At 42.7% G+C, this 127,529-nt stretch overlaps 1 protein-coding gene across 1 annotated transcript; it reads left to right on the top strand.

Annotated features, from left to right (window-relative positions):
* Positions 1 to 6,161: 6,161 nt before the first annotated feature.
* On the top strand, positions 6,162 to 122,406 carry LOC106561862 (transient receptor potential cation channel subfamily M member 1; the record flags this gene model as incomplete). The annotated part of the gene is made up of 27 exons (XM_045712055.1): positions 6,162 to 6,272; positions 32,026 to 32,102; positions 36,277 to 36,484; positions 40,897 to 41,110; positions 51,572 to 51,696; positions 51,903 to 52,074; positions 53,303 to 53,477; positions 53,593 to 53,716; positions 66,641 to 66,713; positions 70,263 to 70,363; positions 70,948 to 71,127; positions 71,288 to 71,422; positions 71,688 to 71,738; positions 71,897 to 72,037; positions 72,708 to 72,737; positions 72,963 to 73,246; positions 73,602 to 73,830; positions 74,207 to 74,326; positions 78,491 to 78,613; positions 78,738 to 78,866; positions 79,392 to 79,643; positions 80,507 to 80,681; positions 80,921 to 80,941; positions 81,043 to 81,187; positions 93,772 to 93,968; positions 114,167 to 114,299; positions 114,559 to 122,406. Coding segments are annotated over 27 exons (5,658 nt in total), but the record flags the coding sequence as incomplete, so codon positions are not given.
* Between the last annotated feature and the right edge of the window lie 5,123 nt (positions 122,407 to 127,529).

Genomic DNA, 127,529 nt, shown 5'->3' with positions numbered 1-127,529 from the left:
TGGGTAAATAGTGTCAGAAGATATTGTAGAATGGGTAAATAGTGTCAGAAGGTATTGTAGAATGGGTAAATAGTGTCAGAAGGTATTGTAGAATGGGTAAATAGTGTCAGAAGTAATGGGTAAATAGTGTCAGAAGGTATTGTAGTAGAAATGGCAAATAGTGTCTGAAGTTATTGTAGAATGGATAAGTTGTGTAAGAAAGTATAGTGTCAGAATGGTTAAATTGTGTCAGAAGGTATTGTAGAATGGGTAAATAGTGTCAGAAGGTATTGTAGAATGGGTAAATAGTGTCTGAAGGTATTGTAGAATGGGTAAATAGTGTCTGAAGGTATTGTAGAATGGGTAAATAGTGTCTGAAGGTATTGTAGAATGGGTAAATAGTGTCTGAAGGTATTGTAGAATGGGTAAATAGTGTCTGAAGGTATTGTAGAATGGGTAAATAGTGTCTGAAGGTATTGTAGAATGGGTAAATAGTGTCTGAAGGTATTGTAGAATGGGTAAATAGTGTCTGAAGGTATTGTAGAATGGGTAAATAGTGTCTGAAGGTATTGTAGAATGGGTAAATAGTGTCAGAAGGTATTGTAGAATGGGTAAATAGTGTCAGAAGGTATTGTAGAATGGGTAAATAGTGTCTGAAGGTATTGTAGAATGGGTAAATAGTGTCTGAAGGTATTGTAGAATGGGTAAATAGTGTCTGAAGGTATTGTAGAATGGGTAAATAGTGTCTGAAGGTATTGTAGAATGGGTAAATAGTGTCTGAAGGTATAGAATGGGTAAATAGTGTCAGAAGGTATTGTAGAATGGGTAAATAGTGTCCGAAGGTATTGTAGAATGGGTAAATAGTGTCTGAAGGTATTGTAGAATGGGTAAATAGTGTCTGAAGGTATTGTAGAATGGGTAAATAGTGTCTGAAGGTATTGTAGAATGGGTAAATAGTGTCTGAAGGTATTGTAGAATGGGTAAATAGTGTCAGAAGGTATTGTAGAATGGGTAAATAGTGTCCGAAGGTATTGTAGAATGGGTAAATAGTGTCAGAAGGTATTGTAGAATGGGTAAATAGTGTCAGAAGGTATTGTAGAATGGGTAAATAGTGTCGAAGGTATAGTGGGTAAATAGTGTCTGAAGGTATTGTAGAATGGGTAAATAGTGTCCGAAGGTATTGTAGAATGGGTAAATAGTGTCTGAAGGTATAGGGAATAGTGTCCGAAGGTATTGTAGAATGGGTAAATAGTGTCAGAAGGTATTGTAGAATGGGTAAATAGTGTCAGAAGGTATTGTAGAATGGGTAAATAGTGTCTGAAGGTATTGTAGAATGGGTAAATAGTGTCCGAAGGTATTGTAGAATGGGTAAATAGTGTCTGAAGGTATTGTAGAATGGGTAAATAGTGTCTGAAGGTATTGTAGAATGGGTAAATAGTGTCTGAAGGTATTGTAGAATGGGTAAATAGTGTCAGAAGGTATTGTAGAATGGGTAAATAGTGTCTGAAGGTATTGTAGAATGGTTAAATAGTGTCAGAAGGTATTGTAGAATGGGTAAATAGTGTCAGAAGGTATTGTAGAATGGGTAAATTGCGTCAGAAGGTATTGTAGAATGGGTAAATAGTGTCAGAAGGTATTGTAGAATGGGTAAATAGTGTCTGAAGGTATTGTAGAATGGGTAAATAGTGTCTGAAGGTATTGTAGAATGGGTAAATAGTGTCTGAAGGTATTGTAGAATGGGTAAATAGTGTCTGAAGGTATTGTAGAATGGGTAAATAGTGTCTGAAGGTATTGTAGAATGGGTAAATAGTGTCCGAAGGTATTGTAGAATGGGTAAATAGTGTCCGAAGGTATTGTAGAATGGGTAAACAGTGTCTGAAGGTATTGTAGAATGGGTAAATAGTGTCCGAAGGTATTGTAGAATGGGTAAATAGTGTCAGAAGGTATTGTAGAATGGGTAAATAGTGTCTGAAGGTATTGTAGAATGGGTAAATAGTGTCCGAAGGTATTGTAGAATGGGTAAATAGTGTCAGAAGGTATTGTAGAATGGGTAAATAGTGTCTGAAGGTATTGTAGAATGGGTAAATAGTGTCCGAAGGTATTGTAGAATGGGTAAATAGTGTCCGAAGGTATTGTAGAATGGGTAAATAGTGTCAGAAGGTATTGTAGAATGGGTAAATAGTGTCTGAAGGTATTGTAGAATGGGTAAATAGTGTCTGAAGGTATTGTAGAATGGGTAAATAGTGTCTGAAGGTATTGTAGAATGGGTAAATAGTGTCAGAAGGTATTGTAGAATGGGTAAATAGTGTCAGAAGGTATTGTAGAATGGGTAAATAGTGTCAGAAGGTATTGTAGAATGGGTAAATAGTGTCAGAAGGTATTGTAGAATGGGTAAATTAGCGTCAGAAGGTATTGTAGAATGGGTAAATAGTGTCAGAAGGTATTGTAGAATGGGTAAATAGTGTCTGAAGGTATTGTAGAATGGGTAAATAGTGTCTGAAGGTATTGTAGAATGGGTAAATAGTGTCTGAAGGTATTGTAGAATGGGTAAATAGTGTCTGAAGGTATTGTAGAATGGGTAAATAGTGTCTGAAGGTATTGTAGAATGGGTAAATAGTGTCCGAAGGTATTGTAGAATGGGTAAATAGTGTCCGAAGGTATTGTAGAATGGGTAAATAGTGTCTGAAGGTATTGTAGAATGGGTAAATAGTGTCCGAAGGTATTGTAGAATGGGTAAATAGTGTCAGAAGGTATTGTAGAATGGGTAAATAGTGTCTGAAGGTATTGTAGAATGGGTAAATAGTGTCCGAAGGTATTGTAGAATGGGTAAATAGTGTCAGAAGGTATTGTAGAATGGGTAAATAGTGTCTGAAGGTATTGTAGAATGGGTAAATAGTGTCCGAAGGTATTGTAGAATGGGTAAATAGTGTCTGAAGGTATTGTAGAATGGGTAAATAGTGTCTGAAGGTAAATGTGTCTGAATGGGTAAATAGTGTCCGAAGGTATTGTAGAATGGGTAAATAGTGTCCGAAGGTATTGTAGAATGGGTAAATAGTGTCTGAAGGTATTGTAGAATGGGTAAATAGTGTCCGAAGGTATTGTAGAATGGGTAAATAGTGTCCGAAGGTATTGTAGAATGGGAAAATAGTGTCAAAGGGTAGGCTTGGGCAAGTTGTTGTGGGGGTGCAGGGCTGTTGAGCAGGATAGGGGTAGCCAGGTGGAAAGCATGGCCAGCGTGAAAAATGTTATTGATTCCAATTATTGTGGAATCGGTGACAGTGTTTCAGTGCAGTGGTCAGTGGGGAGAGGTGCTTTCTCTCCATGGACTTACAGAGTTTGTGCTGCAGGATGCAAATTTCTGTTGAAAAGCTAGCCTTTGCTTTCATGCGATGGAGGTGGTGTCAGAATGGTGTCCGAAGATATTGTAGAAATGTAAATAGATCAGAGGTAAATTGTGTCTGGAGATATTGTAGAATGTGTAAACAATGTCAGAGGGTAAATTGCGTCAGAAGGTATTGTAGAATGGGTAAATAGTGTCAGAAGGTATTGTAGAATGGGTAAATAGTGTCTGAAGGTATTTAGAATGGGTAAATAGTGTCTGAAGGTATTGTAGAATGGGTAAATAGTGTCTGAAGGTATTGTAGAATGGGTAAATAGTGTCTGAAGGTATTGTAGAATGGGTAAATAGTGTCTGAAGGTATTGTAGAATGGGTAAATAGTGTCTGAAGGTATTGTAGAATGGGTAAATAGTGTCTGAAGGTATTGTAGAATGGGTAAATAGTGTCCGAAGGTATTGTAGAATGGGTAAATAGTGTCCGAAGGTATTGTAGAATGGGTAAATAGTGTCTGAAGGTATTGTAGAATGGGTAAATAGTGTCTGAAGGTGTTGTAGAATGGGTAAATAGTGTCTGAAGGTATTGTAGAATGGGTAAATAGTGTCTGAAGGTATTGTAGAATGGGTAAATAGTGTCTGAAGGTATTGTAGAATGGGTAAATAGTGTCAGAAGGTATTGTAGAATGGGTAAATAGTGTCTGAAGGTATTGTAGAATGGGTAAATAGTGTCAGAAGGTATTGTAGAATGGGTAAATAGTGTCTGAAGGTATTGTAGAATGGGTAAATAGTGTCTGAAGGTATTGTAGAATGGGTAAATAGTGTCAAAGCATTTACAATGAGTGAATAGTATCAGAAGATATAGTTTTTTATTTTTCTCGGCAAGCCGGTTAAGAAAAATTCATATTTACATTGACAGCCTAGGAACAGTGGGTTAACTGCCTTGTTCAGGGGCAGAACGACATATTTTTAACTTGTCAGCTCAGGCATTCGATTTAGCAACCTTTCAGTTACTATCCCAAAACTCTAACCACTAGGCTACCTGCCGCCCAGAGTGTCAGAAGGTAAATAGTGTCAGAATACATTGTATAATGGGTAAATAGTGTCTGAAGGTATTGTAGAATGGGTAAATAGTGTCAGAAGGTATTGTAGAATGGGTAAATAGTGTCTGAAGGTATTGTAGAATGGGTAAATAGTGTCAGAAGGTATTGTAGAATGGGTAAATAGTGTCTGAAGGTATTGTAGAATGGTTAAATAGTGTCTGAAGGTATTGTAGAATGGGTAAATAGTGTCAGAAGGTATTGTAGAATGGGTAAATAGTGTCTGAAGGTATTGTAGAATGGGTAAATAGTGTCTGAAGGTATTTAGAATGGGTAAATAGTGTCTGAAGGTATTGTAGAATGGGTAAATAGTGTCAGAAGGTATTGTAGAATGGGTAAATAGTGTCTGAAGGTATTTAGAATGGGTAAATAGTGTCTGAAGGTATTTAGAATGGGTAAATAGTGTCTGAAGGTATTGTAGAATGGGTAAATAGTGTCAGAAGGTATTGTAGAATGGGTAAATAGTGTCTGAAGGTATTGTAGAATGGGTAAATAGTGTCAGAAGGTATTGTAGAATGGGTAAATAGTGTCTGAAGGTATTGTAGAATGGGTAAATAGTGTCTGAAGGTATTGTAGAATGGGTAAATAGTGTCAAAGCATTGTACAATGGGTAAATAGTATCAGAAGGTATTGTTTTTTTTTTCAAGCGTTAAGAACCCAGTGGGTAAATAGCTTGTCTGAAGGTATTGTAGAGAACCGCTAGGTTCATTACTATCCCAAACTCTAACCACTAGGCTACCTGCCGCCCAGAGTGTCAGAAGGTAAATAGTGTCAGAATACATTGTATAATGGGTAAATAGTGTCAGAAGGTATTATAGTGTCAGAAGGTATTGTGTCAAGAGATACACAACATCCTGAAATATATTTAGATATCTTTGTTAGAAAGAATACTATATTTCCCTTGACGTAGTGATGCTGAATTTCAGCAGGCAGGACACTTAGGGCTGTCCCAGCTCTTTCTGACACTGCTAACCCTAGTCTCTTAGCTCCCTAGCTTCCATGCCCTCTCTCTTTATAAGCCTTTTTTGGGGCAGTGGTGTAAAGGGGGGGGGGTGTCTGGTGTGCAGCATTGTGCCAAAGTAGATTTACCTTCAATAACCATTTGCTAAATCTCCATCCATTAGACTGAAGCTCCAACAGCTGTGGCATTAAGCCCGATTAGAGCGCCATGCTGCAGAGGAGAGGAGAGGTCCAAAGCTGCATCCCAGCCACATGTCATCTAGTGATTTCTATCCTGTGTCTCTGTATCTTGTCAGTTGCTACTGGAGCGGCAGAGAGGGCTGAGGAAAGGAGGGATAGGATGCTCTGTTCTGGACACTTTAATTCTCTCTGCTCTGACTCCCCGGTGACTCTGCTCTGCCATAGATCTGCTGAATATTCGCTGTTGCTACTGCTACTGCTGACTTTTAAACAGCAGACAGAGGACGTCTCTATTGACAAGGCATGCTGTGCTGAGACACTACACGATACCGAGCTACGTTGCTGTGAATTAGAACCAGAGATTATGTTTCTGTAAGGTGCCACCAGAAAGGGCCCATCTGTGAGGTGCCACCAGAAAGGGTCCATCTGTGAGGTGCTACCAGAAAGGGCCCATCTGTGAGGTGCTACCAGAAAGGGTCCATCTGTGAGGTGCTACCAGAAAGGGCCCATCTGTGAGGTGCCACCAGAAAGGGTCCATCTGTGAGGTGCTACCAGAAAGGGCCCATCTGTGAGGTGCTACCAGAAAGGGCCCATCTGTGAGGTGCCACCAGACACATGGAGAACTGACACGACAATGGAGAAGGGAGCCGGAGGGAAGTGGGCCAGCGGCTCATTTCAACGAAGTTTCCATCAAACGCTCTGCATCCAGTGCCTCCAATAAGGTAAGAGGAGACTAACTATCTGACTGTCTAAATGACTGACTGTCTGACTGTCTGACTGTCTAACTGACTAACTGTCTGACTGTCTAACTGACTGACTAACTGTCTGACTGTCTAACTGACTGACTGACTGTCTGACTGTCTAACTGACTAACTGACTGACTGACTGTCTGACTGACTAACTGACTAACTGTCTGACTGTCTAACTGACTAACTGTCTGACTGACTAACTGACTAACTGTCTGACTGTCTAACTGACTGACTGACTAACTGTCTAACTGTATGACTGTCGAACTGACTAACTGACTAACTGTCTAACTGACTAACTGTCTGACTGACTAATTGTCCGACTGACTAACTGACTGACTGACTGTCAAGCTGGCTGACTAACTGACTGACTAACTGACTGACTAACTGTATGACTGTCGAAATGACTAACTGACTGACTGTCTGACTGTCTAACTGACTGACTGTCTGACTGTCTAACTGACTAACTGTCTGACTGACTAACTGACTAACTGTCTGACTGTCTAACTGACTAACTGTCTAACTGACTGACTGTCTGACTGTCTAACTGACTGACTGTCTGACTGACTGTATGACTGTCGAACTGACTAACTGACTAACTGTCTGACTGTCTAACTGACTAACTGTCCGACTGACTAACTGACTAACTGTCTGACTGTCTAACTGACTGACTGACTAACTGTCTAACTGTATGACTGTCGAACTGACTAACTGTCTGACTGTCTAACTGACTAACTGTATGACTGTCTAACTGACTAACTGACTGACTGTCTAACTGACTAACTGTATGACTGACTAACTGACTGACTGTCTAACTGACTAAATGTCCGACTGACTAATTGACTGACTAACTGTCTAACTGTATGACTGTCGAACTGACTAACTGACTGACTGACTAACTGTCTAACTGTATGACTGTCGAACGGACTAACTGACTAACTGTCTAACTGACTAACTGTCCGACTGACTAACTGACTGACTAACTGACTGACTGACTGTCAAGCTGGCTGACTAACTGACTGACTAACTGTCTAACTGTATGACTGTCGAACTGACTAACTGACTGACTGTCTAACTGACTAACTGTCCGACTGACTAACTGACTAACTGTCCGACTGACTAACTGACTAACTGTATGACTGTCGAACTGACTAACTGACTAACTGTCTAACTGACTTACTGTCCGACTAACTAACTGACTAACTGTCCGACTGACTAACTGACTAACTGTCCGACTGACTAACTGACTGACTGTCTGACTGACTAACTGTCCGACTGACTAACTGACTAACTGTCTGACTGTCTAACTGACTAACTGACTGTCTGTCTAACTGACTAACTGTCAAACTGACTAACTGACTAACTGTCCGACTGTCTAACTGACTAACTGCTGACTGTCTAACTGACTGACTGTCTAACTGTCTAACTGACTGACGCCGACTAACTAACTGACTAACTGTCCGACTGACTAACTGACTAACTGTCCGACTGACTAACTGACTGACTGTCTGACTGACTAACTGTCCGACTGACTAACTGACTAACTGTCTGACTGTCTAACTGACTAACTGACTGTCTGACTGACTGTCAAACTGACTAACTGACTAACTGTCTGACTGTCTGACTGTCTAACTGACTAACTGACTAACTGTCTGACTGTCTAACTGACTGACTGACTAACTGTCTGACTGTCGAACTGACTAACTGACTAACTGACTGACTAACTGACTGACTAACTGACTGACTGACTGTCAAGCTGGCTGACTAACTGACTGACTAACTGACTAACTGACTGTCTGACTGTCTAACTGACTGACTGACTGACTGTCTGACTGTCGAACTGACTAACTGTCTAACTGACTGACTGTCAAACTGGCTGACTAACTGACTAACTGTCTAACTGACTAACTGTCTAACTGACTAACTGTCTAACTGACTGACTAACTGCCTGACTAACTGTCTAACTGACTAACTGTCTGACTGTCTAACTGACTAACTGTCCGACTGACTAACTGACTGTCTAACTGACTAACTGTCCGACTGACTAACTGACTGTCTAACTGACTGACTGTCTGACTGTCTAACTGACTAACTGTCTGACTGACTAACTGTCTGACTGACTAACTGACTGTCTAACTGACTGACTGACTGTCAAGCTGGCTGACTGTCTAACTGACAGTCTAACTGACTAGCTGACTGACTGACTAACTGACTGGCTAACTGACTAGCTGGCTAACCAATGGTCTCTTGTCATGCAGGGAGCTATCACTGCTCCATGTACAACAGGTGATTCTGCCCGTAGTGTTAGTGATTGGCTGATGTTCATCAGGTGATTCTGCCTGTAGTGTTAGTGATTGGCTGATGTTCATCAGGTGATTCTGCCTGTAGTGTTAGTGACTGGCTGATGTTCAACAGGTGATTCCCTGTGGCTCAATTGGTAGAGCATGGTGTTTGCAACGCCAGCATGGTGTGTGCAACGCCAGGGTTGTGGGTTCAATTCCCACGGGAAGCCAGTACAAAACAAATAATAATAACAAAAAAAATCCATGAAATGAAATGTATGCATTCACTACTGTAAGTCGCTCTGGATAAGAGCGTCTGCTAAATGACAAAAAAATGTAAAAAAATAAATAAAAAAATGATTCTGCCTGTAGTGTTAGTGATTGGCTGTGCTCAGCATCTCCTTCATGAGTTCAAGTTAAAATGTATTTGTCACATGCTTTGTAAACTAAAGGTGTAGACTAACAGTGAAATGCTTACTTATGGGTCCCTTTCCAACAATGCAGAGTTCAAGATAAAAAAAATTAAAGTAAATAGAAAGTGACAAGAGGAATAAATACACAGTGAATAGCAATACCAAGTTAAAATAACATGGCTGTGTGCAGGAAGTACAATGTAATAAAATGACTATATGCAGGAAGTACAAGGTAATAACATGGCTATATAAAGGGAGTACCAGGTAATAACATGGCTATTTACAGGAAGTGCCAGATAATAACATTCCTCCAGGTAATAACATGGCTATGTACAGGGAGTACCAGGTAAAACTATAGCTATATACAGGAAGTACCATGTAATAACATGGGTATGTACAGGAAGTACCATGTAATAACATGGCTATTAACAGGAAGTGCCAGATAATAACATTCCTCCAGGTAATAACATGTCTATGTACAGGGAGTACCAGGTAAAACTTTAGGTAGATTTGTACATATAGGTAAGGATAACGTGACTAGGCAACAGGATATCTTATTTGTATTGTATTTATTATGGATGCCAAATAGCTGCTGCTGTTCTGGACTTGGGGACTGTGATGGGGCGTCTAGGGGGGCACGTCTATTGGGATATGCATGGGTGTCCGAGCTATGTGCCAGTAGTTCAAACAGACAGCTCGTTGCATTCAACATGTCAATACCTCTCACAAATACAAGCAGTGATGAAGTCAATCTCTCCTCCAGTTTGAGCCAGGAGAGATAGACATGCAAGTGATTAAATTAGCTCTCTGTGTACATCCAAGAGCCAGCCGTGCTGCCCTGTTCTGAGCCAATTGCTATTTTCCTAAGTCCCTCTGACCACATGACTGAACAGTAGTCCAGGTGCGACAAAACTAGGGCATGTAGGACCTGCCTTGTTGATAGCGCTGTTTAGAATGCAGAGCAGCGCTTTTATGAACAGACTTCTCCCCATCCTAGCTACTGTTGTATCAATATGTTTTGACCATGACAGGTACAATCCAGGGTAACTCCAAGTTGTTTAGACTTCTCAACTTGCTCAATTACCACATCATTCATTACAATATTTAGTTGAGGTTTAGGGTTTGGATTTGTCCCAAATACAATGCCTTTAGTTTTTGAAATATTTAGAACGAACATATTCCTTACCACCCACTCTGAAACTAACTGCAGCTCTTTGTTAAGTGTTGCAGTCATTTCAGTCACTGTGGTAGCTGATGTGTAAAGTGTCTAGTCATCTGCGTACATAGACACAATGGCTTTACTCAAAGCCAGTGGCATGTCATTTGTAAAGATTTTAAAAAGGGGCCAAGACAGCTGCCCTGGGGAATTCCTGATTCTACCTGGATTTTGTTGAAGAGGCTTCCTATAAAGAACACCCTCTGTGTTCTGTTAGACAGGTAACTCTTTATCCACAATATAGAAGGGGGTGTAAAGCCATAACACATTTTTCCAGTTACAGACTAATTGATAATGTCAAAAGTATCACTTAAGTCTAACAAAACAGCCCCCTCAATATTTGTATCATCAATTTATCTCAACCAATCATCAGTCATTTCTGTAAGTGCTGTGCTTGTTGAATGTCCTCCCCTATAAGCGTGCTGAAAGTCTGTTGTCAATTTGTTTACTGTAAAATAACATTGTATCTGGTCAAACACCATTTATTCCAAAAGTTTATAAAGGGTGTCACGAGTGCTGTCTTCGAATTCCCTGTCATAAATTAGCCACGGCGCAGCGTGCCGGTAGTTCCACATATTTATTTAGTGAACCCGAACCAAACAAGAAAACAGGTGAAACTGAAACAAACTGGGGCTGCATAAACACAGCTGCACAAATACAAGATCCCACGAAAACACAAGGAAAAACAGGCTGCCTAAGTATGGCTTCCAATCAGAGACAACGATAGACAGCTGCCTCTGATTGGAAACCATACCCGGCCAAAACATAGAAACAAAAACATAGAATGCCCACTCTCCTATCACACCCTGGCCTAGCTAAACAAAGAAAACACAGCTCTCCTTGGTCGGCTGTTTGAGCCAGTAATGAGGCATTTACTATCCTTAGGTAGGGGAATAACTTTTGGCTTAAATTGAAGAAATGTCAAATAGGAGGGGCAATATCGTCTGCTATCATCCTCCAGTAATTTTCCATCCAGATTGTCAGACCCTGGAGGCTTGTCATTGTTGAAAGACAACAATTATTTTTTCATCTCTTCCACACTCACTTCATGGAACTAAAAATTACAATGCTTGTCTTTCATAATTTGGTCAGGTATACTTGAATGTGGTGTCAGCATTTGTTGCTTGCATGTCATGCCTGAATTTGCTAATCTTGCCAATTAATAAATCATTAACCTCTCTAGGGTATGTGGGACGAAATCGTCCCACCTACTCAACAGCCAGTGGAATCCCGTAGCGCGATATTCAAATACCTTAGAAATGCTATTACTTCAATTTCTCAAACATTTGACTATTTCACACCATTTTAAAGACAGGACTCTCGTTAATCTAACCACACTGTCCGATTTCAAAAAGGCTTTACAACGAAAGTAAAACATTAGATTTTGTCAGCAGAGTACCCAGCCAGAAATAATCAGACACCCATTTTTCAAGCTAGCATATAATGTCACATAAACCCAAACCACAGCTAAATGCAGCACTAACCTTTGATGATCTTCATCAGATGACACTCCTAGGACATTATGTTATACAATACATGCATGTTTTGTTCAATCAAGTTCATATTTATATCATAAACCAGCTTTTTACATTAGCGTGTGACGTTCAGAACTAGCATACCCCCCCCGCAAACTTCCGGGAATTTACTAACAATTTACTAAATTACTCACGATAAACGTTCACAAAAAGCATGACAATTATTTTAAGAATTATAGATACAGAACTCCTCTATGCACTCGATATGTCCGATTTTAAAATAGCTTTTTGGTGAAAGCACATTTTGCAATATTCTAAGTACATAGCCCAGCCATCACGGGCTAGCTATTTAGACACCCAGCAAGTTTAGCCTTCACCAAAATCAGATTTACTATAACAAAAATGTTATTACCTTTGCTGTTCTTCGTCAGAATGCACTCCCAGGACTTCTACTTCAATAACAAATGTTGGTTTGGTCCCAAATAATCCATCGTTATATCCAAACAGCGGCGTTTTGTTCGTGCGTTCAGGTCACTATCCGAAATGGTAAATCAGGGTTACGAGCATGGCGCATTTCGTGACCAAAAAATTCTAAATATTCCATTACCGTACTTCGAAGCATGTCAACCGCTGTTTAACTTCTTGGGGCTATGTGGGACGCTAGCGTGCCACCCGTGGTGCACCCTATCAACAGCAGGTGCATTTCAAGAGCGGCAAATTTGAAACCAAATAAATGTCAAAATTCAAATTTTTCAAACATACAACTATCTTACACCCTTTGAAAGATAAACATCTCCTTAATCTAACCATGTTTTACGATTTCAAAAAGGTTTTACATTTTACATTTTAGTCATTTAGCAGACGCTCTTATCCAGAGCGACTTACAAATTGGTGCATTCACCTATAATATCCAGTGGAACAACCACTTTACAATAGTGCATCTAAATCTTTTATGGGGGGGGGGGGTTAGAAGGATTACTTTATCCTATCCTAGGTATTCCTTAAAGAGGTGGGGTTTCAGGTGTCTCCGGAAGGTGGTGATTGACTCCGCTGTCCTGGCGTCGTGAGGGAGCTTGTTCCACCATTGGGGTGCCAGAGCAGCGAACAGTTTTGACTGGGCTGAGCGGGAACTGTGCTTCCTCAGAGGTAGGGAGGCGAGCAGGCCAGAGGTGGATAAACGGAGTGCCCTTGTTTGGGTGTAGGGCCTGATCAGAGCCTGAAGGTACGGAGGTGCCGTTCCCCTCACAGCTCCGTAGGCAAGCACCATGGTCTTGTAGCGGATGCGAGCTTCGACTGGAAGCCAGTGGAGAGAGCGGAGGAGCGGGGTGACGTGAGAGAACTTGGGAAGGTTGAACACCAGACGGGCTGCGGCGTTCTGGATGAGTTGTAGGGGTTTAATGGCACAGGCAGGGAGCCCAGCCAACAGCGAGTTGCAGTAATCCAGACGGGAGATGACAAGTGCCTGGATTAGGACCTGCGCCGCTTCCTGTGTGAGGCAGGGTCGTACTCTGCGAATGTTGTAGAGCATGAACCTACAGGATCGGGTCACCGCCTTGATGTTGGTGGAGAACGACAGGGTGTTGTCCAGGGTCACGCCAAGGCTCTTAGCACTCTGGGAGGAGGACACAAGGGAGTTGTCAACCGTGATGGCGAGATCATGGAACGGGCAGTCCTTCCCCGGGAGGAAGAGCAGCTCCGTCTTGCCGAGGTTCAGCTTGAGGTGGTGATCCGTCATCCACACTGATATGTCTGCCAGACATGCAGAGATGCGATTCGCCACCTGGTTGTCAGAAGGGGGAAAGGAGAAGATTAATTGTGTGTCATCTGCATAGCAATGATATGAGAGACCATGTGAGGATATGACAGAGCCAAGTGACTTGGTGTATAGCGAGAATAGGAGTGGGCCAAGAACAGAGCCCTGGGGGACACCAGTGGTGAGAGCACGTGGTGCGGAGACAGATTCTCGCCACGCCACCTGGTAGGAGCGACCTGTCAGGTAGGACGCAATCCAAGCGTGCGCGGTGCCGGAGATGCCCAGCTCGGAGAGGGTGGAGAGGAGGATCTGATGGTTCACGGTATCAAAGGCAGCAGATAGGTCTAGAAGGATGAGAGCAGAGGAGAGAGAGTTAGCTTTAGCAGTGCGGAGAGCCTCCGTGACACAGAGAAGAGCAGTCTCAGTTGAATGCCCAGTCTTGAAACCTGACTGATTAGGATCAAGAAGGTCATTCTGAGAGAGATAGCAAGAGAGCTGGCCAAGCACGGCGCGTTCAAGAGTTTTGGAGAGAAAGGAAAGAAGGGATACTGGCCTGTAGTTGTTGACATCGGAGGGATCGAGTGTAGGTTTTTCAGAAGGGGTGCAACTCTCGCTCTCTTGAAGACGGAAGGGACGTAGCCAGCGGTCAAGGATGCGTTGATGAGCGAGGTGAGGTAGGGGAGAAGGTCTCCGGAAATGGTCTGGAGAAGAGAGGAGGGGATAGGGTCAAGTGGGCAGGTTGTTGGGCGGCCGGCCGTCACAAGACGCGAGAGTTCATCTGGAGAGAGAGGGGAGAAAGAGGTCAAAGCACAGGGTAGGGCAGTGTGAGCAGGACCAGCAGTGTCGTTTGACTTAGCAAACGAGGATCGGATGTCGTCAACCTTCTTTTCAAAATGGTTGACGAAGTCATCCGCAGAGAGGGAGGAGGGGGGGAGGGGGAGGAGGATTAAGGAGGGAGGAGAAGGTAGCAAAGAGCTTCCTAGGGTTAGAGGCAGATGCTTGGAGTTTAGAGTGGTAGAAAGTGGCTTTAGCAGCAGAGACAGAAGAGGAAAATGTAGAGAGGAGGGAGTGAAAGGATGCCAGGTCCGCAGGGAGGCGAGTTTTCCTCCATTTCCGCTCGGCTGCCCGGAGCCCTGTTCTGTGAGCTCGCAGTGAGTCGTCGAGCCACGGAGCAGGAGGGGAGGACCGAGCCGGCCTGGAGGATAGGGGACAGAGGAAATCAAAGGATGCAGAGAGGGAGGAGAGGAGGGTTGAGGAGGCAGAATCAGGAGATAGGTTGGAGAAGGTTTGAGCAGAGGGAAGAGATGATAGGATGGAGGAGGAGAGAGTAGCGGGAGAGAGAGAGCGAAGATTGGGACGGCGCAATACCATCCGAGTAGGGGGAGAGTGAGAAGTGTTGGATGAGAGCGAGAGGGAAAAGGATACAAGGTAGTGGTCGGAGACTTGGAGGGGAGTTGCAATGAGATTAGTGGAAGAACAGCATCTAGTAAAGATGAGGTCAAGCGTATTGCCTGCCTTGTGAGTAGGGGGGAAGGTGAGAGGGTGAGGTCGAAAGAGGAGAGGAGTGGAAAGAAGGAGGCAGAGAGGAATGAGTCGAAGGTAGACGTGGGGAGGTTAAAGTCACCCAGAACTGTGAGAGGTGAGCCATCCTCAGGAAAGGAACTTATCAAGGCGTCAAGCTCATTGATGAACTCTCCAAGGGAACCTGGAGGGCGATAAATGATAAGGATGTTAAGCTTGAAAGGGCTGGTAACTGTGACAGCATGGAATTCAAATGAGGAGATAGACAGATGGGTCAGGGGAGAAAGAGAGAATGTCCACTTGGGAGAGATGAGGATTCCAGTGCCACCACCCCGCTGGCTCGATGCTCTAGGGGTATGCGAGAACACGTAGTCAGACGAGGAGAGAGCAGTAGGAGTAGCAGTGTTATCTGTGGTGATCCATGTTTCCGTCAGCGCCAGGAAGTCTAGGGACTGGAGGGTAGCATAGGCTAAGATGAACTCAGCCTTGTTGGCCGCAGACCGGCAGTTCCAGAGGCTGCCGGAGACCTGGAACTCCACGTGGGTCGTGCGCGCTGGGACCACCAGGTTAGAGCGGCAGCGGCCACGCGGTGTGGCGCGTTTGTATGGCCTGTGCAGAGGAGAGAGAACAGGGATAGGCAGACACATAGTAGACAAGCTACAGAAGAGGCTACGCTAATGCAAATGAGATTGGAGTGACAAGTGGACTACACGTCTCGAATGTTCAGGAAGTTAAGCTTACGTTGCAAAAATGTTATTGACTAAAATGATACAGTACTGCTGGCTGGTGGAGTAGGCTAGCTAGCAGTGGCTGCGTTGTTGACTTTGAACGTGTAGCTGGCTAGGTAACCTCGGTAGTTTCAGTACTACACCTTGTCATGATACAAAGCAACTTTGTAGCTAGCTAGCTAACATAACACTAATCAAGACGTTCCTTGTAGTGTATTTAGTTTCAACAATGCTGCTCGTCGGTAATAGTTGGCTAGGTTAGGAAAAATGGCGTCGCGGGGGACGGAAATAGCTGGCTAGCTAACCTCGATGGCTGGCTAGCTAACAATTATCAATTAACAATTATCAAGCTATGACAAAGACAACTAGGTAGCTCGCTAGGTAACACTGCACTAGTCAAATCGTTCCGTTGTGAAGTATTAGTAACTACAGCGCTGCTAGTCGGTAACGGATGGCTATCTGGCAGTGGGTTAATGATGACTAGGTGTGTTGAGTAAGTCTGGCGCCGCGTCGCGGCTGGCTAGCACACCTCGATAATACTCAAACTCAAACTACACAATTATCTTAGATACAGAGACAGCACAGACAACTATGTAGCTGGCTAACTAACACTAACACCACACTAATCAAGTCGTTGCGTTGTAATGTAATAGTTTCTGCGGTGCTGTTAGTCGGTAGAAGTTGGCTAGCTAACAGTGATGACTAGCTAGCTAGCAGCTAGCAGTGTTGACTACGTTAGGAGGACGAAGATAGCTAGCCTCGATAATTACTCAGTTACTCTAAACTACACAATTATCTTTGATACAAAGACGGCTATGTAGCTAGCTAAGATGAATTGCTCAGATCAAACAAATCAAGCCGTTGTAATGTAGCGAAGTGGAGTATTACCTGTGGAGCGAAGCGTGGTAAGACTGCGACTGCGTGGTTTTACGGCGAAAGCATAAATTTAGAGTATGTTAGGACAGTACATTTACAAGAGTTGTGTGTAATGTTTTGTCAATTCAAAGACAGGGTCACCAAAACCATAAAACCAGCTAAAATGATGCACTAACCTTTTACAATCTCCATCAGATGACACTCCTAGGACATTATGTTAGACAATGCATGCATTTTTAGTTCTATCAAGTTCATATTTATATCCAAAAACAGCGTTTTACTATGGCATTGATGTTGAGGAAATCGTTTCCCTCCAATAACCGGCAGTCAAGTCAACACCACAAATTAAATAATTAAAATTAGAAAACATTGGTAAAATATTATATTGTCATTTAAAGAATTATAGATTTACATCTCTTGAACGCAATCAACTTGCCAGATTTAAAAATAACCTTACTGGGAAATCACACTTTGCAATAATCTGAGCACTGCGCCCAGAAAAATACGCGTTGCGATACAGACTAGACGTCATGTTGGGGAGATCTAAAATCGAAAATACTATGTAAATAATCCATTACCTTTGATTCTCTTCATCAGATGTCACTTCCAGGTATCACAGGTCCATAACGAATGTAGTTTTGTTAAAAAAGCTCATCATTTATGTCCAAAAATCTCCGTCTTGTTAGCACATGATCTAAGCCAGCCGGACTTCTCGTCATGAACGAGGGGAAAAAATATATTTACGTTCGTTCAAACATGTCAAACGTTGTATAGCATAAATCATTAGGGCCTTTTTTAACCAGAACATGAATAATATTCAAGGTGGACGAATGCATACTCTTTTATAACGTATTGGAACGAGGGTACCCAACATGAACTCGCGCGCCAGGTGTCTAATGGGCCATCATCGTTCCATGGCTCTTGTTCGGTCAGATCTCCCTCCAGAAGACTCAAAACACTTTGTAAAGGCTGGTGACATCTAGTGGAAGCAATAGGAAGTGCCAAAATATTCCTCAGCCCCTGTGTTTTTCAATGGGATAGGTTTAAAGGTAATACAACACATCAGGTATCCACTTCCTGTCAGAAAATGTCTCAGGGTTTTGCCTGCCAAATGAGTTCTGTTATACTCACAGACACCATTCAAACAGTTTTAGAAAATTTAGGGTGTTTTCTATCCATATGTAATAAGTATATGCATATTCTAGTTACTGGGTAGGAGTGGTAACCAGATTAAATCGGGTATGTTTTTTTATCCAGCCGTGTCAATACTGCCCCCTAGCCCTAACAGGTTAAAATCAATTTTTATGCAATTTATCTCGTAAAAAAGCGATAATATTCCGACCGGGAATCTGCGTTTTGGTAAATAGAGGAATAAAAAGAAAGACGGGGGCGACCAGTGCACACGCCTAAGCCCACTGTCCCCTGATCGGCCACTTGACAAAGGCGATAATGTGTTTCAGCCTGGGGCTGGAATGACGACATTCAGCTTTTTCCTGGGCTCTAAGAGCCTATGGGAGCCGTGGGAAGTGTCACGTTACCGCAGAGATCCTTTGTTTTGGAAAGAGATGTCAAAGAAAGCCAATAAATGGTCAGACAGGCCATTTCCTGTAAAGGAATCTCTCAGGTTTTTGCCTGCCATATGAGTTCTGTTATACTCACAGACACCATTCGAACAGTTTTAGAAACTTTAGGGTGTTTTCTATCCATATCTAATAAGTATATGCATATTCTAGTTACTGGGTAGGAGTGGTAACCAGATTAAATCGGGTATGTTTTTTTATCCAGCCGTGTCAATACTGCCCCCTAGCCCTAACAGGTTAACACCGAATTTAATCATGGCAAGGCAACTGGGAATATGGCCGAACACAGTGTAGTTATTCTCTCCATAAGTCAATCAAACAAGCAAAGTGCCAGTATAGAGACAAAGTGGAGTCTCCATTCAACGGCTCAAACACGAGACGTGTGTGGCAGGGTCTACAGACAATTACGGATTACAAAAAGAAATCCAGGCCCGTTGTAGACATCTACGTCTTGCTTGCAGACAAATAAAAAAACGTATTTGCGCGCTTTAAGGACAATACAGTGCCACAGACGCAGCCCGCTACCAAAGACTGTGGGCTCTCCTTCTCTGTATCCGACGTGAGTAAAATATTTAAATGTGTTGAACCTCGCAAGGCTGCCGGCCCAGATGACATCCCTAGCCGCGTCCTCAGAGCATGCGCAGACAAGTTAGCTGGTGTGTTTACGGACATATTCTATCAATCCCTATCCGAGTCTGCTGTCCCCACATGCTTCAAGATGGCCACCATTGTTCCTGTACCAAAAAAATTGAAGCTAACTGAACTAAATTACTTTCGCCCTGTAGCACTCACTTCTGTTATCATGAAGTGCTTTGAGAGACTAGTCAAGGATCACCTCCACCTTACCTGGCATCCTAGACCCACTTCAAATTTGCTTACCGGCCCAATAGGTCCACAGACAATGCAATCGCCATAACACTGCGCACTGCCCCATCCCATCTGGACAAGAGAAATGCCTGTGTAAGAATGCTGTTCATTGACTACATCTCAGCATTCAACACCATTGTGCCCTCCAAACTCATCATTAAGCTTGAGTCCCTGGGTCTTTACCCCGCCCTGTGCAACTAGGTCCTGGAATTCCTGTACTCCCTTTTCACCCACGTCTGCGTGGCCATGCACGCCTCCAACTCAATCATCAAGTTTGCAGACGACACAACAGTGGTAGGCTTGATTACCAACAACAACGAGACAGTCTACAGGGGGGAGGTGAGGGCCCTCGGAGTGTGGTGACAGGAAAATAACTTCTCACTCAATGTCAGCAAAACAAAGGAGATGATTGTTGACTTCAGGAAACAGCAGAGGGAGCAGCCCCCTATCTACATTGACGGGACAGTAGTGGAGAAGGTGGAAAGTTTTAAGTTACTCGGTGTGCATATCACGGACAAACTGAAATGGTCCACGCACACAGAGAGCGTGGTGAAGAAGGCGCAACAGGCGCCTCTTCAACCTCAGGATGCTGAACAAATTTGTCTTGTCCCCAAAAACCCTCACTAAGTTTTACAGGTGCACAATCGAGAGCATCCTGTCGGGCTGTATCACTGCCTGGTACGGCAACTGCACTGCCCACAACTGCAAGGCTCTCCAGATAGTAGTGAGGTCTGCATAACACATCACCGGGGGCAAACTACCTGCCCTCCAGGACACCTACACCACCCAATGTCAAAGGAAGGCCAAAAAGATCATCAAGGATAATAACCCCCAAGCCCTTGCCTGTTCACCCTGCTTCCATCCAGTATAGGTAGCTGGAGGGAGATCCACATCCATGGAGGGAACACCCAAGCCCACGCAGAAGGCAGCTGGTACATGGGCTCAAATTGTTTTGAAAGTCATAAGTCCGGACGCGGGGGAAGAAGGCAGGCACTCCATGAATGATTCTTCTCCTTCTTTCTGATTCCGATACACATCCATTTATATCAATTTTTGGGGTGGCAGGTAGCCTAGTGGTTAGACCGTTGGGCCAGTATGTGAAAGGTTGCTGGATCGAATCCCTGAGCTGATAAAGTAAAAATCGGTCATTCTGCCCTGTACAAGGAAGTTAACACACTTTTCCCCGGTAGGCTGTCATTGTAAATAAGAATTTGTTCATAACTGACTTCTCTAGTTAACCTCTCTTGGGTATGTGGGACGTGACCATCCCACCTGCGGGACACGACCATCCCACCTGTGGGACACACTATTCAACAGCCAGTGAAATAGCAGGGCGGCAAATTCAAAACCACCAAAATCTCATAATTCAAATTTCTCACACATACAAGTGTTATACACCATTTTATAGATAAGACTCTCATTAATCCAACCACATTGTCTGATTTCAAAAAGGCTTTACGGCAAAAGCAAAACATTAGATTATGTTAGGACATCACCTTGACAAGAAAAACCACACAGCCATTTTCCTAGCAAGAAGAGGTGTCACAAAAAATAGAAATACAGCTAAAATTAAGCACTACCTTTGATCTTCATCAGATGGCACTCATAGGACTTCATGTTACACAATACATGAATGTTTTGCTCGATAAAGTTAATATTTGTATCCAAAAAGCCCATTTTACATTGGCCTGTAATGTTCAGAAATGTTTTTCCTTCAAAAACTTCCGGTGAATGAGCACATCAATTTATAGAAATACTCATCATAAAATATTGATAAAATATTAAACTGTCATTCAAAGAATTATAGATAAACATCTCCTTAATGCAACCGCTGTGACAGATTTCAAAAAAGCTTCACGGGGAAAGCACACTTTGCAATAATCTGAGTACGGCGCTCAGAAAAATACACCAGGCAATACAGATACCCGCCATTTTGGAGTCATCTAAAATCATAAATAGCATTATAAATATTCACTTACCTTTGATGATCTTCATCAGAATGCACTCCCAGGAATCCTAGGTCCACAATAAATGTTGTTTTGTTCGACAAAGTCCATAATTTATGTCCAAATACCTCCTTGTTTGCGCGTTCAGTAAGCTACTCCAAATGTAGGAAGCACGCCGAATATTTCACGATGAAAAGTCAAAAAAGGTTCTATTTACATTCGTAGAAACATGTCAAACGATGTATAGCATCAATCTTTAGGGCCTTTTTAACATAAAACTTCAAATAATATTCCAACCGGATGATTCCAATGTCTTGAAAAATGTAATGGAACACAGCTTACTCTCACGTGAATGCGCACCAATGAAGTCATGTCCTTTCCTGAGTCAACAACTTCCAATTTCCTTTGTTTGCTCTCTGTTCACCATAGAAGCCTGGAACAACTTTCTAAAGACTGTTGGCATCTAGTGGAAGCCTTAGGAAGTGCAAAATGAACCCTAAGTCACTGTATACTGTAAAGGCAATCACTTGAAAAAACATATTTCCCACTTCCTGGTTGGATTTTTCTCATGGTTTTGCCTGCCATATGAGTTCTGTTATACTCAGACATCATTCAAACAGTTTTAGAAACTTCAGAGTGTTTTCCATCCAAATCTACTAATAATATGCATATCCTACCTTCTGAGTCTGAGTAGCAGGCAGTTTAATTTGGGCACGCCTTTCATCCGGACGTCAACATACTGCCCCATACCATAGAGAAGTTAAAGAAATAAAAAAATTAAGCTCATCTATAGCTGAAGAATGATCAGCCATTTTCTGGTTCAAGCTTGTAGAGGGGTGCAGTGGTGGAAATTGATCATAGTCCAGGAAGGTCCATTATGATCCTATTGGATGTTTTGATAGGAAGCATTGAAAGATGCCGATAGCCTCAAGGATTGTTTTTTTCCAAAACAAGATGTCCACATAGGCCAGGATATCTGGAGGGAATCCAAAAATAATTTGCACACGAAGAAAAAATATGAATTTCATATTTGTCAAATTTATTGAGCGTGTGGTGAAAACTCAAATCATTCTAATTTACAACATATCATAAAGCCTATCAGGATTTGGATGTGGACCTCAGCCAGGAGACGCATATCTGGAATAAGTACAGCTTCCTATCTTGAAGGTGCTGAGAAAACAGTACTCTAGTACCAACTAGTTCCCCTGACTCTGGTATCCACAGATTAAAAGTAGCGTGCAATCCCCAGGAAATGTACTCTATTTACAGATACAGTACATGCATCACTACTTTCTCTTCATATAGTACATCATGACTATACTACAGTGCAGGGACTGTTACAGCAATACTTCCGCTACAGCACATCATGACTATACATACAGTGCAGGGACTGTTACAGCAATACTTCCGCTACAGCACATCATGACTATACATACAGGTATCTTCTGGCACCAAAACTAGATGTCATGACCTAATGTAATAAAAACTCTACACAATGTCTGAAAACACACAATCCAGGATTAACGGTCACAATGTCAACAGCCATTTTCATTTGAGCAGCTGGGCTGTATTCCTTTCTCCTCTGTCTCTCTTTATTTGAGCAGCTGGGCTGTAAAACAAGTTTAGTGTGTGCATAGTTACTGTATTTTAAGGATAACCCTTCTATTTCATCTTACCTTTATTTAACCAGGCAAGTCAGTTAATAAGAACTTTTTTTTTTAATGACATCCTAGGAACAGTGGGTTTAACTGCCTTGTTCAGGGGCAGAACGAAAGATTTTTACCTTGTCAACTCGTGGATTCGATCTTGCAACCTTGCGCTTACTAGTCCAACGCTCTAACCACTAGGCTACCTGCCGCTATCTACCCTAACATCAATGTTGATATTTGTAACAAAGATGATAATATATGTATGCCATTTACTAGATGCGTTTTATCAAAAGTGATGTAAAGTCATACATGCTCATATGGATGGCCCCAGTGGGAATACCAACATCCTGGCATCATCACCAACTGAGCCACAAGATACTTACTTAGTGAGGTGACGATACAGTGATTAGTTACAGGGCATCTCTACACCCTCCCAGACCTTCAGTTATCTACTTAGTGAGGTGACGATACAGTGATACAAGATGTCTTTACACCCTCCCAGACCTTCAGTTATCTACTTAGTGAGGTGATGATGTCTTTACACTAGGGATGAGTGATTAGTTAGGGGGGGATGCAACGGTACACTGTATGTTGTCGAACTGTTTGGTATGCCCCCTACGGTTCAAGACGCACACGTCGAAACAAATCAAACTTTATTTGTCAAGTGCGCCGAATACAACAGTTGTAGACCTTAGAGTGAAATGCTTACTTACAGGCTCTAACCAATAATGCAAAAAAGGTATTAGGTGAACAATAGGTAAGTAACGAAATAAAACAACAGTAAAAAGACAGGCTATATACAGTAGCGAGGCTACATACAGACACCGGTTAGTCAGGCTGATTGAGGTAATATGTACATGTAGATATGGTTAAAGTGACTATGCATATATGATGAACAGAGAGTAGCAGTAGCGTAAAAGAGGGGTAGGCGGGTGGTGGGTGGGACACAATGCAGATAGCCCGGATAGCCAATGTGCGGGAGCACTGTTTGGTCGGCCCAATTGAGGTAGTATGTACATGAATGTATAGTTAAAGTGACTATGCATATATGAGAAACAGAGACTAGCAGCAGCATAATAGAGGGGTTGGGGGGCGGAATTACGACACGCCTGTTGTTTTCCTATAATTTCCAAATCTTGCTTATTGCACTGCAGACTACACACACATTGTACATTCAGATCCACAGAACCAGATATGCAGCTTGTGAACAGGCAAGGCAGGCAACTGCTTGGGGCCCCAGGCCGTTAGGGGGCTCCTGAGGGCTGACAAACTTTACTGCACAGCAATGTCTCAAAATGTGGTGACTGCAACCCCCTCCCCTAAAAAAAAAAACTATGGACAACTTGCAATGACGTCTCAGTAGGAAACCTCCCTAAATGGGCCCCATGAAGAGAGGGGAAACTAAACAAATATTCTCTCAGCTCCAACGTGACAATGGCGAGCGCCAGCGAGACAGCGAGAAGCAAATTTGAAGAGGCACCGCCGTCTTTCAAATCTGCTGTGTGGGAACATTTTGGATTCAGCGTTTAATACAATGACGAGGGTAAAAAGACCGTAAACAAAGTACAGTCTGCCAGCATTGCTTTGCCACTGTTGGCTACTCAAGTGGAAACACTTCTAACATGTGTCATTTACGTGGCCATCACCCGGCAGTATCCCTTGCAGGTGGAGCAAGGAGTCCACTCGTTAGCGAAAACGCATCAATCTCTCGCTGCTGCCTTCCAACAACAATTTGCGACAAATTCATAAAAACATAAATAAATAACGAAACATTGGGAGAATTCATAACCAAAGATTTGCAGCACTATTCGGTGGTTAATGACTCGGGATTTCATCACCTGATGAATTTCTTTTAACCACGTTACAATGTCCCCTCCAGCACACATTTCAGCAGCAAAGTAATTACCAAACTCTATGAAACATCACAGAGAGACATTGAAAAGGAATTGACACAGACACCCTATCTAGCTCTTTCCACTGATAGTTGGCTCTCCAGAGTAACTCAAAGCTACCTCACTGTGACGGTTCACTATGTAAAGGAATAGGTAGCTGACTTTATGTTGCACTTTGTTTATTTTAAATAAACAGGGTACATACTTGTATGGGCAATATTACATGTAAAAATGAGAAGGCAAAGCACCTACAGGTTGTCAAAGCTAAGAAACACTTTACATTTGTATGTTTTTCTCCCCTTGATTTCCTACAGTAGAGACAGAAACCAGGCCTAGTCAGTCATGCTGCCATTTTTCTGAATGGAAAGTTTTATTTGTCTTTAGGCAAAATAAAGAGTTCATTGTTTAAAGGGTGATGTGTTTTTATTATTTTCTTAAATATAAAGATAGCAAAACCGTTACCGTTACCGTGGCACACAAACCGTGATATATAGTGAACTGCTGTCAAGCACATTTCAGAGTGACTTAATCACATGAGCACTGCAGCCATTAGAAATAATCAAAGTCTATAACCTGATGCAGCCTCTGGTGGCCACACTGGACCATTAGCAGGGTTTTTACTGCTGTACTGGAGAGAGAGAAAAGGGGAAGCGGGTGTGTGAGGGAGAGTGCGTGCGACTCCACTCGCAGAACTGCTTTCCCCAGACATACTGTCCGGTAACTCTCAAATCCAGTTTTATTCATCACATGCATCGTAAACAGCAAGTCTGGACTAACAGTGAAATGCTTATTTACTTCCCAACAATGCAGAGAGAAAGAAAATTTAGAAATACTAGAAAAATTATCGGAATTACACACAATAATACATGCAATAATAGATACACAATGAGCAACGATAACTTAGCTATATACATGGGTACCAGGTAATAACTTGGCTATATACACTGGTACCAGGTAATAACTTGGCTATATACACTGGTACCAGGTAATAACTTGGCTATATACACTGGTACCAGGTAATAACTTGGCTATATACACTGGTACCAGGTAATAACTTGGCTATATACACTGGTACCAGGTAATAACTTGGCTATATACACGGGTACCAGGTAATAACTTGGCTATATACACGGGTACCAGGTAATAACTTGGCTATATACATGGGTACCAGGTAATAACTTGGCTATATACACAGGTACCAGGTAATAACTTGGCTATATACATGGGTACCAGGTAATAACTTGGCTATATACACGGGTACCAGGTAATAACTTGGCTATATACATGGGTACCAGGTAATAACTTGGCTATATACATGGGTACCAGGTAATAACTTGGCTATATATACAGGTACCAGGTAATAACTTGGCTATATACACGGGTACCAGGTAATAACGTGTCTATATAGACTGGATAGCCAAGTTATTACCAGGTAACCCTCCACTTCACCTCGGTACCAGGTAATAACGTGTCTATCTAGACTGGGTACCAGGTAATAACGTGTCTATATAGACTGGGTACCAGGTAATAACGTGTCTATATAGACTGGGTACCAGGTAATAACGTGTCTATCTAGACTGGGTACCAGGTAATAACTTGGCTATATACATGGGTACCAGGTAATAACTTGTCTATCTAGACTGGGTACCAGGTAATAACTTGGCTATATACATGGGTACCAGGTAATAACTTGGCTATATACATGGGTACCAGGTAATAACGTGTCTATATAGACTGGGTACCAGTACCGAGGCGAAGTGCAGGGGTACGAGGTAATGGAGGTAGATATGTACACATAACTAGGAATAAAGTAACAGATAATAAAGTAGTAGTAGCAGCAGTGTATGTGATGAGTAAAAATAGTTAGTGCAAAAAGGATCAATAAAGACTGTCCAAGCAACTATTGGGTTAACTATTTAATATTTAACTATTTGGTTAACTATTTAATATTTAACTATTTGGTTAACTATTTAGAGTCTGGTGACGCAACTAAGCATCAATCTAAGTAACATCACTTCAAAAAATCTCCATCAATCTGTAAGTTTAAGAGAAATATCAGGATTTTTGGAAACTCCAAGTGGGCTGTCATTACATTTTTGTATTTATTTTTTATTTAACCTTTATTTATCTAGGCAAGTCAGTTAAGGTCAAATTCTTATTTACAATGACGGCTTACCCCGGCCAAACCCGGACGATGCTGGGCCAATAGTGCGCTGACCCCATAGGACTCCCAATTACGGCCGGGTGTGATACAGCCTGGATGTGCCTTTTACTGAGGAGGGTTTCCGTCTGGCCACTCTACCATAAAGGCCTGATTGGTGGGTGATGCAGAGATGGTTGTCCTTCTGGAAGGTTCTCCTGTCTCCAAAGAGGAACTCTAGAGCTCTGACCAAGGCTCTTCTCCCCCAATTGCTCAGTTTAACCGGGAGGCCAGCTCTAGGAAGAGTCTTGGTGGTTCCAAACTTCTTCCATTTTAGAATGATGGAGGCCACTGTGTTCTTGTGGAACTTCAATGCTGCAGAAGATTTTTCGTACTCCTCCCCAGATCTGTGCCTTGACACAATCCTGTCTCGGAGCTCTAATGATAATTCCTTTGACCTCATGGCTTGGTTTTGGCTCTGACAAGCACTATCAACTGTGGGACCTTATTTAGACAGGTGTGTGCCTTTCCAAATCATGTCAAATCAATTGAATTTCCACAGGAAACAGGATGCACCTGATCTCAATTTCGGGACTCATAGCAAAGGGGTTGAATACTTATGTAAGTAAGATATTTCTGTTAATTAAAAAAAATAATTTTGCTAAAATTCTAGAAACCTGTTTTCAGCTTGTCATTATGGGGTGTTTTGAAGATTTATGAGGACATTTAAAAAAAACTCAATTTTAGAATAAGGCTGTAACAAAATGGAGAAAAAGTAAATTGGTCTAAATCCGAAGGCACTGTATTATCAAACAAGTTTCAAAAATTATATAATTTATACCTAAAGTGGTCCTACAATTCTAAATAAAATAGCCAAATGATCCATGGTATGGCCATCTTAAAACAATTCCATATCTTAGCTTAGGAAGCGGTGATGGAGCCAGTCAAGATGTTCTCAATGGTGCAGCTGTAAAACGTTTTGAGGACCCGTGTTGGTGTGTTTGGAACACGATACAACCTTAGTGATGTGGAAACCGAGGAACTTGAAGCTCTCGACTCTTTCTACTACAGCCTCGTCGATGTGAATCCGGGTGTGCTCAGCCCTCCGTTTCCTGAAGTCCACAATCAGCTCCTTTGTCTTGCTGATGTTGAGGGAGAGGTTGTTGTCCTGGCACCACACTGCCAGTTCTCTGACCACCTCTCTATAGGCTGTCTCATCACCGTAGGTGATAAGGTCTACCACTGTTGAGTTGTCGGCAAACTTAATGTTGGTGTTGGAGTCGTGGGTGAACAGGGAGTACATTTACATTTACATTTTAGTCATTTAGCAGACGCTCTTATCCAGAGCAACTTACAGTAGTGAATACATAATTTTTTTTTGTACTGGCCCCCCGTGGGAATCGAACCCACAACCCTGGCGTTGCACACACCATGCTGGCATTGCAAACACCATGCTCTACCAACTGAGCCACAGGGGACTAAGCACACACCCCTGAGTGGCTCCCTTGTTGACGGTCAGCTTGGCGGATGTGTTGTTGCCTACCCTCACCCCCTAGGGGCGGCCCTTCAAGAAGTCCAGGATCCAGTTATGAGCTTGGAGGACACTATGGAGTTGAACACTGAGCTGTAGTCCATGAACAGCACTTTCACATAGCTGTTGCTTTTGTCCAGGTGTTTTATTATTTTTTTATTCAACCAGGCAAGAACAAATTGTTATTTACAATGACAGCCTACCGGGGGAACAGTGGGTTAACAGCCTTGTTCAGGGGCAGAACGACTGACTTTTACCTTGTCAGCTCGGGGATTTTATCCAACAACCTTTCGGTTACTGGTCCAACGCTCTAGCCACTAGGCTACCTGACATTTACAACAGTTTGTGGTAAAGGGCAGTGTTGGGTGCAGTAGAGATTCAGACATCTGTGGATCTCTTGGGGCGATATGCAAATTGGAGAGGGTCCAGGGTGGCTGGGTGATGGTGTTGATGTGAAGCTGCACTACAGGACTCATACAGGCTTGATGGAACATTACTCTGAACTACAGGACTCATACAGGCTTGATGGAATGTTACTCTGCACTGCAGGACTCATACAGACTTGATGGAATGTCACTCTGCACTACAGGACTCATACAGGCTTGATGGAATGTTACTCTGCACTACAGGACTCATACAGGCTTGATGGAATGTTACTCTGCACTGCAGGACTCATACAGACTTGATGGAATGTCACTCTGCACTACAGGACTCATACAGGCTTGATGGAATGTTACTCTGCACTACAGGACTCATACAGACTTGATGGAATGTCACTCTGCACTACAGGACTCATACAGGCTTGATGGAATGTTACTCTGCACTACAGGACTCATACAGGCTTGATGGAATGTTACTCTGCACTGCAGGACTCATACAGACTTGATGGAATGTCACTCTGCACTACAGGACTCATACAGGCTTGATGGAATGTTACTCTGCACTACAGGACTCATACAGGCTTGATGGAATGTTACTCTGCACTACAGGACTCATACAGGCTTGATGGAATGTTACTCTGCACTACAGGACTCATACAGGCTTGATGGAATGTTACTCTGCACTACAGGACTCATACAGACTTGATGGAACAGATTATAATGATATGACTATTATTCATATCATCTGTATTTAAGCAGATGTAGTTGAGATGGTTTTAACTAGAATACTCAAATTCATTTATCATTGTAAATATGAAATCTATGTAGCAGAGGCTAAGTTTTGTTTTGAGCAGTTCAACATTTTTGAAGTCAGCACTGAAGCTCAAAGAAAGACTTATTACTATACAAATGTATTAATGTAATGGCCCAAGACACCACCAAACAGACTATTTTTAAGACTTTCTAACTAATATAATTATGTGGAAGGTAATTGTATGTCTTTGCTTGAAGTTGGAAACTCTGTCTCGTGGTGTTTTAGCAAAGGCTGTGATTCTTGGACCGTAAATAATCTGGCTGGAAAGGGCACTAAAATTGTGGGAGCATTAGTACTATACTTTGCCCAATTTTTTAAAATTAATTTTGTTAATGGCAAGTAATACAATTCTGGATGATTTATTTTTGTTTTGTTGGATTAAAAATAATCCAACAATTAGATTTTTAGCAATAGGGGCGACTTAGTACTGTGGATTCTTCTGAAACTACTGTAGCTGAAAATGTGTTTTGGGGCAAACATGGACAGTGCTGTATCATGTATCCAGCCCTCTATGGGAGATATAATACATGAACCTTTGGTCTTCAGCATCAACCCTGACCTAGACAGACAGATCACGTCTTCTATGTCCCAAATAGCATTCTATTCCATATATAGTGCACAACTTTGGAGGATGTTATTTTAGCCCAGTTCTCTGGAACCACATCAGACGGTCTCACAGAACGACGTGACCTATCGAGACAGAGCAATGCTTTTGTTTGAATGAATTTTATTGGCTCTCCTTCTCTCAATTGAAATGACAAGCAGAGTCAGACTGGGTACTGGTTTGATCTAATAACCACGGACATAACAAGTCATGCCATGTTATGATGTCATTAAGGCATCTTTCCTTTATCCTCTGACCCTTCTATCTACCCTTCAAACCAGCCTCATCAACTGACCCTTCTATCTGCCCTTCAAACTAGCCCTCATCTTCTGACCCTTCTATCTACCCTTCAAACTAGCCCTCATCTTCTGACCCTTCTATCTACCCTTCAAACCAGCCTCATTCTATAATACATAGCACTGCTGCTAGACTCAGGGTCAGTTTCTAGGACAGACAGTCAGATATAATACAAGACATACAGCTCCAAATTACACAGTGGGTGTGAGACCTGGAGAGGCCTACAAGCCACAGTGTCTCATACCCACTGTGTAATTTGGTGGAGGATCTGTGATGATCTGAGGGTGCTTCAGCAAGGCTGGAATCGGGCAGATTTGTCTTTGTGAAGGACGCATGAATCAAGCCACGAACAAGGTTGTCCTGGAAGAAAACTTGCTTTCTTCTGCTCTGACAACGTTCCCCAGGATTTGTTTTTCCAGCAGAATAATGCTCCATGCCACACAGCCAGGTCAATCAAGGTGTGGATGGAGGACCACCAGATCAAGACCCTGTCATGGCCAGCCCAATCTCCAGACCTGAACCCCATTGAAAACCTCTGGAATGTAATCAAGAGGAAGATGGATGGTCACAAGCCATCAAACAAAGCCGAGCTGCTTGAATTTCTGCGCCAGGAGTTGCATAAAGTCACCCAGCATTAGTGTGAAAGACTGGTGGAGAGCATGCCAAGACGCGTGAAAGCTGTGATTTAAAATCAGGGTTATTCCACCAAATTTAGATTTCTGAACTATTCCTAAGTTAAAACATTATTATTGTGTTATTTTCTTTGAATTATTTGAGGTCTGACAAATCAAATCAAATGTATTTATATAGCCCTTTTTACATCAGCTGATATCTCAAAGTGCTGTACAGACAACACTGCATCTTTTTTGTAACTTTGACCAGTTGTCATTTTCTGCAAATAAACACTCTAAATTACAATATTTTCATTTGGAATTTGGGAGAAATGTCGTCAGTAGTTTATAGAATAAAACAAAAAAAATCATTTTACCCGAACACATACCTATAAACAGTAAAACCAGAGAAACTGATATTTTTGTAGCAGCGGTCTTTTAATTTTTTCCAGAGCTGTATATAATCAGTTCATAATCTAGGTTGAAAATATATTTTCCTCAACAGAATGAGACATGGTTCTACAGCTAGAACCTGTAAATAACTAGCGATGTGTTTGGTGGGTTTTCTCCGCCCTGCACCACTTACTTCCCCTAGTCCCTCAGCCGTCCATAGCATTTAGTCTGGATTATGGTGATCAGCCTTTATCAGCCTCAGAGCTAAGAGGATTTAGAAGGTACTGGATAGTGAAACTTTGCTAAAAGCTGGTATCTTGTGTTAATGGGTATTAGGTATTAGTAAAGGGTTATGAGTTGTCAGATCTCAGCTGCTTCAGTCTGCCTGGCCTAGTAGCCATCACACTACTGTACACTAAACCCTTCATGTGAATCAATGAAACTCTTAAGGTTCGGACCCTTTTCTTCAATTTTTGCCTAAAATTACATACCCAAATCGAACTGCCTGTTGCTCAGGACCTGAAGCAAGGATATGTATATTCTTGACACCATTTGAAAGGAAACACTTTGACGTTTGTGGAAATGTGAAATTAATGTAGGAGAATATAACACATTAGATCTGGTTCTAGTATTGTTGAGACTTCCTTCTGTACGTTATGATGATCACTGACATGTTTCTACTTCCTTCAGCCCTTCTAGTTCTGTTGAGACTTCCTTCTGTACGTTATGATGATCACTGACATGTTTCTACCTTCTTTCAGGCCCAGAAAGCATGGATCGAGAGGATCTTTCAGAAGAGAGAATGTATTCACATATTCCCCAGCAAGGACCCTACAAGGTAAGATGAATTGACATACACCACAAATTATGGTGGGGAGGTCAAAGGTGTTGTTGAGTGGGCGGGGAGGGGAGAGGAGGGGGTGGATTGGAGATGGAGGGTAGGTGGAGGGGAGAGGAGGGGGTGGATTGGAGATGGAGGGTAGATGGCGGGTGGAGGGGAGATGGAGGGGAGATGGAGGGGTGGAGGGGAGATGGAGGGGAGATGGAGGGGGTGGATTGGAGATGGAGATGGAAAGGGATGAAGGGGAGATGGAGGGGGTGGATTGGAGATGGAGGGGATAGAGGAGTGGTGGAGGGGGTTTAGGGGAAATGGAGGGGTTGTAAAGGGATGGAGGGGGTGATAGGGAGATTTAGGGAAGATGGAGGGGAGATGGAGGGATGGAGGGAGTGCACACTGTTATATAATGTCTATACTGTCTATACAAGCCATTATATATTGTCTAAAGAGACCAATATATACTGTCTATACTGAATATACAGACCAATATATACTCTCCATGTCTATACACACCATCTGTATATACTGTCTATATACACTGTTATATACTGTCCATAAGGGTCTATAAACACAATTACATATTGTCTATACACACTATCATATAATGTCCATACACACCATTATATACAGTCGGAAGTTTACATACACTTAGGTTGGAGTCATTAAAACTCATTTTTCAACAACTCCACAAATGTCTTGTTAACAAACTATAGTTTTGGCAAGTCAGTTAGGACATCTACTTTGTGCATGACACAAGCAATTTTTCCAACAATTGCTTACAGACAGATTATTTTACTTATAATTCACTGTATCACAATTCCAGTGGGTCAGAAGTTTACATACACTAAGTTGACTGTGCCTTTAAACAGCTTGGAAAATTCCAGAAAGTTATGTAATGGCTTTAGAAGCTTCTGATAGGCTAATTGACATCATTTGAATCAATTGGAGGTGTACCTGTGGATGTATTTCAAGGCCTACCATCAAACTCAGTGCCTCTTTGCTTGACATCATGGGAAAATCCAAAGAAATCAGCCAAGACCTCAGAAAAAAATTGTAGACCTCCACAAGTCTCGTTCACCCTTGTGAGCAATTTCCAAACGCCTGAAGGTACCACATTAATCTGTACAAACAATAGTACGCAAGTATAAACACCATGGGACCACGCAGCCGTCACACCGCTCAGGAAGAAGACGCGTTCTGTCTCCTAGAAATGAATGTACTTTGGTGCGAAAAGTGCAAATCAATCCCAGAACAACAGCAAAGGACCTTGTGATGATGCTGGAGGAAACAGGTACAAATTATCTATATCCATAGTAAAACTTGTCCTATATCGACATAACCTGAAAGGCTGCTCAGCAAGGAAGAAGCCACTGCTTCAAAACCGCCATAAAAAAGCCAGACTACGGTTTGCAACTGCACATAGGGACAAAGATCGTACTTTTTGGAGAAATGTCCTTTGGTCTGATGAAACAAAAATATAACTTTTTGACCAAAATGACCATCGTTATGTTTGGTGGAAAAAGGGGGAGGCTTGCAAGCCGAAGAACAGCATCCCAACAGTGAAGCACGGGAGTGGCAGGATCATGTTGTGGGGGTGCGTTGCTGCAGGCGGGACTGGTGCACTTCACAAAATAGATGGCATCATGAGGCAGGAAATTTATGCGGATATGTTGAAGCAATATCTCAAGACATCAGTCAGGAAGTTAAAGCTTGGTCGCAAATGGGTCTTCCAAATGGACAATGACCCCAAGCATACTTCCAAAGTGGCGGCAAAATGGCTTAAGGACAAGAAAGTCAAGTTATTGGAGTGGCCATCACAAAGCCCTGACCTCAATCCTATAAATACATTTGTGAGAAGAACTGAAAAAGCGTGTGCGAGCAAGGAGGCCTACAAACCTGACTCAGTTACACCAGCTTTATCAGGAGGAATTGGCCAAAATTCACCCAAGATATTGTGGGAAACTTGTGGAAGGCTACCCGAAATGTTTTATCCAAGTTAAACAATTTTAAAGGCAATGCTACAAAATACTAATTGAGTGAATTTAAACTTCTGACCCACTGGGAATGTGATGAAAGAAATAAAAGCTGGAATAAATCATGCTCTCTACGATTATTCTGACATTTCACATTCTTAAAATAAAGTGGTGATCCTAACTGACCTAAAACAGGGAATTTTTACTAGGATTAAATGTCAGGAATTGTAAAAAACTTTAAACTTTAAACTAAGGTGTATGTAAACTTCTGACTTCAACTGGTTGTCTATACACACCATTTATATACCTTCTATACATTCCATTAAATACTGTCCATACTGTCTGTACACACAATTATATACTGTCTATACACATCAATATATACTGTCCATACTGTCTATACACACCATTATATACTGTCTATACACATCAGTATATACTGTCCATACTGTCTATACACACAATGATATACTGTCTATACACATCAATATATACTGTCCATACTGTCTATACACACCATTATATACTGTCTATACACATCAATATATACTGTCCATACTGTCTATACACACCATTATATACTGTCTATACACACCATTATATACTGTCTATACACACCATTATATACTGTCTATACACACCATTAAAAACGGTCTATATACACCATTAAACTGTCCATAATGTCTATACACATCAATATACTGTCTATACACACCATTAAAAACTGTCTATATACACCATTAAACTGTCCATAATGTCTATACACAATGTTATTCTGTCCATACTGTCTATAGATATGATTATTTACTCTCCATACTGACAATACACACCATTATACACTCTATACTGACAATACACAGCATTATATTTCTACACTGTCTATACAGCTGTGGCCAAAAGTTTTGAGAGCGACACAAATATTAATTTCCACAAAGTTTGCTTCTTCAGTGTCTTTAGATATTTTTCAGATGTTACTACGGAATACTGAAGTATAATTACAAGCATTTCATAAGTGTCAAAGGCTTTTATTGACAATTACATGAAGTTGATGCAAAGAGTCAATATTTGCAGTGTTGACCCTTCTTTTTCAAGACCTCTGCAATCCGCCCTGGCATGCTGTCAATTAACTTCTGGGCCACATCCTGACTGATGGCAGCCCACTCTTGCATAATCAATGGTTAGAGTTTGTCAGAATTTGTGGGGTTTTGTTTGTCCACCCGCCTCTTGAGGATTGACCACAAGTTCTCAATGGGTATAAGGTCTGGGGAGTTTCCAGGCCTTGGACCCAAAATATCGATATTTTGTTCTCAAGGCAATCAGACTGTTAAACAGCCATCACTAACATTGAGTGGCTGCTGCCAACATACTGACTCATCTCTAGCCACTTTAATAATGGAAAAATGTATGTAATAAATGTATCACTAGCCACTTAAACAATGGCACTTTATATAATGTTTACATACTCTACATTACTCATCTCATATGTATATACTGTACTCTATACCATCTACTGCATCTTGCCTATGCCGTTCGGCCATCGCTCATCCATATATTTATATGTACTTATTCTTATTCATTCCATTACACTTCTGTGTATTAGGTAGTTGTTGTGGAATTGTTCGGTTAGATATTACTGCACGGTCGGAACTAGAAGCACCAGCATTTCACTACATTCTCATCTGCTAACCATGTGTATTATATACTGTATTATATACTGTCAACACTTTCTATACACACCATTATGTCTATACCGTCTATACACACTTATATACTGTCTATACAGACTAATATATACTGTCCATACTGTCTATACACACCATTATGTATACTGTCTACACACCACTATATACTGTCTACGCACATCTTTATATACTTTACATACACACTAGTATATACTGTCCACACTGTCTATACACACCATTATATACTGTCTATACACACTGTTATATACTGTCTATACACACTGTTGTATACGGTCTATACACACTGTTATATACTGTCTATACACACCATTATATACTGTCTATACCTACAAGTATATATGTTGCCATCCTGTGACCTGTACCCTGCTGTCTAAACAATTCTAGTGACCTGTACCCTGCTGTCTTAACTAGTCTAGTGACCTGTACTCTGCTGTCTTAACTAGTCTAGTGACCTGTACCCTGCTGTCTAAACTAGTCTAGTGACCTGTCCCCTGGTAGATGTTCGTGTGGTCAGCTGATAACTCAGCACGTGATGATCCCGCTGGGCGCTCTGACCAACAAGCTGTCGGAGGAGAACCATCAGCTGGTCCAGATCGACCCGCCCCATCAGGAGAGGTGGTCCGTGGCCAAAAACACACAGACCTCCCCCACCGACGCCTTCGGGACCATCGAGTTCCAGGGTGGAGGCCTCATCAACAAGGCAATGGTAGGACCTATGACCTGTCTAACAATAAACAACAACACCTTCACCACACCTCAACCATTCCAGAACTACACGTTAACTACACAACAACCACACCATACTATAACCACACAATAACTACACCATAACCACACCACAACTACACCACACCATAACCACACAATAACTACACCATAACCACACCATAACCACACCATAACCACACCATAACTACACCATAACCACACCATAACCACACCATAACCACACCATAACCACTCAATACCACAACCATACCATAACCACACCATAACCACACCATAACCACACCATAACCACACCATAACTACACCATAACCACACCATAACCACACCATAACCACACCATAACCACTCAATACCACAACCATACCATAACCACACCATAACCACACCATAACCACACCATAACCACACCATAACCACTCAATACCACAACCATACCATAACCACACCATAACCACACCATAACCACACCATAACCACACAATAACTACACCATAACCACACCATAACCACACCATAACCACACCATAACCACTCAATACCACAACCATACCATAACCACACCATAACCACTCAATACCACAACCACACCATAACCACACCATAACCACACCATAACTACACCATAACCACACAATAACTACACCATAACCACACCATAACCACACCATAACCACTCAATACCACAACCACACCATAACCACACCATAACTACACCATAACCACAACCACAACTACACCATACCATAACCACACCATAACTACACCATAACCACAACTACACCATACCATAACCATACCATAACCACACCATAACCACACTCTAACTACACCATACCATAACCACACCATAACCACACCATAACTACACCATAACTACTCAATACAACAACCACACCCTAACTACACCATAACTACACCATAACCACAACCACACCATACCATAACCACACCATAACTACTCAATACCACAACCACACCATAACTACACCACAACCACACCACAACTACACCATACCACAACTAAACCATAACCACACCATAACACATCCACACAATAACTACACCACACCATAACAACACCATAACTACACCACAACCACACCACAACCACACCATAACTACACCACACCACAACCACACCATAACTACACCACAACTACACCACAACCACACCATAACTACACCACACCATAACACATCCACACAATAACTACACCATAACCACACCATAACTACACCACAACTACACCATAACCACACCATAACTACACCACAACTACACCACAACCACACCATAACTACACCACAACTACACCACAACCACACCATAACTACACCACACCATAACACATCCACACAATAACTACACCATAACCACACCATGACTACACCACAACTACACCATAACCACACCATAACACATCCACACAATAACTACACCATAACCACACCATAACTACACCACAACTACACCATAACCACACCATAACTACACCACAACCACACCATAACACATCCACACCGTAACCACACCATAACCACACCATAACCACACCATAACCACATCATAACTACACCACAACCACACCATAACCACACCATAACTACACCACAACTACACCATAACCACACCATAACACATCCACACCATAACCACACCATAACTACACCATAACCACAACCACAACTACACCATACCATAACCATACCATAACCACACCATAACTACACCATAACCACACCATAACTACACCACACACACACCATAACACATCCACACCATAACCACACCATAACCACACCATAACCACACCATAACCACATCATAACTACTCAATACCACAACCACACCATAACCACACCATAACTACACCATAACTACACCATAACTACTCAATACCACAACCACACCATAACTACACCATAACTACACCATAACCACATCATAACTACACCACAACCACACCATAACACATCCACACAATAACTACACCATAACCACACCATAACTACACCACAACTACACCATAACCACACCATAACACATCCACACCATAACCACACCATAACTACACCATAACCACAACCACAACTACACCATACCATAACCATACCATAACCACACCATAACTACACCATAACCACACCATAACTACACCACACACACACCATAACACATCCACACCATAACCACACCATAACCACACCATAACCACACCATAACCACATCATAACTACTCAATACCACAACCACACCATAACCACACCATAACTACACCATAACTACACCATAACTACTCAATACCACAACCACACCATAACTACACCATAACCACACTCTAACTAAACCATACCACATCCACACTATAACTACACCACACCATAACTACACCATAACTACACCACACCATAACTACACCACACCACAACCATACCACATCCACACCATAACTACACCATAACTACACCATAACCACACCATAACTACTCAATACCACAACCACACCATAACCACACCCTAACTACACCATAACCACACCATAACTACACCCCAACTACACCATAACTACACCACAACCACACCCTAACTACACCATAACCACACCATAACCACACCCTAACTACACCATAAGCACACCATAACTACACCCTAACTACACCCTAACTACACCATAACCCCACCACAACTACACAATAACCACACCATAACTACTCAATACCACAACCACACCATAACCACACCATAACTACACCATAACCACAACCACAACTACACCATACCATAACCACACCATAACTACACCATAACCACAACCACAACTACACCATACCATAACCATACCATAACCACACCACAACTACACCATAACCACAACCACAACTACACCATACCATAACCATACCATAACCACACCACAACCACACCCTAACTACACCATAACCACACCATAACCACACCACAACCACACCCTAACTACACCATAACCACACCATAACCACACCATAACTACTCAATACCACAACCACACCATAACCACACCATAACTACACCATAACCACACCCTAATTACACCATAACTACACCACAACCACACCATAACACAACCATACCACAACCACACCATAACACAACCATACCACAACTACACCATAACACAACCATACCACAACCACACAATAACTACACCATAATTACAACACAACTACACCATAACCAAACATGCTTTAACTACACTGTAACCACACTGTAACCACACAGTTACCACACAATAACTACACCATAACCACACAATAACTACACCACAACTACAACACAACTACACCATAACTACACAATAACTACACCATAACTACAACACAACTACACCACAACCACACAATAACTACACCACAACCACACAATAACTACACCATAACTACAACATAACTACAACACAACTACACCATAACTACACAATAACTACACCATAACTACAACACAACTACACCACAACCACACAATAACTACACCACAACCACACAATAACTACACCATAACTACAACATAACTACAACACAACTACACCATAACTACAACACAACACAACTACACCATAACCAAACCAATTACACCATAACTACACCACAACCACACAATACCCTACACCATAATTACAACACAACTACACCATAACCAAACACGCTTTAACTACACTGTAACCACACTTAAACTACACCATAACCACACAATAACTACACCACAACCACACAATAACTACACCACAACTACAACACAACTACACCATAACTACACCACAACTACACCACAACTACAACATAACTACAACACAACTACAACACAACTACACCATAACCAAACACGCTTTAACTACACTGTAACCACACTTAAACTACACCACAACCACACAATAACTACACCATAACTACAACACAACTACACCATAACTACAACACAACTACAACACAACTACAACACAACTACACCATAACCAAACACGCTTTAACCACACTGTAACCACACTGTAACTACACCATAACCACATGCTAACTACACCATAACTACACACCATACCACCTCTGCAACTACTACTGTTCTTGAGTTAAAGTAAATTCTGTCCAAAATCTATCAAAACCCCCAAAATAAGCACAATCGAATGAATCCAACACACCGCAACCACAATTATAACTGCACCAGACTAGTTATAACCCATTCACAACACAACCACAAGAGCTTGCATACAGAAATCAAAAAACGTCCCCCAAAACAACAAAAACATTTTCTTCTGCGTGCTTGTCTCTGCAGGAGAGCCCTTTATTGTTCTAGGTAGAATCATTTCTGCAATGTGTAGAGCAGAGTTGAACTATTTTCCTCTCCCCTTCCCTTCCAGTATATCAGAGTGTCCCATGACTCTAAGCCAGACAATCTGCTCCAACTGATGGTGAAAGACTGGCAGCTGGAACTCCCCAACCTGCTCATCTCCATCCATGGAGGGCTGCAGAACTTTGACCTGCAGCCCAAACTCAAACAGGTGTTAGGGAAGGGACTCATCAAGGCTGCAGTCACCACCGGAGCATGGATCTTCACTGGTGGAGTCAGCACTGGTGGGTACCTGCAATAGCATGATGAACTACATTACCCACAATGCTCTGTACAAGCTACCCTGACCCTTAACAATGGAGACTCACATTATAGTTTAGAACAGGAAAAAAATCAAGAGAATGAGGCCCAGAATCAATTCAACACAGATTAACGATAAACAAACTGAGCAAAGTGATAGATTTAGGCAACATCCCATATATTTACAGAAACCAAGTTCGCTGTGAACTCTGAAGTCGGCTAAAGCAGAAATCACCTTTAAAGTCATTATATACATCTACTGTAGTTTAGTGTAGGTCAGGGTATATACATCTACTGTAGTATAGTGTAGGTCAGGGTATATACATCTACTGTAGTATAGTGTAGGTCAGTGTATATACATCTACTGTAGTATAGTGTAGGTCAGGGTATATACATCTACTGTAGTATAGTGTAGGTCAGGGTACATACATCTACTGTAGTATAGTGTAGGTCAGGGTATATACATCTACTGTAGTGTGAGTGAGGGTACATACATCTACTGTAGTGTAGGTCAGGGTACATACATCTACTGTAGTATAGTGTAGGTCAGGGTATATACATCTACTGTAGTGTAGGTCAGGGTACATACATCTACTGTAGTGTAGGTCAGGGTATATACATCTACTGTAGTATAGTGTAGGTCAGGGTATATACATCTACTGTAGTTTAGTGTAGGTCAGGGTATATACATCTACTGTAGTATAGTGTAGGTCAGGGTACATACATCTACTGTAGTATAGTGTAGGTCAGGGTACATACATCTACTGTAGTATAGTGTAGGTCAGTGTATATACATCTACTGTAGTGTAGGTCAGGGTATATACATCTACTGTAGTGTAGGTCAGGGTACATACATCTACTGTAGTATAGTGTAGGTCAGGGTACATACATCTACTGTAGTATAGTGTAGGTCAGGGTATATACATCTACTGTAGTGTAGGTCAGGGTATATACATCTACTGTAGTGTAGTGTAGGTCAGTGTACATACATCTACTGTAGTGTAGTGTAGGTCAGGGTACATACATCTACTGTAGTATAGTGTAGGTCAGTGTATATACATCTACTGTAGTGTAGTGTAGGTCAGGGTACATACATCTACTGTAGTATAGTGCAGGTCAGGGTATATACATCTACTGTAGTATAGTGCTGGTCAGGGTACATACATCTACTGTAGTGTAGGTCAGGGTATATACATCTACTGTAGTATAGGTCAGGGTATATACATCTACTGTAGTATAGGTCAGGGTATATACATCTACTGTAGTGTATGTCAGGGTATATACATCTACTGTAGTATAGTGTAGGTCAGGGTACATACATCTACTGTAGTGTAGGTCAGTGTATATACATCTACTGTAGTATAGTGTAGGTCAGGGTATATACATCTACTGTAGTTTAGTGTAGGTCAGGGTATATACATCTACTGTAGTATAGTGTAGGTCAGGGTACATACATCTACTGTAGTATAGTGTAGGTCAGGGTATATACATCTACTGTAGTGTAGGTCAGGGTACATACATCTACTGTAGTATAGTGTAGGTCAGGGTATATACATCTACTGTAGTGTAGGTCAGGGTATATACATCTACTGTAGTGTAGTGTAGGTCAGTGTATATACATCTACTGTAGTATAGTGTAGGTCAGTGTACATACATCTACTGTAGTATAGTGTAGGTCAGGGTATATACATCTACTGTAGTGTAGGTGAGGGTACATACATCTACTGTAGTGTAGGTCAGGGTACATACATCTACTGTAGTATAGTGTAGGTCAGGGTATATACATCTACTGTAGTGTAGGTCAGGGTACATACATCTACTGTAGTATAGTGTAGGTCAGGGTATATACATCTACTGTAGTATAGTGTAGGTCAGGGTACATACATCTACTGTAGTGTAGGTCAGTGTATATACATCTACTGTAGTATAGTGTAGGTCAGGGTATATACATCTACTGTAGTTTAGTGTAGGTCAGGGTATATACATCTACTGTAGTATAGTGTAGGTCAGGGTACATACATCTACTGTAGTGTAGGTCAGGGTACATACATCTACTGTAGTGTAGGTCAGGGTACATACATCTACTGTAGTGTAGGTCAGGGTATATACATCTACTGTAGTGTAGTGTAGGTCAGTGTATATACATCTACTGTAGTATAGTGTAGGTCAGTGTACATACATCTACTGTAGTATAGTGTAGGTCAGGGTATATACATCTACTGTAGTGTAGGTCAGGGTATATACATCTACTGTAGTGTAGGTCAGGGTATATACATCTACTGTAGTGTAGTGTAGGTCAGTGTACATCTACTGTAGTGTAGTGTAGGTCAGGGTACATACATCTACTGTAGTATAGTGTAGGTCAGTGTATATACATCTACTGTAGTGTAGTGTAGGTCAGGGTACATACATCTACTGTAGTATAGTGCAGGTCAGGGTATATACATCTACTGTAGTATAGTGCTGGTCAGGGTACATACATCTACTGTAGTGTAGGTCAGGGTATATACATCTACTGTAGTATAGGTCAGGGTATATACATCTACTGTAGTATAGGTCAGGGTATATACATCTACTGTAGTTTATGTCAGGGTATATACATCGACTGTAGTATAGTGTAGGTCAGGGTATATACATCTACTGTAGTGTAGGTCAGGGTATATACATCTACTGTAGTATAGTGTCGGTCAGGGTATATACATCTACTGTAGTATAGTGTAGGTCAGGGTATATACATCTACTGTAGTATAGTGTAGGTCAGGGTATATACATCTACTGTAGTTTAGTGTAGGTCAGGGTACATACATCTACTGTAGTATAGTGTAGGTCAGGGTATATACATCTACTGTAGTATAGTGTAGGTCAGTGTATATACATCTACTGTAGTGTGAGTGAGGGTACATACATCTACTGTAGTGTAGGTCAGGGTACATACATCTACTGTAGTATAGTGTAGGTCAGGGTATATACATCTACTGTAGTGTAGGTCAGGGTATATACATCTACTGTAGTGTAGATCAGGGTATATACATCTACTGTAGTGTAGTGTAGGTCAGTGTATATACATCTACTGTAGTATAGTGTAGGTCAGTGTACATACATCTACTGTAGTATAGTGTAGGTCAGGGTATATACATCTACTGTAGTATAGTGTAGGTCAGGGTATATACATCTACTGTAGTGTAGGTCAGGGTATATACATCTACTGTAGTATAGTGTAGGTCAGGGTACATACATCTACTGTAGTATAGTGTAGGTCAGGGTATATACATCTACTGTAGTGTAGGTCAGTGTATATACATCTACTGTAGTATAGTGTAGGTCAGGGTACATACATCTACTGTAGTATAGTGTAGGTCAGGGTATATACATCTACTGTAGTGTAGGTCAGGGTATATACATCTACTGTAGTATAGTGTAGGTCAGGGTATATACATCTACTGTAGTGTAGGTCAGGGTATATACATCTACTGTAGTGTAGTGTAGGTCAGTGTACATACATCTAGTGTAGTATAGTGTAGGTCAGGGTATATACATCTACTGTAGTGTAGTGTAGGTCAGGGTATATACATCTACTGTAGTATAGTGTAGGTCAGGGTATGTGTACGTGTGTTCAGATAATTACTCTGCATGTTCTGTTTGAGACAGTAGTGCAGTGCACATGTCACCTACCCAAGCACCTCAGTGTGAATAAGACCAAGGCCAGAGCCATGTGCTTATATTATAGTTGAGGTTTCTGATTTCTCTCTAAAGCAGCATTTCTGGGCTATGACATGTCAGATTACATTTATAATTATTTTATTAATTACTGGAATTAATTTTGTGCATCTGCATCTGCACTCTCTGTTCAGTCCGCTCTCTGTTCAGTCCGCTCTCTGTTCAGTCCGCTCTCTGTTCAGCGCGCTCTCTGTTCAGCCCGCTCTCTGTTCAGCCCCTCTCTGTTCAGTCCGCTCTCTGTTCAGTCGCCCTCTCTGTTCAGCGCCCTCTCTGTTCAGCGCCCTCTCTGTTCAGCGCGCTCTCTGTTCAGTGCGCTCTCTGTTCAGCGCCCTCTCTGTTCAGCGCCCTCTCTGTTCAGCGCCCTCTCTGTTCAGTCCGCTCTCTGTTCAGCGCCCTCTCTGTTCAGCGCCCTCTCTGTTCAGCGCCCTCTCTGTTCAGCGCCCTCTCTGTTCAGTCCGCTCTCTGTTCAGCGCCCTCTCTGTTCAGTCCGCTCTCTGTTCAGTCCGCTCTCTGTTCAGCGCGCTCTCTGTTCAGCGCCCTCTCTGTTCAGTCCTCTCTCTGTTCAGCGCCCTCTCTGTTCAGCGCCCTCTCTGTTCAGCGCCCTCTCTGTTTAGTCCGCTCTCTGTTCAGTCCTCTCTCTGTTCAGCGCCCTCTCTGTTCAGCGCCCTCTCTGTTCAGTCCTCTCTCTGTTCAGCGCCCTCTCTGTTCAGTCCGCTCTCTGTTCAGCGCGCTCTCTGTTCAGTCCTCTCTCTGTTCAGTCCGCTCTCTGTTCAGCGCGCTCTCTGTTCAGTCCTCTCTCTGTTCAGTCCCCTCTCTGTTCAGTCCGCTCTCTGTTCAGCGCGCTCTCTGTTCAGCGCCCTCTCTGTTCAGCGCCCTCTCTGTTCAGCGCCCTCTCTGTTCAGCGCCCTCTCTGTTCAGCGCGCTCTCTGTTCAGTGCGCTCTCTGTTCACCTTCACGATTGGGTGGAAGATGCCCATGTGCTTCACATTTTGCAGGATCTTTTTTCTGCAGTTTTCTTGAAGATCACACCACGACCCACACGCTGCAGGGCTGTTGTTCAGCAGCAGCACATGGGCTGTCAGCTACTGGCTTGTAAATTCCCACTTGCCATCACTCACAGCTGTCATCGAATGGACTCAAGCTAGCCACAAGTTCTGACTGAGATCAATTGTGATAAAACGCAAATACAGCGATGAGTTTCTCTTTCTTGGTTTAATACAATCTTAGAGAAATAACTAAGAGCGCCCACAATGTGTTTTGTGCAGGGAAATGCTTTGTAATGAGTCTCGCAAAACAAGCAAATTTAAACAGCAGGTCCTGACCAAACATCGACAGGATGATAGTAAACCCAGGGAGTTCTTTCAGAACAGGTCAGAAGGCCACAGGAAACAGGGCTTGTCGTAGTGTGATAAGAAAATCTGCTAGCAAGACATATCCTAGCCGATGTGAGCCTTTGCATCTTTCAAACAATCCACTTGTACACAGCTAATAGCTAGCAGCTAACATCAGCAGAGTGCTCCGCTACTGATAGCGCAACCCTAGTAACAGTATGAAGATGGAAAAACTGTTGCTATTAAAATACAAGCAGTCATTTTTATTCTGAACTGGAATACACTGATTGACGCAAGATGCTTTTTGAGGAAAACAAACACACAGTTCTGGGTTGCTAGATCTGCAGCAGGAAGCGGTCTTCTGCCTGGATGAGAAAGCAATAGATGTTCTGATCCAGTTTGGCACCACATACAGTGCATTCAGAAAGTATTCAGAAAGCATTCAGAAAGCATTCAGAAAGTATTCAGAAAGTTAAGTACCCCTTTACTTTTTACAGATTTTGTTAGGTTACAGCCTAAAATTGATTAAATCTTTTTTTTCCCCTCATCAATCTATACATAATACCCAATAATGACAAAGCAAAAACAGGTTTTTAGAAATGTTTGCTAATTTATAAAAAATACAAAACTTAAATATCACATTTACATAAGTATAAAGACCCTTTACTCAGTACTTTGTTGAAGCACCTTTGGCAGCGATTACAGCCTCATGTCTTCTTGGGTACGACGCTACAAGTTTGGCACACATGTATTTGGGGAGTTTCTCCCATTTTTCTCTGAGGATCCTCTCAAGCTCTGTCAGGTTGGAAGGGGAGCATCACTGTACAGCTATTTCCATATCTCTCCAGAGATGTTTGATCAGGTTCTGGCTGGGCCACTCAAGGGCATAGAGAGACTTGTCCTGAAGTCATTCCTGCGTTGTCTTGGCTGTGTGCTTAGGGTTGTTGTCCTGTTGTAAATTGAACCTTCGACCCAGTCTGAGGTCCTGAGCGCTCTGGAGCAGGTTTTCATTAAGGATCTCTCTGTACTTTGCTCCATTCATATTTGCCTTGATCCTGACTAGTCTCCCAGTCCCTGCCACTGAAAAACATCCCCATAGCATGATGCTGCCACCACCATGCTTCACCGTAGGGATGGTGCCAGGTTTCCTCCAGACGTGACGTTTGGCATTCAGGACAAAGAGTTCAATATTGGTTTCATCAGACCAGAGAATCTTGTTTCTCATGGTCTTAGATTATTTAGGTGCCTTTTGCCAAACTCCAAGTGGGCTGTCATGTGCCTTTTACTGAGTAGTGGCTTCCGTCTGGTCACTCTACCATAAAGGCCTGATTGCTGGACAGCTGCAGAGATGGTTGTCCTTCTGGAAGTTTCTCCCATCTCCACAGAGGAAGTCTAGAGCTCTGTCAGAGTGACCATCGGGTTCTTGGTCACCTACCTGTCCAAGGCCCTTCTCCCCTGATTTCTCAGTTTGGCCAGGCGGTCAGCTCTAGGAAGAGTCTTGGTGGTTCCAAACTTCTTCCATTTAAGAATGATGATCAGTTTATTCCAGTACAGAAACGAAATTGATGTATTGTATTTTAACAACAACACTTCCAAAGCAACAATTTTTTTAAACAATAATTGCGGCAGTAAGATCTACAGTAGGTCTAATCATGTTTCATCTGTACTGTCTACAGTAAGATGTACAGTAGGCCTGATCATGTTTCATCTGTACTGTCTACAGTAAGATGTACAGTAGACCTGATCATGTTTCATCTGTACTGTCTACAGTAAGATGTACAGTAGGCCTGATAATGTTTCATCTGTACTGTCTACAGTAAGATGTACAGTAGACCTAATCATGTTTCATCTGCACTGTTACTTGGGGTTGTACTATCAAAAAATGAGCCTGTGTGTTCTGTTATACATCTGTGTGATGTGATCAATCAGTTCAGAATGAAAATTATACATTGTATTTTAACAGCAACAGTTCCAACCTACACAGACATGGGGAAAATACCCATATATATATATTATCTAGATCTATATTATATATATGGCATATATATATATATATATAATATTATATATATAATATATATATATATATATATATATATATATATTCATGTTTATTTCATTTAATAGTTATTTGCCTATGTTGCATTCATTAATAGGCAAAAGTGCAATGAATTGTAAGTTTATGTATGTTTTCGTTAGCTTGGGTAACAGGAAACACAGAATTTCTAATTTGGGTCCCAGGCTGAAAAGGTTTAATAGCCCCTGCTCTAAATTCATGGCTCTGATCAGATCTCTAAATACATGGCTCTCATCAGATCTCTAAATACATGGCTCTCATCAGATCTCTAAATACATGGCTCTCATCAGATCTCTAAATACATGGCTCTGATCGGCTCTCTAAATTCATGGCTCTGATCAGAACTCTAAATTCATGGCTCTGATCAGATCTCTAGATTCATGGCTCTGATCAGATCTCTAAATACATGGCTCTCATCAGATCTCTAAATACATGGCTCTCATCAGATCTCTAAATACATGGCTCTCCTCAGATCTCTAAATACATGGCTCTCATCAGATCTCTAAATACATGGCTCTGATCGGATCTCTAAATACATGGCTCTGATCGGATCTCTAAATACATGGCTCTCATCAGATCTCTAAATACATGGCTCTGATCGGATCTCTAAATGCATGGCTCTGATCGGCTCTCTAAATGCATGGCTCTGATCAGATCTCTAAATGCATGGCTCTGATCAGATCTCTAAATGCATGGCTCTGATCAGCTCTCTAAATGCATGGCTCTGATCAGCTCTCTAAATGCATGGCTCTGATTATGGCCATTATGGCTACCTCCATTGTCTCATCAGTTTACAGGCTTCCTTCTTGTTCATCCTTCTGTTTTATCCTTCTAGTTCATCCTTCTAGATCCTCATTATGGTTACACATTCTGGTTCCTCATTTGTTTCATACGTCAAATCAAATCAAATGTTATTTGTCACATTCGGCGAATACAACAAGTGTACCTTACAGTGAAATGCTTACTAACCAACAACCCTTCACAGCTTCTACCCCCAAGCCATAAGACTCCTGAACAACTCATCCTGGGCTACCCAGGATATTTTATGCTGCTGCTACTCTCTGTTTATAATCTATGCATGGTCACTTTAACTCTACCTACCTCTACATATTACCTCAATTACCTTGACTAACCAGTGCCCCCACACATTGACTCTGTACCGGTACCCCCTGTATATAGCCTTGCTTATTTAACTGCTGTTATTTAATTATTTGTAACTTCTATTTTCAATTTTGTACTCATCTTTTTTTACTTAACACTTATTATTATTTTTTCTTCTTAACTTCTTTTAAGAAGCCTTTTGGACCTCGACTTGGCGCTCCGGTACCCCTTGCCGTGCGGTAGCAGGGAGAACAGTCTATGACTAGGGTGGCTGGAGTCTGACAATTTTTTGTGCCTTTCTCTGACACCTCCTGATATGGAGGTCCTGGATGGCAGGAAGCTTGGATGCAGTGATATACTGGGCCGTACGCATTACCCTCTGTAGTGCCTTGTGGTTGGAAGCAGAGCAGTTGCCATACAAGGCAGTGATTCAACCAGTCAGGATGCTCTTGACGGTGCAGCTGTAGAACCTTTTTGAGGATCTGAGGACCCTTGCCTCACCTGAGGTGGATTAGGCTTTGTCGTGCCCTCTTCACAACTGTCTTGGTGTGTTTAGACCATGATAGTTTTTTGGTGATGTGGACACTAATGAACTCTCAACCTGTTCCACTACAGCCCGTGGAAGAGAATGGGGGCGTGCTCGGTAGTCTTTTTCCTGTAGTCCATGATCAGCTCCTTTGTCTTGATCACGTTGAGGAAGAGGTTGTTGTCCTGGCACCACATGACCAGGTCTCTGACCTCCTCCCTGTAGTCTCATTGTTGTCGGTGATCAGGCCTACCACTGCTGTGTCATCGGCAAACTTGATGATGGTGTTGGAGTTGTGTCTGGCCATCCAGTTATGAGTGAAGAGGGAGTACAGGAGGGTCTGAGCACGCACCCCTGAGGGGCCCCCGTGTTGAGGATCAGTGTGGAGGATGTGTTGTTCCCTACCCAGGATCCAGTTGCAGAGGGAGCTGTTTGGTCCCAGGATCCTTAGCTTAGCGATGAGCTTTGAGGGCACTATGGTTTTGAACGTTGAGCTGTAGTCAATGAATAGCATTCTTACGTAGGTATTCCTTCTGTCCAGGTGGGAAAGGGCAGTGTGTAAATTGAAGTGGGTCTAGGGTTTCTTGGAAAATGATGGTGATGTGAGCCATGACCAGCCTTTCAAAGCACTTCATGGCTACAGACGTGAGTGCTATGGGTCGGTAGTCATTTAGGCAGGTTACCTTAGTGTTCTTGGACACAGGGACTATGGTGGTCTGCTTGAAACATGTTGGTATTACAGACTCAGACCAGGAGAGTTTGAAAAAGTCACTTGCCAGTTGGTCAGCGCATGCTCGGAGTACACGTCCTGGTAATCCGTCTGGCCCTGCGGCCTAATCCGTCTGGCCCTCTGGCCCTGTTTAAAGGTCTTACATCGGCTACGGAGAGCGTGATCACACAGACGTCTGGAACAGCTGTTGCTCTCATACATGTTTCAGTGTTACTTGCCTCGAAGAGACCATAGAAGTAATTTAGCTCTTCTGGTAAGTTCGTGTCTAGGGGAAGCTCGTGGCTGTGCTTCCCTTTGTGGTCTGTAATAGTTTGCAAGCCTTGCCACATCCGACGAGCATCAGAGCTGGTGTAGTAGGATTCAATCTTAGTCCTGTTTTGAAGCTTTGCCTGTTTGATGGTTTGTCGGAGGGCTTCTTATAAGCTTCCGGGTTAGAATCCCGCTCCTTGAAAGCGTTAGCTCTATCCTTTAGCTCAGTGTGGATGTTCTGGTTCCTCATTCTGGTTCCGTACCCTGGTGCATCCTTTTGGTTCATCCTTGTTCATCCTTCTGTTTCATTCTTCTGGTTCCTCATTCTGGTTGTCCCCTGGTTCTTCATTGTTCTTCTTATGGCCTATAGGTGTGATCTGTCAGATGGGGGATGCCCTGAAGGACCATTCATCTAAGTCCATTGTCTCACATAAGTTACCTAGCTTCCTTCTGGTTCATCCATCTTGTTCCATCCCCTGGTTTGTCTTTCTGGTTCATCCATCACATTCTTAATTATGGTTCATCCTTCTGGTTCCTCATTCTGGTTCCATCCCAGGTTTCAACATTCTGGTTCATCCTTCTGGTTCCATACCCTGGTGCATCCTCCTGGTTGTTCCTTTTGGTTCATCCTTCCGGTTCCTCATTTTGGTTCCTCATTCTGGTTCATCCTTCTGGTTATGTCCCCTGGTTCTTAATTCTTCTTCTGTCCTATAGGTGTGATCCGTCACGTGGGGGATGCACTGAAGGACCACTCCTCTAAGTCCAGAGGGAAGGTATGTGCCATTGGCATCGCTCCCTGGGGCATCATAGAGAACAAGGAGGACCTCATCGGTAGGGATGTAAGTGTTACAAGTCAGTCCCCCTCTTAGCTCCACAATCAGCCATGAATCATTCACACCATTACGTCAGTACTCCAAGCACCAAGTGTTATCTGTTGTAAAGCATACCCAGGCCTGTATCATGAGAGAAAGTGTTTACCAGTGTGCTGTTTTTTGGTATGTGTTCCTCAGTCAGTGATATTGTATTTCTTCTTCCTTCTCACCAGGTAACACGGCCGTACCAGACCATGTCCAACCCGCTGTCCAAGCTGTCTGTCCTAAACAACAGCCACTCCCACTTCATCCTGGCCGACAACGGCACCACAGGGAAGTACGGAGCGGAGGTGAAGCTACGCCGCCAGCTGGAAAAACACATCTCACTGCAGAAGATCAACACACGTAAGTCAACCCTACCATACAGAACTCAGCCTATAAATCAAATTAGATTGATTGAGTTCACTAATGATAAAATCAAATGTTATTTGTCACATTCACCAAATACAACAGGTGTAGACCTTACCATGAAATGCTTACTTACAAGCCCTTAACCAACAATGCAGTTCAAGTAATAGAGTTAAGAAAATATTTACTAAATAAACTAAAGTAAAACATTAAATAAAAATAACACAATAAAATAATAATACCGAGGCTATATACAGGGGGTACCAGTTCCGAGTCAATGTGTGGGGGTGCAGCTTAGTCAAGGTAATTTGTTGGAACATGTAGGATGAGCATTTTCTTGTTTGCTTACAGCTTGAGGTCTTAATGTCAGCAATGGTTTGTGGTGTTAAATAAACGGCTATGAAATATATACATGAAATCTCTCTTGGTAGATAGTGTGGTCTACAGTTAATCATGAGGTACTCTACCTCAGGCGAGCAATACCTGGAGACCTCTTTAGTATTAGACATCACGTACCAGCTGTTACTGACAAATAGACACACACCCCTCATCTTACCGGACGTAACCCGTTCTGTCCTGCCTATGCATGGAAAACCGAGCCAACTGTATATTATCTGTGTCGTCATTCAGCCAAGAAAAAATCTTTGTCCAGTTCGAGGTGAGTAATCACTGTTGTGATATCCAGAAGCTCTTTTCGGTCATAAGAGACGATTGCTGCAACATTATGTACAAAATAAGTTACAAACAATGTGAAAAAACACACAAAATAGCACAGTTGGTTAGGAGCCCGTAAAATGGCAGCCATCCCCTCCGGCGCCATTCTTCCCCAAGGTGGAGTCCTGGAGCGTGTTATTCTCTGTGACCTGTGGGTTTCCCTTTGTCATCCTATGCCTGGAGATCGTGATAAGGCAGGGACAGCAAAGGGATGCTCAGCTTTCACCTCTGACTTCAACCCCCCAACACTGATGGTCTGGCCAAACCTCAGAGATGATCAATGAACCATTCCCTGACCAAGATGGCCGTCCTGTAGTTATGTTGCCGGGATGCCAATATCCATTCTTGTGTTGTATGCATGACATTTTTGAATGACATATTATTTTCGTATCAAATCGCCAGTTGGTAAACCATCCCCTATGCAATTAATTGGCACATAAACAAACATAAATATTTCACTGGGATAATTCTATTGTATTTCATTTTGTGTGTGTGTTACGGTGTGTTGCAGGCCTGGGCCAGGGGGTCCCGTTGGTGTGTCTAATCGTAGAGGGAGGTCCTAATGTCATCTCCATCACCCTGGAGAGTCTGAAGGAGGAACCTCCCGTCCCCGTGGTGGTCTGTGATGGCAGCGGGAGGGCGTCAGACATCATGTCCTTCGCTCACAAATACTGCGAGGAGGGAGGGTGAGGATAGACCTGTCTATCTACTGCTTCTTCTAGTCTTTCTTCTTCACTGAATTCTTCATTTCTTCTTCTCATTCATCTTGTACTACTACTAAATCACTCCCTCCTTCTAAAGTCTGATAACTGACGACGTGAGGGACCAGCTGCTGGTGACCATACAGAAGACCTTCAACTATAGTAAGAGTCAATCACAGCAGATCCTGCTCATGGTCATGGAGTGCATGAAGAAGAAGGAGCTGGTGAGTAGAGGAATGACTCAAATAGGATCTACTTTTTAGCTAATTAAATTCAATGACATAAAATACATGTATATGACTAATTACATTTAGATGACATAAAAATATACATCATTGAACTCAATGTACTTAAAATATTTACTTTAAAGGCCCAGCTGCTGTCAAAAACGTGATTTACCTTTTTATTTTTATTTCACCTTTATTTAACCAGGTAGGCTAGTTGAGAACAAGTTCTCATTTACAACTGTGACCTGGCCAAGATAAAGCAAAGCAGTTTGACACATACAGCAACACAGAGTTACACATGGAATAAACAAACATACAATCAATAATACAGTAGAAAAATCTATAAACAGCATGTGCAAATGAGGTAGGATAAGAGAGGTAAGGCAATAAATAGGCCATGGTGGTGAAGTAATTACAATATAGCAATTAAACACTGGAATGGTATGGTGTGCAGAAGATGAATGTGCAAGTAGAGATACTGGGGTGCAAAGGAGCAAGATAAATAAATAAATAAATACAGTATGGGGATGAAGTAGTTGGATGGGCTATTTACAGATGGGCTATGTACAGGTGCAGTGATCTGTGAGCTGCTCTGACAGCTGGTGCTTAAAGCTAGTGAGGGAGATATGAGTCTCCAGCTTCAGTGATTTTTGTAGTTCGTTCCAGTCATTGGCAGCAGAGAACTGGAAGGAGAGGCGGCCAAAGGAAGAATTGGCTTTGGGGATGACCAGTGAGATTTACCTGCTAGAGCGCGTGCTACGAGTGGGTGCTGCTATGGTACCTTTGTTTGATATATATATTTCCACACTAAGGTTGGAATAATACTGTGAAATTGTGAAAATTATGACCAAGACTGCCAGAAGTGTCAGCATGTTTTGGTGGGATGAGGTTTTGGCATAACTGGTGACATCACCAGGTGATCAATGAGTTAATAGACCAATGAGAAAGACATTTCCAAATCTCTAAGAAGATATTTTTGTTTATTTTTTACAATTTTAATTGATAACAATTACAGAAAGGTTCTTAATTGCTACCCAGAAATGATTTGATATTGAGATAAAATGGGTGTGTTGGACCTATTGTACTGTTGAAATATTTCTTCATCCATTTATTCCCTCATCTGTGGACTTCCTCCATTGGTTTTATGAATAAACATGTTCCCTACAACGCTCCCATCTCTCTGTCTGTCACAATAACAGGTTGAATAAACATGTTCCCTACAACTCTCCCATCTCTCTGTCTGTTACAGTAACTGGTTAAATAAACATGTTCCCTACAACTCTCCCATCTCTCTGTCTGTTACAGTAACAGGTTGGTCATTATGTCACGTGTGTTTCATCATGTAATCAGGCCTGTGTGTATCACTCATACAGCTCTACCTCCCAGCGATGAGTGTATCATCACCACAAGTAATGTAAGGATTTATCTCCCAGCCCTGAGTGTATCATCACCACCAGTAATGTAAGGATTTATCTCCCAGCCCTGAGTGTATCATCACCACCAGTAATGTAAGGATTTATCTCCCAGCCCTGAGTGTATCATCACCACCAGTAATGTAAGGATTTATCTCCCAGCCCTGAGTGTATCATCACCACCAGTAATGTAAGGATTTATCTCCCAGCCCTGAGTGTATCATCACCACCAGTAATGTAAGGATTTATCTCCCAGCCCTGAGTGTATCATCACCACCAGTAATGTAAGGATTTATCTCCCAGCCCTGAGTGTATCATCACCACCAGTAATGTAAGGATTTATCTCCCAGCCCTGAGTGTATCATCACCACCAGTAATGTAAGGATTTATCTCCCAGCCCTGAGTGTATCATATCTCATCACCACCAGTAATGTAAGGATTTATCTCCCAGCACTGAGTGTATCATCACTACCAGTAATGTATGGCTTACAAACCGCCACTAGAGTGGACAGGTTCTAATCTACATTTTAGAGCTTTTTAATTCCATGTATTTTGTATTTGTATTCATTACGGATCACCATTAGTTAATGCCAAGGCAGCATCTACTCTTCCTGGGGTTCAAACACATTAAGGCACTTACATTACATATAAAACCAAATATAAAACAGTACATCATATAACATTATTACACCACTACATATCTACAATGCAAAATGATTAATACCACCATTCAACAATATTACAATGTGCAGTACCAGTCAAATGTTTGGACACACCTACTCATTCAAGGCTTTTACTTATTTTTTATATTTTCTACATTGTAAAATAATAGTGAAGACATACAAACTATGAAAAACACATATGGAATTATGTAGTAACCAAAAAAGTGTTAAACAAATTAAAATATGTTATATTTTAGATTCTTCAAAGTAGCCACCCTTTGCCTTGATGACAGCTTAGCACACTCTTGGCATTGACTCAACCAGCTTGAGGAATGTATTTCCAACAGTCTTCGGTCCAACTCATCCCAAACCATCTCAATTGGGTTGAGGTCGAGTGATTGTGGAGGCCAGGTCATCTGATGCAGCACTCCATCACTCTCCTCCTTGGTCAAATAGCCCTTACACAGCCTGGAGGTGTGTTTTGGGTCATTGTCCTGTTTAAAAACAAATAATAGTCCCACTAAGCCCAAACCAGATGGGATGGCGTATCGCTGCAGAATGCTGTGGTAGCCATGCTGGTTAAGTTTGCCTGATTCTAAATAAATCAATCATCGACAGTGTCACCAGCAAGCACCGCCACACCATCACACCTCCTCCTCCATGCTTCACGGTCGGGAACCACACACGCAGAGATCATCTGGAACAAAAATCTCAAATTTGGAACAAAGGACAGATTTCCACCGGTCTAATGTCCATTGCTAGTGTTCCTTGGCCCAAGCAAGTCTCTTCTTCTTATTGGTGTCCTTCAGTAGTGGTTTCTGTGCAGCAATTCGACCATGAAGGCCTGATTCACTCAGTCTCCTCTGAACCTGTTGAGATGTGTCTGTTACTTGAACTCTGTGAAGCATTTATTTGGGCTGCAATCTGAGGCTGGTAACTCTAATAAACGTATCCTCTGCAGCAGAGGTAACTCTGGGTCTTCCTTTCCTGTGGCAGTCCTCATGAGAACCAGTTTCATCATAGCACTTGGTGGTTTTTGCGACTGCACTTGAAGAAACTTTCAAAGTTCTTGAAATTTTCCGCATTGAATGAACATCGTGTCTTAAAGTAATGATGGACTGTCATTTCTCTTTGCTTATTTGAGCTGTTCTTGCCTTATTATGGACTTGTTCCTTTACCAAATAGGTCTATCTTCTGTGTACTACCCCTACCTTGTCACAACAGAACTGATTGGTTCAAACTCATTAAGAAGGAAAATAATTCCATAAATTAACTTTTAAAATCAATTTTTATGCAATTTATCTCGTAAAAAAGCGATAATATTCCGACTGGGAATCTCCTTTTCGGTAAACAGAGGAAAAAAAAAAAAAAGACGGGGGCGGCCAGTGCACGAGCCTAAGCCCACAGTCCCTTGATCGGCCACTTGAGAAAGGCGATAATGTGTTTCAGCCTGGGGCTGGAATGACGACATTCAGGTTTTTCCCGGGCTCTGAGAGCCTATTGGAGCCGTGGGAAGTGTCACATTACCGCAGAGATCCTTTGTTTTGGAATGAGATGTCAAAGAAAGCCAATAAATGGTCAGACAGGCCACTTCCTGTAAAGGAATCTCTCAGGTTTTGACCTGCCATTTGAGTTCTGTTATACTCACAGACACCATTCAAACAGTTTTAGAAACTTTGGAGTGTTTTCTATCCAAAGCCAATACTTATATGCATATTCTAGTTACTGGGCAGGAGTAGTAACCAGATTAAATCGGGTACGTTTTTTATCCAGCCGTGTCAATACTGCCCCCTAGCCCTAACAGGTTAACAAGGCACACCTGTTAATTGAAATGCATTCCAGGTGACTACCTCATGAAGCTTGTTGAGAGAATGGCTATTTGACCAAGAAGGGAGAGTGATGGAGTGCTGCATCAGATGACCTGTCCTCCACAATCACCCAACCTCAACCCAAATGAGATGGTTTGGCATGATTTTGACCGCAGAGTGAAGGAAAAGCAGCCAACAAGTGCTCAGCATATGTGGGAACTCCATCAAGACTGTTGGAAAAGCATTCCAGGTGAAGCTGGTTGAGAGAATGCCAAGAGTTTTGCAAAGCTGTCATCAAGGAAAAGGGTGGCTACTTTGAAGAATCTAAAATATATTTGGATATGTTTAACACTTTTTTGGTTACTACATGATTTTATATGTGTTATTTCATAATTTTGATGTTTTCACTATTATTTTACAATGTAGAAAATAGTAAAAATTAAGAAAAACCCTTGAATGAGTAGGTGTGTCCAAACTTTTGACTGGTACTGTACGTAGAGTGTGTGTGAATTAGCATGTGTAAGCGTTGTCTGTACCTTTTGTGTGTGTGTGTGTGTGTGTGTGTGTGTGTGTGTGTGTGTGTCTCTTCACAGTCCCCTCTGTTCCATAAGGTGTATCTGTTTTTTAAATCTGATTCTACTGCTTGCATCAGTTACCTGATGTGGAATAGAGTTCCATGTAGTCATGGCTCTATGTAGTACTGTGTGCCTCCCATAGTCTGTTCTGGACTTGGGGATTGTGAATAGACCTCTGGTGGCATGTCTTGTGGGGTATGAATGGGTGTCTGAGCTGTGTGCCAGTAGTTTAAACAGACCTCTGGTGGCATGTCTTGTGGGGTATGAATGGGTGTCTGAGCTGTGTGCCAGTAGTTCAAACAGACACCTCGGTGCATTCAACATGTCAACACTTCTTACAAAAACAAGTAGTGATGAAGTCAGTCTCTCCTCCACTTTGAGCCGTGATAGATTTAAATGCATATTATTAATTTTAGCACTCTGTGTACATCCAAGGGCCAGCCGTGCTGCCCTGTTCTGAGCCAACTACAATTTTCCTAAGGCCCTTTTTGTGGCACCTGACCACACGATTGAACAGCAGTCCAGGTGTGACAAATCTAGGGCCTGTAGGACCTGCCTTGTTGATAGTGTTCTTAGGAAGGAAGAGCAGCGCTTTATTATGGACAAACTTCTCCCCACCTTTCCTACTGTTGTATCAATATGTTTTGACAGTTTACCATTCAGTGTTACTCCAAGCAGTTTAGTCACCTCAACTTGCTCCATTTCCACATTATTCATTACAATGTTTAGTTGAGGTTAAGGGTTTAGTGAATGATTTGTCCCAAATACAATGCTTTTAGTTTTAGAAATATTTAGGACAAACTTTTTATTTAACCTTTATTTAACTAGGCAAGTCAGTTAAGAAAAAAAATATTATTTACAATGACGGCCTAGGAACAGTGGTTTAACTGCCTTGTTCAGGGGCAGAACGACAGATTTTTACCTTGTCAGCTCGGGGTTTCGATCTAGCAACCTTTCAGTTACTAGTCCAACGCTCTAACCACTAAGCAACCTGCCGCCCCTATTCCTTGCCACCCACTCTGAAACTAATTACAACTGTTTAAGTGTTGATTTCACTCACTGTAGTAGCTGACGTGTATAGTGTTGAGTCATCTGCATACCATTAGTAAAGAATGAAAAAAGGAAAGTGCCTAAACAGCTGCTCTGGGGAATTCTTGATGTAATCAGTATAAAGTAGTGACAATCCATCAGCCTAAGTGTCTTCACAGTCAGCAGAGTACCGATAGATCAGTATGGGACAGTCTGATAGGCTGATAGGTCAACAGCAAGCAGCCTGATAGGTTGATAAGTCAGCAATGGACAGTCTGATAGGGCAGTGCAGCAGCACCATTTATGCGTCTGCAGCAGATCCTCAGTGATACTAAGTGATGTGATTAGTGGTATAAAACTCAGGGAAGATAATCCATCTGAGACTCACTCCTCCTTTCATACATCTGGGCTGGACAGATCAGAGCACAGGACCACCTGGTCTGCCAACAGCCAGGCTGGGCCTCAGCCCATCCATCCACAGTAGCAATAACCTGGACAGCCCTGTTCTGAGCTGTCCTGACCTATATTACACACTGAGCCACACAGATAGAAGAGAGGATCCATCTCCCTAATCCACCCAGAGGTTCCTCTGCTCATGCTAATCTAACCAAGCCTGTCCCCGTCCATCCCCAGAGTGCAGAGCTGTCTCACAAAGACAGAGTGATGTGATATCACCAATGTCTGTATCCTTGGAGTAATATACCTTAATTCCCTCGACCACAGCAGACTTTCCAGCCCTTTCATATTAGACTTATTTAACCATGTTAAGACCACCAGTCCCTGCTATGATTTTTTTAAACTGACATTTAAAGGCAATTTTCCCACATTAGCAGAGACTGCATTCACAGTAAACGTTGCATATGTCGGCTTAATCTTAAATTATATTTACATTTCAATTGTGAAGTCTGTAACACTTCAGGGAAACAAAATGAATAGAGCCCTTAGTCTCCATATAAGCAAATATCATGAAAAAAAATGTATATCATTTTTAATCACTCACATGATCAGTCTTTCACATACAGTATCTGACCTGGATGTTGTTTTTTGACCTGAACCTTAAACTGAGAGCCTGAGCACTTGAGGTATTGCCCACCTGAGGTAGAGTACTTCATGACAAGATGTAGACCACACTATCTATCAAGAGAGTTTGTCTATATTTTTCATAGCCGTCTATTTACCACCACAAACCGATGTTGGCACTAAGACCTCACTCAATGAGCCATTAGCAAACACGGAAATGCTCATCCAGAAGCGGTGCTCCTAGTGGCCGGGGACTTTAATGCACTTAAATCCGTTGTCACGTGCAAACTGAGGAAAAATAACTCTAGACCACCTTTACTCCACACACAGAGATGCAAACAAAGCTCTCCCCCATCCTCCATTTGGCATATCGGACAATAATTCTATCCTCCTGATTCCTGCTTACAAGCAAAAACTAAAGCAGGAAGTACCAGTGACTCGCTCAATATGGAAGTATGGAAGTGGTCAGATAACGCGGATACTACGCTGTAGGACTGTTTTGCTAGCACAGACTGGAATATGTTCCGGTATTCATCCAATGACATTGAGGAGTACACCACCTCAGTCAACGGCTTCATCAATGAGTAGAGCGACGACATACCCACAGTGACCACACGTACATATCCCAACCAGAAGCCATGGATTACAGGCAACGTCTGCACTGAGTTAAAGACTAGAGCTGCCGCTTTCAAGGAGCAGGACACTAATCCGGACGCTTATTATATCCTACAACACCAGCTCTGACACTCGCTGGATGTGGCAGGGCTTGCAAACTATTACCGACTTGCAAGGGAAACCCAGCTGCGAGCTGCACAGTGATGCGAGCCTACCAGATGGGCTAAATGCCTTTCATGCTTGCTTCGAGGTAAGCATCACTGAACCATGCATGAGAGCACCAGCTGTTCCGGACGACTGTGTGATCACACTCTCCGTAACCGATGTGAGCAAGAACTTTAACCCTTGTGTGGTGTTCGGGTCTGTGGGACCCATTTTAAAAGTTTACTAAAATAAAAATGAAACAATGAATAATTTATTGGCCTTGGCTCATTTTCTGTGAAGAACATGTCAAATAATACTGTGCATCCCCCTACACATTTATATTACATATGTGGTGACCGGGGTAATAAACGTGTGGAAAGGGTAATAACTGTGGAAAAGTGAGTGAGTAGGTGAAAACAAGTAAAAATTAAACAAAAAGGTTTGCTGTGTGCCCTCACTGTCTTCCTCTCCTTCCTGGGCCTGCTGTTTCAACATAGCACCAAGAACCTGTCTGTTTCCCGGCCTGTCTGCCTGTCTCCCGCACTCTTTACATTTTACGTTTTAGTCATTTAGCAGACGCTCTTATTCAGAGCGACTTACAGTAGTGAATACATACATTTCATTTTAATGCATATTTTTATTTATTTCTTATATTTTTTTGTACTGGCCCCCCGTGGGAATCAAACCCACAACCCTGGCGTTGCACACACCATGCTGGCGTTACAAACACCATGCTCTACCAACTGAGCCACAGAGAAGACCCTTTGTAGTTTGTGAAACTACACAATGCCCCGAGGAAACTGCACAATGTTATTACATTACATTATTTCAATACATTGTAAAAAAAAAAAGTATGTTCCACACACTACACTAGCCAGATGCAAATTGGGGGGAGGGACAAAACAAATAAATAGCTTTGCATGTGTGGCTCTTTACCACAATCAATCAGTATGGCAAAAATGATCTCTGCTCAGAGCACTTGGAAAAAATAATAACTCATCAGCAGCCTGCAGGAGGACAAATTTGGATGTCACATTTTTTTTAAATTGAATGGTCTTCTTGCCAAGGAATGAGCCACCCCGCATGGCTGTCAGTGTGATAAGGATGAAACCAGGGCTGACACAGATGGCGGTTACTCATGTGCAGGACATAAAGTCTTCTTTTGAACTGTTCATCCCAGACACCATCCAGAAAATCATTCTGGACTGCACTCATTTGGAGGGAAGGCGTGTTTTTGGAGAGAGATGGACCGAACTCATTTGCATGCATACTTTTGGGTTCTTATCATTGCTGGTGTTTTCAGATCCAATGGAGAATCCACAGAATCCCTGTAGGATGCAGAAACTGGTAAAAAAACATTGTGTAACAATGTCTCTGGAAAACTTCCACATTATTTCCAGGATTATCCCCTTCGATAACCGAGACACCAGACCAGCTCGGCGGGGGGGAGATAAGCTAGCTGCAATCAGATCAGTGTGGAACAAGTGGGTGGACCGCCTTCCCCTGTTTCACAACCCTGGTCCCAACGTTACTGTTGATGAGCAGCTTATGCCATTTAGGGGCCGCTGCCCCTTCAGGCAGTACATACCTTCTAAACCCGCAAAATATGGAATCAAGATCTGGGCTGCCTGTGATGCTGCTTCCTCATATCTGTGGAATATGCAAGTGTATTCGGGGAAGCCAGATGAAGAAGCCCCTGAGAAGAACCAAGGGACGTGGGTTGTCCTGTATGTAACACAGGGACTCTGAGGCCAAAACATCACGTGATAACTTTTTTACTTTGCAGAAGCTGGGACAGGAGCTCCTCAAGAGGAAGCTGACGATGGTAGGAACAGTACAAAAAACAAGCCAGAGCTCCCACTTCAGCTGATGAATTCACAGAACAGGCCTATCAATTCCTCTGAGTTTGTGTTCAGGGCTAAAACGTCCCTAGTGTCCTACGTGCCAAAGAAAGGCAAAAATGTGGTACTCATGAGTACGCTGCATAGGGATGGGAGAATAAAGGGCCAGGAACATCAAAAACCAGAAATCATAATGGATTACAATGCCACAAAAGGAGAGGTGGACAATTTAGACAAGCTGGTGACTGGCTACAGATGCAAAAGAAGAACCCTACGCTGGCCCCTTGTGATATTCTTCAACATCTTGGACATCTCAGAGGAGATGGTTTTTCATCAAGTAGCTGGGCAAGACATTGGTAAGACCTAAAATCCAGAGGAGGAAACATATCCCAAGGACCCCAGCTTCTGCAGCCATCATGAGGAGGATTCAGGAGGAGGAGGCTGGTGCCCCATCCACCCGACCCACAGAACCAACAACTCCAATATCAGAAGTAAGTGTGAGTGATGTTGTTGCATGTGTTGGTGTCTGACTCTCCTACCTTGGCCTGCTGTGACTAAATATGTGAGTGAGTGAGATGTTAGTAAAATGAACTAAGTGTTTTCATCATTCTAGATTGCAGCCGGAAGCAAAAAGAAGTAGTGCTGCGATGTGTGTGGACCCAAGAAGGACAGGAAGACACAGTGCACATGCATCAAGTGCAAGAAATACATTTGCAACACACACACAGTAAAACTCTGTCCCTCATGTGGTGTGTAGACCGGCCTAAATTTGTGTTCAATGGGGCTCATTTATCATTTACATAAAATACTGTATGTAAAATTTGTGCTTCCAATTTGTCCAGTTCAAAGCAATAAACATCAATAATGATAACTTTGTTTCATGTATATTTTTTCCAAGATATACATGATTTATTCTACCCATGTCTTGATTATAATTGATTTATGTTTGCAAAAATCACATTTTATAAAAAATAAATGAAGTGCTTTTATTGATAAATGTGATCTAGCAGAGGTAAATTGTAAATATGCTGTCTATATTTCTTGCAATTGATATAAGCCAACATCTAAGTATTTGTGTAAATTGTTATGGCTGTATTGTTTTAAAAACCCAATAATTTTGTGGGTCCATCAGACCTGCGAACATTGGGTGAATAACAAAAACAAGAACACCACACAAGGGTGCCCTTTCCCACCTGGACAAAAGGAAAACCTATGTGAGAATGACTACAGCTCAGCATTCAACACCATAGTGCCCAAAAAGCTCATCACTAAGCTAAGGACCTTGGGATTAAACACCTCCCTCTGCAACTAGATCCTGAACTTCCTGACTGGCCGTCCCCAGGTGGTGAGGGTAGGCAACAACATCTGCCACGCTGATCCTCAACACGGGGGCCCACTCAGGGGTACATGCTTACTCCACTCATGTACTTCCTGTTCACCCATGACTGCATGGCCAAGGACGACCCAACACCATCATTAAGTTTGCTGACAATACAACGGTGGTAGGCCTGATCACCGACAACAATGAGACAGCCTATAGGGAGGAGGTCAGAGACCTGGCACAGTGGTGCCAGGACAACAACCTCTCCCTTAAAGTGAGCAAGACAAAGGAGATGATCGTGGACTACAGGAAAAGGAGGGCCGAACACGCCCCCATTCACATTGACGGGGCTGTAGTGAAGCTGGTTGAGAGTTTCAAGTTCCTTGTTGTCCAGATCACCAACTAACTCTCATGGTCCAAACACACCAAGAAAGTAATGAGGGCACGACACTTTTCCCCCTCAGGAGACTGAAAAGATTTGGCAAGGGTCCCCAGATCCTTAAAAAGTTCTAGAGCTGCATCATAGAGAGCATCCTGACCGGTTGCATCAGCGCCTGGTATGGCAACTGCTCGGCATCCGAACGTAAGGCTTTACAGAGGGTAGTGTGTACAGCCCAGTACATCACTGGGGCCAAGCGTCCTGCCATCCAGAACCTATTTAGTAGGCAGTCTCAGAGGAAGGCCCAAAAATGTGCCTAAAATCTCATCACCCAAGTCATAGACTTTTCTCTCTGCTACCGCAATGCAAGCGGTGCCGGAGCACCAAGTCTAGGTCCAAGAGGCTCCTGAACAGCTTCTACCCCCAAGCCACAAGACTGCTGAACAATTGATCAAATGACCACCCCAACCTTTGTTTTTACTCTGCTGCTACTCGCGGTTTATTATCAATGCATAGCCACTTTACTCCTACCTGCATGCACAAATTACCTCGACTAACCTGTAACCCCGCACATTAACTCGGTACCGGTACCCCCTGTATATAACCTCATTATAGTTATTTTATTGTGTTATTTGTATTTTAAATGTTTTTACTTGATTTTGTAAATATTTTCTTAACTCTATTTTCTTAAAACTGCGTTGTTTGTTAAGTGCTTGTAAGTAAGCATTTCACGGTGTCACGATCGTCGTAAGAACTGGACCAAGGCACAGCATACTAGGGAGCACATCTTTATTATAAAGTGAAACTTCAGCCAGAAGCTCTGGACTGTGAACCGTCAATGGAAGCTCTGGACTAGGGACCGTTGCCTGAAGCTCTGGACCGTTGATGCGCACTGGAGGCCTAGTGCGTGGAGCCGGTACAGGTGGCGCCGGACTGGTGACATGCACTTCAGAGCGAGTGTGAGGAGCAGGCACAGGTCCTACTGGACTGGGGAGGCGCACTGGAGACTTGGTGCGTAGAGCCGGCACAAATTGTACCGGAAACGATGACACACTTCGCACGGCGAGTGCGGGGAGCTGGCACAGGACGTACAGGGCTGTGGAGGCGTACTGGAGACGTGATGCGTGGAGCTGGCACAGTTTTTACCAGACTGCTAGCACGCTCCTCAGGACGAGTACGGAGAGCTGACTCAGGTGGCATCAAACAGATAACACGCCCCTTAGGGTGAATGTCGTGCATCATACACCAACACAACAACTCTCATTTCTCGCTCCAATTTCTCCATCAACTCATTGATGGTCTCTGACTCTCTCCATTCACTCTCCTCCAATTTCTCCCTCTTCTCCCAGATTGGCTCTGGTTCGCTCCTCAGCTCCGCCGACCACCCCGTGTGCCCCCCCCACAAATTTATTTTGGGCTGTCCTTTGGGCTTTCCTTATGGCCGCGAACCCCGGCGGCGTCGATGTCCTCCCTTATCTCTTTGCGTCTGCTTCCAAGGAAGGCTTTCGTGTCCCTCCATGATTTCCTCCTATGTCCAAGATATCTTCTCCACCTTGATCTCCTTCCAAGCCCAGGATACCTTCTCCTCCTGGGCACGCTGCTTGGTCCTGTTGTGGTGGGATCTTCTGTCACGATCGTCGTAAGAACTGGACCAAGGCGCAGCGTACGTAGCGTTCCACATCTTTATTATAAAGTGAAACTTCAGCAAACAAACAAACAATAAAGAACAAACGAACACGTGACGTTCTGGAGTGCTCACAGATAACTACACAAAAACAAAACAATATCCCACAAAACACGGTGGGGAAATGGCTGCCTAAATATGATCCCCAATCAGAGACAATGATAAACAGCTGCCTCTGATTGGGAACCATACCAGGCCAACATAGAAATAGGACAACCTAGATTACCAACCCAAGTCACACCCCGACCTAAACAACATAGAGAATAAAAGGCTCTCTATGGTCAGGGCGTGACACACGGTAAGGTCTAAACCTGTTGTATTCGGTGCATGTGACAAATACAATTTGATTCGATTTGATTTTATACCACACATGACAAGAACAGAATGTGGTGAATGTTTGTTCTATTCCTCATCTCTTCTGTCAACCATAGATAACAGTGTTTCGAATGGGTTCTGAAGGACAGCAAGATATTGAAATGGCCATTCTGACTGCTTTATTAAAAGGTAACACTTTTAATTATTTTTAGATTTTTTATTTTTAGGGTTAGATCAGCTGTAATATTGCAGATAGATTGTAGCTTCCATCAATGTAATTTTCTGCATTTCCAATCCCCCCTATTTATATATATATATATATATATATATATATATATATATATATATATATATATACACACACAATATATATATACACACATACATACACACACACACAGCACCAGTCAAAAGTTTGGACACGTCTACTCATTCCAGGGTTCTTGGAGGGGTAACTACATGATTCCATATGTGTTATTTCATAGTTTTGATTTCTTCACTATTATTCTACAATGTAGAAAATAGTACAAATAAAGAAAAACCCTTGAATGAGAAGGTGTGTCCAAACTATGTGTGTAATATATATATACATACACACACACACACACACACACACACACACACAGTACCAGTTTGGACACCTACTCAGTCACCTACTAAGACATGAAGGTCAGTCAATCCGGAACATTTCAAGAACTTTGAAAGTTTCTTCAAGTGCAGTCACAAAAACCATCAAGCGCTATGATGAAACTGGCTCTCATGAGGATCGCCACAGGAAAGGAAGACCCAGAGTTAACTCTGCTGCAGAGGATAAGTTCATTAGAGTTACCAGCCAAATAAATGCTTCACAGAGTTCAAGTAACAGACACATCTCAACATCAACTGTTCAGAGGAGACTGCATGAATCAGGCCTTTGTGGTCGAATTGCTGCAAAGAAACCACTACTAAAGGACACCAATAAGAAGAAGAGACTTGCTTGGGCCAAGAAACCCGAGCAATGGACATTAGCCCAGTGGAAATTTGTCCCTTGGTCTGATGAGTCCAAATTGGAGATTTTTGGTTCCAACCACCGTGTCTTTGTGAGACGCAGAGTAGGTGAACGGATGATCTCCGCATGTGTGGTTCCCACCGTGAAGCATGGAGGAGGAGGTGTGATGGTGTGGGGGTGCTTTGCTGGTGACATGGTCTGTTTATTATTTAGAATTCAAGGCACACTTAACCAGCATAGCTACCACAGCATTCTGCAGCGATACGCCATCCTATCTGGTTTGCGCTTAGTGGGACTATCGTTTGTTTTTCAACAGGACAATGACCCAAAACACCCCTCCAGGCTGTGTAAGGGATTATTTGACCAAGGAGAGTGACAGAGTGCTGCACCAGATGACCTGTCCTCCACAATCACTCGACCTCAACCCAAATGAGATGGTTTGGCATGATTTTGACCGCAGAGTGAAGGAAAAGCAGCCAACAAGTGCTCAGCATATGTGGGAACTCCATCAAGACTGTTGTAAAAGCATTCCAGGTGAAGCTGGTTGAGAGAATGCTCAGAGTGTGCAAAGCTGTCATCAAGGCAAATGGTGGCTACTTTGAAGAATCTAAAATCTAAAATATATTTTGATTTGTTTAGCACTTTTTGGTTACTATATGATTCCATATCTGTTATTTCATAGTTTTGATGTCTTCACTATTATTATACAATGTAGAAAACAGTACAAATAAAGACAAACCCTTGAATGAGTAGGTGTGTCAAAACTTTTGACTGGTACTGTATATGTACACATCTTTTAAAATATATTTTCCTTTATTATTTTCCCCTAACCCTACCACACCTCCCCTAATTGGATTAAACTAATGGACAATAACACTTACAGTGGCATAAAAAAGTATGCTAACCCTTTGGAATTACATGGACTTCTGCATAGATTGGTCATAAAATTTCATCTGATCATCTAAATCACAAAAATAGACAAACACAGTCTGCTTAAATAACACACAAACAATTATACATTTTCATGTCTTTATTGAACACACCGTGTAAACATTCACAGTGGAGGATGGAAAAAGTATGTGAACCCTTGGATTTAATAACTGGTTGACCCTCCTCCAATAACCTAAACCAAACGTGTTCTGAAGTTCCGGATCAGACCTGCACAACGGTCAGGAGGAATTTTGGACCATTCCTCTTTAGAAAACTGTTTCAGTTCAGCAATATTCTTAGGATGTCTGGTGTGAACTGCACGTTTGAGGTCATGCTACAGCATGTCAATCAGGTTGAGGTCAGGACTCTGACTGGTTCACTCCAGAAGGCGTATTTTCTTCTGTTGATGCCATTCTGTTGTTGATTTACTTCTGTGTATTGTGTCGTTGTCTTGATGCATCCCCCAACTGCTGTTGAGCTTCAATTGGCGGACAGATAGCCTAACATTCTCCAGCAAAATGCCTTGATAAACTTGGGAATTAATTTTTCCATCGATGATAGCAAGCTGTCCAAGCCCTGAGGCAGCAAAGCAGCTCCAAACCATGTTGCTTCGTTCACTATAATTTACAGTTGAGATGAGGTTTTGATGTTTGTGTGCTGTGCATTTTTTCTACCACAAAAAGTGTTGTGTGTTCCTTCCAAACAACTGAACTTTAGTTTCATCTGTCTACATAATATTTTGCCAGTAGCGCTGTGGTACATCCAGATGTTCTTTTGCGAATTTCAAACATGCAGTAATTTTTTTGGGGGGACAGCAGTGGCTTCTTCCGTGGTGTCCTCCCATGAACCCCATTCTTGTTTAGTGTTTTACATATCGGAGACTCGTCAGCAGAGATGTTAGCATGTTCCAGAGATTTCTGTAAGTCTTTAGCTGACACTCTAGGATTCTTCTTAACCTCATTGAGCATTCTGCGCTGTGCTCTTGCAGTCATCTTTGCAGGACGGCCACTTCTAGGGAGAGTAGCAACAGTGCTGAACTTTCTCCAATTATAGACAAGTTATTGTACCGTGGACGGATGAACATCAAGGCTTTTAGAAATACTTTTGTAACCCTTTCCAGCTTTATGCAAGTCAACAATTCTTAATCTTAGGTCTTCTGAGATCTCTTTTGTTCAAGGTATGGTTCACATCAGGCAACGCTTCTTGTGAATAGCAAACTCAAATTATGTGAGTGTTTTTTATAGGGCAAGGCTTCTTTAACTAACCAACATCTCCAATCTTGTCTCAATGATTGGACTCCAGGTTACCTTTTGGAGAAGTCATTAGCCTAGGGGTTCACATACTTTTTTCAAACTACACTGTGAATATTTAAATAATGTATTCGATAGAGACAAGAAAAATACAATAATTAGTGTGTTATTAGTTTAAGCATACAGTGTTTGTCTGTATACACTACAGTATATACATTTTACGGACACTATTTTCTACAATACTTATCTTTTGGTTGTTTTTACTTCTATCCTTCCGCCACTTTCAACCGTCTATTTCTGAACATCCATTTTGATGTCTATATTTTTGTTAATTTAACACTTTTTCAGATGTACACTTTGAAAATGTTGTTTTTAACTCTGTGGGTGTTAACATCACTAAGGAGATGTTTTCTGTGTACTTCCTTACTTTCCTGTTTTAAAACAGAATTCCATAGCTGCCCTGTGAAGTAATGGCGCACACTTCTTAAGTTTATAGCAGATGAGATGTCCTGTGTGTTGCTAGGCACCAAGGCCTCTACCAATGACACTGTCTATGTTGTGTACTCACAGGAACCAACGCCTCTGCCCCGGACCAGCTGAGTCTAGCTCTAGCCTGGAACAGAGTGGACATAGCACGCAACCAGATCTTTGTCTACGGTCACCATCTACCAGTGAGTCATTCACCAGACTACCCTGCAGTCCATTTAGGGTTCAAAATTCCAGAAACCCCAGGTGGATAATTTAAGCAGGCAATTCAGAATACTCTAAATAGGATTTCTGGAAAATAAGAATGTTGGGAAGGTTACAGGAATGTTGCAACCCTGACCACCTCATCTGTTGCTGTTCAGAGACAACACCATACAAACCTGCCATGAAGCATCACCTCAAACACTTACTTTACATTTACAGAATTAACAGGAAGGATGTCAGACCACACTAACTGAAATGATTTTTGATACAGACAGACACACAGGTTAAATGACAGAGATTTAGGAACATCCTGAACAGTAGATCATAACCTGCCGTAATATGATCCAATAGGTATAGTGATCACACAAGGGTATTAAGGCTTTGTTAGGACCCTCTATATTCCTATTAAATGACCATTTTAGGAATTGGACTCTTAACATTTCCCCTCATCTTTCTGGATAAAGAAGATTAATCCTACTAGTTGATTATGAACATGAACACAAAAACCAATCCTGTTTTAATGAAAATGTTTTTTTTTTGCAATGAACCACCCCTCCTTCCCCAGCCTGCCAGTGCTCTAGCTAACAGCAGTGGTACCGTAGCCACTACCACAGAGAGGCCGAAGAGTCCTGCCGCTGCCCCCAGGAACAAGGCCAAGGCCCGGGGGAAAAAGGGGAAGGGAGGGAAGGCCAAGCCTGAACCACCAGAGGAGACTGACCCTAGGAAGATAGAACTAATGCGATGGGTAAGATCAGACTTTGAGTTGGCCCGGTGCTTGGCTCCTAACATTTTATACTGCTTGAGTACATGCACTTCCTATGGAATATTAGCTCTGAAATACCATGAGCACCGGCATCTAAATATAAAGAGTAGTGGCACCAGTCATGAATGTGTCCATCTTCCAGGTGAACTCTCTGGAGCAGGCCATGATGGATGCCTTGGTGCTGGATAGGGTGGACTTTGTCAAGCTGCTGATAGAGAACGGAGTCAACATCCACCATTTCCTCACCATTCCTCGCCTGGAGGAGCTCTACAACACGGTGAGACAGGCAGACACTCAGGCGATCATAACGTCCACCATTTCCTCACCATTCCCCGCCTGGAGGAGCTGTACAACACGGTGAGACAGGCAGACACTCAGGCAGACAGGCGATCATAACGTCCACCATTCCTCGCCTGGAGGAGCTGTACAACACATTGAGATGAGACCACGCTAATGTAGAGACTTGCCCTGAATCCCAAATCTCCCCATATCCAGTTGTAGGGTTATTCATATTGTACAACTTTTCTCTTCCTAACACACAGAGACTGGGTCCTGCTAACACGTTGCATGTTGTGGTGAGAGATGTCAAGAAGGTAAGATGATCTCTCTGATTCATGGAAGCTATTCTTCCTCATTCAACATTATTTGTCCTGTTTCAGCTGAATTAAACTGTGGTTTGTGCTGTTACAGCCAGGTGTGTAATCGGGGATTACAGAAATGTAATCTGTGAGTATAATCTGTGGTGTTCCAGGGCAACCTCCCACCAGACTACCAGATCACTCTGATTGACATTGGTCTAGTGATGGAGTACCTGATGGGTGGGGCTTATCGCTGTAACTACACCAGGAAGAACTTCAGGGCGCTTTACAACAACCTCTACGGGCTGAAGAGAGTAAGACTAGTTAACTCTATAACAACCTCTATGGGCTGAAGAGGGTGAGACTAGTTAGCTCTATTCCAACCTCTATGGGCTGAAGAGGACAAGACTAGTCAGCTCTGTAACAACCTGTATTGACCGACGGGGACAATACTAGTTAGCTCTATAACAACCTGTACAGGCTGAAGAGACAAGACTAGTTAGCTCTATAACAAACCTCTATGGGCTGAAGAGGACAATACTAGTTAGCTCTATTACAACCTGTATTGACCGAAGGGGACAATACTAGTTAGCTCTATAACAACCTCTACAGGCTGAAGAGAACAAGACTAGTTACCTCTATAACAACCTGTATTGACCGAAGGGGACAATACTAGTTAGCTCTATAACATCCTCTATAGGCTGAAGAGGGCAATACTAGTTAGCTCTATAACAACCTGTATTGACCGAAGGGGACAATACTAGTTAGCTCTATAACAACCTGTATGGGCTGAAGAGAGTAAGACTAGTTAGCTCTATAACAACCTGTATGGGCTGAAGAGAGTAAGACAGGTGACATCAGCAACTAGATCTCACAAGAAACACAATAGAAAGCCTCACCATGTAACAGACATATCTTTATCATGTGATGTTGTTAACACTTTCTAACATGACATTATGCCTCTCTTCTTCTGGTTGTTTGCAGCCAAAAGCCTTGAAGATGCTGGGGCTGGAGGTAATAGCAAGTCTTTGTTCAAGAAATACTGTACACTATTTCCTTCATTCAACCATGCTAGAAACGTTATATTCCTTTACAAAGACAGATGTTAGATGGTACAGTTCACAAACACAACAATATTCTAAATAAAATGATCTGCACAACACTATTCTAAAAGTTCCCATCTGTGTTTTATCTGCCCTAACACCCTCACTTCACCCGTGTCACTTCCTGTGTCACCAGGACGACGAGCCGAGGGGAAAGAAGAAGAAAGGGAAGAAGAAGAAAGAGGAGGAGGTAGAGATAGATGTGGACGACCCTGAGGTCTGTCGCTTCACCTACCCCTTCCACGAGCTGATGGTGTGGGCCGTTCTCATGAAGCGCCAGAAGATGGCACTGTTTCTGTGGCAACGTGGGGAGGAGGCCATGGCCAAGGCTCTGGTGGCCTGTAAGCTATACACAGCCATGGCTAAAGAGTCATCTGAACTGGTGGACGATATCGCCCAGGACCTGGACAACAACTCCAAGTGAGTTCCTCTCTTATACTTCCTCCACTACTGAGATAGTGGTTCCTCTTGTGATCATCACAGACAGGCAGGTCATTGTCCCTGATGATTAAAACATTACACAATCCCTTAAACAGTTATACTTTTTTTTGCCTCTCCTACGGTCTCCTAATTTTCATGGTCCTTCAAGCCAGATACCCTGTGGTGATTATTTGATTTAACTAATAAGAGCAAATTCTTATTTACAATGACGGCATAGTTCAACCTATAGTTCCATACACCCTATTTCCCCATTGTGCTTAGTATAGCAAGCCAGATTAAGATCAGATTTTTCAGGCCATAAAGTCTTAGTAAAAGGAGATGACTTTCTCCACAGGGAGTTTGGCCAGCTGGCCTACGAGCTCCTGGACCAGTCCTATAAGCACGATGAACAGGTGGCCATGAAGCTGCTGACCTATGAGCTGACCAACTGGAGCAACTCTACCTGTCTGAAGCTGGCCGTGGCCGCCAAGCACAGAGACTTCATCGCCCACACCTGCAGTCAAATGCTGCTGACCGACATGTGGATGGGAAATCTGAGAATGGGGAAAAACCCCGGGCTTAAGGTAAATTAACGTTGAATTGGTAAACCTCCCTCCTTAGCTTGAAATACCACCACCAGCGTCACTGAATTGCTAGCTTTTCAATGCTGCAGCAGTAATAACTCGGTCCCTGGTTCTATTGGTTCCTATCAAGGTTTCTTCCATCCAGGGAGTTGTTCCTTAGCTGTCTTGTATCTGCTTTACTCTTTGCTGTAAAGCAGAAACAACCCCATGAGTTGAGAAACAGACTGACTTTCATGATCACATGGACAATACTCTTCATATCTATACGGTATGAGTTCTGCAGTTATACAGTTCTGCAGATCTGCTCTGCAAGCTCTTTGGGGTCTGGGCCAGGTTACTGTTAAGCACTTTGTGACGAGGGTTTTTGTCTTTCTAGGTGATTCTAGGCATCATATTCCCTCCATCAATTCTGCTGCTGGTGGACTTCAAAGGAGAAGACCAGTCCTGCACAGCTGACTCTGACGAAGGGAAAGACAAGGACGATGACGCCGGCAAGGTACAGAAGACTCTGGTTGACCAACATATCATAAAATGCTTGTCAGAGTGGTGAGATGTTCATCCACAAGACTCTGTTCCTTGAACTTATATTGACATTTTAGTCATTTAGCAGGCGCTCCAGAGTGACCTATAAGCAAAGTCACTACTAGTAAAAATTATTACTACTTGTAAAAACTGTTACTATGGGTCTCTGTTACACTGTTACTAGGGGCCTATTTGTTATACTGTTACCATTGGCCTATCTGTTACCCTGTTACTATCAACCTCTCTCTTACCCTGTTACTAGGGTCCTACCTGTTACCCTGTTACTAGGGGCCTACCTGTTACCCTGTTACTAGGGGCCTACCTGTTACCCTGTTACTATCGGCCTACCTGTTACCCTGTTACTATCGACCTACCTGTTACCCTGTTACTAGGGGCCTATATGTTACACTGTTACTATGGGCCTAACATATAGGGCCCTAGTAACAGTGTAACAGATAAGTCGATATGTGAATTTGTTTGGCGCCGACAGAGATGGACGCCTCTCTTCGCGTTCTTAGGAAACTATGCAGTATTTTGTTTTTTTACGTATTATTTCTTATGCTGTTACCCCAGGAAATCTTAAGTCTTATTACATACAGCCGGGGGGAACTATTGGATATAAGAGCAACTTCAACTTACCAACATTACGACCAGGAATACGACTTTCCCGAAGCGGATCCTCTGTTTGGACCACCACCCAGGACAATGGATCGGATCCCAGCAGGCGACCCAAAACAACGGCGCTGCAGAAGGGGCAGACGGAGCGGTCTTCTGGTCAGGCTCTGTAGACGGGCACACCGCCCACCACTCCCGAGTATACTACTCGCCAATGTCCAGTCTCTTGACAACAATGTAGATGAAATTCGAGCAAGGGTTGCCTTCCAGGGAGACATCAGAGATTGTAACATTCTTTGTTTCACAGAAACATGGCTCACTCGGGATACGTTATCAGATTCGGTACAGCCACCTGGTTTCTTCACACATCGTGCCGACAGAAACAAACATCTCTCTGGTAAGAAGAAGGCTGGGGGTGTATGCCTTATGATTAACGAGACGTGGTGTGATCATAACAACATACAGGAACTCAAGTTCTTTTGTTCACCTGACTTAGAATTCCTTACAATCAAATGCCGACCGCATTATCTACCAAGAGAATTCTCTTCGATCATAATCACAGCCGTGTATATCCCCCCCAAGCAGACACGTCGACGGCCCTGAAAGAACTTCATTGGACTCTATGTAAACTGGAAACCACATATCCTGAGGCTGCATTTATTGTAGCTGGGGATTTTAACAAGGCTAATCTGAAAACAAGGCTCCCTAAATTTTATCAGCATATCGAATGCGCGACCCGGGCTGGCAACACCCTGGATCATTGCTACTCTAATTTCCGCGATACATACAAAGCCCTTCCTCGCCCTCCTTTCGGCAAATCTGACCATGACCCCATTTTGTTCCTCCCCGCCTATAGACAGAAACAAAAAAAAAGAAGCGCCCGTGCTCAGCTCTGATCAACACTGGTCCGACCAATCCGATTCCACGCTTCAAGATTGCTTCGATCAAGTGGATTGGGATATGTTCCAGATTGGCTCAGACAATAACATTGATGAATACGCTGATTCGGTGAGCAAGTTTATTACCAAGTGCATTGGTGATGTGGTACCCACGGTGACCATTAAAAACTTCAATAAAAATACTGGTACAAAAAAAACATTCCCCAACCAGAAACCGTGGATTGATGGCATCATTCGCGCAAAACTGAAAGTGCGTACCACTGCTTTTAATCATGGCAAGGTGACCGGAAACATAACCGAATACAAACAGTGTAGCTATACCCTCCGCAAGGCAATCAAACAAGCTAAGCGTCAGTATAGAGACAAAGTAGAGTCGCAATTCAACGGCCCAGACACGAGACATATGTGGCAGGGTCTACAGTCAATCACGGACTACAAAAACAAAACCAGCCCCGTCGCGGACAGAGATGCCTTGCTCCCAGACAAACTAAACAACTTCTTTGCTTGCTTTGAGGACAATACAGTGCCACTGACACGGCTCGCTACCAAAACCTGAGGGCTCTCCTTCACCGCAGCCAATGTGAGTAAAACATTTAATTGTGTTAACCCTCGCAAGGCTGCCGGCCCAGACGGCATCCCTAGCCGCATCCTAGCTGGCTGGTGTGTTTACAGACATATTCAATTAATCCCTATCCCAGTCTGCTGTTCCCACATGCTTCAAGAGGGCCACCATTGTTCCTGTTCCCAAGAAAGCTAAGGTAACTGAGCTAAACGACTATCGCCCCGTAGCACTCACTTCCGTCATCATGAAGTGCTTTGAGAAAGTAGTCAAGGATCATATCACCTCCACCCTACCTGACACCCTAGACCCACTCCAATTTGCTTACCGCCCCAATAGGTCGACAGACGACGCAATCGCAACCACACTGCACACCGCCCTAACCCATCTGGACAAGAGGAATACCTATGTAAGAATGCTGTTCATCAATTACAGCTCAGCATTTAACACCATAGTACCCTTCCAAACTCATCATTAAGCTCGAGACCCTGTGTCTCGACCCCGCCCTGTGCAACTGGGTCCTGGACTTTGACAGGCCGCCCCCAGGTGGTGAGGGTAGGAAACAACATCTCCACCCCGCTGATCCTCAACACTGGGGCCCCACAAGGGTGCGTTCTCAGCCCTCTCCTGTACTCCCTGTTCACCCATGGCCATGCACACCTCCAACTCAATCATCACGTTTGCAGACGACACTACAGTGGTGGGCTTGATTACCAACAACAACGAGACGGCCTACAGGGAGGAGGTGAGGGCCCTGGGAGTGTGGTGTCTGGAAAATAACCTCACACTCAATGTCAACAAAACAAAGGAGATGATCGTGGACTTCTGGAAACAGCAGAGGGAGCACACTCCTATTCACATCGACGGGACAGTAGTGGAGAAGGTGGAAAGTTAAGTTCCTCGACGTACACATCACGGACAAACTGAATTGGTCCACCCACACAGACAGCATGGTGAAGAAGGTGCAACAGCGCCTCTTCAACCTCAGGAGGCTGAAGAAATTTGGCTTGTCACCAAAAACACTCAAACTTTTACAGAGCATCCTGTCGGGCTGTATCACCGCCTGGTATGGCAACTGCTCCGCCCACAACCGTACGGCTCTCCAGATGGTAGTGAGGTCTGCACAACGCATCACCGGGGGCAAACTACCTGTCAACAACCACCCGAGCCACTGCCTGTTCACCCCGCTATCATCCAGAAGGCGAGGTCAGTACAGGTGCATCAAAACTGGGACCAAGAGACTGAAAAACAGCTTCTATCTCAAGGCCATCAGACTGTTAAACAGCCATCACTAACATTGGGTGGCTTCTGCCAACATACACACTCAATCTCTAGCCACTTTAATAATTAAATAATTGGATGTAATAAAGTTCTCTAGTCACTTAAACAATGCCACTTTATATAATGTTTACATACCCTACATTACTCATCTCATATGTATACACTGTACTGTATACCATCTACTGCATCTTGCCTATGCCGTTCCATGTATTTATGTGTACATATTCTTAATCATTCCTTTACACTTGTGTGTATAAGGTAGTTGTTGTGAAATTGTTAGATTACTTGTTACATATTACTGCACGGTCGGAACTAGAACCACAAGCATTTCGCTACACTCGCATTAACATCAGCTAACCATGTGTATGCGACCAATAAAATTTGATTTGATAGTAACAGGGTAACAGGTAGGCCCTTAGTAACAGGGTAACAGGTAGGCCCTTAGTAACAGGGTAACAGGTAGGCCCTTAGTAACAGGGTAACAGGTAGGCCGATAATAATAGGGGAACTGATAGGCCACCAAATAACAGTTTATCAGTTAAACTGTTATTCGAGGCCTAACAGATAGGCTGATAGTAACAGGCTAATGGATAGGCCCATAGTAACAGTGTAACATATAGGCCCCTAGTAACAGTGTAACAGATATGTTGATAGTAACAGGTAGGCCCTTAGTAACAGGGTAACAGGTAGGCCTTAGTAACAGGGTAACAGATAGGCCCCTAGTACCAGTAAGTCCTGGTGTTATTTTGTATTGATTGGTTGATTGATCAAATTATTGTTTCAGGATGACGTTGTGTCAAGGAAGGGAGACGAAGAGGAGGGCAGCAGTAATGTCCGGAGGAAGCCTATTGGACGGAGGATCTATGAGTTCTATGATGCCCCGTTCACCAAGTTCTGGTTCAACACCGTAAGTATCACTACAGTAATAAAATACTAAACAGACCTACCTGATCCTAATGGAATACTGAACAGGTCTCCTACCTGGGCTACCTGATGTCTAGCACTATGTTGTGTATCTATTTCTCTGTTAGATCTCCTACCTGGGCTACCTGATGCTGTATAACTACATAATCCTGGTGAAGATGGAGCGATGGCCGTCCATCCAGGAGTGGACCGTCATCGCCTACATCCTAACGCTCGGCTTCGAGAAAGTCAGACAGGTAAATTAGTAACAAGTTTAAGTTCAACGTCAAGTTCAACTAAGCTTGGGGAATTCATTCTCAGCTGAAAATAAAATATTCCCAACAATATTGCATCTATAGTGCACTATGTAGCATCTTACCTCCTATATAAACACATTATAGGTAATAGGCTATTTCAGATGCAGCTGTACTGTATGTGAGCATTGAGTGATGCTTTGTACTTCCTTCACAGACCCCGATGTCAGACAGAGTGTAGTGTACATCAAGATGCTTCGCTACAGAAATAGGACATCCTACCCCATGCTCGGTTCTGGCTCGGACAAGGCTTACTTACTAACTTTGACCTTAACCCATAGATCCTGATGTCAGAGCCTGGGTTACTAACTTTGACCTTGACCCATAGATCCTGACGTCAGAGCTGGGATTACTAACTTTGACCTTGACCCAAAGGTCCTGTGTCAGAGCTGGGATTACTAACTTTGACCTTGATCCATAGATCCTAATGTCAGAGCCTGGGTTACTAACTTTGACCTTGACCCATAGATCCTAATGTCAGAGCCTGGGAAGCTGAAGCAGAAGATCAACGTATGGCTGCAAGAGGTCTGGAACATCACTGACCTGGCAGCCATCTCCACCTTCCTGGTTGGCCTTCTGCTGAGGCTGCAGAACGAACCCCTCCTGGGCATAGGACGTGTCATCTACTGCATAGACATCATCTTCTGGTACATCAGGGTGCTCGACATCTTCGGGGTCAACAAGTACCTGGGACCCTATGTCATGATGATTGGGAAAATGGTAACTTCGTTGATTGATTGATTTTTGTTTGATAATTCAAAGTTAGTAGGCTGCTCCAGAGACAACATATCATACATTAAATATTATAGAGGATAAATCCACAATAAATCCTGAAGGATTATTACTATGGTGGTTCTATAACTTCATTCAGCTGCTTTCTCCTCATCGTTCATCACTAATATTCCCCAATCAAAAAGTATCGCGTAATACAGCATAGGTTACAGGGGGTTAGCCCACCATACAGAAGATACTCAGTCTGCTTGTCTTGAGGCCTTCTACCTCTGAAGATACCAGAGGAGGAAGGGGAGGACAGTATTACTACAAATGTTTTATTTATGTATTTATTTCACCTTTATTTAACCAGGTAGGCAAGTTGAGAACAAGTTCTCATTTACAATTGCGACCTGGCCAAGATAAAGCAAAGCAGTTCGACACATACAAAAACAGAGTTACACATGGAGTAAAACAAATATACAGTCAATAAATAATACAGTAGAAAAATAAGTCTATATACAAATGTGAGCAAATGAGGTGAGATAAGGGAGGTAAAGGCAAAAAATGCCATGGTGGCGAAGTAAATACAATATAGCAAGTAAAACACTGGAATGGTAGAAGAATGGAAATAATGGCATCCCATTGGCTTAATTACAAATAATTTATTCCAGATGACTGACATTCTATGTTCCATATTATAATGAGTAACATGCTGTGTTCCGTGTTCTATATTAGAATGGTTAATATGTTGTGTTCTATATTAGAATTATTAACATGCCCTGCTCTATGTTCTATATTAGAATGACTGACATGCTGTGTTCCATGTTCTATATTAGAATGGTTAATATGTTGTGTTCCATGTTCTGCAGATGATCGACATGCTGTACTTCGTGATAATCATGTTGGTGGTGTTGATGAGTTTCGGGGTGTCGCGGCAGGCCATCTTGCACCCTGATGAGGAGCCAACATGGCGTTTGGCCAGGAACATCTTCTACATGCCCTACTGGATGATCTATGGAGAGGTGTTTGCTGACTCGATCGACCGTAAGACTCAGATTTATAGTAAGATTCTGTTTCCTGTTTCACGGGCGGATGATCAGTCCTGTTTGTCCATGTTTTGATCTGTCCTATATTTATCCATAATGTGTCTTTGACTTCACCTGGTCTCCCAGCAGCACAGGACAGTCTTTGACTTCACGTGCACCTGGTCTTGACCATGACAGAAGTATGATGTTGTCTTTGTATTCATGCCTTTTCATTTTTATTTTTGGAACTGCTTCAAGTCTATGCAATGGAAATCAACCGTGAGTATTCTTCAGTAAGTTTTATATTTTCAAAGTGGCAATGTGGAGAGTGTTATTTTGAATACTAAAGCAGTCTTGTTCTTCTTCCGCTAACCCCCCAGCGCCGTGTGGTGAGAACCTGTATGATGAGGATGGTAAGAAGTTGCCTCCGTGTATCCCTGGAGCCTGGCTGACCCCGGCCATCATGGCCTGTTATCTACTGGTGGCCAACATCCTGCTGGTCAACCTGTTGATCGCTGTCTTCAAGTAAGTTGACAAAAACAGGAACATTTTTACATTGTCATGTTGACAACTAGTCTCTTGTGACAGAGCTAGCTAGCTGGCGCAGGCAATATTTGAATCTGGGTTCCGAGATTAGTACAAAAGTTGAACACAAGTTATTAGTACTTACTGTGTCTGGCCTCAGGGATGTAGGCTTGTTTCTTCCATGAAAGCAACAACAGAAACTCACGCCCTACAGATAACTTCGTCTTTAGGAAACTCTCATGAGATGGCCACAACTACACCACACCTACAGATAACTTTGTCTTTAGAAAACTCATGAGATTGCCACATATACACCTATCTTTGTTTGGAGGAGGTTAGTTGGTTAGCTAGTCAACCCAGTCAAAACTCTTCTCTGTCCTGGCACCCAAATGGTGGAACCTGCTTCCCTTGGTGCTAGAACAGCAGAGTCCCTAGTCTGGCTGACACCAGTCTTTCTCACTTGAGAGTCTGGAAAGGCTGCTTTGATGTGTTGGCATGAAGCATCGATATTGAAGGGGCTGTGGCCTCAGACTTCAAGGCTACACCCTACGCTGGTTGGATAGCCCCGTTTTGAATTTAATGAATCATGATCTATTATTTTACATAGGACCGCCCCAGCCCTTCCAGTCAGCCCTTCCGGGATAAGCAAACACACAGTAGCTTGCTAGCTAAAGCAAACCTTCTAAGTTTGGACATCGTTTGTTGCTAAGGCCATGAATAGGGCGCATAAATCATCATTTTCAAAACGTTATAAAAAGCTGTCTACACTAAAACGAGTGACATTAGACAACTGCAACCTGTTAAACGTTACCGTCCTTTGACTAGCAAGTAGGAACCAATGTTAGCTAGCATAGCTAATGTTAGCTAGCATTGTTAAGCCCATAGAAAGCCAGCCAGCTAATAACTTTAGCTTGCTTGGTAACAACTGAAATTGGCTAGCTAATAAAATGTATGTTTTAGTTATAAATGAACTAGTTAGCTAATTATAGATTGCACATTTCCTTACTGCACTGAAGTTACACATTTTCCTCCTTGGATGTCCTCTGTTTAAATAGTAGGGCAATGACGTGAATTACCCATGCATTCTAGCTAACTACTGACACTTTGGTTTTGTGAATGTTTGTCTAATAAAGACACGAATAATAATAAAATATAAAGTTAATTAAATCTTCACCTTTTTAAAGGTCTCACTCACATCGGCTACAAAGAGGGTGATCACACAGTCATCCGGAATAGCAGGTGCTCTCACTCATGGTTCAGTGTTGCTTCACTGTTTCCTTAAAGTGAGTATAGAAGGCATTTAGCTTGTTTGGTAAGCTCGTGTCACTGGGAAGCCTGTGGCTGGGATTCCCCTTGTAATACGTGATAGTTTGCAAGCCCTGCCACATCCGCAAGCGTCTGAGCCGGTGTAGTAGGATTCGATCTTGGTGCTGTATTGACGCTCTGATACTTTGGTTTTTGTTTCTTCCATATTGAGCGAGTCACTGGTACTTCCTGCTTTAGTTTTTGCTTGTAAGCAGGAATCAGGAGGCGGCAGTTATGGTCAGATTTGCCAAATGGAGGGCGAGGGAGAGCTTTGTATGCGTCTCTGTGTGTGGAGTAAAGGGGATCTAGAGTTTTTGCACCTCTTGTTGCACAGAGTTCGAAGGGAGTGGGGGAATCCTTTATAGAGACACAGATACAACAATGCGGCCGGCGTCTCAGCAGCCCTCTTCTCATTCGAGTTCTGTGGCTCTGGCATCGCAATCAGCTTCGAGACATGATAGGGAGTTCGATGGTGAGGCATATCTGTACCTGGGGCAAAGACTTTGTGTTTTCCTCTGGCAAAGGTTCAGGATATCACCAGGCTGCTTCCCGAAGCTATGAGTCATTCACCGGGGGCTGATACTGTCATGGTTTACGTTGGGTCAAAGTTCAGGATATCACCAGGTTGCTTCCTGAGGCTGTGCATCAGTCACTGGGGGCTGATACTGTCATGGTTCATGTGGGGTCAAAATACATTATGAAGGGCAGCTCAGAACAACTGAAGATGGATTTTAAAGAATTGATTGGGTCACTACTTGACACCAACAAACGCCCCATAATATCTGGCTCTCTGCTCTCCCTAAATCGTGGCATTGAACGGTTCAGCATACTTTCAGCCCTCCATAACCGGTTACGAGACGATTGCAGCTTTGTGGGTTTAACATTTATTGACAATTTTGATACCTTCTGGAAACAAAGCTCGTATTATATGGAGGATGGGATCCACCCAAATCATGTGGGTTCCTGGATCCTTTCATAGCATTATAAGGCTGTGTTGAGACAATGACGTATCAATGACCCAAGCCCAGCTCAGCTAATCCCTACCATTGTGGCGCTGTGTTGTCATAATGCTTCAGCAAATGTGCATTATGCCAGGGGCGTTGGAAGAGAATGAAGCTGCCCTTCATAATGCATTTCGACCCAACATGAATCATGACAGTATCAGCCCCTGGTGACTGACTCACAACCTCGGAAAGCAACCTGGTGATATCTTGAAATTTTGCCCCAGCAAAACAAAGTTTATGCCCCAGATACAGATATATGCCTCACCAACTCCCTATCACAATCGCCAGAATGAACCGTCTTCTGCCTTGTCTTGAAGCAAGGCCAGTGCAATAGAACTCACCTGAGAAAAGGGCTGCTGAGACGTCGGCAGTGTGCAGGCCACAACAGCCAAGGGGACAGAGCTCTGATCCAGAAAGCACGGCCCAGCAGTGTGCAGGCCACAACAGCCAAGGGGACAGAGCTATGAGTCAGAGAGCACACCCCAGAGGAGGGGGGCCGCAGTGGTCCAGGCTGTGCCCAGGCAGTTGATTGACTAGGACAAGGCAAGGTAGCTGGAGAGGCATCCTCAGCCATGGAGGGAACATCTAAGCCCCAGTAGAAGACAGCTGGTACAGGGGCTCAAAGTGATTTGAAAGTCTTAAGTCCGGATGCGGGTGAAGAACGCAGGCACGCCAAGAAAGATTTTTCTCCCTCTTTCTGGTTCCGACACTCATCCATTTACGCTCACCTGGAGTCGATCAATGAGCAGCCATTTTCTGGTTCAAGCTATTAGAGGGGTGCAGTTGTGTAAATTGATCCTAGTCCAGGAAGGTCCCATTATTATTTTTTATTTTCTTCATGAAGAGAAATAATCCTTTCTTTAGCTGCATCAAGTTGAATACATACCTACAGCTCCTTCAGAAAGTATTCACATCCCTTGACTTTTTCCACATTTTGTTATGTTACAGCCTTAATCTAAAATGTAGATTTTGTGTCACTGATCTACATACAAGAGCTAAATGCCTTTTATGCTCGCTTCGAGGCAAGCAATACTGAAGTGTGCATGAGAGCACCAGCTGTTCTGGTTGACTGTAATAATGCTCTCGGTAGCCAATGTGAGCAAAACTTTTAAACAGGTCAACAATCACAAAGCCGCTGGGCCAGACGGATTACCAGGACGTGTGCTCAAAGCTTGCGCAGACCAACTGTCAAGTGTCTTCAATGACATTTTCAAACTCTCCCTGACCGAGTCTGTAATGCCTATATGTATTAAGCAGACCACCATAAGTTACCTTCGCTTCCTTGGGCACAGGGACTGTCTAAATGATTACCAAGCCGTGGCACTCACATCGTTAGCCATGAAGTGCTTTGAAAGGCTGGGCATGGCTCACATCAACAGCTACAGACCTATATCCATCCTACCTTGCCTTTCTAAGGTCTTCGAGAGCCAAGTTAACAAAACAGATTACTGACCATTTCGAATCCCACCATACCTTCTCCGCTTCGCAATCTGGTTTCAGAGCTGGTCATGGGTGCACCTCTGCCACGCTAAAGGTCCTAAACGATATCACAACCGCCATCGATAAAAGACAATACTGTGCAGCCGTATTCATTGACCTGGCCAAGGCTTTCGACTCTGTCAATCACCACATTCTTATTGGCAGACAACAGCCTTGGTTTCTCAAATGATTGCCTCGCCTGGTTCACCACCTACTTCTCTGATAGAGTTCAGTGTGTCAAATCGGAGAGCCTGTTGTCCGGACCTCTGGCAGTCTCTATGGGGGTGCCACAGTGTTCAATTCACAGGCCAACTCTCTTCTCTGTATATATCAATGATGTCGCTCTTGCTGCTGGTGTTTCTCTGATCCACCTCTACGCAGGCGACACCATTCTGTATACATCTGGCCCTTCTTTGGACACTGTTAACTAACCTCCAGACGAGCTTCAATGCCAAACAACTCTCCTTCCGTGGCCTCCAACTACTCTTAAATGCAAGTAAAACTAAATGCATGCTCTTCAACCGATCGCTGCCTGCAGCTGCCCGTCCGTCCAGAATTACTACTCTGGACGTTTCTGACTTAGAATATGTGGACAACTACAAATACCTAGGTTTCTGGTTAGACTGTAAACTCTCCTTCCAGACTCACATTAAGCATCTCCAATCCAAAATTAAGTCTAGAATCGGCTTCCTATTTTGCAACAAAGCATCCTTCACTCATGCTGCCAAACATACCATCGTAAAATTGACGATTCTACCGAACCTCAACTTCGGTGATGTCATTTACAAAATAGCCTCAAACACTCTACTCAACAAATTGGATGCAGTCTATCACAGTGCCATCTGTTTTGTCACCAAAGCACCATATACTACCCACCACTGCGACCTGCACGCCATCGTTGGCTGGCCCTCACTTCATACTCGTCACCAAACCCACTGGCTCCAGGTCACCTACAAGTCTTTGCTAGGTAAATCCCCACCTTATCTCAGCTCACTGGTCACCATAGCAGCACCCACCCATAGCCCACACTCCAGCAGGTATATCTTACTGGTCACCCCCAAAGCCAATTCCTCCTTTGGCCACCTTTCCTTCCAGTTCTCTGCTGCCAATGACTGGAACTAACTGCAAAAATCACTGAAGCTGGAGACTCATATATCCCTCACTAGCTTTAAGCACCAGCTGTCAGAGCAGCTCAGATCGCTGCACCTGTACATAGCCCATCCAACTACCTCATCCCCATAGTGTATTTATTTATTTATCTTGTGTCTTTGCACCCCAGTATCTCTACTTGCACATTCATCTTCTGCACATCTACCATTCCAGTGTTTATTTGCTATATTGTAATTACTTTGCCACCATGGCCTATTTATTTCCTTACCTCCCTAATCTTACCTCATTTGCACATACTGTATGTTTGTTTATTCCATGTGTAACTCTGTGTTGTTGTATGTGTCAAACTGCTTTGCTTCATCTTGGCCAGGTCGCAGTTGTAGATGAGAACTTGTTCTCAACTAGCCTACCTGGTGAAATAAATATATTTTTAAAATCCTCCCTGACTACCTAGACCCACTCCAATTCGCATACCTCCCCAACAGATCCACAGATGACGCAATCTCAATCGCACTCCACACTGCCCTCTCTCACCTGGAAAAAAGGAACACCTATGTGAGAATGCTGTTCATTCACTACAGCTCAGCGTTCAACACCATAGTGCCCATGAAGCTCATCACTAAGCTAAGGACTCTGGGACTTAACACCTCCCTCTGCAACTTGATCCTGGACTTCCTGACGGGCTGCCCCCAGGTGGTAAGAGTAGGCAACAACACGTCTGCCACGCTGATCCTCAACACTGAGGCCCCTCAGGGGTGTGTACTTGGTCCACTCCTGTATTCCCTGTTCACCCACAACTAAATGGCCAAACACGACTCCAACACCATCATTACGTTTGCCGATGACAATAGTGGTATGCCTGATCACCGACAACGATGAGACAGCCTATAGGAAGGTCAGAGAACTGTCAGTGTGGTGCCAGGACAACACCCTCTCCCTCAATGTGAGCAAGACTAAGGAGCTGATCGTGGACTACAGGAATAGGTGGGCCAAACAGGCCCCCATTAAGATCGACGGGGCTGTAGTGGAGCGGGTTGGGAGTTTCCAGTTCCTTGGTGTCCACATCACCACCAAACTATCATGGTCCAAACATACCAAGACAGTCGTGAAGAGGGCACGACAAAACCTTTTCACCCCTCAGGAGACTAAACAGATTTGACATGGGTCCCCAGATCCTCAAAAGGTTCTACAGCTGCACCATTGAGCACATCCTGACCGGTTGCATCACCGCCTGGTATGGCAACTGCACGGCATCTGACCGTAAGGCGCTACAGAGGGTAGTGTGAATGGCCCAGTACATCACTGGGGCCAAGCTTCCTGCCATCCAGGGCCTATATACACTGCTCAAAAAAATAAAGGGAACACTTAACCTCTAACATCTAGACGTTCCGCTAGCGGAACACCTGCTCCAATATCCAATGACAGGCGTGGCGCGAATTACAAATTCCTCAAAAATACAAAAACTTCAATTTTTCAAACATATAACTATTTCACAGCATTTTAAAGACAAGACTCTCCTTTATCTAACCACACTGTCCGATTTCAAAAAGGCTTTACAGCGAAAGCAAAACATTAGATTATGTCAGCAGAGTACCAAGCCAGAAATAATCAGACACCCATTTTTCAAGCTAGCATATAATGTCACAAAAACCCAGAAATCAGCTAAATGCAGCACTAACCTTTGATGATCTTCATCAGATGACACACCTAGGACATTATGTTATACAATACATGCATGTTTTGTTCAATCAAGTTCATATTTATATCAAAAAACAGCTTTTTACATTAGCATGTGACGTTCAGAACTAGCCTTCCCCCCGCAAACTTCCGGGGAATTTGCTAACAATTTACTAAATTACTCACGATAAACGTTCACAAAAAGCATAACAATTAATATAAAAATTATAGATACAGAACTCCTCTATGCACTCGATATGTCCGATTTTAAAATAGCTTTTTGGTGAAAGCACATTTTGCAATATTCTAAGTACATAGCCCTGCCATCACGGGCTAGCTATTTAGACACCCGGCAAGTTTAGCACTCACCAATATCTGATTTACTATTATAAAAGTTTGATTACCTTTTGTTGTCTTCGTCAGAATGCACTCCCAGGACTGCTACTTCAATAACAAATGTTGGTTTGGTCCAAAATAATCCATCGTTATATCCGAATAGCGGCGTTTTGTTCGTTGCGTCCCAGACACTATCCGAAATGGTAAATCAGGGTCGTGCGCATGGCGCAATTCGTGACAAAAAAAATCTAAATATTCCATTACCGTGCTTCGAAGCATGTCAACCGCCGTTTAAAATCCATTTTTATGCAATTTTTCTCGTAAAAAAAGCGTTAATATTCCGACCAGGAATGTCCATTTAGCTAAACAGAGGAAAGAAAACAAAGCTTTCGGTCGACGCGGGCACGAGCCTGAGTCTCACAGTACTGTAACCAGCCACTACCCAAACGCGCTACTTTGTTTCAGCCAGAGCCTGCAAAGCCACGATTCAGCGTTTTGCCGCCTTCTGAGAGCCTAAGGCAGCCGTAGGAAGTGTCACGGGACAGCTAAGATCCTCACTCTTCAATAAACGGAGACAAGAAGAATGACACCTTGTCAGACAGGCCACTTCCTGCATGAAATCTTATCAGGTTTTTGCCTGCCATATGAGTTCTGTTATACTCACAGACACCATTCAAACAGTTTTAGAAACGTTAGGGTGTTTTCTATCCAAAGCCAATAATTATATGCATATTCTAGTTACTGGGCAGGAGTAGTAACCAGATTAAATCGGGTACGTTTTTTATCCAGCCGTGAATTGCAATTAATTGCAAAGTCCCTCTTTGCCATGCAAATGAACTGAATCCCCAAAAAACATTTCCACTGCATTTCAGCCCTGCCACAAAAGGACCAGCTGACATGTCAGTGATTCTCTCGTTAACATAGGTGTGAGTGTTGATGAGGACAAGGCTGGAGATCACTCTGTCATGCTGATTGAGTTCAAATAACAGACTGGAAGCTTCAAAAGGAGGGTGGTGCTTGGAATCATTGTTCTTCCTCTGTCAATCATGGTTACCTGCAAGGAAACATGTGCCGTAATCATTGCTTTGCACAAAAAGGGCTTCACAGGCAAGGATATTGCTGTCAGTAAGATTGCAACTAAAATCAACCATTTGTCGGATCATCAAGAACTTCAAGGAAAGCAGTTCAATTGTTGTGAAGAAGGCTTCAGGGCGCCCAAGAAAGTCCAGCAAGCGCCAGGACCGTCTCCTAAAGTTGATTCAGCTGCGGGATCGGGGCACCACCAGTACAGAGCTTGCTCAGGAATGGCAGCAGGCAGGTGTGAGTGCATCTGCACGACAGTGAGGCGAAGACTTTTGGACGATGGGCTGGTGTCAAGGGCAGCAAAGAAGCCACTTCTCTCCAGGAAAAACATCAGGGACAGATTGATATTCTGCAAAAGGTACAGGGATTGGACTGCTGAGAACTGAGGTAAAGTCCTTTTCTCTGATGAATCCCCTTTCCGATTGTTTGGGGCATCCGGAAAAAAGCTTGTCTGGAGAAGACAAGGTGAGCGCTACCATCAGTCCTGTGTCATGCCAACAGTAAAGCATCCTGAGACCATTCATGTGTGGGGTTGCTTCTCAGCCAAGGGAGTGGGCTCACTCACAATTTTGCCTAAGAACACAGCCATGAATAAAGAATGGTACCAACACATCCTCCAAGAACAACTTCTCCCAACCATCCAGGAACAGTTTGGTGACGAACAATGCCTTTTCCAGCATGATGGAGCACCTTGCCATAAGGCAAAAGTGATAACTAAGTGGCTCGGGGAACAAAACACCAATATTTTGGGTCCATGGCCTGGAAACTCCCCAGAACTTAATCCCATTGAGAACTTGTTGTCAATCCTCAAGAGGGGGGTGGACAAACAAAACCCCACAAATTCTGACAAACTCCAAGCATTGATTATGCAAGAATGGGCTGCCATCAGTCAGGATGTGGCCCAGAAGTTAATTGACAGCATGCCAGGGCGGATTGCAGAGGTCTTGAAAAAGAAGGGTCAACACTGCAAATATTGACTCTTTGCATCAACTTCATGTAATTGTCAATAAAAGCCTTTGACACTTATGAAATGCTTGTAATTAGACTTCAGTATTCCATAGTAACATCTGACAAAAATATCTAAAGACACTGAAGCAGCAAACTTTGTGGAAATTAATATTTGTGTCATTCTCAAAACCTTTGGCCACGACTGTACATACGCTCACACACAAACACGCATATTGATGCCACACACTCACCTCACACACGCTGCTCTGCTTATTGTTTATCCTTATTGACTAGTCTTTTATAGCCCTACCCACGTACTGTATTACCTCAATTACCTCGTACCTCTGCAGATTGACTTAGTACTGGTACTCCTTGTGTATAGCCATGCTATTACCTGGTTCTCCTTGTATATAGCCATGCTATTACCTGGTACTCCTTGTATATAGCCATGCTATTACCTGGTACTCCTTGTATATAGCCATGCTATTACCTGGTACTCCTTGTATATAGCCATGCTATTACCTGGTTCTCCTTGTATATAGCCATGCTATTACCTGGTTCTCCTTGTATATAGCCATGCTATTACCTGGTTCTCCTTGTATATAGCCATGCTATTACCTGGTTCTCCTTGTATATAGCCATGCTATTACCTGGTTCTCCTTGTATATAGCCATGCTATTACCTGGTTCTCCTTGTATATAGCCATGCTATTACCTGGTTCTCCTTGTATATAGCCATGCTATTACCTGGTTCTCCTTGTGTATAGCCATGCTATTACCTGGTTCTCCTTGTATATAGCCATGCTATTACCTGGTACTCCTTGTATATAGCCATGCTATTACCTGGTTCTCCTTGTATATAGCCATGCTATTACCTGGTACTCCTTGTATATAGCCATGCTATTACCTGGTACTCCTTGTATATAGCCATGCTATTACCTGGTTCTCCTTGTATATAGCCATGCTATTACCTGGTACTCCTTGTATATAGCCATGCTATTACCTGGTACTCCTTGTATATAGCCATGCTATTACCTGGTACTCCTTGTATATAGCCATGCTATTACCTGGTTCTCCTTGTATATAGCCATGCTATTACCTGGTACTCCTTGTATATAGCCATGCTATTACCTGGTTCTCCTTGTATATAGCCATGCTATTACCTGGTTCTCCTTGTATATAGCCATGCTATTACCTGGTTCTCCTTGTATATAGCCATGCTATTACCTGGTACTCCTTGTATATAGCCATGCTATTACCTGGTTCTCCTTGTATATAGCCATGCTATTACCTGGTACTCCTCTGTATATAGCCATGTTATGTTTTTATGTTTTACTAGTTAATTTTTTATATTTGTCTTACTTTTTAACACTACACTGTTTCCCATGGGCTCATAAGTAAGCATTCCACTGTAAAGTCTACACCTGTTGTATTCGACTCATGTGACCAATATCATTTGATAGGCAGGTTTTCATTTTGAGTTGTGACCCCTACAGAAAGATACTATTGTTAGAGTGCAGACTGTGATAAAAAGTAGGCTATAGACTTGTAATTCCCATCCTCATTCAGAATAAATATATAGTTGGTAACAATATATTTGAATACTATGCTACAGTAGTAGTTCTAGCATAAGACAATGTTACGTGTGGGGTTCCCATAGTTTACTTCCAGTAAAAGTACTTTCTGTAGTGCCTCTTTCAGCCCTTATGCTGCCTGTCCCCGTCATTTCTGATGCAGTTATATCACTTTATTTAGGATAATCAATGTTTTATAGGCCGATCATGCAAATACCTCATGCAAACAAACACTTCTTACTCGTTACATTTATACAGATACAAAACTTTCAATCAATAATTCACTGGTGCAACAGTCACCATAATTTCCATTCTGACATTACATGTATCCATCTCAGTGCCATTCGTTGCTGTCAAAGTACAGTTCTAGGTCATTGTACCATAGGTAAATCAAATCAAGGTTTAGGAAGATAGGTCACATGGACTTCATCCACAAAGATTCAAATGATTTTAGAACTGTATAGCACTGAGACCAAGACATCTCTCGCTGTCTACTAGCACTGACTGCTGATAGTAAGTTAATTTTTCTTCAATAAAGTAGCTATGACATGTGGTTGTCCCACCTAGCCATCTTAAAACCGCTACGGGATCGGTGTCCCCCCACGGGACGGTTGAGCTGATGTAGGCTAATGCGATTAGCATGAGGTTGTTAGTAACAAGAACATTTCCCAGGACATAGACATATCTGATATTGGCAGAAAGCTTAAATTCTTGTTCATCTAACTGCACTGTTCAATTTACAGTAGCTATTAGAGTGAAAGAATACCATGCTATTGTTTGAGGAGAGTGCACAGTTATGAAAATGTATTAATAAACCAATTAGGCACATTTGGACAGTCTTGATACAACATTTTGAACATACATATAATGGTTCATTGCATCAGTCTAAAACCTTGCACATACACTGCTGCCATCTAGTGACCAAAATCTAAATTGCCCCTTAACTGGAATAATACTTTGTGAACTTTCTCTTGCATTTCAAAGAAGATTATAAAAAAATATAAACGCATGTTTTTTCCTTTGGAATATCTTTTACCAGATCTAATGTGTGAAAGCCATGGTATGGTTGGTATGGAAAGCCATGGTATCAATAATATGCATATCCTTGCTTCAGGTCCTGAGTTACAGGCAGTTAGATTTGGGTATGTCATTTTAGGAAAACATTTTTAAAAAAGGGTCCGATCCTATCAAGATAAATGCACTAAGTCTCTCTGGATAAGAGCATCTGCTAAATGCCTAAAATGTAAATGTAAAATGTCTTCCCCAACCAGCTCTCTGGACTTCCGAAGACACAGTTGCATGCACCCTCCCATATAGCGTTTTTGTCTTCCTCCACAACTACCGCTCTGAGACCCAGAGCTATTGCCTCACGGATTTGGTCCTCTGTCCTTTGCAGCCTTTAGCGGGGACACCACTGACTGTTTTCCTAGCTTCTTGAAGACTAGAACTAGCTAGCTATACATCCACCCCTCACACAAAGGCTTGAAATGCTTCAAGTTGCTCCTATTTTAATTCAATCCCTAAATTGGTCGTTACAATGTGGCAGTGTCGTCTCTATCTCTTTTTCAGAAAGGTCCATCAGAGTTTTTCTTCCCACAGTTTCAGTTAGCTAGACTATCTTTAGCTTGGCTTGTTTACCTCTCTAGTCGGGGCATAGCAAATTGACGAGGAAGCGTGCGAGGGCGTTGAGCATGCAAATAGCGTGCATATGAGAACCAGTCTAAAAGTTGCTAAACACTTGAGCTAACTTCCCCTTTTCCAAGCCTGAGTTATCAGACCACTGAGTCACAGCTCGCTATTTAGTCACGTGGGTCGCACGCCTCTGGCCATCGTCAAAAGCCTCTTCAAATAGTATCTAAAATAAGGCATCTGTCTTATTCCCCCCCACCTTGCAAGGTTAGGTAGAGTTAGGGTCAGAGTTAGTGTTAGTTAGGGCCAGGATTAGTTAGGGCCAGGATTAGTTAGGGCCATGGTCAAGTTTAGTTAGGGCCAGGGTCAGTTAGGGTCAGCATTAAGGTTAGCTAGGGTCAGCTATAACTCTCTACTGACCTGCACCTCCTCTCCCACAGCAACACTTTTATGGAGGTGAAGGCCATCTCCAACCAGATCTGGAAGTTCCAGAGATATCAGCTGATTATGATCTTCCATGACCGTCCGATCCTCCCTCCGCCCCTCATCGTGTTCAGCCACCTCTACCTCCTGTTCAGAAGCTTTCGCTGCACCAAGAAGAACGATGGAGATCTGAACGAGAAGGACAGAGGACTCAGTGAGTGTCTTTTTCATTAAAGTAACTAGAGTAGCATTGAAAAAACTCCTAGTCAGGGATGTTTACTAAAAGCATAGTTCCACAAACGGTCCTTAGTGCAGAGTGATGTAGATATTTTCAGTCAAGTGGATTACAAAGATGAGTGCATACTGGATGGCACAAACTCTGAACACTTTTCCCCATCATAGTGTTGTGCTAGTGCATCAATGCAAAGTAAGTTGCCTGTTCCAGCCAACCATTGTCATGCTCAGGGGTGCAACTTTGGTTTTAGAAGTGGGGTGGACATAACCTGGCGGGGCTTCTGAAGGTCTTCCCTTAGAATTGTTTGGGCATCTAAAGCTTGTTTCCTGCTTTTCTACATAATCTAAAATGATCGTTTTGGGGTTATTTTTGGGTCACATTTATTTTAAATAAGAATAGAATATGTTTAGGACTTCAAAAGAACACCCGCCACCTGCAAAATGTGGGTAGATATTGGCGTGTAAGATGTTTATTTCCCTATGCACGTTAAGACCACATAAGAGCGCCACGGTGCGAGCATTTTACTCTCGCTTGCAAAAAAAAAAAAGTCAAGTATGATCACATTTATAGTAAAATAAAGTATTTCTGCTGTTTTGCTTCCTAGCTGGTAAAGTAATCACACAATGTCAAAACTATGAATCCTATATAGCCCATCACACTTCACACTGCCTGGTTGGGGTCTGTGCACACATTTTTAGAAGCACACAGGCATAAAAGTTGGTCTAATTTCAAATCAAATCGTTATTTGTCACTTAGGAGAATACAACAGGTGTAGACCTTACAGTGAAATGCTTACTTACAAGCCCTTAACCAACAATTATTTAAGAAGTTAAAAAGTAAAATGTTTTAAGTAAAAAATAGATAAGTAGAAAATAAAAGTAACAAATAATTAAACAGCAGCAGTAAAATAACAATAGCGAGGCTATATACAGGGGGAACCGGTACAGAGTCAATGGGCGGGGACACCGGTTAGTCGAGGTAATATGTACATGTAGGTAGCGTTAAAGTGACCATGTATAGATAATAAACAGAGTAGCAACAGCGTAAAAGAAGGGTCTGGGTAGCCCTTTGATTAGCTGTTCAGGGTTGAAAAGGTCACATCTTTCCAAAACATCATATGTGTGATTAGGCAACCCTCATGAACTGTAAATCAGTCATTTCTCCAACAGATGTCAAAGAAAAAAAAACACACACACACACACACACACACACACCAAGGATGGAGTGACACAGTGCGTGGCTTAATAACACAGAGCTTGTAATGGCATTACCATAATCTCTAGGCTGTGCCAAGTTCAACAAGATGCCCCGCTTGACTGTAGCTCGCTGTCTGAGCACAGCGACCTTGAAAAAAAGGCCCAAAGTGAAGCGTGGCCCTAAATTTAAGATGCTTTTGGGTGACAGCGGGAGAACCATTAGGGTAGGAAGCATAATTCGACCTCAGGAACGTTCCTGAGGTCCTCCCAATCTGTGCAAGCCTAACCTTGACCATGTGGAATTAACCCCTAACAGTGAAAAGAAGGTGTTTACAGCAACAGTTTGCAATGACTTCTCTCCCCATAGGAACACATTGCCTGCTCCCCTAAATTCAACCTGAAGCCTATGTGGGTTATGAATGCCTTATGAATCTGTCTTCGATGACAATTCATCAAGTCACGATGAAGTCTACCTGTGTTGATTCTAAGCTTCCTGGAGCAACCGGAAGTGGTTAAATTCACCCTAAAGGTGTTTTGATATACCAAACCTGCAGATTGTGAAAATCACTGCATTCAACCCTGTCTAAATCAGTCAGTTCTTAACCTGTTAGGGCTAGGGGGCAGCATTGACACGGCTGGATAAAAAACATACCCGATTTAATCTGGTTACCACTCCTACTCAGTAACTAGAATATGCATATACTTATTACATATGGATAGAAAACACCCTAAATTTTCTAAAACTGTTTGAATGGTGTCTGTGAGTATAACAGAACTCAAATGGCAGGTCAAAACCTGAGAGATTCCTTTACAGGAAGTGGCCTGTCTGACCATTTCTTGAACTTCTTTTCCATCTCTATCATTTACTAAGGATCTCTGCTCTAACGTGACACTTCCCACGTCTTCCATAGGCTCTCAGAGCCCGGGAAAAAGAGAATGTCGTCATTCCAGCCCCAGGCTGAAACACATTATCGCCTTTCTCAAGTGGCCCATCAAGAGACACTAGCTTATGCGCGTGACCCCGACCGCCCCGCCTTTGGGATTTTTTTCCTCTGTTTGCCGAAAAGGAGATTCCCTGTCGGAATATTATCGCTTTTCTACGAGAAAAATGACGTAAAAATTGATTTTAAACAGCGGTTGACATGCTTCGACGTACGGCAATGGAATACTTTGAATTTTATTGTCAGGAATTGCGCCAAGCGCGACACTTCTTTACTATTTCGGATAGTGTCTGGAACGCACGAACAAAACGCCGCTATTCGGATATAACGATGGATTATTTTGGACCAAACCAACATTTGTTATTGAAGTAGACGTCCTGGGTGTGCATTCTGACGAAGACAACAAAAGGTAATGACATTTTTATAATAGTAAATATGATTATGGTGAGTGCTAAACTTGCCGGGTGTCTAAATAGCGAGCCCGTGATGCCTGGGCTATGTACTTAGAATATTGCAAAATGTGCTTTCACCAAAAAGCTATTTTAAAATCGGACATATCGAGTGCATAGAGGAGGTCTGTATCTATAATTCTTAAAATAATTGTTATGCTTTTTGTGAACGTTTATCGTGAGTAATTTAGTAAAATGTTAGCGAATTCCGCGTAAGTCTGCGGGGGGTATGCTAGTTCTGAACGTCACATGCTAATGTAAAAAGCTGGTTTTTGATATAAATATGAACTTGATTGAACAAAACATGCATGTATTGTATAACATAATGTCCTAGGGTTGTCATCTGATGAAGATCATCAAAGGTGAGTGCTGCATTTAGCTGTCTTCTGGGTTTTGGTGACATTATATGCTGGCTTGAAAAATGGGTGTCTGATTATTTCTGGCTTGGTACTCTGCTGACATAATCTAATGTTTTGCTTTCGTTGTAAAGCCTTTTTGAAATCGGACAGTGTGGTTAGATTAACGAGAGTCTTATCTTTAAATGGCTGTAAAATAGTCATATGTTTGAGAAATTCATCAGATGACACACCTAGGACATTATGTTATACAATACATGCATGTTTTGTTCAATCAAGTTCATATTTATATCAAAAAACAGCTTTTTACATTAGCATGTGACGTTCAGAACTAGCATACCCCGCGCAAACATCCGGTGAATTTACAAAATTACTCACGATAAACGTTCAAAAAAACGTAACAATTATTTTAAGAATTATAGATACAGAACTCCTCTATACACTCGATATGTCCAATTTTAAAATAGCTTTTCGGTGAAAGCACATTTTGCAATATTCTCAGTAGATAGCCCAGCCATCACGGCTAGCCATTTAGACACCGACCAAGTTTAGCCCTGATCAAACTCCGATTTACTATTACAAAAGTTTCATTACCTTTGTTGTCTTCATCAGAATGCACTCCCAGGACTGCTACTTCATTAACAAATGTTGGTTTGGTCCAAAATAATCCATCGTTATATCCGAATGGTAAAGGGTCGCGCACATGGCGCAATTCGTGACAAAAAAATTCTAAATATTCCATTACCGTACTTCGAAGCATGTCAACCGCTGTTTAAAATCAATTTTTATGCCATTTCTCGTAGAAAAGCGATAATATTCCGACCGGGAATCTCCTTTTCGGCAAACAGAGGAAAAAAAATCACAAAGACGGGGGCGGCCAGGTCACGCGCCTAAGCCCAGAGTCCCTTGATCGGCCACTTGAGAAAGGCGATAATGTGTTTCAGCCTGGGGCTGGGATGACGACATTCAGGTTTTTCCCGGGCTCTGAGCGCCTATGGACGACGTAGGAAGTGTCACGTTAGAGCAGAGATCCTTAGTAAAAGATAGAGATGGCAAAGAAGTTCCAGAAATGGTCAGACAGGCCACTTCCTGTAAAGGAATCTCTCAGGTTTTGACCTGCCATTTGAGTTCTGTTATACACAGACACCATTCAAACAGTTTTAGAAACTTTAGGGTGTTTTCTATCCATATATAATAAGTATATGCATATTCTAGTTACTGGGTAGGATTAGTAACCAGATTAAAATCGGGTACGTTTTTTATCCAGCCGTGAAAATACTGCCCCCTAGCCATAAGAGGTTAAACACACACATTATTTTTAAAGTTTTATAAACTTGAGTGTTTTCTATCCAAATCGACTAATTATATGCATATCCTAGCTTCTGGGCCTGAGTAGCAGGCAGTTTACTTTGGGCATGCTTTTCATCCAGAGGTGAAAATAGTGCCCCCAACCCTAGTGAGGTTAAGAAGCCTTTTGGACCTAGACTGGCGCTCTGGTACCATTTGCCATGCGGTAGCAGAGAGAACAGTCTATGACTAGGGTGGATGGAGTATTTGACAATTGTTAGGGCTTTCCTCTGACACCACCTGATATAGAGGTCCTGGATGTTGGGAAGATTGGCCCCAGTGATGAACTGGGCCATACGCACAACCCTCTGTAGTGCCTTGCGGTCAGAGACCGAGCAGTTGCCATACCAGGCAGTGATGAAAACAGTCAGGGTGCGCTCAATGGTGCAGTTGTAGAACCTTTTGAGGATCTGAGGACCCATGCCAAATCTTTTCAGTCTCCTGAGGGGTAATAGGCTCTGTAGTGCCCTATTCACAACTGTCTTTGGACCATGATAGTTTGTTGGTGATGTGGAAACCAAGGAACTTGAAGTTCTCAATTTGCTCCACTGCAGCCCCGTCAGTGAGAAAGGGGGCGTGCTCGGTCCTCTTTTTACTGTAGTCCACTATCATCTCCTTTGTCTTGATCACATTGAGTAAGAGGTTGTTGTCCTGGCGCCACACGGCCAGGTCTCTGACCTCCTCTCTATAGGCCGTCTCATCGTTGTTGGTGATTGGCCTCCAACTGTTGTGTCGTCTGCAAACTTAGTGATGGCGTTGGAGTCATGCCTGGCCATGCAGTCATGAGTGAACATGGAGTACAGGAGGGGACTGAGCACACACCCCTGAGGGGCCCCCCGTATTGAGGATCAGCATGGAAGATGTTTCGTTGCCTACCCTTATCACCTAGGGGCAGCCCGTCAGGAATCCAGGATTCTTTTGCAGAGGAAGGTGTGTAGTCCCAGGGTCCTTTGCCTAGTGATGAGCTTTGAGGGCGTGTTGGCAATGAATAGCATTCTCACATAGGTGTTCCTTTTGTCCAGGTGGGAAAGGGCAGTGTGGAGTGCAATAGAGATTGCATCATCTGTGGATCTGTTTGGGCGGTATGCAAATTGGAGTGGGTCTAGGGTTTCTGGGATAATGGCATTGATGTGAGCCATGACCAGCCTTTCAAAGCACTTCATGGCTGCAGACGTCAGTGCTATGGGTCGGTAGTCATTTAGGCAGGTTACCTTAGTGTTCCTGGGCACAGGGACTATGGTGGTCTTTTTGAAACATGTTGGTATTACAAATTCAGTGAGGGACAGGTTGAAAATGTCAGTAAAGACACTTGCCAGAGTGGTGGAAATATTGAATCAAATATTTCTCAGATACCGGACCTTGTGAATTCAAATAGACTTTATTACAGAAAGTAAGAAAGCAGAGCGATTCCATGGAAGAACTGACTCTCCATTCTTTGTACTTGGCTTCTACACAGTCTGACCCTTAGGTAACATCGTCACTCCACTTTATGAATCTTGTTGTCTTGCTTAGTTTCCATTCTCTTATTGGCTCAGACATTGGGGCATAGATTATATTGGTGGCATAACATGCACACTCCTACTGGTGCATATAACTGATTAGCTAATGTTCCTGTCCAAAGGTCTTCACATGTTCAGGCCGATGTTGTCTATGTATGATTAACCCATGTGCATGTCCAGTAGCCTTCACAAGATCAGATATGGCTCAGACCAGTCACATCTTGTTGGTCTACCTTGCCTCATCCATACAGATTTAGCTTACGTTCTGTTTCTTACATGTCTAATGGTTAATGCGATGTTGATCCAGCTTTGTTCACTCACATGGCCTCAGCCTTAATTCTGCTTACACATGTCTAATACTTAAACTTATATCGATTCCTCTTTCTACTTCAAAGAGAACAGTATATGTACTGAAAAAAAAAAATAAAATAAAATACATTTAAAAAAAAAAATCACCAGATGACTGGAAATTCTCTAACACCAGTTGGTCAACGCATGCTCAGAGTACACGTCCTGGTAATCCGTCTGGCCCTGCGGCCTTGTGAAGGTTGACCTGTTGAAAGGTCTTACTCACGTTGGCTATGGAGAGAGGATCACACAGTCGTCCTGAACATCTGATGCTCTCATGCATGCGTCAGTGTTGCTTGCCTCGAAGCGAGCATAGAAGTAATTTAGCTTGTCTGGTAGGCTCGTGACACTGGGCAGCTTGCGAATGTGCTTCCCTTTGTAGTCTAATAGTTTGCAAGCCCTGCCACATTTGACGAGCGTCAGAGCCGGTGTACTACGATTCATTCTTAGCTCTGTATTGACGCTTTGCCCATTTGATGGTTGTCAGACGGCATAGCGGGATTTCTTATAAGCATCTGGGTTAGAGTCCCGCTCCTTGAAAGCGGCAGCTCTGCCCTTAAGCTCAGTAAGGATATTGCCTATTATCCATGGCTTGCGTACGTACAGACACTGTGGGGATGATGTCATTGATGCATTGATGAAGCCAGTGACTGAGGTGTACTCAATGCCATCGGAAGAATCCTGGAACATATTCCAGTCTGTGCTAGCAATACAGTCCTGTAGCTTAGCATCTGCGTCATCTGATGACTTCATTGGTGCTTCCTGCATTAGATTCTGGTTGCACATTTAACATGTTGGTAGAAGTTACGTAAAAGGTAAAACGTATTAAAGTTTCCCTACATTAATGTCCCCGGCCACTAGGAATGAGCGTTTTCCTGTTTGCTTATGTCCTTACACAGCTCATTGAGTGCGGTTTTAGTGCCAGCATCGGTTTGTGGTGGTAAACAGCTACGAAAAATATAGATGAAAACTCTTGCTAAATAACATGGTCTACAGCTTATCATGAGATACTCTACCTCAGGTGAGGAAAAACTTGAGACTTCCTTAATATTAGATTTCGTGCACCAGCTGTTGTTTACAAATATACACAGACGCCACCCTGTTCTATCTTGCCGATGGACCGACAACTCAGCCAGCTGTATGTTATTCATGTCGTCGTTCAGCCACGACTCTGTCCAACATATTACAGTTTTTAATGTTCCGTTGGTAGGTAGGATATTCGTGATCGTAGCTCATCTATTTTGTTATCAAATGATTGTAGGTTGGCTAATAGGACTGATGGCAGATTACCCACTCGCCATCGGAGCCTTGAGGGAGTCCGACCTATGTCCCCGATATCTCTCTCTCATTCTCCTGCCAATGACAGGCTATATCAGGTATCTGAAATAAATATTTTGTGTCTGACTCATTAAAGAAAAATCTTTGTCCAGTACGAGGTGTGTAATCACCGTCCTAATATCTAGAAGCTCTTTTCGGTCATAAGCGACGGTGGCAGAAACATTATGTACAAAATAAATTACAAATATCACGTCCTGACCAGCAGAGGGAGTAATTGTATTAGATTTTGGTCAGGACGTGGCAGTAGGGTTGTGTTGTATGGTTTTTCTAGTATGTCTGTTTCTTTGTTAGTCTGTGTGGCTCCCGATCAGGAACAGCTGGTTATCGTTGTTCCTGATTGGGAGTAATATATTAGGAGTGTGTTTTTCTCCTGGGGTTGTGGGTTGTTGTATTTCGCACTGCTGTGAGTATTAGCCTGTGAAACTGTCGGTCTGCCGTTCTTTGTTTTCATGTTTCTGTGTTCACATTTATTTAATAAATAATAATGAACATGCAACCCGCTGCGCCTTGGTCCGCTCTACACAACGACAACCGTTACAAAATAACGCAAAAAAACAGCACAATTTGTTAGGAGACCGTAAAATGGCAGCCATCTCCTCTGGCACCAAAATGACTATCATAATCCTTTCCACCATTATCAACCCTAGTACTACAATTCAATGCTGTGTGTTTGCTTGTTGCAATAAGAGTGACTTGAGCATGTCTCGTGACCGGGGACACGTCGATTGTATCTAGTGTAAACTTCTGAGTTCTCCAACCACCAAGTGGCGCTCTTTTTCATGGTCCTTTGAGACAGGTTAGAGACAATTACCCTGGAGAAATCTGAGAAATGACCAGTAGGGTCTGCTCACAGTACGCTCAGTTCCCCAGCCAATTTCTGGTCTTGGATCAGGTCGGTCCTGACTAGTTACGCAAGCAGTTGAAGCCCTCGACCAACTCAACTGAACAGCGCCAAGCACTGTTCAATCCCCAGAAGAATCAGAGCCCAAGTCATAGGCCTCAGGCGACCATGCAGATCTCCTGGAGGTGCTGAGCAAGATGTAGAATGGGTGACTGCCTGCAGCTGACCATGGCCCAGGAACCAGGGCAGAAAGCCTCCCCAAGGTCGACGAGCAACCTACCCAGAGTCTGTGCCTAGATACTGGTACGACCAACCCTTTCAGACCATGTGGACCTCTTACGCCCACGCCTGGACACGGTCTGCCCCTCACCACATCAGTGGGACCTACCTAGGACAGTCATGACTCAGCTAAGGTGTGCCCTTCCAGAGGATGGGCACTCTGCCCCTCAGCACCTCCCCCGTCACCAATCTACTTGGAACCGGCTACTGGTTACTCAGCTCCAGCATACAAAGATGACAGTAGAGAGTTTCTTCACAAGATGGCCTTGATTACCATTTCAACATGTGCTCGTAGCTGATTGCCTGACTTGCTAACTATATTACATCTGAATTATACATTTTGGGTGATCTTAATTATAATTGGTTGATGCCAGCTTCCAAAATATATCTGCATTGAGCTAAATCTAACGCAACTGAACCAACTGTAAACACCCTGAAAATGTTTCAGATATTATTTTGATCAACTCCCCTCATAAGTACACAGCCAATGAAATGTTTGCTAATGAGTTCAGTGACCAAATAGGTCACATACACATGTTTAGCAGATGTTATTGCGAGTGTAGCGATATGCATGTGCTTCTAGTTCTGACAGGGCTGCAAAAATCTAACAATTCCATAACAACTACCTAATACACACAAAGGAATATATACATATATGGATGAGCAACGACAGAGCAGCATAGGCAAGATGCAATAGATGGTATAAAATACAGTATATACACATGAGATGAGTAATGCAAGATATGTAAACATTATTAAAGTGACTAGTGATCCATTGTTACGCACGCCTCTTGGAGGGGAGAAAGCAACACCCTGATACACTCAACTCCCCGTGGAGTGAAAGAGGTATGGGATTGCAGGTGCGGGTAAGGATGACAGAGGCAGAGTGTTTTACCATTTACAGGGAATTTATTTCCTTCACATGGGGAAAAGGGGCTGGACGGAACCAAAGCAAAGTAAGTAAAAGTTAAAGCTCCCTCTCCTACCTACCTATTCTTAGCGCCACCTGGCACACTAACTGCATAGTCACTTTAACCATATCTACCTCAATCAGCCCGACTAACCGGTGTCTGTATGTAGCCTCGCTACTGTGTATAGCCTGTCTTATTTCTTTACTTACCTATTGTTCACCTAACACCTTTTTTGCACTATTGGTTAGAGCCTGTAAGTAAGCATTTCACTGTAATACCTGTTGTATTCGGCGCACGTGACAAATAAACGTTGACTTGATTTGAAATACAGGGGACGGTCCGCCCAGGTCTTACCTAGTGTGCATAGACATAGTAAATACTGCGGGTATATGTATACCGGCAGGCCTCTTGCCTAAACACTCCCAAGGAGCCTTCCCCTTCTCCCCGGGAACAAAAACAGAATAATACAAACTTAAAGTGAACAATTTCAATAATCAAAACATTTTTTTTAACATAAACATACCTCAGCAGGACCAGCTACAAAATACTTTACCAAAACTGGCTGAGCAACAACCAACACAAGACATCAAAGAAGCTCTCTCCACCCTAACAAAGAAACACTGGCTTATACCCAGCTGCAGAAGGAGTCTGTAATTGAAGACAGCTGTATCCCCTGACAAGAGGGCGGGATCAGAGCTCCAATTAGCAATGGGGGCGACCAATCAGCTGCTTTGGACTTCAGGAAGCCATTTCCTGAAATACACACATAAACACATACAAACCCACAACAACACAGAAACAGGGGAACGTAACATCCATTTATTAAAATGGCCAATGATTTCAAGTCTGTATGTAGGCAGCAGCCTCTCCGTGTTAGTGATGGCTGTTTTAACAGTCTGATGGCCTTGAGATAGAAGCTGTTTTCAGTCTCTCGGTCCCAGCTTTGATGCACCTGTACTGACCTCGCCTTCTGGATGGTAGTGGGGTGAACAGGCAGTGATGGGGTGGTTGTTGTCCTTGATTTTCTTTTTGCCTTTCCTGTGACATCAGTTGCTTTAGGCGTCCTGGAGGGCAGGTAGTTTGCCCCCAGTGATGCGTTGTGCAGACCGCACCACCCTCTGGAGAGCCCTGCTGTTGTGGGCGTTGCAGTACCAGACGGTGACACAGCCCGACAGGTTGCTCTCAATTGTTCATCTGTAAACGTTTGTGAGGGTTTTAGTTGACAAGCAAAATTTCTTCAGCCTCCTGAGGTGTGTGTGGACCATTTCAGTTTGTCCGTGATGTGTACGCCGTGGAACTTGAAACTTTCCACCCTCTCCACTGCTGTCCCGTCGATGTGGATAGGGGGGTGCTCCCTCTGCTGTTTCCTGAAGTCCACGATCATCTCCTTTGTCTTGTTGACGTTGAGTGAGAGGTTGTTTTCCTGACACAACACTCCGAGTGCCCTCACCTCCTCCCTATAGGCTGTCTCGTTGTTGTTGGTAATCAAGCCTACTACTGTTGTGTCGTCTGCAAACTTGATGATTGAGCTGGAGGCATGCATGGCCACGCAGTCATGGGTGAACAGGGAGTACAGGAGAGGGCTGAGAACACACCCTTGTGGAGCCTAAGTGTTGAGGATCAACGAAGTGGAGATGTTGTTTCCTACCTTCACCACCTGGGGGCGGCCCGTCAGGAATTCCAGGACCCACTTGCACAGAACTTGGAGGGTACTATGGTGTTGAATGCTGAGCTGTAGTCAATGAACAGCATTCTTACATAGGTATTCCTCTTGTCCAGATGGGATAGGGCAGTGTGCAGTGTGATGGCGATTGCATCGTCTGTGGACCTATTGGGGCGGTACGCACATTGAAGTAGGTCTAGGGTGTCAGGTAAGGTAGAGGTGATATGATCCTTGACTAGTCTTTCAAAGCACTTCATGATGACAGAAATGAGTGCTATGGGGCGATAGTCATTTAGATCAGTTACCTTTGCCTTTTTGGGAACAGGAACAATGGTGGCCATCTTGAAGCATGTGGGGACAGCAAACTGGGATAGGGAGCGATTAAACACACCAGCCAGCTGGTCAGCACATGCTCTGAGGACGCGGCTAGGGATGCCGTCTGGGCCGGCACTCTTGCGAGGGTTAACACGTCACATCAGCCACAGAAGGAGAGCCCACAGTCCTTGGCATCGGTGGCGCTGTATTATCCTCAAAGCGGGCTAAGAAGGGGTTTAGTTTGCCTGGAAGCAAGAAGTCGGTCTCTGTGACGAGGCTGGTTTTCTTTTTGTAGTCCATGATTGACTGTAGACATACGTCTCATGTCTGAGCCATTGAACTGCGACTCCACTTTGTCTCTACTGACATTTCGCTTGTTTGATTGGTTTGTATTTGGCCATATTCCCAGTCACCTCTCCATGGTTAAATGCGGTGGATTGCGCTTTCAGTTTTGAAGCGTGGATTCCGATTGGTCAGACCAGCGTTGAATAGTCCTTATCTCTGATACATCCTGTTTGAGTTTCTGCCTATAGGAAGGGAGGTGCAAAATGGAGTCATGGTCAAGAGGAGTGCGGGGGAGGGCCTTGTATGCATCACGGAAGTTAGAGTAGCAGTGATCCAGAGTTTTGCCTGCACGAGTGCTACAATCAATATGCTGATAAAATTTAGGTAGCCTTGTTCTCAAATTTGCTTTGTTAAAATCCCCAGCTACAATAAATGCAGCCTCAGGATATATGGTTTCCAGTTTGCATAAAGTCCAGTGAAGTTCCTTGAGGGCCGTCGTGGTATCAGCTTGAGGGGGATATACACGGCTGTGACAATAACCAACAAGAATTCTCTTGAGAGATAATATGGTTGGCATCTCTGACTCGGATCAGGCTCAACATTATTTACTTCTTTGCTCAACTCTATTACTGATAAGCATGCACCGTTCAAGAAGCTAGGGGTAAAGCATAGAGATAATTCATGGTGCATGCATGAACTATCAGAAACTTCAGGAGAGAAATTTAGCTTGGGCTAAGGCTGACTGATTCTACGTCTGGGCTAAGGCTGACTGATTCTACGTCTGGGCTAAGGCTGACTGATTCTACGTCTGGGCTAAGGCTGACTGATTCTACATCTGGGCTAAGGCTGACTGATTCTACATCTGGGCTAAGGCTGACTGATTCTACGTCTGGGCTAAGGCTGACTGATTCTACGTCTGGGCTAAGGCTGACTGATTCTACATCTGGGCTAAGGCTGACTGATTCTACGTCTGGGCTAAGGCTGACTGATTCTACGTCTGGGCTAAGGCTGACTGATTCTACGTCTGGGCTAAGGCTGACTGATTCTACGTCTGGGCTAAGGCTGACTGATTCTACGTCTGGGCTAAGGCTGACTGATTCTACCACTGACTGGCAGTTCTTCAGACGCTTGAGAAATAGATGTCTATCCCTGGTTAGAAAAGCTAAATAAACAAGCTTTTTGAACTGTGTATCTGAGAATGGTGTGAATCCAGCTGCTTTATGGAACGTAGTCACATCTCTGAAACAAAACTCCATTACCCCAGCAGGTTATGACAGCCTCTGTTCCCATAACAGATAAGATGGAAATGTGTGGTGCTTTTAATAACCACTTTGCCACAGAGGGCCACCTATTTGATAGAATAGCTTCTGAAAACTCTGAGAGGAGTCCTATACTCACCTCGAGCCAGGTTGTAGACAACGATACATTCTCAGATACACATTCCTCTTTATCATTTCAATCACTTGATGTCTATAATGTACAAGTGCCTTATTGAAGATCGATGTAAATAAATCCACTGGGGCTGACTCACTTGATTCCTTTTTGCTGCGGCTTTCTGCCCCACTTATCATTAAAGTTGAACTATGCAGATATCGCTCCTGGTTGCTAAAACTGTAATAGTTGGCCTAATTGCAGTTTATGTGACAAAATAAGCTAGTATAGTGTGTAGAGAATCATTGTACAATCTAAGCCACTGGAAATACGTTTTCCATAAACAAACATATTGTTGTTTCAGCTGTTTGAAGCTGGTGTACAAACTGAAAGTGAAAGATGCAAAAACTAAACCGAAGAACAGGAAGCATAGAAATAGCGCACATAGAACAGATCTACAGCTTCTTAGACTTGCTTTCAAGTAGAAAGATAGATCTATAACTCACATTTCTATGTGAATTTGGTCAGGTCGCCCAAAAAGTTACATATTGCCACATTAATCTATATTTTAGCTTGACAATTGTTTCCATAAGATCTGGAAAACAGCACAAGTATTTTCCTTACACAAAGGTGGAGACCCTTCTGGCTTGGATAACTACGGTCCAATTTCCAGGCTATCTTGCCTGGCCAACTCTCAGCTTAGAAATGATTTAACTTCTCATTGTATTCTTAAATGAGCACCAATGTGGTTTTAGACCTGGACATAGCACTGTTTCAGCAGCTACACTTGTCTTACATGATGTGCTATATTGTTTAGACCATAAAAATCATTGTGCTGCCTTATTGACCTGTCGAAGGCATTTGATACAGTTGAACATGTCTTACTTGTTCAAAGGTTGTCTGAAATAAGCCTACAGTCGTGGCCAAAAGTTTTGAGAATGACACAAATATTAATTTCCACAAAGTTTGCTACTTCAGTGTCTTTAGATATTTCTGTCAGATGTTACTTTGGAATTCTGAAGTATAATTACAAGCATTTCATAAGTGTCAAATGCTTTTATTGACAATGACATGAAGTTGATGCAAAGAGTCAATATTTGCAGTGTTGACCCTTCTTTTTCAAGACCTCTGCAATCCGCCCTGGCATGCTGTCAATTAACTTCTGGGCCACATCCTGACTGATGGCAGCCCATTCTTGCATAATCAATGCTTGGAGTTTGTCAGAATTTGTGGGGTTTTGTTTGTCCACCTGCCTCTTGAGGATTGACCACAAGATCTCAATGGGATTAACCTCTTTTGGGTAGGGGGCAGTATTTTGAATTTTGGATGAATGAGGTGTAACTGCCTGTTACTTCAGGCCCAGAAGCTAGGATATGCATATGCAGTATTAGGTAGTATTGGATAGAAAACACTCTAAAGTTTCCAAAACTGTTAAAATAATGTCTGAGTATAACAGAACTGATATGGCAGGCGAAAACCTGAGGAAAATCCATCCAGGAAGTGGGATATTTTTGATGTGGGTACACCTCTATTGAATGCCTATACAGTATCTAAATGGTTAGGACCCAGATTGCAGTTCCTATGGCTTCCACTAGATGTCAACAGTCTTTAGACATTGTTTCAAGCTTGTATTCTGAAAAATGAGGAAGAATGAGACCATTTTCTATGTGGACTCTAGAATGAACCAGAGCTGTTTTGCGCCCGTGACCGATTGCTCGCCGTTCGTTGTTTTTCCTTTCTATTGAAGACGCTATTGTCCGGTTGAAATCTTATCGATTATTTAGACAATAGACAACCTGAGGATTAATTATAAACATTGTTTGACATGTTTCGACAAACTTTACCAGTACTATTAGGATGTATTCGTCTACATGTCGTGACCGCCTTTGAGCCAGTGGATTACTGAACAAAACACGCCAACAAAACAGGGCTTTTGGGACATAAAGAGGGACTTTATTGAACAAAACAAACATTTATTGTGTAACAGGGACTCTTGTGACTGCAACCATATGAAGATCATCAAAAGGTAAGTGATTATTAGTATCGCTATTTCTGACACTAGCGTCCCACCTACCCATAAGAAGTTAAGGTCTGGGGAGTTTCCTGGCCATGGACCCAAAATATCGATGTTTTGTTCCCCGAGCAACTTAGTTATCACTTTTGCCTTATGGCAAGGTGCTCCATCATGCTGGAAAAGGCATTGTTCATCACCAAACAGTTCCTAGAAGGTTGTGAGAAGTTGCTCACAGAGGATGTGTTGATACCATTCTTTATTCATGGCTGTGTTCTTAGGCAAAATTGTGAGTGAGCCCACTGCCTTGCTGAGAAGCAACCCCACACATGAATTGTCTCAGGATGCTTTACTGTTGGCATAACACAGGACTGATGGTAGCGTTCACCTTGTCTTCTCTGGACAAGCTTTTTTCCATATGCCCCAAACAATCGGAAAGGGGATTCAGAGAAAATGCCTTTAGCCCAGTCCTCAGCAGTCCAATCCCTGTACCTTGTGCAGTCAGTCCCTGATGTTTTTCCTAGAGAGAAGTGGCTTCTTTGCTGCCCCTCTTGACACCAGGCCATCCTCCAAAAGTCTTCGCACCACTGTGCGTGCAGATGCACGCACACATGCCTGCTGCCATTCCTGAGCAAGCTCTGTACTGGTGGTTCCCCGATCCCGCAGCTGAATCAACTTTAGGAGACAATCCTGGTGCTTGCTGGACTTTCTTGGGCGCCCTGAAGCCGCCTTCACAACAATTGAACCGGTCTCTTTGAAGTTCTTGATGATCCGATAAATGGTTGATTTAGGTGCAATCTTACTGGCAGCAATATCCTTGCCTGTGAAGCCCTTTTTGTGCAAAGCAATGATGACATGTGTTTCCTTGAAGGTAACCATGATTGACAGAGGAAGAACAATGATTCCAAGTACCACCCTCCTTTTGAAGCTTCCAGTCTGTTATTCGAACTCAATCAGCATGACAGAGTGATCTCCAGCCTTGTCCTCATCAACACTCACACCTGTGTTAACGAGAGAATCACTGACATGATGTCAGCTGGTCCTTTTGTGGCAGGGCTGAAATGCAGTGGAAATGTTTTTTGGGGATTCAGTTCATTTGCATGGCAAAGAGGGACTTTGCAATTAATTGCAATTCATCTGATTGCACTTAAATAACATTCTGGAGTATATGCAAATTGCCATCATACAAACTGAGGCAGTAGACTTTGTGAAAATTAATATTTGTGTCATTCTCAAAACTTTTGGCCACGACTGTAGATCATCTTGCAATTGGTTCAATAACCATCTAACTGACAGGACACAATGTGTGCTTACTGACGGCATCAAATGTAGTTTCCTCAATTTTATGAAAGATGTGCTGCAGGGGTCGATTTTGGTTCCTGTTCTCTGCACTATGTATGTAAATAATATTGGATTGTAAAAAGCTGTAACATTAATCTCTATGCGGATGAAACAGTTGTTTACTCCATTGCCCCCTCATTATAGCAGGCCATTCATGACCTTCAATATGATTTTCACTAATTAAAAAATAGCTTACTGATCTTAAACTTAAACTAAATGCTAGTATCTTATTTTCTATGTCTTGTAATACTGACCCTGAGGACCTGCGTGTTAGCAAATTAAAGTGAGCCCAAATTGAGCAAGTTCCCCATTATACGTACTTGGATATATGAATTGATGATAAACTGTCTTTTAAAAAAAAAACATTGAAAAACTGACAAGATGCTGAAATGAAGATTGGTTTCATTTATATGAATAAATCCAGCCTCACTTTGGAAGTAGAAGGAAGATTGTTCAAGCAACATTTCTCCCAGTACTTGATTATAGAAGGTTATCTAACTGGTTTCATGATTTATGGTGGCCGTTGTGCAGGAGGAGTTTGGATGGAAGGGTAGTTAACCGGTTTCATAACTTATGGTGGCCTCTGTGCAGTAGGAATTTGGATCGAAGGGTAGCTAACCGTAGATACCTGCTCGTCGAGCATGTCATTCCAATATGGAGTTGTTCTCCCCTTTGCTGCTATAATAGCCTCCAATCTTCTGGTAATGCTTTCCACTAGATGTTGGAACATTGCTTTCAGGACTTGCTTCCCATTCAGCCAGAAGATCATTAGTGAGGTTTGGTATTGATGTTGGAAGATTAGGCCTAGCTCACAGTAAACATTCCAATTCATCCCAAAGGTGTTCGATGGGGTTGAGGTCAGTGCTCTGTGCAGGCCAGTCAATTTCTTCCACACTGATCTCAACAAACCATTTCTGTATGGACCTTGCTTTGTGCACGGGGGAATTGTGATGCTGAAACAGGAAAGGGCCTTCCCCAAACTGCTGCCAAAGTAGGAAGCACAGAATCCTCTAGAATGTCATTGGTTGCTGTAGCATTAAGATCTCCCTTCACTGGAACTAAGGGGCCTAGCCCGAACCATGAAAAATAGCCCCAGTCCATTATTCGTCCTCCACCAAACTCTACAGTTGGCGCTATGCATGGGGGCAGGTAGAGTTCTCCTGGCATCCGCCAAACCCAGATTCATCTGTCGGACTGTCGGATAGTGAAGCGTGAACAATCACTCCAGAGACCATTTTTCCTCTGCTCCAGAGTCCAATGGTGGTGAGCTTTACACAGCTCCAGCCAACACTTGGCATTGCGCATGGTGATCTTAGGCTTGTGTGCGGCTACTCAGACATGGAAACCCATTTCATGAAGCTCCCAACGAACAGTTTTTGTGCTAAGGTTGCTTCCAGAGGCAGTTTGGAACTCGATAGTGAGTTTTGCAACCGAGGACAGACAATTTTTATGCGCTACATGCTTCAGTACCAGCTGTCCCGTTCTGTGTGCTTGTGTGGCCTATCACTTCACGGCTGAGCCGTTGTTGCTCCTAGACGTTTCCTCCTCACAATAACAGCACTTACATTTAACCGGGGCAGCTCTATGATGGTGCCATATTGAAAGTCACTGAGGTATTCAGTAGTCCATTCTGCTGCCAGTGTTTCTCTGTGGAGATTGAATGGCTGTGTGCTCGATTTCATACACCTGTCAGCAACGAGTGTGGCTGAAATAGCCGAATTCACTAATTTGAAGGGGTGTCCTCATACTTTTGTATACAGTAGTTTACTGCCTAAAATAAGGGTAAAAATACAAGTAAAAAAAAATTCAAATATATCCTGGTCTTTCTTATATCTCTCAGATATATTCAGAACAAACTTCCTTTTGTTTTTTGGGGGCGATTATCTGTTGTTCAATGTTGTGAATCTGTTATTCAATGAGTTTCTATTGGCTAATGGCAGTAATGTCAAATTCAGTGTTTCATCCAATTATTTTTTAATGTATTTTTGATACCTTAAAGGGTCTTAAAATTCAAAATCAAATAGCTAATTAATCCGCGGTAAAATCATCTTAAAACAATTCCATGTGTTAGCTTAGAACCCCACCCACCCCACCCCCGGGCTTAGACTCTAGAGTCTAGATGTTACCTCTTGCATCTAGACGTTCCGCCAGTGGAACCCCGTTCCGCCAGCGGAACCCCTAGCCAACAGCCAACGGCATCGCACGGCGCGAAATACAAAACCAACTAAAATACCACAATTCAATTTTCTCAAACAATCAACTATTTTACACCATTTTAAAGATAAGACTCTTGTTAATCTAACCACAAAAAGGCTTTACAGCGAAAGCAAAACATTAGATTATGTTAGGAGAGTACGTAGACACAAATAATCACACAGCCATTTTCCAAGCAAGCATATATGTCACATAAACCCAAACCACAGCTAAATTTGATGATCTTCATCAGATGACACTCCGAGGACATTATGTTATAGAATACATGCATGTTTTGTTCAATCAAGTTCATATTTATATCAAAAACCAGCTTTTTACATTCGCATGTGATGTTCAGAGCTAGCATACCCACCGAAAACTTCCGGTGAATTTACAAAATTACTCATGATAAACGTTGACAAAATACGCAACAATTATTTTAAGAATTATAGATACAGAACTCCTTTATGCAATCGCTATGTCCGATTTTAAAATAGCTTTTCGGCGAAAGCACATTTTGCAATATTCTGAGTACATAGCTCGGCCATCACGGCTAGCTATTTTGACATCCGCCAACTTCGGGGTCACCTAAACTCAGAATTACTATTAGAAAGATTTGATTACCTTTGCTGTTCTTCGTCAGAATGCACTCCCAGGACTTCTACTTCAACAACAAATGTTGTTTTGGTTCCAAATAATCCATAGTTATATCCAAATGCCTCCGTTTTGTTTGTGCGTTCAGGTCACTATCCAAAGGGTAATGCGCAAACGCATTTCGTGACAAAAAAATTCAAAATATTCCATTACCGTACTTAGAAGCATGTCAAACGCTGTTTAAAATACATTTTTATGCTATTTTTCTCGTAAAATAGCGATAATATTCCAACCGGGCAACGTTGTATTAATTCAAAGAGAGAAAGAAAAAAATGGCGAGTTCTCGTGACCGTGCATCTCCAGTCTCACTGTCCCCAGGCTGACCACTTACAAACTCTGCTCCTATACTTTGCCCAGAGACAGCAGACACCCCATTCCACTTTCTGGTGGCTTTAGAGAGCCAATGGAAGCCTTAGAAAATGTCACGTTACAGCTCAGATGCTGTAATGTCAATAGAGATGCAACAGAAGGACAACAAATTGTCAGACAGGGCACTTCCTGCATGGAATCTTCTCAGGTTTTGGCCTGCCATATGAGTTCTGTTATACTCACAGACACCATTCAAACAGTTTTAGAAACTTTAGAGTGTTTTCTATCCAAATCTACTAATTATATGCATATTCTAGTTTCTGGGCAGGAGTAGTAACCAGATTAAATCGGGTACGTTTTTTATCCGGCCGTGAAAATACTGCCCCCTATCCCAAAGAAGTTAACAGTCATTCATTCAATCACGGGTCTGTACAAGCACTCCACTTCCACTGACTAGAGCATAGATATCCTGTCTTCATGTTTGTTTTTAGAAATGTACCTAATAGAGATATCCTGCCGTCTCCCTCCAGAGCTACGGTTGAACCCTGAGGAGCTGAAGGCTCTATTTGAGTTTGAGGAGCAGTGTGTGGAGGAGTACTTCAGAGAGAAGGAAGACGAGCACCATTCATCCAGTGACCAGAGGATCAAGGTCACATCAGAACGGTAAGACAATCCCACCCAATCACATTGCTCACTGAAAAACACTCCCACCCAATTAAAACATCTGCTGAAGATGGGACAGATGGTTCATTAAATTAAAATGACCATGTCCAAAAGTGTTTTTGAATCTGGTATTTTATAAGTGTGAGGTATTAGTATGTTTGTTCTTGAAGCTCCTGTTCCTTCCTGCAGGGGGAATAGGAATATGTTGTTCTAGGAGCTTGTCTAATATTAAACTTCTGTCTCTCCTTCCTCCCCCCAGGGTGGAGAACATGTCCATGCGTCTGGAGGAGGTGAATGAGAGGGAGAACACCATGAAGGCGTCCCTGCAGACGGTGGACCTTCGCCTGGCTCAGTTGGAAGACATCCACAGCCGCATGATGAACGCCCTAGAGAAGCTGGCTGGGGTCGACCATTCAGAACTTAAACGCTCCCACTCCACACACTCCTCCTACTGCGACCCGTCCTCCCTGCTCCGAGCCAGCTCCATCAACAGCGCTGATGGCTACAGCATGTACCGCTTCCAGATGGACGTGGAGGAGGCTGAGAGGAAAGCCCAGCTTGGCACTGAGAGGCAGGGCAGTGTACGGTCTCGTCTAGGGTCTGAGAGGCAGGGCAGCGTACTGTCTCGTCTAGGGTCTGAGAGGCAGCGCAGCGTACTGTCTCGTCTAGGGTCTGAGAGACAGGGCAGCGCACAGTCTCGTCTAGGGTCTGAAAGACAGGGCAGTGTAAGTAGAACATCCAACCTGTCTGTAGGTCCGGAGAGACAGGGCAGTCTCCCGAAACTGTCTAGCGCATCTACCCTGACTGTAGGCCGGGAGCGACATGGCAGCCTACAAGCCAGGGTTTCCAAGGACTACGGCCTGCCGTTAGACATGGACAGAGCAGACAGGACACGGCCCAGCTCCTATGTGGACATCCTGATCTCCCCATGTGAACAAAGGGCTGAAGGGGAGACAGATGGAGGAGAAACCATGTCTGACATACCTAAAGACAAAGTACCAGACCCCACAGATCCACTGGATTCTGCATTAGCAAAAGCAGGTCTACCAAGAGAGAAGACCAAGCTGGAGAAGTCTAGATCTGTTAAATGCTATCCCAGCAACCCTGTGGATCACTGCATTACCTCTAGAAGCAGGGCTAAGAGCACTATCCTCTACGACCAAACTGCTGCCGATTGCGAGGCCCTCTGGGTTGCAAACTACAATCCTAAACAGGAAGCCTCAGACAGTAGAGATCCTCTGGATACTGCATTAGCTAAAGAAGATCTGCCAAGAGAGAAGTCCAAGCTGGTAGCAACCATGTCCTCCCCATTGGAGAAGTTTATCCATGCTATCCCATACTACCACACCACACCTCCGTTTACCCCTCGATCCACTAGGACCAGGGCTAAAAGCAACATCTCCCCAACCACAGCAGGGGATGAGAGTGAGGCCCTCTGGGCTGCAAACTACAGATCTGTGATAGACCAGGTGCCCAATGCTCCAGGCCAGTTGCCAGCCTGCTGGGAGTACAAGGTCCACCACAGCCACTTCGGACAACAGCCCAAGGTTTCTGTGGTCAGGCCTCATGGCCAGCTATCTGACACGCAGAGATTCTCTGAACCTGAGCCTGAAAAACAGGAGTCTAACATGGTTCCTCTGATTCCACCAGCTGTAGAGACTGAACTACTTAAACAGCCTTCTGACATGGTTCCACAAGAAGCTTTGCTGGTTCCTCCAGACATTAAGTTGTCCCCTCCTCCGACTGAGCTGGATCCTGAAGAGACTGAGTTGGTTCCACGAGTTATTGCACTGGGTCCTCCAACTATAGCAACATACCTGGTTCTTCCAACCATAAAAACACAACTGGTACCTCCAACCATAGAGAGGGAACTAGTTATTCCAGCTATAAATACTGAACTAGTTATTCCAGCTATTGTTACTGATCTAGGTATTCCAGCTTCAGAGATTGAACAAGTTAGTCCAACCATAGAGACTGGATTAGTTATTCCAACCATAGAGAGTGAACTACTTATTCCAACTATAGAGACTGAACTATTTATTCCAACCATAGACACTGAACTACTTATTCCAACCATAGAGACTGAACTACTTATTCCAACCATAGAGACTGAACTACTTATTCCAACCATAGAGACTGAACTACAAATTCCAAACAAAGAGACTGAACTTCTTATTCCAACCATAGACTAAAATAGTTATTCCAACTGTAGAGACTGAACTACTTATTCTAACCATACCCTGAACTAATTCCTCCAACCATAGAGACTGAACTAGTAATTCCAACCATACACACTGAACTAGTTATCCCAGCTATAGAGACTGAACTAAGTATTTAAACCACAGAGAATTAACTAGTTATTCCAGCTTTAGAGACTGAACTAGTTATTCCAGCTTTAGAGACTGAACTAGTTATTCCAGCTATAGAGACTGAACGAGTTATTCCAGCTATAGAGACTGAACTAGTTATTCCAGCTATATAGACTGAACTAGTTATTCCAGCTATAGAGACTGAACTAGTTATTCCAGCTATAGAGACTGAACTAGTTATTCCAGCTACAAAGACTGAACTAGTTATTCCAGCTATAGAGACTGAACTAGTTATTCCAGCTACAGAGACTGAACTAGTTATTCCAGCTACAGAGACTGAACTAGTTATTCCAGCTATAGAGACTGAACTAGTTATTCCAGCTATAGAGACTGAACTAGTTATTCTAACCATAGACTGAACTAGTTCCTCCAACCATGGAACTAGTTATTCCAAATAAACAAAACGGAACTAGCTATTTCAACCATAGAGACTGAACAAGTTCCTCCAACCATACAGACTGAAATAGTTATTCCAACCATACAGACTGAAATAGTTATTCCAACCATACAGACTGAAATAGTTATTCCAACTATACAGACCAAACTAGTTATTCCAACAATAGAGACTGAACTAATTATTCCAACAATAGAGACTGAACTAATTATTCCAGACATAGAGCCTGAGCTAGTTATTCCAGCTATACAGACTGAACTAGTTATTTCATGTATTGAGACTGAACGAGTTATTCCAACAATAGAGAGTTAAATAGTTATGCCAAATATACACTGAACTAGTCCATCCAATCACAGAGACTGAACTAGATATTCCAACTATAGCTACAGAACTAGTTATTCTAGCCATAGAGACTAAACTAGTTATTCCAACAATATACACTGAACTAGGTATTCCACCAATATACGCTGAACTAGTTCCTCCAATAGTAAATACTTACATAGTTGTTCCAACCATTAAGACTGAAATAGTTATTGCAATTATGAGGATGGAACCAGTTATAACAACCATAGACTGAACTAGTTATTTCAACAATCTACACAGAACTAGTTCCTCAAACAACAGAGACTGAACTAGTTATTCCAACAATAGAGACTGAAATAGTTATGCCAACCATAGAGACTGAAATAGTTATTCCAACTATAGAGACTTAAATAGTTATTCCAACAATATATATTAAACTAGTTATTCCAACCAAAGACACTGAACTAGTTATTCCAGCTATAGTGACTGAACTACATATTCCATCCAGAGTGATTTAACAAGCTATTCCAACTATAGACTGAATAAGTTGTTTCAACCATTGAGACTGAACTAGTTATTCCAACAATAGAGACTGAAGTATTTATTCCAACTGTAGAGACGGAACTAGTTATTCCTACAATAGAGACTGAATTCGTTTTTCCAGCTATAGAGATTGAATATGTTATTCCAACCATAGACTGAAAAAGTTCCTCCAGCAATAGAGACTGAAGTAGTTATTCCAACCATAGACACTGAGCTAGTTATTCCAACCATAGACACTGAACTAGTTATTCCAACCATAGACACTGGGCTAGTTATTCCAACCATAGACACTGAGCTAGTTATTCCAACCATAGACTCTGAGCTAGTTATTCCAACCATAGACTCTGAGCTAGTTATTCCAACCATAGACTCTGAGCTAGTTATTCCAACCATAGACACTGAGCTAGTTATTCCAACCATAGACACTGAGCTAGTTATTCCAACCATACAGACTGAAATAGTTATTCCAACCATACAGACTGAAATAGTTATTCCAACTATACAGACCAAACTAGTTATTCCAACAATAGAGACTGAACTAATTATTCCAACAATAGAGACTGAACTAATTATTCCAGACATAGAGCCTGAGCTAGTTATTCCAGCTATACAGACTGAACTAGTTATTTCATGTATTGAGACTGAACGAGTTATTCCAACAATAGAGAGTTAAATAGTTATGCCAAATATACACTGAACTAGTCCATCCAATCACAGAGACTGAACTAGATATTCCAACTATAGCTACAGAACTAGTTATTCTAGCCATAGAGACTAAACTAGTTATTCCAACAATATACACTGAACTAGGTATTCCACCAATATACGCTGAACTAGTTCCTCCAATAGTAAATACTTACATAGTTGTTCCAACCATTAAGACTGAAATAGTTATTGCAATTATGAGGATGGAACCAGTTATAACAACCATAGACTGAACTAGTTATTTCAACAATCTACACAGAACTAGTTCCTCAAACAACAGAGACTGAACTAGTTATTCCAACCATAGAGACAAAAAACAGTTTTTCTAGTTATAGTGATTGAACTAGATATTCCAACTATAGAGACTAAACTAGTTATTCCAAAGATAGAGAATGAAATATTTTTTCCAGTCATAGAGATTGATCTAGTTATTCCAGCTGTACAGACTGAACTAGTTATTTCAGCTGAACTACTTATTCCAATCATAGAGACTGAACTAGTTATTTCAGCTGAACTACTTATTCCAATCATAGAGACTGAACTAGTTATTTCAAACATATACTGAACTAGTTCCTCGAACCATAGAGACTGAATATGTTTTTCCAACCAAAGCACTTGAGCAAGTTATTCCAACCTTAGAGACTGAACTAGTTCCTTCAATCATACAGACTGAACTAGTTATTCCAGCTATAGGGTCTGAACTAGTTATTCCAGCTATAGGGTCTGAACTAGTTATTCCAGCTATCGGGTCTGAACTAGTTATTCCAGTTATAGGGTCTGAACTAGTTATTCCAGCTATAGGGGCTGAACTAGTTATTCCCGCTATAGGGACTGAACTAGTTATTCCAGCTATAGGGTCTGAACTAGTTATTCCAGCTATAGGGTCTGAACTAGTTATTCCAGCTATAGGCTCTGAACTAGTTATTCCAGCTATAGGGTCTGAACTAGTTATTCCAGCTATAGGGACTGAACTAGTTCCTTCAATCATACAGACTGAACTAGTTATTCCAGCTATAGGGTCTGAACTAGTTTTCCAACCACATCAACACATCACCAAATACATTGAAATAGTTCCTCCAGCAGGAGATACTGAACTAAATATTGCAACCATAAGACTGAACTAGTTATTCAAATTTTAGAGACATAACCAGTTATTCCAACCATAGAGACTGAAGTAGTTCCTCCAACCATACAGACTGAACTATTCCAACTATGGAGACTGAACTAGTTATTCCAACCACAGAAAATGTAATATTTTTTCCAGTCATAGAGATTGATCTAGTTATTCGAGCTATACAGACTGAACTAGTTATTTCAAACATATACTGAACTAGTTCCTCGAACCATAGAGACTGAATATGTTTTTCCAACCAAAGTTATTCCAACCTTAGAGACTGAACAAGTTCCTTCAATCATACAGACTGAACTAGTTATTCCAGCTATAGGGTCTGAACTATTTATGTCAACAATATACATTGAAATAGTTCCTCCAAAAAGAGACACTGAGCTAATTTTCCAACCATTAAAACTGAACTAGTTATTCCAATTTTAGAGACATAACCAGTTATTCCAACCATAGAGACTGAAAAGTTATTCCAACCATAGAGACTGAAAAGTTATTCCAACCATAGAGACTGAAATAGTTATTCCAACCATAAAGCTGAACTAGCTATACCAGCTATAGAGACTGATCTAGCTATACCAGCTATAGAGACTGATCTAGCTATACCAGCTATAGAGACTGATCTAGCTATACCAGCTATAGAGACTGATCTAGCTATACCAGCTATAGAGACTGATCTAGCTATACCAGCTATAGAGACTGATCTAGCTATACCAGCTATAGAGACTGATCTAGCTATTCCAGCTATAGATATTGAAGTAGTTATTCCAATAATAGTCACTGAATTAGTTATTGCAACAATAGACACTGAAATAGTTCCTCTAACAAAATATACTGATGTAGTTATTCCAACCATTAAAACTGAACTATTTATTCCAATTACAGAGACTGAAACAGTTATTCCAACAATAGATACTGAACTAGTTATTCCAACAATAGAGACTGAACTAGTTCCTCCAACCATTAAGAATGAACTAGTTATTCTAACCAAAGAGACTGAACAAGTTATTCCAGTTATAGAGACTGAAGTATTTAATTCAACCACGGAGACTGAACTAGTTATTCTACTATGTAGACTGAACTTGTTCTTCCAACCATAGAGACTGAACTAGTTATTCCACGTATAGAGACTGAATTAGCTATTCCAGAACATATTCCAAATATGGAGACTGAACAAGTTATTCCAAATATGGAGACTGAACAAGTTATTCCAGCTACATAGACTGAACTAGTTATTCCAGCTTTACAGACTGAACTAGTTATTCCAGCTATAGAGACTGAACTAGTTATTCCAACCATAGAGACTGAAAAAGCTATTTCAGCCATAGAGACTGAACTAGTTATTTCAGGCATTTAGACTGAACTAATTATCCCAACCATTGAGACTGAACTAGCTCCTCCAACAATACAGATGGAACTAGTTATTCCAACTATAGAGACTGAAGTAGTTATTCCAAACACAGTGAATGAACTAGTTGTTCCAACCAAAGAGGTTGAACTAGTTATTCCAACAATAGAGACTGAAATAGTTATGCCAACCATAGAGACTGAAATAGTTATTCCAACTATAGAGACTTAAATAGTTATTCCAACAATATATATTAAACTAGTTATTCCAACCAAAGACACTGAACTAGTTATTCCAGCTATAGTGACTGAACTACATATTCCATCCAGAGTGATTTAACAAGCTATTCCAACTATAGACTGAATAAGTTGTTTCAACCATTGAGACTGAACTAGTTATTCCAACAATAGAGACTGAAGTATTTATTCCAACTGTAGAGACGGAACTAGTTATTCCTACAATAGAGACTGAATTCGTTTTTCCAGCTATAGAGATTGAATATGTTATTCCAACCATAGACTGAAAAAGTTCCTCCAGCAATAGAGACTGAAGTAGTTATTCCAACCATAGACTCTGAGCTAGTTATTCCAACCATAGACTCTGAGCTAGTTATTCCAACCATAGACTCTGAGCTAGTTATTCCAACCATAGACACTGAGCTAGTTATTCCAACCATAGACACTGAGCTAGTTATTCCAACCATAGACACTGAACTAGTTATTCCAACCATAGACACTGAGCTAGTTATTCCAACCATAGACACTGAGCTAGTTATTCCAACCATAGACACTGAGCTAGTTATTCCAACCATAGACACTGAGCTAGTTATTCCAACCATAGACACTGAACTAGTTATTCCAACCATAGACTCTGAGCTAATTATTCCAACCACAGACACTGAGCTAGTTATTCCAACCATAGACACTGAGCTAGTTATTCCAACCATAGACACTGAGCTAGTTATTCCAACCATAGACACTGAGCTAGTTATTCCAACCATAGACACTGAGCTAGTTATTCCAACCATAGACACTGAGCTAGTTATTCCAACCATAGACACTGAACTAGTTATTCCAACCATAGACACTGAGCTAGTTATTCCAACCATAGACACTGAGCTAGTTATTCCAACCATAGACACTGAGCTAGTTATTCCAACCATAGACACTGAGCTAGTTATTCCAACCATAGACACTGAGCTAGTTATTCCAAACAACAGACTGAGCTAGTTATTCCAACCATAGAGACTTTATTTTATTTATTTTTAATTTCACCTTTAGGTAGGCCAGTAGAGAACAAGTTCTCATTTACAACTGTGACCTGGCCAAGATAAAGCAAAGAAGTGCGACACAAACAACAACACATGGGATAAAGAAACGTAGTCAATAACACAATAGAAAAAAATCTATATACAGTGTGTGCAAATGTAGTAAGATTAGGGAGGTAAGGCAATAAATAGGCCATAGTGGTGAAGTAATTACAGTTTAGCAATTAAACATTGGAGTGATAGATGTGCAGAAGATGAATGTGCAAGTAGAGATACTGGAGTGAAAAGGAGCAAAAAATTCCAAATAAAAAAATGACAGTATGGGGATGAGGTAGTTGGATGGGCTATTTACAGATAGGCTATGTACAGGTGCAGCGATCTGTGAGCTGCTCTGACAGCTGGTGCTTAAAGTTAGTGAGGGAGATATAAGTCTCCAGCTTTAGTGATTTTTGCAATTCCTTCCAGTCATTGGCAGCAGATAACTAGAAGGAACGGCGGCCAATGTAGGAATTGGCTTTGGGGGTGACCAGTGAGATATACCTGCTGGAGCGAGTGCTATGGGTGGATGCTGCTATGGTGACCAGTGAGCTGAGATAAGGTGGGGCATTACCAAGCAAAGACTTATAGATGACCTGGAGCCAGTGGGTTTGTCGAAGAGTAAGAAGCGAGGGCCAGCCAATGAGAGCATGCAGGTCACAGTGGTGGGTAGTATATGGGGCTTTGGTGACAAAACGGATGGCACTGTGATAGACTGCATCCAATTTGCTGAGTAGAGTATTGGAAGCTATTTTGTAAATGACATCGCCGAAGTCAAGGATCGGCAGGATATTCAGTTTTATGAGGGTATGTTTGGCAGCATGAGTGAAGGATAATTTGTTGCGAAATAGGAAGCCGATTCTAGATTTAATTTTGGATTGGAGATGCTTAATGTGAGTTTGGAAGGAGAGTTTACAGTCTAACCAGACACCTAGGTATTTGTGGTTGTCCACGTGTTCAAAGTCAGAACCGTCCAGCGTAGTGATGCTAGACGGGCGGGCAGCTGCGGGCAGCGATCGGTTGAAGAGCATGCATTTAGTTTTACTTGCATTTAAGAGCAGTTGGAGGCCACGGAAGGAGAGTTGTATGGCATTGAAGCTCGTCTGGAGGTTAATTAACACAGTGTCCAAAAAGAGCCAGATGTATACAGAATGATGTCGTCTGCGTAGAGGTGGATTAGAGAATCAACAGCAGCAAGAGCGACATCATTGATGTATACAGAGAAAAGAGTCGGCCTGAGAATTTAACCCTGTGGCACCCCCATAGAGACTGCCAGAGGTCCGGACAACAGACCCTCCGATTTGACACACTGAACTCTGTATGAGAAGTAGTTGGTGAACCAGGCGAGGCAGTCATTTGAGAAACGAAGGCTGTTGAGTCTGTCGATAAGAATGCGGTGATTGACAGAGTCGGAAGCCTTGGCCAGGTCGATGACTACAGCTGCACAGTATTGTCTCTTATCGATAGCGGTTATGATTTCGTTTAGGACCTTGAGCGTAGCTGAGGTGCACCCATGACCAGCTCGGAAACCAGATTGCATAGCGGAGAAGGTACGCTGGGATTCGAAATGGTCGGTGATCTGTTTGTTAACTTGGCTTTCGAAGACCTTACAAAGGCAGGGTAGGATAGATATAGGTCTGTAGCAGTTTGGGTCTAGAGTGTCTCCCCCTTTGAAGAGGGGGATGACCACGGCAGCTTTCCAATCTTTGGGGATCTCAGACGATACGAAAGAGAGGTTGAACAGGCTAGTAATAGGGGTTGCAACAATTTTGGTGGATAATTTTAGAAAGAGAGGGTCCAGATTGTCTAACCCGGCTGATTTGTAGTGGTCCAGATTTTGCAGCTCTTTCAGAATATCAGCTGTCTGGATTTGGGTGAAGGAGAAATGGGGGAGGTTTGGGCAAGTTGCCAGATAAGACGGGGCTTTACTTAGCAAATACTCATAGATGACCTGGAGCCAGTGGGTTTGGCACCGAATATGAAGTGAGGGCCAGCCCTAGTCCCTCAAACAACAGAGACTGAACGCATTATTCCAACCATAGAGACCAAACTAGTTTAGCCCAACTAGCTATAGTGAATGAACTCCTTACTCCAACCATAGCAATTGAAATATTTATTCTAGCTATACCGACTGAACTAGTTGTTTCAACCATAGACTGAAATAGTTATTCCAAACATAGACTGCATTTGTTATTTCAACCAGTGAGACTGAATTAATTATTCCTATTATAGAGACTTAACTAGTTATTCCTACCAAAGATGTTGAACTAGTTATTACAAAAATAGAGATTGAACTATTTATTCCAACCATTGAGACTGAATTAGGTATTCCAACAATAGAGACAAACTAGTTATTCCAGCTATAGAGATTGAACTAGTTATTACATCCATACAGACTGAGGAGGACCACACCCAGGTCTGGCAGGCTACTGGCCCAGTCAAGGCTACCTGCTGACTGCTGAGAAGAAGAGGATGTTCTCTCACAGGTCTAAGAGCTGGAACGCCAGCGACCAGAAGGGAAGAGCCTGGGATAGAGCATGGAGAAACCAAGAGGCACTAGCAGTGACAGAGACCACTGTGAAATACTCCAGAACCATCCACCACTGAACCACTGCCAAATAGTCCAGAACCACTACAGAACCAGCCACAACTGGACCACTGCCAAACACTCCAAAACCATCCAGCACTGAACCACTATCAAATACTCCAGAACCAGCCACCACTGGACCACTATCAAACACGCCAGAACCATCCACCACTGAACCACTATCAAATACTGCCAAATACTCCAGAACCAGCCACCACTGGATCACTGTCAAGCACACCAGAACCATCCTCCTCTGGACCACTGTCCAATACTCCAGAACTCCTGCTGAACACTTGTAGTCCCGGTGAAATGTAAACTGTCCTACAAAAATAATACTTTTTTCACTAATCAATCTCCCAGAATAAATGATTTTCCCTATATAGTATTGTGGGGATGAAAAAGAAAAACTACATCATTGTAATACCTACGAAATTAGAATAAAATGAATCATCTATTGCCATTTAGTCCACTTCCTTTGTGAAACTGCATTCATATCACCACACTCTGAACTGCTTGCCTTATGACTGGTACTAGCTATCATCTACTACATGAGCATTAAAACACAACCATTTAACTGACTGTTACCTGGGAATATTGTTACCTAACCAGTTAGTCAGACTACTGAAAAGCCTACCCTCACTATGTCTGGGCTCCTAGACCTACCAACCAGCTCCAGACAGGACAGGTGTGGTCTGTGTACCACGAGGCAGATAGCTCACCTTCTCCAGGTTCTGACCTCTGACCGGCAGCATTTGTCATCTGGGCTGAGCAATTCCAGCATTTGGTCATTCAATTGTTTGTATGTCTTGTGGTACCAAGTATAGGCCTATATGTTACAGGCCCCAGGAATATGGCTTGAAATGAATTGACAGGAAAGCATGATCAAGTTTGGATTAACAAAAGACCAGCTGTTACATATAAGCTTCTTCTGCTATGGTATTATGGCAGTCTGGAAACAAACGCTGCCACCAACTGGACTGGGTGAATAAATTGTCTCCAGTCCCACGTCTCGTCATCCTGCTACTCTGTCCTGGAGTCCACAATCTACTACTCCCTTGGATTCCCCTCCGGATCGGCTTACCCTGTCCCAACCCCTCTCGCTCCAGCCTCAACCCACCCGAGCTTCCCCTGGCCTGCACTCCATCTTCCCCCTGTGTTGCAATAAATACCTTGGTTACTTCATCCCAGTTTCCTCGTCTGAGTCTGCTCTTGGGTTCCCCAGTTCCACTCTGCGTAACAGGATATGCATATTCTTGGTACCATTTGAAAGGAAACACTTTGAAGTTTGTGGAAATATGAAATGAATGTAGGATAATATAACACAATAGATCTGGTAAAAGAAAATACAAAGACAAAAACAAACAAACAGACGAAGTTCACACATTTAGCCATGAAGCTGGATGTAATTTAGATGGTTTCCACAAGAGGGCAACAGTGTATGTGCAAAGTTTCAGACTGATAACTTGAAGAATGAGCAAACTACATGACATTTAGTATGAAGTCACCAAGGTGTCCTTCACGATTTTCCCAAATGTACCCAAGTTTCCAAAATTGTTAAATTGATAAATTTTCAAGTTTACACACTGCCAGAAATGTCATACATTATGGATCATTAGCTTCCCTACATACAATGTACTAACAGGAGACCCGACAAGAACGCTGATCCAATGTCTCCAAACACAGAGGTGAAATATTTAAGATAAGGGCCAAGTTAGCAGCCAACACTGATCTAATGTCATAAGTGAACACACCACAAACACAAAGCTGAAAGCTTCAATTCTTGGACAGACCTGTGCTGGCAATGACAGAGGAACATCTGCCAATCTGCCAGAATCTGTTAAGTCAGCCAAGCTGAAGAAGCAGGTACAGCATCTCCTGCTTGTTCAGAGTGAGCGGTCTGTCTACCAGAAGATGGTTGCTGACTGTCAAGACCTGCAGTTGTCTCTGGGGGCCGCTACTGAACCAGCAAGCAAAGACATCAGGATGCATTACAGCTTTGATTTAGCTCAACAAGTAAGCGTAATTCCTCCTTTATACTGATTAAGGACATAGATGGATAGATATACACTCAAAAAAAAAAAAAATATATATATATATATATATATATATATGGGAGGCAGGCAAATACCTTTCACTGAGCTGTGTAAAGACAGACCGACAGGGGAGAGACAATTAATTGTAATGTATCTTAATGTTCTTTTGTTGTTTGCAGGTGCACTATCCTTCTGACTAGGCAGCCATGTCCCATCTACTTTTTAACTCCTCGCAAGTGTGGCTTGTTTGGTGTCTGCTGTGAAAGTCAACTACTTGATTGATGACGGCATGTCATCAACTACATGCACCATTTTCTTCACCAACTACGAAGTTGTGGAAACGTGTGGACCTGAATTGTGATAACTACAGTGGCCAAAACAAGAACAAGTTTGTGCTCTGGTATTGTGCCTGGTGGACCATGCACAAGCTGCACCACAGTCTGGCCCTTCACTTCCTGATCACAGGCCACACCAAGTTTGCCCCCGACTGGTGCTTCGGACCTCATCAAGCAGCGCTTCAGA

The sequence above is a fragment of the Salmo salar genome, unplaced genomic scaffold, assembly GCF_905237065.1.
Source record: "Salmo salar unplaced genomic scaffold, Ssal_v3.1, whole genome shotgun sequence".
Lineage (NCBI taxonomy): Eukaryota > Metazoa > Chordata > Actinopteri > Salmoniformes > Salmonidae > Salmo > Salmo salar.
Note: the sequence above shows the minus strand (reverse complement) of the source record. Positions and strands in the feature narration are given on the sequence as shown.